The 144,179-nt window shown below is 35.9% G+C and overlaps 1 protein-coding gene across 2 annotated transcripts; it reads left to right on the top strand.

Moving 5' to 3' along the window:
* The first annotated feature begins 75,420 nt into the window (after positions 1-75,420).
* On the top strand, positions 75,421-135,626 carry LOC131071339 (zinc finger protein BRUTUS). 2 transcript variants are annotated; one of them, XM_058007129.2, is made up of 15 exons: positions 75,877-76,012; positions 101,836-101,889; positions 111,223-111,444; positions 120,275-120,469; positions 120,574-120,971; positions 121,135-121,372; positions 121,492-121,660; positions 122,113-123,378; positions 123,607-123,778; positions 123,870-124,088; positions 124,197-124,334; positions 131,016-131,250; positions 131,340-131,399; positions 134,556-134,627; positions 134,739-135,626. In XM_058007129.2, the coding sequence occupies exons 2-15, from the start codon at positions 101,875-101,877 to the stop codon at positions 134,838-134,840; spliced, it is 3,501 nt and encodes a 1,166-aa protein (XP_057863112.2). In that variant the 5' UTR covers positions 75,877-76,012; positions 101,836-101,874; the 3' UTR covers positions 134,841-135,626. The 2 variants fall into 2 exon arrangements, with proteins under 2 accessions (XP_057863111.2, XP_057863112.2); XM_058007128.2 differs by lacking the exon at positions 101,836-101,889 and having other exon boundaries at positions 75,421-76,012.
* The last annotated feature ends 8,553 nt before the right edge of the window (positions 135,627-144,179 follow it).

The following is a 144,179-nucleotide window of genomic DNA, read 5'->3' as shown; positions in this document are numbered from 1 at the left end:
TTTCAATCCATAAAGAGCTTTATTCAATTTGCATACCATGTCTCCATCAGATAATGAAAATCTATCAGGTTGCTCAATGTAGACTTCTTCCTCAAGATAACCATTTAAAAAGGCAGATTTGACATCCATCTGATATACCTTGAAATCTTTATAAGCAACATATGCAAGCAACAGTCTAACAGCTTCAAGTCTAGCCACCGGAGCAAAAGTCTCCTCGTAATCAATTCCTTCTTTCTAAGAATATCCTTTGTAGACCAATCTAGCTTTGTTTCTGACAACTTCACCGGCTTCATTCTATCTAGCTTTGTTCCCAAGTATTATTCTTTTCAATTTGATCTAGTTCCTCTTCCATAGCTCTCATCCAATTTTCATCTTTACAAGCTTCAACAACATCTTTAGGTTCAACTTTAGAAATCAAACATGCTTCTTCAGTAGCTAACTTTCTTTTTTTCATCACACCTTTATTTTTATCTCCAATAATCTGATTTTCAAAATGATTTAATCTTATATACCTTGGAGTCTTCTGATTGTTATGATTTTCAGATTCATGTACTTCCTCACCAACAACAGCAACATCTAGGTTAACTATCTCTGCCAGATTATTTTGCTTAGGCTCTTCAGTCTGAATAGGAGCTAGAACAATGTGTTGTTCATCCTCATAACCACATGATTTGATCTCTTTTCCAAGGTTCTCATCCACTTTCACATTTTCACTCTCCACTATCTTCCTCAGTTTCTTATTATAGCACTGGTAGGCTTTGCTCTTTGTAGAATATCCCAAGAAGATACCTTCGTCACTTCTAGCATCAAACTTTCCTATATCCTCATCTCTCTTGATATAACATTTGCTACCAAATACTCTAAAATATCTCACTGTAGGAACATGACCAAACCATAGCTCATAAGGAGTCTTGTCAATATCACCTTTAATATAAAATCTATTGAATATGTAAACAATAGTGCAAATGGCTTCTCTCCAGTAGATCTTTGGAACATTTCCTTCAATTAGCATAGTCCTTGCAACATCCAAGACAGTTATGTTCTTCCTCTCAACAACTCCATTCTGCTGAGGAGTTCTAGGAGCAAATAATTATCTTCTAATCCCATGCTTCTCACAAAATGAATTGAACTCGTCAGAACATAATTCTCCACCTCTATCAGATCTTATACACTTCACCTTCAAACCGGATTCAGTCTCCACCTTTGCTTTGAATATCTTGAATTTGTCCAATACTTTTGATTTCTCCTTCAAAAAGACAACCCACATCATCCTGGAATAGTCACCAATTAGTAGCATAAAATATCTATCTCCTTGCACACTTATAACATTTGTAGGTCCACACAAGTTAGTATGCACAAGATCTAACAATCTGTCAGATGTATATTGCTTTCTCTTGAAAGAAATTCTTGTTTGCTTACCCAACTGACATTCCTTACATACCAGATTAGCAAGCTTAACAATCTTAGGCAGATCTCTAACAGCATGTGTAGAACTGATCTTAATCATTGAATTAAAGTTAACATGACACATTCTTCTATGCCACAACCAACTCTCATCAATCTAAGTAATCAAATAACTTTTCTCACCAGTATTCAAATAAAAAATGTTACCTTCTATCTTAGTCCCAAATGCAATCTCTATACTGGAGGCATTTAGGATCTTGCATTTACCATCCTTGAATTGTAGATCATAACCTTTATCAACCATATGTCCAACACTCAAAATATTATTCTTCAAACGTTCAACATATAAGACATCATCAGTGTTATTCTTACCATCAAAAGAAATAGAACCTCTCCCACGGATCACACGGGCTTTGTCATCTCCAAATCTAACTATTCCACCATCATACTTTTTCATACTCACAAATTTTCTTTTATCATCGGTCATATGATGTGAACAACCACTGTCAATTACCCATTCAACTTTCCCTTCAACCTTAGCAGCCAAAGCTTTCTCCTAAACAATACAGCTAGTGGAATCAATAGGTACAAGTCCATCTTCCTTAATGGAAAGAAATACAACTTCATCTCCTTCTGATTCTTCATATATAAAACCTTCATCAAGAGCATAGTAACATCTCTTTTGTTTCCTAAACTTCTGATTAGACTTGTAAGGCTTATCATACTTCTCACGCTTCTCATATATATTATTTCTATCATGCTTATCAAACGTATCATGCCTATCATACTTAGCCATTCTCTCTGAGCATCTAGAAGCAAAATGTCCTATCTTATTGCAAGAGAAACATTTCAAAGGCAAATTTCCATCATACTTACCAGCTCCTTTAGGCAATCTCTAGGTAATCAATGCTTCAAGCTCATCTAGCTCTCTTTCTTTCTCCTCCATCTCTCTTCTCTCTCTTTCATATCTAGATATTTTGCACTCGTCAGGATCATATTTCTTCTTACCAAATACAAATGTTGATGCTTTAAATGTTGTCTCGGACGTTCCATGTGATTCTTCAAACTCACTTAGCTCAAATGCGACAATCTTTCCAACCAGCATATCTCTTTTCACTATAGTCACACTCTGGATCTCATCAATAGAAGTCACCTTATGTTTATAAGCAGTAGGCAAGGATCTCAACACCTTAGCAACAATTTCATCTTCTTCAAGAGTTCCACCGATACATCTAATACCAAGAAAAAGTTCATTCACCTTAGCCATTAAAGAGTGTATGTTCTCATCATCTCCCATCTTCAACATCTCATATTTTCCTTTCAAACTCTGCAACTTAGCAACTTTCACTTGTTTATCTCCTTCATGCAGGATTTCAAGCTTGTCCCAAATCTCATGTGCGGTCTGAAGTCCCATTACATTTTTCATCTCAGAATAAATCAGGGCACTGAGCAATGCTTCCTTCGCTCTAATATTATGTTCATCTTCCTTGATCTCATCAGGAGTGGTTGATCCATTCAGAGGAACAGTATAGGCATTCTTTGTAATCTTCCAGTAATCTTCACCAAGACGTTTCAAGTGCACTACCATCTGGTCCTTTCATATAGTATAGTTACTTCCATCAAACCTAGGACTGTCCTTCTTAAAGAGAATACCTTGAGCTACCATCCCAGATCTCCTCAAGCGGTTAAGCTTCTATCGAAGGATCTAGCTTTGATACCAATTGTTAGCAGCAACCAAGAAGGAATATTGAGAGGGGGGGTGAATTAGTCTTCACCGAATTCAAATACTTAATCACAAAATTAGATTTGATAAACAACACAACACACAACACCAACATTTTTGACATGGAAATCTCGATTAAGATAATAACCACAGTGGGAACCTACACACAGTAAGATGATACTCTACAGTAGTATGTGAAAATATTACAATGGGGAATGCACAGGCATTGAGGAAAAATGCCTAGAGCCCACTACTCAAATATAATGGCCTGGAAGGCTACAAGCCTCAGGGAAGTCTCACTAACTTACAAATTAGATTCGGACTACAATCCGAAAGAAATGAATTAAAGAAATAGCATCTCCAAATGCTTGATTACAGTTCCGGTTAAGCACATTTGTTTTCTCTGCAACACCAATCTCTCCACAATCACAATAATGAAAGATAAATCACTTGATCATACATAAACCTTTCTCTAATAATGTAGACACATCGCCGATAACTAAAATGCATGACTATATCACTTATATATACAATTCATCAACCTTGATAACAAGGTTGACTAAACCCTCAACCCTCAATTACAAAATTACATCATAGGATACAAAGATCGATCACCAAACCAATATAATGATTTACATAGAATAACATGGACCTAATTCAAATTCTCAAATGAACAACTCCACCAGAAATCATGCCAAGATCAACTGAAACATGATACACCACCAAAAATACAGCATAACATGCAAATCATCACCGGTTTATAGAAACCACCAAAAAATTGCACAACAATCAATGCAGATCACCAAAACAAATAGAAAATGACTAGGAAACACCAACAAGCACATTAGGATCATCAGATACAGTTGCACCAACACCACTTATCAAATCTTCATCGATCAACATCTGAAAGCTCAAGAACACAACCAGTCAGCAACTGTCACGAAGAAAGATAACTTGTGGAGCACCAAATCACAAACTATCTAAAAAGAAGATACGCAAGCCCATCCCAAACAATATCCCAAAAACTCAGTACAAGATTCGATCACACCGGAATATACCGGAGAAAATATTGAACTCTACAAAATAGTGATCAGCAAAACAACACTGCAAACAGGATCATGAGATCTTCCCAATCTGCATACACCGGAGCAATACATAGGAATATGCTGACATCAATGACAACCACATATCCTAGAAGCAACAATGACCAACAATATCAATAGGAACCTTAAAGAGTTTTGTCCTTTATGATAATGGTAGAAACATAATTATCCATTGAAATGTGGTTAACGGTAGAATCATAATCATAGGACATCTTAGCATAATTAGCTTTATTATCTACTTTGGATTTTCCTTTATCATTTTTAGGAAATGGATCCTTAAACATTGCATGTTCCTCATTGGAGGTGTGACCATCAACTTCTATGTCACCCTTGTCAATAAGATCTTGTATAACATCCTTCAATATGTGACAATTACCAGTTGTATGTGCTTTGCTTTTGTGATACTCACAATAATCATCATCATTTTACCATGCAGGTTTCACTTTTGGTTCATAGGGTGGATTATCTAGTAGTGTTATAAGCTTGTTTGTAACCAATTTCTTGAATGTTGTCTCAATTGGCTCTCCCAATGGAGTGTATTTCCTTTGAGGTTTTGATGGCCTTTGAGTGTTCACTTGATTGTTTGAATTGAACGAACTTGCACCAGGGAATGTCACTTTGGTTTTACCACATTTGCATCTACTACCCCATCATTAACTGTGTTCTTATTCTTGTTCCAAAAGTAGGGCTTGTCTTTTCCATTTGATTCCTCTTTTTTCTCTTTTAATAGCTTAATGGTGCCTTGTTCAATAAGGACTTTCTCAGTTGCCAAACCCTTTTCTTTGACTTCCTTAAAGGTAGACAAACAAGCTTTTCTTAGTTCATATCCAATATCCTTGTTGGCATTTTGAGTGAACATTTGTACCATTTGTTTTTGTGGGATATTACAAGAGCATCAACTAGCAAGACCTCTCCATCATTGTAAAAATGAAGCAAAGGACTCTCCATTTTTCTGTTTGGTATTGCACAAAGTAGTCACTGACACATTTGTTTCAATGTTGTATGAAAGCTTCTGCTATATCACTCCATGTCTTGATTCTAGGTGGAAGTTGGGAGAACCATTTCATAGCTTGTCCACCTAAACTTGTGGGAGCAATCTCATCAAGTATGTTTCTTCGTTGGCTACCTCAATACATCTTGTGAAGAATTCTCTTGTGTGTGCCTTAGGATCTCCCTTGCCTCTATATTTTTGAAATTTTGGTGTCACAAAATGTGGATGAAATGAAGGCATTGGAACACTTCTATCAAATGGATAAGGACATATGTCTCTCATTATGTACTCTTGCTTTGGCATATTCATGTCTGCCATTTGTTTTTTTGCAAATCCTTGATTTTTTGTTGCAAGTCATTCTTGGGCGGTGTCTTTTCTCTTTAAGCTAGTATCATGCCTAAGCCACCAACTGGAGGAGGAGGGATATAGTGCATGTATTGATGGTATTGATCATAGATGTGTTCATATAGAGGAGGGACATAATTATAGATAGCATATGGACCACTTTTAATAGGGTATTATAATGAGGAGCACTAGGTGTAGCTTGATACATGTCATGACCATGAGGATAGGAAGTATCATAAGAATGATCTTGGATATTGCCCCCAAATTTGACAAGGGGTCTCCTTGTGTCATGATTTTGAATGTTCGCTTGAGTGTAATTGTATGTGTTGGTATGATCTTGGGTATTATCATGAGCATGTGTATTATCATTTCTTCTCCAGGGGAAAGGATGATGGTGGGATTGTTCATGAGAGTTCCTAGCAAAATTAGTATGAGTATGGGTATTGGGAACTTCTGGTTTTTGAAATAAAGGCAAGGGTGACTCATGAACGAAATGTTCTCTCCTATTACCACCATTATGTCCTCTAGGATTTGCATTTGTTTGAGCCAATTGATTAGGATCCTCTTCCAAAATTTGTAACATCGAAATCATGAGGTAGCCTTATTCCACTTTGTGCCATGACTTGAAAGAAGTATTGTCTATCTCTTCTCATGATTTATTCAACCAATCTATTGAATCTTGGATCTAAGATATTCTCTTCAATGTTTGCGGAGGTGATAGATGCATTCTCATTATCATTGTTATTCTCATTGTTGATCTCATTATCATTGTCTGACATATTACTGCAACTCTCAAATGGATTGTAAAATTCGTCTCCATCAAACTCATAGGTACTCATGTTGAGAGATCTTAGAGCTTCTTCGGCTTTTCTTCTAGACCTTTGGGAACGAGTTTCAATGATGAACTAAACCTTAGCTGAAATGAAAGATGGAAGAAAATGTGAAGATTATGGAAGACCAAGAAAAGATATGAGATGGAAAGAATCTAGGATTGTCTTGCAATGTCCAAAAATGTATGTCCAAGAGATGTGTGATCTAAAGTAAGGTGTGGCTTCCAAAGAGATGATAGATCTCTTGATGAGTTAAGTTGACCTTGAATAAAGAGGACCAAGTGGGACCCTAAAATGATAGATCTGATATGGGAACCACTTAGTGATATGTTGTAGTAAGTTTGCAAGATATGATGAGGACGACAAAGCAACCTTTTGACTCTAGTTTGTAAAATGTGTATATGGGATTGCAAATGAAGGCAAATGAAGGACAAATATATAATCAAGATTGGTTGATTGAAAATGATGAATCCCTATGGGAAATTCCTTAGAAGCTCTTAAAATCTCAAAACCTAAGCACGTTTTGTATTTTTCAACTTTTGAAAAATTTGTTCTGAAACACAAAAACGTAACTACTCTGCACAAATGTGATTTCCCAACACAAACACAGTTTTAGGTGATACAGATGTAGTTTTAATTCGTAGACATGATTATGTTCATCATAGACATGATTTTGGCTATTAGAGACAATTTTTTTTCTTTCTTATACAAAAAACATGATTTTGCATTGCGCAGATGCAATAAACTATCACAGGCACGGTTTATCACTGTTACTGACAATGTTTTGCTTTCTGATACAAAAACATGATTATGCCCTGCATAGACGTGATTTCCCAACCTAGATGCGGTTTAAACTATAACAGATGTGATTTCTAAGAAATATTTTGAGTCTGTCAAAATATGAAGTTTTTGAGTGTGACCAAATCTTGATGTTAAATGTCTTGTGGCAAGAAAACACAACACACAATGAAGACACAATGTCTGAAGGTTTTTTTTTCCAAATTTCTTTTGTGTATGTTCAAAATATTTCCACTCGTATAGCACAAATTGAAGACACTTGAAAACATGCACAACCTAGGTTGGAAAGAGAAACCATTCAATGGGGCCCTCGCAACAATAAAATACCTCAAACAAGCAAACAACTAGAGATTTTGGTAGCACTAACTCCCCCACCACGACACTCACTTATTGGGTATACCAAATTCTCTTACCTCAAAATACCAAAGATTCCTATCTCAACATGAAAGGGTACATGAGGGGTATCTACGGGGTAGGATCGGCACTCTCTGAACCATCAAATGTAAGGATTTTTGGCCTCTACAACAAAAAGTGTTTGGTGTGGGAACTTTTGCGGTCCTTGGTGTCTACCCATGCGATGGAAGCTCATTTAAGAACCCACTCCTAATCCCAAAAGAGGATTTTTAATGCATTCAACACAAGTGTGGATACTAGGGAGAACCGTCGGTGCAGATACATGCCACCAAGTCATTGCGGTATTTACCTAATGTACTAATTTATATAGCATGCAAAAGAAGTACCACTTGGGTTGTGCTTTCTCACTTGGCCTTATGGGCTACCCGGGAGATAGGCCCTCCTACCTAAATAGAAAATGATAAAAAATATTCTTAAACCCAAGGTCCAATGGAAGGCGAGGGGAGATGATACTATTGTTACCACTTCTAGTGTTATAAACTTAAAATGTGCAAAGCGTACCAAACACTTCAAGAAAGTTCTTTAACCCCAAATTAAAAAGATTTACCCCTAATTAAGCTAAAAATCAAAGGCACACACCTAAATTACACCTACAACAAATGATTAGTAGTTTTAATAGATTACCCCCACCTACAATCATATTAGTTAGGTAAATTTTAGAAATCCAAGTCCAAATGTGAAAAAGGGGGGCCTTCAACAATATGATGTTTTCTCCTTTTCAAAATAGTTGCACCACTTCGTTAGTCTAATCAAGGGGTTAGGCCAAAACCAAATCAAAAACCCTAAAATGAAAAAGATAATGAAAACTAAAAACAAAAATGTGGTTATACCAAACGCAGACGCACTTTACAAACAAAGATGCGCAAAAATTAGACACAAACACGATTTCAAGAACTGAAACCTGCAAAACACGATCTGAACACAGATGTGATAATAGGCAATGCAAGCAAATTTTCTGGGTAGAAACACAATATTATGAGTCACAGACGTGATTTCAAGAAACCTGCACCTGCAATAGAGAGAAAGGATAAAAATGCAAAAATATCCAACCTAAATGCGGTTTTTGTTCGCAGATGCACAAATATCAAACACAGACGTGATAATAGAGATCACAGACTCAAAAAGATCAATCGCAGACGCATAATAAATCAGAATCATCGTAAATCCAACCTACAACTTCACAAAAAAGTTAAATCTGCAAACAAAATGTTATAAATAAAAGGGACAAGAGTCCCATCGGGCATGCCCAAATGTATATAGTGAAAAATGATGATGATAAACTATTGTAAAACCACAAAGATCGAACCACAATAAAACCCTAGTTCTACAACCAAACATTCACCATACACCAATGATGATACCTAAGAACATGCAAATCAATAAATGAACAATATTACCATTCATATGCCAAGTAGGGTTTCAATCTCCATTGTCTCCTAACTCCATTGATCTTGTTTGATATATTTGCTCTCAGATTTTATAGGTGCACAAGAGCTCAACAAAGAACGGATTGTGGTTGAAGTCGCTGGATCGCAAGAAGGCTTGATTGTATAAGGTAGACGCATTAGGTTTGATAATGATGAAAGTATCCTCTTATATAGAAGATGCTTTAGAAAATAGAGGGATAAGATTAAGAGGTGAAAAGATAAATGGTCGGCTAGGATTAAGGGGTAGGTAGAAGAAATAATAGATTAATGTAGGGGGTAGGTAAAGAGGAATTAAGAGATAAGTGACATGTGTCATGGAGAAAAAAGGTAATGAATTAATTAAATAAATCAAGATTTATTAATTAATAGAAGAAGTGGGACCAATTAAATAAATAAAATATTTATTTAATTTAGGAGAAAGATAATTTAAATAAATAAAAATATTTATTTAAATTAGAAAATGCCTAGAAGAGGATAAATGAATTAATTAAATAAATAAAGAATTATTTAATTAATAGAAGACTTCGAATAAAATAATTAAATAAATAAAAATATTTATTTAATTAAAGAGGACAATTTTAGGTGTCTACAATGCCTTTTGGCATATTCCATTGTATCAAGCAATTATTTTTTGATAATTGTCTTACTCGGCCTGAAGCTTGTTCTGCTCCCTTGTCTTATAAAACGGAAATTAGGGCCAGTAAGAAAGGATTCTAATTTTTTTTTAGAAGTAGAATGTATTAGGAGACAGTCTTAAAGTAATAGAATTATAAAATTTCCTTTCTATAGATGTTGTGAAATTTTGTCATCTTGTATCAGTCTTTTGAAAATTAATAAAAGAGAATCATTTTCAGATTGTCTCATTTTATATGTGCATATTGTATGAATTTTTATGTTAATGGCACACTGATTTGTCTTCTTCAATGAGGAATGTGTAATCTTGATAATGGGTCTCTTTTAAGGAAAGGGTTAAATTCTATTACAAGATTACTATGATGTGTGTATGGTGAGATGTGGTTCAATTTATTGTAATTTTGATAAGCATAGAGTGCAAGTCATGAAATGTTTGAATGTGATAAAATGATGATACATTGCAAGAATTTATAATTTGTTTGTAGATTTGACTTTGTTCACTGTATGATAAGCACCAGTCTCTCCTTCTTGAATTGTTTTAGGGACACCTTCATCAAATGTAATTTTCATTTCTATTTGTAGGAGTAAGTGTAGGAGTATTATTAGTATAGAAACCAGCCACAATAGCTGAGTGAAGGTTTAAAACTGGGATTGTAGCCAAAGTCTAGAGTTCATAAGCTTTCCTTGGTATACTTTCATTGGGAAATATGCTTGAACAACAATGTCCATGTATGCATCAAAATAGTTTGTTAAGATATTGTTGAGGTACACCCACCTTGGTCCTGTAGAGCCCAAAGTGTAGAAGATCTCAGTCTGGAGACTAAACCTTGTGTTGGCAACAATGCAGCAAATTGAGAGACGGGGGTGAATCAATTTGCACCAAAAACCACTACAGCTTAAACCGTATTTTAGATCTAATAATGAACAGTTAAAGCATTAAACAACACCACATCAATAGCACACATAACACCAAGATTTTTGACGTGGAAAACTCGGTTAAGGGAAAAACCATAGTGGGAATCTACCCACAATGAGATAATACCCTATTAGGAGTAAGTGTGAATATTACAATGGGAATGCACATGCATTCAGGCACACTGCCTAGAGCTCACTGGTCAAAATAAGAAACCCAGAAAGGCTACAACCTTAAGGGAATGCTCACTGCCTTACAGGAAGTATCGTTGACTTACAAAAACATTCAGACTATAATCCAAATCATATGAACTATGAGAATAGCATCTCCATATGCTTGAGTATAGTTTTGGTTAAGCACATGGTCTGCTCTGCAACACTTCTCTTCTTCACACTTCAAAAAGATCGAATCACTTATTTGCACATCCAACTCGATCATTCACTCGTATATACAATGCAGACACTCGCAGACATACATCTTACATGATTATTACATATATTTATACAAATCCTCAACCTATATTTCAAGATTGGCCAAATTCTCAATACAAATTTTAAAATAATATCCTCACACACTACAACAATACATGTGGACCAAAACAATGCCAACTAAGACATAGTCTGGACCCAAATCAATACCACAAATATGAAACACCTCCAACAATTATGCCTTGATCATCTGCAACATGCTACAATCACCAAGAATGTCGCATAAACAAAGAACATCACCAAACAAGGAAAATTTTCAATAACATGTACAATAATCAATGCGGACCACCAATAAGCATAGAACATGATCTAGAGACATTCACAAGCAACGTGAATTGCATCACAACAACCACAACAACTCAGATCATCATCATCTCTCTATTGAAGCACAAGAACATCAACATAATTGACTATCAACCTGAAAGATTTGCTTGTGGATATCCAAATCATGAACCAAACCAACTAAGGCAACAAATCAACATCCAGAACACATTCCACTCATCTGCAACCAAAGATATAGTGATTTTAGAGTGATATGGAGCACAAACCAGAACACCAAATAACACAAACAACTGCACAACATCCCAATAGCGGATCTCATAACTCGATCAAATCATCATGCAAATATCTGCAAATGGGAATGAACCATCTACAAACAACATACCAGAAACCCTTTAAACTGCATCAACTCATCTACAATACACAGGCTAAACCAACTCATCCAATCAAAATACAACACTGGAATACATAGAAGAAAACTTTCCAACAATCTCCTCATCAACAATCTCCACATATGTTGACATCAATGACAACATATCAGCCAATATCCAACACCTTGTTTGTTGGCCAAGTCTTATCTTAGACCTATTGATGAGTACGTGCCTAATCCTCTAGAGTTTAGGATTATTGGTTTAGGAATCAACACAGAGCTCCAATTTTTTTTAGTTATGGTGCCAAAAATCACAAAGAGAAGATTGGATATGCTCTTCATTGAAGAGTTAACTAAATCTCCTAAAGGTTTGATCAAGGCTTTTCAACCAGCTACCCTACAAGATCCCATCAAGTGGGCTTTGACACTAGAAACTTATATTCCAAAAAGTAAGTTTCAAACCCAAAAAAAATATTACAAAGAAGCCCTTTCACAAAAATGTATACTAGACTAAGATTTTTGCATTAAGACTAGAAAATAAGGTGAGAAATAAATCAAAATAGAAGAATTTGTGTTTCAACTATGTGGAGTTGTGGGAGTTATGGTCACCTAGACATTGATGTCAAGCTGAAAATTACAAGTGAATGACATCAAGGCAAGGTCTAATGATGAGTCATGATTTTAGGAACCCAAACCATTGAGTGGAGATCTCTAATGGGAATTGGTAGAACAAGAAGATCAAACAAAACAAAAGTTCATATTGGGAGGAACTCTTCTCACACTCTCTAGTACTCTAAGCTATATTCCCTTTTACATAAGATCAAAGGGTGACTAGACTCATTAAAATTGGTGTCACTTATAGTCTCATTAATAAGGGATTGGTTGTTGAATGAGGCCTCAAGATAGAGGAATTTCAAATATTCAATGTTAAAGTAGTTAACATTTTCATCATTAGATGCAATAGGAAGATCTCTCAATTGAATATTAAGTTTGGAGGATATGATATGAAGGATTACTTCTATTTTTTCAACATAGGAGACAAGGATATGGTCCTAGGTGTCTTGTGTGAAAGGAAGGAAAGTGAGGAAACCACTTTCAAACACTAGCCTAATGGGGGAGATATTGCAATTTTTTCCTAAAAATCTTAACTGCTACAATTAAAGAAACACATATAGAATGAGATATTAAACATACACAAAGATTACCACAATGAGCACACAATATACATGGGGAAATTACTTTCATGAGAAAAACCCCACGCTCTAAAAGCACAATACTTTGTATTATCTATAAACAAAGCCATTATAATACAATGACAACACTAAACTTTTAAAATAGTAGTAACTCCAATAAATTGTATACTCGGAATGATTTTGTGAGTTCAAATTCACCTACAAAAAACTTCTCATAAAATTTGATACAATAAGATCTCCAATACCTCCAATTTATAGAGAAACCAAGCAAGGAGGTAAGCCCAAAATAGATGGGTCATATAAAACCAAGTGCCATAGTTTCCAACCACCTATAAGCATGCAAATGACACTTGTACATCATTTTTTTGGCCCCTTATAAATACCTCCAAACTTGGGCACCTAAATTTACTATAATAAGGTATGAACGATGCTCTTACGCATTTTTTTTAGTTGTCAAAAAATACTCATGACTAAAAACACTTATAGTTGTAAGAGAATCCATCATAGTTGACTAATAATAGTTTATTCTCTTATAGCCTATCATTACCCAACTTGGGTGTCCACCTTCTCCATGCAAAGGTCTCTCTTGACACTTGTCCATTATATCATTGAAAATTGTTCTTACATGTCATAACTTCTCATAAGTCATTACAACCTCTTACAAACTACATAAAGTGTCGACACACATCAAAATAACTCTACCAAAAAGTGGGACACCTGGATCCTCATATGAGGACAAAAAACATCCTTGTCACACCCATGTTACCTCCTAGTATGATGACAACTCACCATGTCATTTCACACAAGATGACAAAATAAGATGTACAAGAAAATAAAGTATATGCATTGAAGAAACACAATAGATCAAAACATCAATGATAGAAAATACTAAGGTTGAGATCTTAATTCTCAACATTCTCCTACTTGTCAAACACCTTAACATAACCAATATGAACAAGATTTAACTACCAGGGGCCAAGAGAACCATAGAGTTTGAACACCATGTAAAATTATTTGTGCTCATAGGTTTTGTTAATACATCTGCAATATTAGTCGAAGTACCAACCTTTTCCAAATTTACATTCCCATACTCCACCATATCTTAAACAAAATGAAATTGAACATCAATGTGCTTTGTTCTACATTGGAGAGTTGGATTCTTTGCTAAGAAAATAACAATGTTACTATTATAATAGATAATAATTATCTCTACATAAAACCCAGTGCCATGACACAATCATCCAATCCAAACGGCTTTCTTACCTCTGAAATCCCAAACTCAACACATAGATATCAAAATTTTGGCACCACTTCCTAGGAGACTATTTCAGACCATACAAAGAAATTTTTAACTTGCAAAGCATATTTTAGTTACCTTTCACCATGAAATTATTTGGTTGTGATATATAAATCTCTTCAACCAAATCACCATAAAGGAATGTTGTCTTCACATCCATTTACTTCCAATCATGAGTTGTAGCAAGTGATAAAAAGAACTTAATGGATGTCAACTTTGCAAAAAGAGAGAAAATCTCACCATATTCTATTCCTCATCCTAGAAATACCCCTTTGCAAGCATTTGTGATTTATGCTTCTCAATAATACCATCAAGACTATAATTTTTCTTGAACACTTATTTGCATCCCATAGAATTATGTCCTTTGGGTAAATGTACTAGATCCCAAGTATTATTCTTCTTCCTTAAAGAAGTCATCTCTTTCTCAATAGATTCCATCTAGAAATCTATATCACTCATATGCATGCCCTCTCTAATAGTCCTAGGCTCATCAGTTTAAAAGCCAAATAAAAAATACAAGTGGAATTTACCAAAAAATAAACAAAAGTATCCAGTTGCCACCTGATTCTAATAGGCCTCCTCCAAGGTTGAGGTTGAGATTCTTCATCTTCTTCTAAAATTTAAAATTTGCTAGAGCTCTCGTCATCATGAGGTTCATTACAAGCTCATATTTCTTCTTTCTCAGGGCTAGAAGGAATCTAAACTATCTCCTTATTTTGTTTCTCTTATTTCTCTAGCTACAACTTAATAGTGGAAGGTTTCATCTATCTAAAAATAACACTTCTGTTGTACAGAACCTTCTCTGTTATTGGATCCCAAAGCTTGTACCCTTTTACACCAACACAATAGCCAATAAAGGTGCACTTAACAACCTTTTTCTTCAACTTAGATTTTTTTTCACTTGGAACATGAGCATAACCTTTGCAACTAAATACTCTAAGATGTCTCATCGAAGGCTTCTTTCTTGACCACACCTCCATAAGTGTCTTATCAACAAGTGTTAATGTAGGAGTTCTATTTACCAAATAGTAGGTAGTGGCTACTGTTAGCATTATGTTATGTGTTGTCATTGATATCAAATCACGTGGTCTGGATTAGGTCTGGATATATTATGTTGTGCAGAAGTATTTAGATAAGATGTGTTGAGCGTTTGAAGGTTTACCAGATTTATTGGATGTTCTAGATTTTTGGAATATGTTATACAGTGCTACTTTTGGGTCCAGATTGTTTTGGAGCTTGAGGTTTTTTGGACCAAACATTAAAGTTGTGTAATGGCAGTTATATAGAGTGTGGATGATGTTTGGGGTCCAACAATGGTGACATATGTAACGTGTTGACATGTTCAATGAGGAATGGTGTAATAAGGTCTACTTCTCATTTCTTCCCACCACCAGAATGATTAGTGAAGACCTATTTTAGATCTCTGTCTTAGCCAACTTTGAGGATCATGTTTTTCTAGACACAGTATATTTAGGTGTATGATTTGATGAGTTGAAGTGTGGATTTGTGTTGAAGACATGCGAGATTGAAAGAATCTAGTTGTTGTATGAGTATAGTGTTGTGGATTGTTACCAGAAGTAGTTTCGACAGTGCAAACTATGTTTCAATGGTGGATTTTCTTTATCTTTCTTTCTTCTTCGACAGAGAGCCTTTATGGGCAATGATCCCCCCGACAGTGAGTCCTTCGATAGTGAACCTTTTGGGGTAGTGAGCCCATCTATAGTGAGAACTTTGGCAGTGAGGCATCCTTTGTAAAAATCACTTTAACTAGTGTCACCTTAACTGGTGTTTATATATTCAGAATTAGCATTCTATGTGGTTTTTCCCTTCTTGGGTTTTCCACATTAATTCTGGTGTTTCTTGTGTCTGATCTGTTTTGAGTATATGTTTTCACGTTTTATCAATTCTGCTAATTGGTTTGGATCTGTTAATTAAGTCTAAATTTATTTTTTATTGTCAACTGATTCACACCCCCCCCCCTCTTAGTTGCCCGGATATTCAACAATTGGTATCAAAGCTTTGGTTCCTTGATATAAAGTTTAACCACTTGAGGTAGATCCTAATCCAATGGCACACAAATTATCCATTCCTATCTTTGAAGGATTTGATTATAGTTTCTGGAAAGTAAAGATGAGAGGTTATTTGGTTTCTCTGGGTTACAACACTTGGAAGGCTATGGAGACTAAGTATGTTCTAGTAGAGAATGGTCTTAACACTCTGAATGAGATTCAAGCCTATGAAGAAAATTAAAAAACAAGGTATGCTATCTTTAGTGTATTATAAGAAACTAAATTGACAAAGGTTATTTTTTTTAATACATCTTGTGAGGTTTGGCAGAAGCTACAAGACATTTATGAAAGAAATGAGAGAGTTAAGCTAACAAAGAGACTAACAGCAAAGAAAAGATATGAAAATCTGAAGATGGAAGAAGGAGAAGACATTGTAAGCTATTTTGAGAAGGTTGATAGCACTGTGAATGAAATTGGAGAACTAAAAGGCACCTTTAATGATGAAGATGTGATTGACAAAATCCTGATGACATTACCGGTAAGCTACAGTGATAAGATCTCAGCTATTGAAGAAACCTATTATCCAAAGAGCAACTTTTTTGTACCTTGATTGCATTTGAAGTAAGAAAGTTTGGAAAGGAAAAAGACAAATCAGAGACCTTATTCAAATCATCTAAAGATGGTCCGAATAATGAAGAGAGCCCGAATGAAATGGAAGCAAAATTTGTAAGAAAATTGAAGAAAGGCATTGTCAAGTACAAAGGTATGTTACCCTTTAAGTGTTTTGGATGTGGAAATATTGGTCATATTACAACTAGATGTCCAGAAAAGGGAGATAAATAAAATTTTAGGGAGAACTGGGGAAAATTCAATAAGAAAGCCTATTATGTTAAGGATGATGCTGGCATTTTAGATGATGAATCAGACTATGAGGATGGTGATTGTTTGTTTCTAGTAGAAAAAGATGTTCCCAAGTTTGATATTTCTAAGACTGTTGCTAATGCATTTCATGCTAGAAGAGATAAGAATGAGTAATTGATTGATATTGGATGCTCAAATCATATGATTGGTGATAAGAGTAAGTTTATAACGCTTGAAAAATATGATGGAGGTTTTGTTAGGTTTGGAGATGATCAGACAACACAAATTATTGGGATTGGTTCAGTTACTTTTGATGGAAAACATAGCACTGACAATGTTTATTATCTGAAGGGTTTGCATCATAATCTCTTGAGTGTTGGACAGAGGTGCGAAAATTTATACAATGTTATCTTTGAGGACAAAGAATGTGAAATCCGGAAGGAGTCCGGAATGGTTATTGCAGCTAGAAGAAGGACAAATGGAGATATGTATCAACTGGAAGGAGCTACAAAACATTGCTTGATATCACAACTTGATGACAACTAGCTATGACACTAGAGGATGTGTCATATCAATTTTAACAACCTGGTGTCGATTAGTTCGAGGAGTGCAGTAAGAGATTTACCAAGATTGACTAAATTGAAGAACAACATTTGCAAGGAATGTCAAGTAGGTAAGAAGACTAGAAGCACATTCAGATTAAAGGAGTACTCATCGACCATATTACTGGATTTGGTTCACACAAATCTTTGTGGTCCAATCCAGATAAGTAGCCTGCAAGGTGAGAGGTATTTCATGTTATTGATTGATGATTATTCTAGAATGACTTGGGTTGCATTTCTAAGAGATAAATATAAAGCATTAGAAAAGTTCAAGATATTTAGGACAAATATTGAGAATTAGGTTGATGGTAAAATCAAGTGTTTAAGGTCTGACAGAGGAGGAGAATTCATTTTAGATGAGTTCAATGACTTATGTGAGAAGCATGGCATCAAAAGATAGTTATATGTCCCCCGGACACCACAGAAGAATGGTGTAGTTGAAAGGATGAACCAAACTATACAAGAGGTAGCTAGAGCTGTGATGAAAGGAGAAGAGTTACTGAAAGTTTACCGGAGAGAAGCAATTCATACAATAGCATACACTTTTAACAAAAATTTCTATCAAAGGAAATATGGTAAGACATCTTATGAACTTTGGTATGATAGAATTTCAATAGTGAAATATTTTAAGGTATTTGGAAGCAAGTGCTATATCCAAAGAGATGAGGATAATCTTGGAAAGTTTGACATTATAGAAGATAAAGGCATATTCTTGGGTTATTCAAGAAAGAGAAAAGCATATCGATGTTACAACAAAAGGTTGACTAAGATTGTTGAAATTGCAAGTGCAAAGGATGATGAAAGTACCACAAAGGATTTAGAAACTATAGCAAGATATGAATCTGATGAGCCTAAAGAAGAGAAAAAGAAAGAAGAAAGAAGAAGTGAAGAAAAGAATGATCAAGATGCTCTGGCATCTGCATCCAAGACTCCAAGGTATGTCCGAAAGAATCGCTCAGAAGAACAAATTATCAAAGACGAGCAAAGGTGTTACAAGAAGCAAGGCAACACAAGAATAAGTCTTGTTGTGTTTACAATCTGAAACTAAGCTAAAGACAGTAGAAGAAGCTTGTAATGATCAAAACTGGATGAAGGAAATGAAAGAGGAACTGGATTAGATTAAGGAAAACCAAACATGGGAATTAGTCAACAGATCGAAAGACAAGAATGGGATTGGAACTAAATGGGTATTCCAGAACAAACTGGATGAAGATGGAAAGGTTGTAAGAAATAAGGCAAGGTTGGTTTGCAAAGGATAAACTTAGATCGAAGGCATTGATTTTGATGAAAATTATGCCCTGGTTGCATGGATGGAGGCAATCCAGATGTTTCCGACGTTTGCAACATTTAAGTACTTTAAGGTGTATCAAATGGATGTAAAATCAACATTCTTGAATGGAGAATTAAAAGAAGAAGTTTAAATTGAACAATCAGAAGCTTCTAGGTTGAGGGATGATCCAAACATTATTTGTGGACTAAAGAAGGTGTTTTATGGACTGAAACAAGCCCCTAGGGCCTAGTATGGAAGGCTAGACAAGTACCTGACTGATCAAGGATTTCAGAAAGGTTCGACTGACAACAATTTGTACTTCAAAACTGATTTAGGTAAAACCTTAATTATAGTAGTATATGTTGATGATATATTCTTTGGTGGAAATTAAGGTATGTGTAGAAGATTTGTTGATGAGATGCAAAAAGAATTTGAAATGCCCATGATTGGTGAGTTGAATTTCTTTCTCGATTTGCAAATTAATCAGAGTGATAGAGGAATTTTCATTTCTCATTCTAAGTATCAAAGAGTTGTTAAAGAAGTTTGGGTTGGAGAATTCCAAACTGATGTGTACACCTATGACCATCGGATGCAAGTTAACCAAGGATGATAAATCACCTAAGGCAGATGAAAGTCAATACAGATAAACGATTAAAGGACTATTATATTTGACTGCTACCAAACTAGATATCATGTATGCAGTATGTTTGGCAGCCAGATTTCAACAAGAACTGAAAGAATCTCATATTGTGGCAGTAAAAAGGATTTTCAAATAACTTAAAGGTGCACAAGAGTTTGATTTGTGGTATCCTAAGAGCTCAAATTTTACCTTGACAAATTATACAGATACAGATTGGGCTAGAAGTGTTGATGACCAAAAAAGTACAAGTGGAGGAGCATTCTTCCTTGGCCCCCAGTTGGTTGTTTGTGTTGGAAATATGCCTCTAATTCATTTGACATGTTCAGGTTGATCAGGCTAGCCTACACCAATGGAACAGCAGAATGGAAGACTGCATCAGAGTTGTGTCGATGACACAATGGAGTTGTCTTAAGTGGTCTGGGTTGACATCAACTATCGAGGGTTCTGGTCTGTAGTTAAGCCGATACCTGATGAAGTCACCTTAGGCGATCGGGTCGATATCGGCTATTAGGTTAATGTGCTGAAGGCCCGATGAGTCTGCCTTGTTCTATCTCAGAGTATTTCATTCATCGGGATAGCAGTTTTGGGTGTGAGCCAAGGACCCGATGAGGCCACCTTAGGTTATCGGGGTAACAATGTAGACTGAAGTAACCTCACAATGTTTGATCTGATGAGTCGATGAGACCACTCTGTTATCGGAGATCGGGGTAACAGTTCATCTGTCTAGATGATGACCTGATGGAGTCACCTTAGACGATCGGGTATCATTGGGCGATCGGCTCTACCATTTGAAGGCTATACTGATGGTTGATGGAGCAAAGACCGATGTTGGTGTGAGAATGAACCGAGATCCAAAACGGTGACCACTCGGACACTAAGGATGAGACTATCGGTGTATATGAATATGAACCGACCCGACTCCCTGCTGCATGTGGGATAATTGGTTTTCCTTTAATGTAGACCGATGTAGGCAAACGGTTAGATTTCAATCCATTGTTGTAGTTGCTCAGATGAACGGTCAACTAGTTTGGTATTAGAAGCAAAATATGAACCAAATGTGAGGGGAGTTACGACAACCATTGAGTGTGCTTTAATTGTTATCTGAGTGTTGCATGTTACATCTGGAACAATTGTTTGACAGAGTGGAAAAAGGAAATCTATAGACTGAACTTTATTATATTTGACATACTGATAATAAAGTCATTTTCTGTTGGTGGTGGGTTTTTCTCCCAAAAGGGTTTTCCCAAGTTAACTTTGTGTGTTCTATCTCTTTGTTGTTTAATTGTGTTTTCTCATGCTTGTGCCATATTCAGAAAAGTTGTAAAATTGTAAGCACTAGTTTGTTTTCCCCTACAAATTGACATTAGGGAAGCAAATTTCCGCACTTGCTTTCTTTTACAAGTGGTATCAGAGCTTGGCCCATTTTGTTATCCTTGTTGGGTAGGGTTGGTTTTTTGTGTCAGTTTTGTTTTAGTGGGAGTCTTGCAGAATGTCTACTTGTTTTACAGGTTGAGATGGTGAGCACCTCAGGGCACATAGACATGGAGAAGTTTAATGGTTTCAGCTTCTAACTATGGAAACTCAAGATGGAAGACTTGCTAATTGATAGAGATCTCTGGGGTGTTGTGACTGCAACTTCTAAGCCTTCAGGCATGAAGTGAGAAGATTGGGATTTAGCCGACCGGAAGGCAAGGGGTCTAATCAGGCTATGTCTTGCTGATTTTGTTCTGTTAAACGTCCATGAGGAGAAGACTGCACATCTTCTCTAGAATAAGTTGGGAGATATTTATCAAGGCAAATCCTTGGTGAATAAACTTTTCTTGAGGAAGAAGTTGTACTCTCTAAAGATGGATGCAAGAACACCATTGGCAGATCACTTAAATGCATTCAACATGGTTCTTTCACAGTTAAATTCTGTTGGTGTGTCCATCCAGGAAGAAGAACATTGCATGTTGTTGTTGTGTTCACTGCCTGGCTCTTGGGAACACTTAGTGATGGCTATCAGTAGTACTATGACCCAGTTCAAGATGGATACTGTGGTAAATACTCTTTTGTCAGAAGAAATAAGAAAGAAGTCTTCTGAGATGACAAAAGATGCACTGTTTGTTTGAGGCAAACCGAAGGACAAAGACAAGAAGAAAGGCAAGAAGTCCAAGTCTCGAGAGAGATTTAAATCTCCAGGAAAGAAGTCAAAGGTGAAGTGCTAGAACTATGGGCAGAAAGGGCATATCCGAAAGGATTGCAAGGAGGAGAAGAAGAAGAAGAAGTATTATGACACTGAATCTTATCAAAGTGATACAGATGCATTTGTAGCAGCCCTAGCAGTACCTACCTTAGATGACACCTGGTTAGTAGATTCTGGCACATCTTTTCACATGACCTCCCACAAGGAGTGGTTCTGAAAATATGAACTGTATGCTGGTGGAAAGGTATATTTGGCTAGTGATTCTATGTTGGAGTTTGTAGGGAGAGGCATAACTAAAATTCAATTCCCAGACGATAGAGTTAAGGGGATCAATGGAGTTCTTCATATACCAAGTCTGGCAAGAAATATTCTCTCTGTAAGTAAACTTAATTATGTTGGAGTACAAGTTACATTTGTATCTGGTGGTTGCGAGATGACTAGGGGTTCCATTGATTGGCAAAGGGTGATCATTTTGGTACTTTATATAAGTTAAATGTTGAACCTATATGTTGTAATATGGCCTCTGAAAACTCAGTTAAGGCAACTGTAATGATGCATAATGCTAATTCATTGGAAGCTAAACTTCCTGTTGAGAAAACAATGCTCTAGCATAATAGGTTAGGCCACATAGGTGAAAAAGGTTTAAAAGCCTTGAAGAATAAGAATCTGGTTGAAGGTCTGGATGATTGTAGTTTTGAGTTCAATTTCTATGAACACTGCATATATGGAAAATATAACCGTGTTCAATTTTATTCCAGTTCTCATAAGTCTTCTGATATTTTGGATTATGTTCACTCTAATGTGTTTGGTCTAGTGGATGTACCTTCTTTGTCTAAGTCTAAATACTATGTATCTTTTGTAGATGATTATTCAAGAAGGGCATTTGTGTACTTTCTTAAAAGTAAATCAGAAGTGTTCAGTCAGTTTAAGGAGTTTAAGAACCTTGTTGAAAATCAAACTGGGAGAAAGATTAAATTTTTAAGAACAAACAACGGTGGTGAATTTTGTAGTGCAAATTTTGACAAGTACTGTGTTGATCATGGAATTAAGAGGCATAAGGTTGTACCTTACACTCCACAACAGAATGGAGTTGCAAAAAGGTTGAATCTATCTCTAATGGAGAAAGTAAGAAGCATGTTGAGAGGAGCTGGGTTGGAACAAAAATTCTGGCTAAAGCAGTTACTACAGCGTGTTACCTGCTGAATCGTTCTCCTACTTCACTATTGATTGAAAAAACACCCATGGAAGCATGGTCTAGTAAGAAACCATCTTTAAGGCACCTTCGTGTTTTTTGTGTAGAGGCATATGCTCATGTGCCTGATGTTAATAGATCTAAGTTGGATAACAAAGCGATGAAATGTATCTTCATCGGCTATGGAGTTGGTGTGAAAGGATACAAACTTTGGACTGTTTTGGGCATGAGCCGAGGACCCCATGAGGCCACCTTAGGTTATCGAGATAACAATGCAGATCAGAGTAACCTCACAGTGTTTGATCTGATGAGCCGATGATACTGCTCTCAGTTATCAGAGATCAGGGTAGCAGTTCATTTGTCTGGCCGATGATCCGATGGAGTCGCCTTAGGTGATCGGGTATCATCGAGTGATCGACTCTATCATTTGAAGGATATATCGATGGCCGATGGAGTGAAGACCAATATCAGTGTGAGAATGAATCGAGATCCAAAAAGGTGACCACTCAGACACTAAGGATGAGACTATCGATGTATATGAATATGAACCGAACTGACTCCCTGCTGCATGTGGGATAATTGGTTTTCCTTGAATGTAGATTGACGCAGGCAGACGGTTAGATTTCAAGTCGTTGCTCCAGTTGCTCAAATGAATGGTCAACCAGTATGGTATTAGAAGCAAAATATAAATTGAATGTGAGGGAGAGTTATGATAGCCATTGAGTGTGTTGTAATTGTTATCCAAGTGTTGCATGTTACATCTGGAATAACTGTTTGACAGAGTGGAAAAAGTAAATCTTCAGACTGAACTTTACTATATTTGACATACTGATAATAAAGTCATTTTCTATTGGTGGTGGGTTTTTCTCCTGAAAGGGTTTTCCCACGTTAACTCTATGTGTTCTATCTCTTTGTTGTTTAATTGTGTTTGCTCATGCTTGTGCCATAATCAGAAAAGTTGTAAAATTGTAAACACTAGTTTGTTTTCCCTTGCAAATTGACATTAGGGAAGCAAATTTTCACACTTGCTTTCCTTTACAGTTTGGTCAAGTAAGAAACAACACTCTGTATCTCTGTCTACAGTAGAAGTAGAATACATTGTAGCATCTTCTTTTCACACTAAGATTCTATGGATGAAGTAGACTTTGAAGGACATTGGTGTAAATTTTGATTACCCTATCTCAATCATGTTTGATAATACTAGTGCAATAAACATTTCAAAGAATCTGGTACAATATTCCAAAACAAAGCATATATCCATCAGGTACCACTTCTTGAGGGAAAATTTTTTGGATAATGAGGTTAGACTGGAGTATGCATCTACAAAAGAATAGATTGCAGATACTAAGGTGTTGTGCAAAGATACTTTTGAGTATCTCCAACAGAAGTTAAGGGTATTTCCCCTATCCAGTTTGAATTAATGTGCATTGGTCCAGTGAGTAGCCTATATATTCTTTTCTGGACTGATTCTTGTGTGTTTCCTCTCAGGGGGACCAGGAATAAGATTTTCAGGGGGATTTTTGTCCACCTTTGTCTTTGTTGTCAAAGGGGGAGAGAGAGAGAGAGAGTTTGCATGATGATTTGATTGATGTTGTTGATGGATGTTGCCATCAATGACAAAGGGGGATATTGTTAGCATTATATTATGTGTTGTCATTGATGTCAAATCATGTGGTCCAGATTAGGTCAGGATGTAGTATATTGTGCAGAAGTATTTGGATAAGGTGTGTTGAACATTTGAAGGTTTCTTGGATTTACCGGATGTTCTGGATTTTCAGAAAATATTATTCAGTGCTACTTTTGGGTCCAAATTGGTCCGGAGCTTGAGGTTTTTTGGACCAAACATTGAAGTTGTGTAATGGTAGTTATATAGGCTGCAGATAATATTTGGGGTCCAACTTTGTTGATACATGTAACGTGTTGACATATTAAATGAGGAATGGTGTAATAAGGTCTACTTCTCATTTCTTCCCACCATTGAAATGATTAGTGGAGACCTATTTTAGATCTTTGTCTTAGTCGACATTAAGGATTATGTTTTTCGAAGATAGGATGTGTAGGTGTATGATTTGATGAGTTGATTTGTGGCTTTTGTGTTGAAGACATGTGAGATTGAAATAATCCAATTGTTGTGTGAGTATAGTGTTGCATATTGTTACCGAAAGCAATTCCACTAGAGCAAATTGTGTTTCAGTGGTGGATTCTCTTTATCTTTCTTTCTTCTTTAGCAGTGAGCCTTTATGGGCAGTGAGCCTTTCTGGGCAGTGAACCCATCTACAATGAGCACTTTGGCAACGAGATATCCTTTGTAAAAATCACCTTAATCAATGTTTGTATATTGAGAATTAGCATTCTTTGTGGTTTTTCCCTTCTTGGGTTTTCCACATAAATTATGGTGTTTCTTGTGTTTGATCTATTTTTGAAGGAACACAATGGACCACTGAGAGGGGGGTGAATCAGTGGTAATCAATAAAAAAAATTACCTTCTAAAGATCTAAGCAACAATAACTTTAATCATAAGACCATGAGCAGAGATATTAAACAAATCAACATACACATAAATTGCACATCACATAACACCAGATGTATGAGGAAAACCCAATGTGGGAAAATCCTCGGTGAGAATAGTTGTTGGATTCTACTTCTCCAATCCAACCTTATAATGAAATCACTAGTTACAACTTTAATGGGCACCAACCCAAAGGAGCACCAACCCCTATAGTTTATGAGCTTCTACTCAAAGGAGCACCTACCCCTGCTCTAAGCACCCACCCGAAGATTACAATGAATATAGTTTTCAAATACAAATTATATGCCTCATTGCAAATGAGGTTTTACAACACCTTATTGTTCTGCTCTTTATCTTCCTTCTCTCTGCTCTTGTTCTCTGCTCTCCGCTTTTTATTCTACTCTACTCTCAGCTCTATGTTCTTCCATGTTCTATAAACTTTCTTGTTCTCTCACAGTGTATATAACACACCAGGTTATCTACCTTGGCTCTCTGTGCTCTGGTCGCTTGTCTATGCTACACTCTATCTCTCACTCACTAGTCTACACACACTTCCGCCCCTTCCTCTTTTTCTACTCTATTATGCTCTCTATGTTTTCACTCTCTGCGACCACACTCTCACAACTGTCTATTCTCCACTTACCTCTATCTTTGCTTACTACAATCATCAAAACATACTACAGGCTTAACTGCATGTTCACATTGTTCTCTCACTGCAAGCCAACTACCTCAGTCATATCACATTCACTACTTTTCTCTACTCTACACCATTGCATTCATCATCGACACCTGCACAAGATCGATCTAATCTTCATCAGCTTTTAATTTGAGTCATTGATCTGCTAGATTCAATCCTTCACTGTTGTCATCATGGCAGTTTCATGTGCCACATCATCTTTGTGTTCTCTCTCACTAACCATCTCATTCCAAAATGCATTTGCCATATTGCATAGTCTGCTTTGCACACAAGAATGTTATTCCCTCCAACTGGAATTTAAAAATTCATTCATTCTTGTCCTCAAAGTTCTGGCATGAATCAGATTTGATCTCCCTTCTTGAATTGAACACTTGCATTCGACCAAACACGATTTTATAAACCATTTCCAACTCCTTTCTAACTACTCCAACCACCTCATAACCAATGTATTTCATTTTTACACTTTTGTTGCACTTTTTGGCAATATTGCAACTTTGCAATTTTTACAATTTTTGCATTTTTGACATAAATGACTCTAACCCTTACATGGACACTTTAAACACTTCAAGATAGACAATGATATCTTTGGAAAAAATGGCTCATTTAGCCTTACATATTATGATTCACTGGACTCAAATAACCTTAATACATTATTAATGACTCAAATACAATAAAATTGCTCATATTATGATTTTTAACCTCCCGGTATGCTTGTGTGCTTAGGTGCCTCTACACCATACTCCCAACCTTGAAAAGTTTCCAAGTCCCTTGGAAATGTGGGTACAATGACCTGCAAGAAAATTTTTGAATGAAATCTTCACCTTTGTCTTCATTAATCTTTGTCTCTTCATGCCTCTTCATTCTTTTTTCATTATCTATATGCTGCTGCAATCTCCCTTCAATAAATCTTCCTATGACTCCTTCCAATGGAGTGTGTATGGCTGCCATCAATGGTGCTTTTCCTAACCATATGTCCACCTCTTCATGCTACATCACCTCACCAACAACTAATATGCCTCACCTAGGAGTTCTCCTCTTTGCCTCTCTCCCTAGTCTTTTGGCAACCAACTGAACCTCCTTCTTAGGCCCCTTGGACCATCTCCTATGGCCCCATGATAGACCTTCATGTCTGCCTTCTTGCAGCTAGATGGACGAGCACCTTGCAACCAAAAACTCATCAGCAAAAACCAAATAACAAATCCTTCATGAGTTCTTTTTGTGGTTTTTGTTTTGAAAAGGTTTTAGACATGTTTTAGGTTTGGGTTTAAGGCATGAGAAGTATTTTTAGGTGATGGTTAGTTTTGGAGGTCAATCTTGCATTTTCTAGGCACCAAAAGTTGTCATTTAGGCATCAAAATGTCAAAATTAAGTGCCCTTGGACATGTACTTGTCTATACAGAAGGTTAACCAACTTGGAGAGGTATTTAATCTCCTCTTTTAACTATTGTAAGGGTTGATCATTCGAAGTGAAGAAGCATTTTGCAAATTTACACTAGTTTTGTTTGGTTTTCTCTAGTTTTGGCTCCATGCGAATAACAATCCGTACACCAGCTGTACTTGGCCATGTTGTTCTTGCATTTTCTGATTCTAATATGTTTTCTTAAACTTTTCCCTTTGGTGGCATTTGATTTTATCAAGTTTTGAGTTTGTGGCAAAATTAGTTTGATTTGATAGTTTCACTGCCTTGTCTAGGAATTTGCAAGGATGCTTGACCAACTTGGCTTCTTGGAGTCCTAAAATGCTCATGGCTTCCCAAGAACCAGTTGGTCAACTTGTAGACTATGTAAATACAAGTTTTGTTTTCAAGAATGCAAGTGTAAGGAGTTTTTGTGGCCATTAAGCCCTAGGCAAGTGTGCCATTTGGCTAGGGCCTTAAAGGAATTTAATGCTTTGCTCTATTATAGCAAGTGCATTTAAAAGTTGAATAGACTTGCCTTGATGAAGAAGTTTGTATGCCAAGGAAAAGAGGCTTTCTAATCCATAAGGAGAATGTTTTCATGTTTAGTTTTGGAAAATATTGTAAAAAACCAGCGAGTCATTGTTTTAGAGTCTATTTTCTTTCATTAGCCTACTCTCCATCATGTATTGGAGCTTGTAAGGTTGTATACCTCCTTCTAATTGCTTGCAAAAAAGCACAAGGAGTGTTCTCTATGTCATCTATGAGCTTGGAGTTGCCAAGATCAATCAATGATCTTTGAGGCAAGTTTGGGAATGCAAATTTGTTGTCACAGTCAGCTGGGACTGAGTTTTACATTTTCTTTGAAGTTATATTTGTAATCTCCTCCTTCAAACTGACAAGTATGAAGGTCAATAAGCCATGGAAGATTGAGCCTTGTCAAGGAGAACCCAAACAAACTTTTTGTGAAGAGTTCTAACAGTGAAAGTGCAGGTCACAGTGAACTACAAAAAAACAATGAAAGACAAAAGGGCAGCAACAGTCAACTTGACAGTGAATTAATCCATTTTGTAATTGCCTAATGCTTGTATGCAGGGCTAACATGACTCTTCTTTTCTTCTAGATTGTATACATGTTCACATTTTGAATGTAATTGGTTTTGTTTGCAAATGATGTGTTTGAAAGAGGCAATATTGGAAAAGTTGTAAAATGTTGCATTTTCCTTATAAGCAACTTTTTGTAAAAACTTGTTCTTCAAACTTTGAAGTGTAAATATTCTTATTTGTGGCCTAAATAGTCAGTATTATGATGGAACTAAGGTCTTTTATCAATATTGGAGGTTTATAGTTTGGATCTTGGTTTTTTCACCATCAAAACCCTTCAAAACCCTCCATTTTCACCCATTTTTGGGACAGTCATGGAGAAGGCCTAAGAGACCTTGAAACTTTATGAATCTTCAATTTTTCCCAAAAGGGTATCCATAAATGTTAAGATTTTGTTCTGGAAGTCCATCGTTTGAACAAGGTGAGCACAAAACCCCTAATGGAGGGCTAATTCCTTGTAGCCTTTTTAGGCCTCAAAATTAAGTTTTTGTCAAATCGGGTACAAACATGAAGGATGTAAGGCATAAAGCTCAACAAAAATAGTTGAAACAAGTTTTCCATTTGTGAATTTAACCCTTTTGGTGGGGAAGACTCCAAAATTTAGGTTGCAGCACTTGTGAAGGCTTCTACACTCCAAAATGTAGAAGACCCACAAACATCCAAGGAAACAAAACTTGTCTCAAACTCATAATCCACTAAGAGGAGTCTTTTTTCAGTTGGAGAGTAGATCAGGAATAGAGGATTGAATGCCATTTGGGTGAGTAGGGAGTTGGATTACCAAACCAGAGAGATTATGGAGTTGGAGCATTTTGAGTAGCCAGGGAGAGCTTGACATAGGGAGGTGGAACAAGGTGAGTTGTTAGACTACCCTTGAGCTAATTGCACTCTGACCTTGGTGTTTACACCTTGAAAATAGTAAGTAACTATTACCTAGAAAACATACTAGTCACCTAGCAACCACCTAGCACTATCCTCTCTATCATAGAAGGATTTGTTATTTGGTTTTTGCTGATGAGTTTTTGGTTGCAGAGCATCATGAAAACATCAATCAAATAACCATTTTCAAATCTTCTCCATATATATCAATCCATAATTATTTTAGATCCATATATCATGCATTAAACCCGAATCATTTAAACCCTTCATCTATTCATTTCTTGCAAATGAAAACCAAGAATTTGTCCAAACTATGAAATTGACTCTATTCTAGTCATGAAATTATAGTCATGAACAGAAATTAATAACTCTTAAAATATTAATAACCTAGATAATCTCTCCAGTCAGATTCTAGAAATGCTAGTTATAAAACTTTCCTCCAAATTATAGAAAGATCCAACGGTGAAATAAAAAGTTATGATCATTTTCCCAAAAATGGGTAACCCTTGGCAGGGTTTTGACAATCATTGAAAAAACAAACATATCTTGCCAAATACTCCACAAAAATGCACAAGAAAGGATTCATCTGTAAGATATTTCATCAATATATCATTAAATAACATCTACATATAAAAATTACACCAAATTTGATCTTCCATGGATCTATGACAGTCACAGATTCCTTAAAACCTCATGACAATTTGAGGGTTTGATGGATAATCTTTGTCAAATCCCCTCCAAACTGATCTACCTTCTTGATTTTGACCAAACATGATTTTATAAACCATTTCCAACTCCTTTCTAACTACTCCAACCACCTCATAACCAATGTATTTCATTTTTACACTTTTGTTGCACTTTTTGGCAATACTGCAACTTTGCAATTTTTACAATTTTTGCATTTTTGACATAAAAGACTCTAACCCTTACATGGACACTTTAAACACTTCAAGATGGACCATGATATCTTTGGACAAAATGGCTCATTTAGTCTTACATATTATGATTCACTGGACTCAAATAACCTTAATACATTATGAATGACTCAAATACAATAAAATTGCTCATATTATGATTTTTAACCTCCTGGTATGCTTGTGTGCTTAGGTGCCTCTGCACCATGCGGGATAAGGGAATCCGCAATCTCCCCTTTAGTTTCTTATCCCACGTGACTTTTTTTGGTCACTTTTGACACCACGGGATAAGAGAGAACATCTCTCTGCTTTGACCTCCTTTGACTATCTTATCCTGGACAACCATCATTGATCAATTTTGACAACGCGGGATAAGATATAACATTGTTCTCTCCACTTAAGTGTTATCTAGGAAGGTTATCTAATAGTGAATAACATGTCATGGGATAATCCGAGCAACATAACTTGCATGTTATTGACATCTCCATCACACTTTAGCGACTAGCCCATAGAGTGTTTTGCCTTAAGTGTTTCTTGTTGTGGGATGGCAACATGGCTAACCTATCATGTTATTGACTTCATTCACCACAATGTAGTGTTTTCCCACATAGTCACTTATCTTCAACCATTCATGTTGTGAGATAGCAAGGGCCGCATAACCGTCATGTTATTGACATTCCAATAGACCAACACGATTATCTTGTCGTGTTATTGACATTTGCAATCACATTTTGTGGCTTTGTAGATAGTGATAACCTACATGTTATTGACAACTGCGATTGATACTCCATGTAACTGCATGCGATAACCTACATGTTATTGACAACTATAGCTAACATTTTCTGAGTCATACCAGATTTTACAATACATTTTCTAAGTCATACCAGATTTTACAATACATTTTCAACACAATTGTCTATGTCCTCCTTTGTCAATTTTCATGTCCCAATGACGCACTTCATGCATTCCTCCTATATCTCCTTGTGCATATAACACGGTGTGTTATATGATGTGTCATGTTATATAATATTGCAACAAGTACTTATGCTCTTGGACAACAATGTTTGCTTCATGCAATCATAGCACCATGGCCTTAGTCCTTAAATCCCTTGATGCAACAATGTATCAGCTAATCTGATCTTCCTATGGGGCACATCTTGCATCTCTCTCAACCTGAGACCATACCATCTACTCACCTTCCCTTTGTGAGTTATCTGCTCTAGGAAACCTTGACCTTTCTCCCAAGATCATCATATGGCATGTTTGCATCTTCATCTTACTCTAGAGCACACATAATGTTGCATCTCTATACTTTGCCCACCTGATGCCTACATGTCTCCACATCTCTGACTAGTAAAAGTGAGGCTATCATTCTATCCAGTTGCACTTGCTCTTTGTGGCACTTATCATTTCTACTGCATCATCTCAACTGTTGAAATCAATCAACTTTGCATACCTGTTGCATCTTCATCTAGTGGGTGTCTAGTATGTTTCTCTGCAACTTTGTCAACTTAGTCATGCACACATACATGTTGACATCAATGACAACCTCAATGCCAACAGTTTTGTGTATATTCTTTCACATTTTATCAATTCTACCAATTTTTCTAGATCTTTTAATTAATTCTAAAAGAAAATTTTATTGTCAATTGATTCACCCCCCCTCTTAGTTGCCTGGATATTCAACAACTACAACATCAGCCCAAAACTTTTCTTCGAGATCATTACCACTAAGCATACTATTATACCTCTGCATCAATGTCCTATTCACCCTCTCCACAACTCCATTCTACTAAGGGGCATTTGGAGTTTTCATATTCCTCTAAATCTCATGGTCCTTATTGAACCTATCAAAATATGTTGAGAAAAACTTGCCATCATTATTAGTCCTCAAAAAAATAATCATTCTACTAGTCTAATTTTCAACAAGAGCCTTAAAGTCCTTAAACTGACTAAAGAATTCATAATTGCATCTAGAAAAATAAAGAAATGTCCTTCTACTATAGTCATAAATGAATGAAAAAAATTACATAGATCTAGAAATCAAAGGAGAATTTGCTAGACCAAAAACAATAGAATGTACCAAATCCGACAAACCAAAAGACTTGTGAAAACTTGAATAAAGATTAACATAATTTTATTTACCATTTAGGCAATATTCACATAAATTGAACTTTGAGATTACAATTATCAAGCCCCTTAATGGGGAATTTATTCTTTAGGGTTTTAAGACCCTTCTCACCAACGTGACCAAGTCTTTGGTGTCATTACATTGTCTTCTTAACTGTAAGTGTCATCTAAAAATCACTGGCATCCTTGGGTACCCAAAAAACATGACCATCACATGTAGAAGCAATAATCCTCTTCACAACTCAAATTGATGGTGAGGATAAAGAATCTAGAGCCCTCTTCTTAGAATCCATAAAAAGTATTATGAATGCATCCAACTTATACAAGGTGCCAATCTGAACACCCTTAGCAATCAACATATAAACTCTATTCATCTTTCATCATCCTTGTGAAAAATAACCAGCACACCCACATAATTCAATTTACTTACAGAGAGTAGATTCTGTGTCAAACCCAGGATAGGCATAACATCATCAATCCCCTTCACTCTTCCATTAGGAAGTCTATTATTGGCTCTTCCGCATCCAACAACCTTCAGATGAGATTAATCACTAAGATACATCTTTGCCACCATCATATTATTCATATTTAATAGCCAACCTTGATGTGAGGTCATGTGGAAAGATGCACCCAAATATAACGACCACACATCTTTCGATCCATGCATTTCCAAGACTGTGACAAAGGCTTCACTATCATCCTAAGAGGATTTATCGAGAAATTTGAATAGAAGGGATTTATTTTCTTCTTCTTCTTCTCCTTACATTCTATCTAGAAATTATCAATTTTTTTATAGTTCCAACACTTTGCCATAGACTTTCCAAGGGACTCAAATCTCCCATGGAATTTTTATCCTCTCCTTTTATTTCTTTATTGATCTACCATGTACTGCAAGAGGATCCTTAGCTAACTCAAAATTCTTCCTCTGCATCTCTTTAGAAAGTAATGATTCTACCACCTCATCCATATTAAACTTGGTGGTTGTACTCCTAATAGCCATAACAAGTTGGTCCCCTGAGTCTAGAAAAGAACACAATAGAAGCGTCCAACGATTCCCCTCATAACCTTGACCAACATAACCAAACTAAACAACTATCATGTTGAATGCACTGAGATGATTAGCAATGAATCCTCCATATTCCATCTTCATAGAATACATATTATTTTTTAAGAAAAGCTTGTTTACCAAGGATTTAGCCTAATAAACATCTCCAAGCTACTTTGAAATATCTATTTCACACTCTTCTCTTTGTGGACATTTAATAGAAAGAGTCTACTAAACAAATCCTTATGAGTTGCTTATCCTTTTGATCCATGATATCTCAAAAATCTTATGGTGTAACTTGGGCTTTTGTTTTAAATATTGAAGTCCACATATCTTAATATATGAGCATATCCTCTATTTTCAACTTCCATAGTTTAAAGTTGCTACCATTAAAATTCTATGACTCAGCTTTTCCAATTGTGCTTGTCATCTTCTTCCTGCAATAAGATTTTGAAAAAGACTTTATCAAATTTCCCACTCAAACTAAGATTAGTATTAAAAACCCACTACCCAATAATGAGAATAAAATTAGCCAGGCTCCAACACTAGCTCATGTTGGGCATTTGGTAGAATTGATTATGTGTTGCATTGATGTTTTGTCATTGATATCAACACTATCTATTTGGATGCTTTACCGATACCCTTCTGGTTTCGGTAGGTTGAGTGATTTCTGGTTAACTTGGATCTGGCTTGATCCAATAGGCTTCAATATAATTTGGTGATGGAATTGGCTTGTTCATGATAATTATACTCATACTTGGTCAGTTGGTTTTGGTCTGGTGATCGAATACTATCTTGCTTCTTAGAAGTTTAGGTTGTGGTTTCGACGAGGGTTTCACCGGTAAAGCTTTTGATAGAGATCTTTGATGAATTGCATAAGTGGTGTTGGTGCAGCTTCTGATGGAGTTTCAGGATGTTGTTGGTGATCATGTTCGAGACTTGGCCTTTGGAGATCATCGCTGAAGCATGTGGACCTATACTTGGTCTCGATTGATCTAGGTTATGGACCAACATTGATGTAACATGTGGATAGGACCTATTGTTGTATTTTCAGGATGTCTTATGTTTTGATATTATTTGTTTGGTCTTAGGCCAACATGGTTTGTAATTATATAATCAATTTATTGTCTGGTGGCCGACTTGATTGTTTATGGTCGAGGTTTTGTATAAATAGATGTAAGATCTCATTGTAGATCATCATGGTTAATGTAAGAGGTCATGGTCAAGGAATGTAATGTGTGAATAATGTAATATCATTCAGGCAGAGGAGTTGTTCGATCATTAGAGATCAAATTGGGTTTGTGTAAGAGGATTTAGTCCTCTCGTATTGAGCTTAACCGAAACTATACTCTGGAATAGGAGATGCTATCTTTTGTAGTTCAACACTTCTTCAGATTGTACTCTAGATTTATATGTATTCAATGAGGCTCCTTTTGTGATGAGCCATGTGCTCTAGGTTGTTGGCCTTCCTGCAAGTGCCCCTTCATTGTAATTCACATACTTACTACAAAAGTATTATCTGACTGTGGGTAGGCTTCCCACCGTGGTTTTTCCCTTTATTGGGTTTTCCACGTACAAATCTTGGTGTTGTTGTTGGCAGTGGGCCAGCGTCCCTCGCAGGGATTCGCGACATGGTTTAACAGCCTCCTGTGGATTCTATAAGTCTAGTGGTTGTATCGGGCATTGATAGGTTGATCTTTTGGTGCAACGACAACCCTAGCTTGTAACAAGTGGTATCAGAGCTTGGTCACAGGTTCGAATCACGCAGGTCGCGGTGAGTGACGTTGGGAGGGGGATTGTTGGCAGTGGGCCAACATCCCTCGCGAGGATTCGTGACATGGTTTAACAGCCTCCTATGGATTCTATAAGTCTAGTGGTTGTATCGGTCATTGACAGGTCAATCTTTTGGTGCAATGGCAACCCTAGCATGTAACAGTTGTGTGGATGGCATTTATTCAATGATTATTGTTTATGCTTAATTGGATTAACTATTATTTTGGTATTATTGTTTTGGGTTACGGTATTAAAGTTTAAATTGCTAATGCTTCTGGTAATCTATGACAACTGACTCACCCCCCTCCCCCCTCTTAGTTGTCTTCTAGTTATCTGAACTGTCTAACAATTGGTATCAGAGCTTTGGTCCTCTCTGTAGAAAGCTTAGCCGCTTGAGGAAAATCCTATGGCAACTAACAGTTCAAGTTCATCCAGTTCTTCTGGAGCTATCTTTCGAAGGGATATACCAAGGCTTGAAGGAACAAATTATACAGTATGGAAGATTCGAATGGAGACTCATTTGAGATGTCTTGGTAAGGTGATTTGGGAGATCGCACAGAATGATGTCATACCCTTTAATTCGGGATCTGGCAATCCTCCTCTCGCAAACCTGGACAAGTAGCTTGAGAATGATTGTAGAGAAAGATAAGCCCTCTTGTGTGCACTTTTTGATCAGGAAATAATGGGATTAATAAACAAATTATTTGGAAATGCTATATAGGATAAGTTGCAAACTCTTAATGAAGGTGACCCTACAGTGAAGATTGCTAAACTTGATGGTTACCAGGCGAGATATGAAAACCTGAAAATGGAAGAAGATGAAAGGATTACTGCATTCATGGAAAGAGTAAATAAGATTGTTATGGGAATTCAATGTTGTGGTGGAACTTTGAGCGAAGATGAAATTGTTTCTAAAGTCCTGAGAGCCCTACCATCGGCTTACAAAATTAAGGCTACTGCTATCAATGAGTTGAGAACAATGGCTAATACATCTGTCAACAGAGATACTTTGGTTGGGAAACTATCTATTTTTGAGCTTGAGGAATTTGGACCTTCTGGAGTTGTAAAGACTGAACCTACTTTTCATGCATCTACATCTGCAACCGGTAAGCAAGACTAGAAAGCTTTATATGCAAAAGAATTAGAAGATATGAAGAGAGAAGATGATGAATTTGAGCAATTTGAAGCACTATTTTCTAGAAGAGTACCGAAAGGGCCGGTAGGAAGTAAGTATGAAGGAAAAAATTATGAATAATGATGAACAACAAATATCCTAACTGTTACTGAAAGGGGTGGTGAATCAGTACAAACAAAAACTTCTCAACAACTTATCAAGTTAAAACAATGTTGATCGGTTGTCTTCATTACTAAACTTAATTATTGCAATATCGGTTAAATACTGTAAGACTTCAAATAGCTAAACCAGTAAAATTGAATACTTCGAATAACATTCAATACTTGATAACTACTTCACCAACATACATATGCATGTGTTATGTCAGTAATAGCATAACCATTAGATTTGCATGCATATTCACCTAATCAAAGACTATTTAAACATCACATGAAAAATGCACAACTCATGACACACAAATTTTTCACGTGGAAACCCAAATGGGAAAAACCACGGTGGGAATGAATACCCACAAGCTTGTTTTTGAACTCTTTTGAAGCTCACTCTATTAGGAGCCTAGTCCGGTTAAATACTTTACAATAAGGTTTTGTTAGGAACCGATCTTGTTAAAGATCACCCGGTTAAGGGATGGCTATATACCCTGTTAAAGGTTGAAACCCTGTTAAAGGTTACCTTGCTAGAGGATTTCAAGAACTCAATGATCTTGAGTCACCTGGTTAGAGGATTTACAATAAGCCTATTAAAGCTACCTGGCAAAAGGATTTTCCTACTGTTGAAATGGTTAGAAGACAATAGGTAAAGCTCTGATCTGATAACAACACTACATGCTAATGCAAGATCCCTTTCAGCTCCTCTACTCTGCAATCACACTGTAATTTTCCACTCACTGGTCTGGCAAGTATCTCATCACTCAGATACAAGACACAACATTTTCCAACACTTACAATATCAAAACTCATCGACCTTATAGACAACAATTAGGTCGGTAGCATAAACCCTAAACCCTAAACATTTTAGGTTTACAATTACAAGCGGTCCAATCCTGACCGTTCAAACACTTTGCATAGAATAAAACAATCTCAAACAGATCGCAAGTCATTCTACATCGTTCATTCTTCACCGCATATGGAAATCAGTAACCCATCACTCTCTCTTCACATACCACTAGAAGAATGTTCATTCCCAAGGTAGAAATTTTAATGTAATCGATATAGATTCATGAAAAATAGAGACAAATCATGGTACATAGCGGATGAGGAAGATATTATTGATTCAGATAATGAATTGGCAGAAGACTTTGCTAGTGGATCCAGCAATGGGAAGGAATGGGTATTCTTGGCTATTAAGGAAGATGGTCCAGCATTAGAAGAGAATGTACCTGAGGAGAAGGCACTTGGTGCTAAAATTGAGGACAAGGATGAATGGGTAATTGACAGTGGTTGTTCATATCATATGATTGGAGATAAAGGGAAGTTTCTGTCTTTGCAAGAATTTAATGGTGGAGTAGTTAGATTTGGAGATGACAAGGCATGTATGATTAAAGAACAAGGAACTATTGGATGGTAAGAATGATACTGACAATGTTTATTATGTTGAAGGTTTGAAGCATAATCTTTTGAGTGTAGGATAATTGGTAGATAAGGGATTTCAATTACAGTTCAAGGATGGAAAATGAAAAATCATTAATAGATCTGGCTTGGAGATTGCAACCGGTACATAGACAAAAGGTAATATATTTCCTATGAACTACGGTGGGAAGACATGTTTGATTACACAGATTGATCAGAGTTGGCTATGGCATAAAAGGATGTGTCATGTGAATTTTGATTGCATTGTGAAGATCAGTTCAACTAAGGCTGTTAGAGATATACCTAAGATTATGAAGCCCTATAATCCGATATGTAAAGAATGTCAAATGGGTAAATAGGTCAGAACCTCTTTTAAGATTATACAAGATAAGTAAAATGATGTTCATGATCTTATTCATATTGATTTGTGTGGCCCTACTAGAATTAAAAGTTTTCATGGTGATAGATATTTCATGCTAATCATTGATGATTATTCTAGAATGATGTGGGTTCCTTTTTTGAGAGAAAAATATGAAGCATTTGAAAAGTTTAAAATATTTAAGGCTAAAGTGGAAACTGAGACAGGATTGAAGATTAAATGTTTGAGATCAGATCATGGTGGAGAATTTACATCTGGTGAGTTTAATAACTTTTGTGACAAGCATGGTATAAGAAGACAATTTTCTGCTCCCTAGACACCTCAGCGGAATGGAGTTGTGGAAAGGAAAAACAAAACTATCTTGGATGCTGCTAGAACAATGATGATGGAAGCTAATCTACCTCATATCTACTAGAGAGAAGCAGTGAGTACAGTGGTTTACACATTCAACAGAGTACATATCAAAGGAGAAACCGGTAAGACACCTTATGAATTATGGTTTGGCAATACACCTATAGTTAAGTATTTCAGAATTTTTGGTAGTAAATGTTATATCAGGAGAGATGATACTATTGGGAAATTTGATCCTAGATGTGACGAAAGAATATTTCTTAGTTATTCTAATTAAAGAAAAGCATATAGATGTTATAACAAGCGATTGCAGAGAATTGTGGAGAGTGCTAATGTCAAAGTAGATGAGCTGAGAAAAAGTCAAATCAAAATTTATGAGAAGGAACCAACAGTGAAAATAATTATATCTGAACCAGTAGCACCTTTATTGGAACAGAGAGTTGAACTAGTTACTCCGGCAACATCAGAGAATTCTACAGTAATTTAAGAACAGGGAAGAGGAACAGAGAGTCAGAAGATCCTAGGTATGTAAGACTAAATCATTCTGAAGATAAAATAATTGGGGATAAGAGCAATGGAGTGATGACAAGAAGAAGACTAGCAACTAATGAGGTATGTTTAATTTCACAAGTTGAACCGGTATCAGTAATTGAGACATGTAAAGATGAATTTTGTTTAGAAGATATGGAAGAATAATTAGATTAGATTGAGAAAAATAACACATGGACTTTGGTTCACCGACCTAAAAAAAAATGTCATTGGAACTAAATGGGTTTTTAGGAATAAATTGAATGAGGATGGTCAAGTTATAAAGAATAAGGCTAGATTGGTTTGTAAAGGATATTTTAAGAAGGAAGGAATTGATTATGGATAAACTTTTGCACCGGTAGCTAGGATTGAAGCTGTAAGATTATTTCTTGCCTATGATGCTTATAAAAACTACAAGGTTTATCAGATGGATGTTAAATGTGCATTCTTGAATGGGGATCTTAATGAGGAAGTTTATATTGAGAAATCTGATGGTTTTTCACTATCAGATGATACTGATATAGTTTGCAGGTTAAGGAAAGCTTTATATGGATTGAAACAAGCACCTAGAGCTTGGTATGCAAGGTTGGATAAGTACACCTATGGTTACAAGTGAGAAATTAACAAGAAAAGATGTTTCTACTCCAATAAATCCTACAAGATACAAATCTATGATTGGAGGTCTGCTTTATTTGACTCATACTAGGCTTGACATTATGAATGTTGTTTGTATTGTTTCAAGATTTCAGAGTGATCCTAGAGAAAATTATGAGATGGTGGTGAAAAGGATTTTTAGATACTTGCAAGGTACATCAGAATATGGTTTGTCGTACCCTAAGGATGATAACTTTACTTTATGTGCATATACAGATGATGACTGGGCTAGAGATGTTGATGACCAGAAAAGTACTTTCGATGGAGCTTTCTTTCTTGGAAAGAAGTTGGTTTCATGGATCAGCAATAAACAGTCATGTACTTCTTTATCTACTGTTGAAGCTGAGTGTGTTGTTGTTGTTACTAACTGTACACAAGTTTTATGGATGAAGCAAATGTTGAAGGATATAAAGGTGGATTGTGATACACCAATAGTTATTCACTGTGATAACTCTATTGCTATTGATATATCAAAGAATCCAATATTTCATTCTAAGACAAAGCACATATCTATCAAGTATAACTTTTTGAAGGAGAAGGTGGAAACAAATTAAGTTTAACTGGTTTATGTGAACACTAAAGAGAAGATTGCAAATATTTTCACTAAACCTTTATCCAAAGAATAATTTGAATACCTGAGAGACAGATTGGGGGTTTTTGCCCCTCTAGTAGAGACTTGATTGATGTGGTTTGGCATCATTCCGGCATGCACTATCAGAGATACTATTCATTCTAGCATTGATGTGGGATGCTATTGCTCAGGGGGAGTAGTCAGCTTTGAGATTCAAAGGCTTATGTTTTTGCTTTGATATTTCTGTCAGTTTTTTGGCATTGATGTCAAAGGGGGAGAGATAGTGATGTGAAAAAGATAAAGGAAGAAAATGATAAATATCAAAGGGGGGGTATATGAAAAGGGAGAGATATTGATATGATTGTTGGTTGTCTTCTACAGGGGGAGATTTGTTTGGCATTTCTTGGTACTTGGATGTTTTTCACATCTAGTGTTGCCATCAATGCCAAAGGGGGAGATTGTTGGCCATTTGGTGGAATTGATTATGTGTTGCATTGATGTTTTGTCATTGATGTCAACACTATCTGTTTGGATGTTTTACCAGCATCCTTCTGGTTCTAGTAGGTTGAGTGATTTCTGGTTAACTTGGATACGACTTGATCCGACAGGCTTCGGTATAATCCGGTGATGGAATTGGCTTGTTCATGATACTTATACTCATACTTGGTCAGTTGGTTTTGGTGATCAGATGCTATCCTACTTGCTTAGAAGCTTAGTTTCTCGTTTCGACGAGGGTTTCACCAACAAAGCTTTTGATGGAGATCTTTGATGTATTGCATAAGTGGTGTTGGTGCAGCTTATGATGGAGTTTTAGGATGTTGTTGGTGATCATGTTCAAGGCTTGGCGTTTGGAGATCATTTTTGAAGCGTTTGGACCTATACTTGGTCCCGATTGATCTAGGTTATGGACTAGCATTGATGTAACATGTGGATAAGACCTATTGTTGTATTTTCAGGATGTCTCATGTGTTGATATTATTTGTTTGGTCTTAGGCTGACATGGTTTGTAATTATGTAATCAGTTTATTGTCTGGTGGCTGACCTGATTGTTTATGGTCGAGGGTTTGTATAAACATATGTAAGATCTCATTGTAGATAATCATGGTTAATGTAATAGGTCATGGTCAAGGAATGTAATGTGTGAATAATGTAATATCATTCAGGAAGAGGAGTTGGTCGATCATTGGAGATTGAATTGGGTTTCTGTAAGAGGACTTAGTCCTCTGGTATTGAGCTTAACCGGAACTGTACTCTGGCATAGGAGATGCTATCTTTTGTAGTTCAACACTTCCCTGGAATGTAGTCTAGATTTATATGTAGTCAATGAGGCTCCTTTTGTGATGAGCAGTGTGCTCTAGGTTGTTGGCCTTCCTGCAAGTGTAGGCCCCTTCATTGTAATTCACATACTTAATACAAAAGTGTTATCTGATTGTGGGTAGGCTTCCCACCGTTGTTTTTCCCTTTCCTGGGTTTTCCACATACAAATCTTGGTGTTGTGTGGATGGCTTTTATTCAATGATTATTGTTTATGCTTAATTGGATTAACTGCTGCTCCAGTATTATTGTTTTGGGTTCTGGTATTAAAGTTTAAATTGCTTATGCTTTTGGTAATTTGTGACAACTGATTCACCCCCCTCTCAGTTGTCTTCCAGTTATCTGAACTATCTAACAGTTGAAAGGAAGCAAAGTGCAGAAAACACTTCCAAACACTAACCTAGTGGGACAAATATTACAACTTTTTCCTATAAACCTTAACTACTATAGTAAAAGAAATACATAAAAAATAAGATATTAAACATTCATAAATATTATCATAATTAATACATGATATACATGAGGAAAGCCCTTTTATGAGAGAAACCCCACACTCTAAAAGAACAACACTTTGTATTATCTATAAACAAAGAAATTACAATACAATGAGCACACTAGACTTCTTAAACAAGAGTATACTACGATTAACCCTCTACTCATAATGATTTTATTAATTCAAATTCACCTACAAAATATTTCTGAAAAAAACTTGATACAATAAGTTCTCCAAGATCTAATATTAAAATCGGTGATATCTGCTATCCCTCTTTACTCAATGTCATGTCTAAAACTCTTAGCAAAGATTAATAAAGTGATCAAAAAATGAATGAGAAAATTCCTTTGAAATGGAAATCGGGACAAAGACAAGATTCCCCTTCTAGCATGGGATAAAGTATGCAAACAGAAATAGGGCGGGGGAGCAGGATTGAGAAGATGGCATCTGATTAATGAAGCAAGTCTCGAGTACATATGAAAATCCAAATTAGAAATGGGTAAGGATTTGAAAATCATCTAGTTGATCAAAGTCGAGAGAGTATTTTGATAGTTAGGGATTCTATCAAAGGATCGACTATATGGAATTTTTTATGCAGTTGTAGAGAAGTGATAACTAATCACATAACCTAGAGACTAGGAGACAGTAAGAAACCCAATTTTTGGAAGGACTCGTGGGAGGGTTTTCCAAATTTGAACATGGATGAATCCTGGCAGGAAATAAAAAGAAATAAGAAATTGAGATGGGGATAGAAAGTTGCAGATTTCATGAAGATAGAAAATAGGTTTGGTATTCTCGAGTGGAAATGGAAAGATCCAGGCGAAGTAAAACTTCCTAGAGATCTAGAGGAACATTTGAGAGAACTTTTAAGATCTAGAAGTATACAACTTATAGAAAATGAAGATAGAATTATCCAGTATGGATCCAAAAGCGGGAAATACATAGTGAAGATAGGATACAAGTTGTTATATCTAAAGAAATCAGAGGAGCAATGGCCCCATCATCTTTGTTGGGATAAGGATTGCTTACTGAAGGTTGGATCATTTGCATGGCTTGCAATCAGAGATAAAATTACGATCAAAGATTATTTAAAGAAATTGGAATTTGTGGGGCCCTTTAGGTGTATAATGTGCAGGCGTGATGAAGAAACTTCATATCATCTACTGTTTCATTGTCCAATAGCACAACAATGTTGGAAACAATTTCTTCAAAGATTGGAATGGAGCACCCCATTACCAGAAAGCTTCTTAAATTGGTTTTAGGGATGGGGGGTTGGGGGAGGTTACTTATTCAAGTATATGGAAGATCATTCGCTTGGCAACAATATGGGAAATACGAAAAGAGAGAAATAGAAGAATCTTTCAGGATGCAGAAGAGGACAAAAGTTAGCTATGGAGTAGAATTGAAAGATCAATTTCAAAGGTAGTAAGCACAATGGCCTCTAGAGTCAACATAAATAAACATCCCTATAATTGGTTGGATAGCATAATACAAGCTAATTGGCCACTAATAAAGTATAGGCCCATTAATGGGCCTTTTAGGGTTGATCGTAACCAGGTTATGAGACCATGTGATCAATGGACACCACTTGAGATAGCTTGGATTAACATAAATTTTAGAGCCACACGAGGCAATCCGAGATAGGCTAGGGCTGGATGCATTGCCAGGGATCATTTGGGGGCCACACTAGCAACTTGTTGTCAAGGCTTAGGAGTAACAACGAACAACATTGCAGAAGTGAATGTCATTTTTCTCACTATTCAATTGGCGAGGAGGATGAAGGTGAGGTACCTACATTTGGAAGGGGACTCAAAAATTATAGTTTAGGTGATAGCCAAAGGAAGTGGGATATAGTGACAGATTGATAAGATGGTACAGGTCATCAATAATCATCTTAAGGAATTTCCAAGATTCAAAATATCTCATGTCAAAAGGGAATGAAATCAAGAAGCAAATGACTTATCTAAGATGGTTGTTGATCTCACAAATGGGAAGTACAAATGGAATGTTACTAGGGAGTACGAAATTGTATTGAACTAAACATCACTTCTCTCCCAATTTCAGATATTAATGATGGGTCAAAGACCAAGCTATTAGACAAAGGATCATGATGTGACTTGAAGTTTGAGCAATTGGACAAACAAAGAGGAATTGTGGGAAATATGTAAGTTGCATCACCTAGTATAGTGGGAGGAGGTGGCAGGAGGCATATGTAGGGTAAGCATTGGAAGGGAAATAGGCGGCAGGCCAAATTACAACCTCACTTTGACATGTATTAACTCTAGGCAATAAATCTTGGCCAACTCACACATGGGAGGTGCAAAGATCAAAAGATTATCATATGGTGCAAATCATTTTTGGCGAATAAAGTTGCCAAATTTAAATGAAGGACAACAAGTGGGGAGTGGGTTTTAAGGCTGGAATGATAAAGGAAGAAATCATTCCCATCTATCTCCAGTGGTGTGTTTGAGAGAATTGGCAAGCAGTGAAAATAGAGTTGTGGAGTAATGGAGGCCAACTTCTCATTGAGGACAACCAAGTAGCAGGTGGCATCTGGGGTAGAATAATAGATGAGAGGTTGGAAAAAATCTTCTTGTATGAAGATAAAACATTCATCACAAGGATGAAGATAGTGTTGGGAGACGAGTTCCTCAACGCTGAGTTCAAATATCAAACAAATGCAGAAATAGTCTCCATGTTCTTGGCATGGTGTTTTGAGCTAGAGCTGAAGGAAAATGTGTGAAGGATCATGACAAGATGTGTCAAGAAGGAATGGATGTTGGGTTTTGATAGCTTGATGGTGATGGTGATGGATATGAAGGGTTTGGTGTGTCCAGGAGGAATTTGGTTGTATGTTAGTGAATACACTCCACCCTTGCGACCATTTCTAATTTGGAGTGCAAACTGCAATAAGGAGGTGAGAATAATGTTGGCTCGAATTGGGTTGCGGGGGGTGAAATTCTTCATAGATGGAGTGGAGGAAAGAGAGGTCAGATTGGAGCAGGTGAAGTGGGGTCCCTATACAGAGTATCGTGCATTAAAGAAACAGGAGGTTTGCCCAAAACGCAAACACGGATGACCAACAAAGCTAAAGAAAATGAAATGCATCTAGATGTTGTTGAGAGGGGAGTCCTTAGGGAGCAGATGTGAACCAGAGATTGTAAGCCAAAATGCAGCCCCAACTAATGCAATGGATGGTAAATGAAAGGCGGTAGCAGAGGCAAGTTACACAGCGGGCTCAAACCTATTTTTTTATTATGATTGTAAAGCATAATGTGGATAGTTGTTAGGAGATAGCTAGGGTATGTTGATAGTATTTCAAAGGACTGGTTTGTGTTCATTTTGTAGAAAATGTTAAAACTTTGGATGTAATCTTATTTTTGAATACATAAAAAAAACCCAATTACTGATTAAAAAAAAAAGGGTTCTCCAAGACCTCCTATTTATAGAGAAACAAAGCAAGGAGGCAAACCTAAAATAGATGGGTCACCCAAAACCAAGTGGCACATTTCCCAACCACTTGTAAGCATGCAAATGACACTTGTGCATCATTTTTTGGCCCCTTACACCTACCTCCAAACTTGGGCGCCCAAAATTTATTATAATAAAGTATGATAGATGCTCTTACACATCTTACAACTGTCACAAAAATAATCATGATTGACACACTTACAATTATAAGAGAACCCATCATAATTGACTAATAATAGTTGATTCTCTTACAACCAATCATTATGCAACTTGGGTACCCAAATTGTCCATGCAAATATGTCTCTCAACAATAGTCCATTTTGTCATAAAGTTAGGTTCTTATGCATCATAACTTGTCATAAGTTATTATAGCCACTTATAGACTACCCAAAATGTTGATACATGACAAAATAAATATACCACAAAATGGGATGCCTAGCTCCCCATATAAGGACAAAAAAAATCTTGTCACACATTTCACCTTTCAATATGATTGCAACTAACTATGTCACGTCACACGAGATGACAAATTAATATGTGCAAGAAAATACAATATAGGCATCAAATGAATACATTAAATTAATAAATCAATGCTAGGAAATATTAAGGTTGAAACACCTTAATTCCTAACATTGTGGTTGCATTCATTAGGAGGGATAATATAAAAATTCTAATATAGTGAAACTAAAGTTTCAATTAAAAGGATAAGAAGTGGTAATATGGAGAAGGACAAATAAAGTGCCAAGGATCATATTAGCTAGGAGAATAGAGAGGATTTTCTGTCATGAACAAACAACATGGGCACCTCATTATTTGGTTGTTGTAGCAAAACCTACTTAAGGAAATAAAAAATATCATGCCGATTTATAGAGCATCTTGGACAAACATAATAAAGAATTCATCAATATTACTCAAAGGATACCACCAAATATAGAGGCTTTAAGCTCATCATTGAGTTGGAGGATGACACTAAGCTTATTGATTACTCCTACCACCAACCTAGAAGACATAAGGAGGAAATTAAAAAGGCCATTGAGGAATTATTGAAAATGGGACATATTAGGACCAAATTTAGCCCCTTCACATTCTTTATGGTTTTCATACAAAATAAGGATGACATAACACAAATATGCATTAATTATAAAGCAATGAACAAAAATCAAGAACTAACACTCCATTCCTAGGATCAAGGAGTTGATAGATGAGTGGAACAATCTATTTATCAAAAATAAAACTCAAATTGAGCTACCATGATATCAGAGTATGAGTGGAGAATACTCATAAAGTGGATTTCAATGTCACAATATGAACTATGATTTTCTAGTCATAGCACTTGGTTTCATAATTGCTTCAAAAAATTTCTAATCATGCATGAATCAAGTTTTCCACAAGCAACTAAAAATGTTCAACCTTATATTCTTTAATGATATTTTTCTCCAACAAAACTAGAATGTCCCTTTTCTGGAGTTTTTAGAAAAATAAAAGATTTAAATACAAACAGTAATATCCACTTAATACAATAACACAAATTTTATCATAGTATATCAACAACAATAATTAATTAGTAGTATAAACACTTGTAAACTTGCATGATTGAATTAGAACACTAATATTGCTATCACACTGATTTCTATAGCACATAGGATTGTTCCGCAGTTATTACAACAACACACCACAATAGCAATAATTCTCACAATGATTCACTAAAATTTCTTACAATTCCTTGAAGGTCCCATACACTCCTCAAGTCAAAATATTATACAAGAACCAAAGGGTTTCTATCCTATGATCCCATCAATCAATGGGTTTTCATCCACTAATTGTAGTCTCCTCTAGGTTTTTATCCACAAAAGATTGAACATGAGGTGCTCAGAAACACATAACATCCATGATGATTACAAAAGTAATGTGTTTTTAGTTTTATATGATACAATCCAAAGATAAATTGGTTTTCCAAGGACCAAATAGCACCAAGGCCCAAGTTTGAAATTCACATGCTACTATAGGTTAGTTCTACAAGCCTTGCATTAATTTTCTATCCCTAACTGGACGATCTTATGGCCTTACAATTTTCTTGTGAATCCACATGCTACACTTTTGGTTGTTCCTTTTACCTTGGTACATGATGAACCCCTTTCTCATCATTCCTTTGTCTTGGGATGCATCAACCTGCACCCTCAATCTCTACCCTATAGTATTTGGGTGCACATTGGGCCTCAACCCCAACCTAGATATTTGATTTACAAAGGTACATGTGAATTCCTCCTTCCTAAGATTGATTTATATCAAGCAATACAAGTTGGGATTCTCAAGAATCTTAGACCCTTCCAATTTGGCATCTTTAATTGTAGGTTTTTCTAGCTAATTATATACTTTGTAATGCTCCCACTCCTCAATTTTTTGACAATGAGTGACCATCACTTCTTTAGGGATTATAATCAAATTTCCTTCTCTTAGGGATGCAAATCTCCTGAGAGAATGATGTGCTAACTATATACCTTCTTTAAACAAGAAAAACAGAAAATATTATGAAATTTTTATTTTATGGGAGCTCCAAACCATAGGCCACTTTACTAATTCACTCCAAAAATCTTTTAAACTCCTCTATTCTTAATATGTTTTTTCTTATGTGCCTATAATATTAGGAAGACCAAATCTACCACCTCAAAGGATACCTCTATCCTCTTTTTATTTCCATAACTCTTTGTGTTGATTGTGTGCTTGTAGCAAATTATATTTTAGTACCATCAAAATATCTTTACTATAAACCATCAAATTACTTAAACTTCTAGTACCCCAGTATTTGAAAACAACATATTAGTAAAATATAGTGCATCATAACCATATAGAACCTTACAAGGTAGCTTCCCAATGGGCATGTGGTGTAAGGTATTGTAGTAGTATTCATCTAGGTAGAACCATCTAATCCATGCAATATGCTAATTTGAAACATAGATTCTCAAGTATCCCTTGATCTGTTTATTTACTATCTTTGTTTGTCCATTAGTCTAGGGATCATAGTTGGTACTCGGTGTGAGCACTATTCCTGTTAGGTGAAATAAATCTTCCCAAAATAAATTGTATAATTATTTATCCCTGTCATTAACATGTTTTTTTAGGTGAGCCAAGTAATCTAAAAAAATTATTGAATAATATGTTTTCTACTTGACGTGTCTTTAAATTTCAAGCAACAACAATAAAATGTGTATACTTCATCAATACATCAACCAAAACATAAATATAGTATTTACATTGTACCTTGGGTAAACATGTGATGAAGTCCATGGTAAGCTCTCCCATCTCTACTTAGGAATGGACAATGGCTGAAGCTATCTTGGTGGAAAAATATGCTCTCCTTTGTTCTATAAATAAATTGTCCATTCTATAATGTGCTTATGGACATCCTCCTTTAATCCCTTCCATGAAAATATTTTACAAATCTTCCTGTATGTCTTGTTATATCCTTGTTGCATAATTGATGGATTAATATGAAAGGCTTAAAAAATCTTCCCCTTGATCTTATACTTAGGAACCAAAAAGATTGTATTTTTGTAGAGGATTAACCCCTTCCTCCCAAAATTTATTTTCTCTTTCACAACCTCATTAATGAAAAACCTTCAATTAGTAGTAAGAATAAATAATGAGCATAGAAAAGGTCTCCTAGAAAGTGCATTAACTACCACATTCCTCTTTCCCTTTATGTAATTTCTATGAAAATCATAAGATTGCCACTTGATTACCCCCTTTTTTGTTGCTAATTATTAAAAAATATTTATCTTTAAGAGATTAAAACTATTATGATAATTCTTCACCATGAATCTTCCACAAACTAAATACTATCAAAAAAATTTCAATGCATGAATGATGGTTGACACCTCCTTATCATAAATGGGATATCGCTTCTCTAAAAAACCTAATTTTTTGCTCTCAAAATGTATTTAATTCCCTCTTTGACTTAGGAAAACTCCAATTCCTTCTTTAGAAATGTCACATTTAACAACAAAGGGTAATGAAAAATTAGGAATGGTAAGTACAAGGCATGAGCTCATTACCTCCTTCAACTTGCCAAATTATTTTAAGCATATTTGGACCATCCAAATGATCCATTCTTTGTCAAATAATTTAGGGATGCATCCAATTGAGAGAAACTCTTCATAAACCTCCTATAATAACAACATAATCCAAGAAACTTTTCAATTGTGTTAGATTGGTAGGCGGATGGCATCAAGGTTTGCCTAAATCTTCTCCAATATACCTCAACACCCCTATAAATTATGATATGACAAATATGTATACACCTAAAAATGGTCTGAAGATAATTAATTAAATAAATAATTATTTAATTAATCCTTTCCATATTTATTTGAATTCATTAGCAATTTGATTAAATTCTCCCATTCATCTACTTATTAATAAATCTAAGGATTTATTTAATAGGTTCATTTCAATAGTCCCCTTTGATTAATTAATCCTCCACCATTTAATTCATTCTTCTAATCCCCTAATTAATTAAAACAAATCAATTTATGAGTTGTTGAAAGTTAATTAGCCTTTTCCTATTATTTGAATTTTTAAATTCAAATTACCCACATGCCTCCTAACTTCTAACCACCTAACCTAACTCATTCCACCTAATCCTGAGTTTAAATAACCTTGTCCTATCTTTCACATCCTAACCTTCTTATCCTAACCTCCTATGGTCTGGATATTCTCCCCTTGAGACACATGGCACCGAGGCCACATGTCTCCTCCCTTGGACACTTGCCCTCTTATGAGCAAGGCTCCTTGACACTTGTCACCACAAAGATGATATGTGTCCCTTCCTCCAACCTCTTCTCCAACCTCATCCAATTTGACCCTTGATATCTTAAGACTCAATCTTGACTGTTGATTCCTGCCACCTCACCCCTAGCCTTGGAAATCCTATGAATATCCCCCATTTTGGAGCATAAAGGATCCCATCTCATATCATTTTAGGCATTGTTATTATAGGCACATCTCATCTCATTGTCATTTAAGCATTGTTATTATAGGCAATTTCATCTTAGATCTAGCTTATTTTGATTAATTTATAGCATAATTGTTCATCATATGACATAATAAATCTCTCATTTAGCTTAATCATGCATCTCATTAGCTTATTTAGCTTTTTGGATCAATCTAGCATAATCATAAACTCATCTAGCTTACATATCATATCATTTTAAATCCTCCATCTAGGTGTAGTCAAGTCACTGGGATTGCTAATCTAGCTCTGAGAGCAAATTCATACTCGCATCTCTTAGGAGGCGATAGGTCGCTTTGTCATGGTTTATCTTTCGTTTGATTTCAAGTTGCTAACCATGCTTGTAATGATCTATTGAGTGTTTGTGTTGCAGTTGTAGGTACCCTACTTCACACACACAATAAAAGGCACAAAATTTTAGATAATCCAAACTCACACTTGGAAAACTAAGCATAAAAAGGATTACTACTCTCCAATGCCCAGAACTATCTAGGCATTCTACGGGTTCCTTCAAATTCTTGATGTAGATCAACATGTCATCAAAGTAAACTAGAACAAATTTTCTAAATCATTTATTTAATACCTAATTTGTTCACGATTAGAATGTAGTTGGGGCATTAATGAGTTTGAAAGGCATGACCAAAAACTCAAAATGTCCATAATGACACCAAAAGGATATCGTCTCAACATCTTTGTCCCTCATGTGGATTTGATGGTAGGTCCCAATCCCAAACCAATATTGGAGAAGTACACACCTTCATGCAATTCATCTATGAGCTCATCTATCCTTGGAATAGGATATCTAGTGGTCTTCTTGTTCAATTATCTATAGTCAATGTACATTCTAATAGTATTATCCTTCTTTAGAAGAACTACTAGAGATGCAAAGGTGCTAAAGCTAGGTCTTATGAGTCCCATGTCAAGAATTTCTTTGATAACTTATCTATCTCCTCTTTAAACCCTCTTGCATTATGGTATGGTGCATTGATAATAGGTTCTTTCTCTTGTTCTAATTCTATAACATGCTAAACCCTCTATTGGGTGGTAGTCTCATAGGTATGTCACTAAACACTACATAATGATCTTGTATAGAATTTTTTGAATATTAAAACATGATAAGTATATTTTTTTTGTTGAATGGAGCCTTTGTGGGAAGAATCAAATAATTTTTTGCCCATGCTACTTGACCTCTATGGAATATTTTCTTCATCCTCATGGTATCTTGTCAAAAACAACCTAGCCAAAATAACCCACAACATAATGACCTGGTCACAATAAACCAACAACAAAACATCTTGAGGTAATAATATCCCATCTGCACAATAACCCTGCGTTAAATACCTTGGATCCAAAACAACCCATGCTGGAAAGGAGAGTCAACACATGATAATCATTCGCATTTAGTAAGTGAGTACTATTAATTAGTGTGGATGAAGTCTTTAATCAATGAGTGCATGCTATTTTTTAATCAAAATATCAATGACTATGCCTCTTCAATTTTTAATAAGCCAAAAAGATAAGAAATTACTTGTTTTAAACGGTTACACATTTTTGCTTCATCAACGAAGCACAAATAAAATGACCTGGCATTATATGGATTATTTTACAAATAAATATTTAAGTTGGTGTCATAGTACAATAAAAATAAAATTTGGTGATGTGATAAGCAATACATAACATAATCATGCTTTGAAACCTAAGATGACCACTGTCAAACGCAAATTGAACAAAATGAAAGACATGGCATGCTCGAATCAAGATTCTATAAGAAATGCCATTGCTTCTTCATGTTCTAATATTTAATTGCCCACATCAGGAGCATTACCATCAACTAGTGCATTATCTAGAACAATTCAAAGAAATAGATTAAGGTTTGAAGCACTTTCACCAAATCCTTAGACATTGACAAATCTTACCTTATCAATTGAATGTACAATTACTGGTAGAGGGGAAAAGTTTCTTTTTCATGATAGTAATGATGAGAATCATTTTTTAATATTCACCACCACAAATAATTTGCAATTACCAAAACAATTTCAAAATTGGTTCAGTGATGGTACATTTAAAATAGTGCCAAGTAATTTTCAACAGTTGTACATGATCCATGACTTGAAAATTGATGCAATATATCCACTCGTTTATATTATTATCACTAACAAAACACGAACTACTTATACAAAAGTCCTTGTATAATTAAAACAACTTCAACCTAATCTAAACCCGAAAAGTATACTTATTGATTTTGAATTAGGTTTTCTGGGAGCTATGTTTGAAATTTTTCCAAATGTTGATATCCAAGGATGTTTTTTCCATTTCTCTCAATGCTTGTGGAGGAAAGTTCAAAAAAGAAGGTCTAGCAACATGTTATAGTGTTGATGAATTCTTTGCATTTGTGATCAAGAAACTTGTTGCATTAGCTTTCATGCCTCATATAGACGAATTGATGCATTTGAAACACTTCTACACTCTTATTATTATACAAAAAAATTCAAAGACATGATTGATTATTTTGAAGACACTTGGATTGCCAGACTAACCAAATGAGGTAATAAATAATCACTCGAGTTTCCAATCGCAATGTGGAATTACTATTTGGCTATTTAGGATGATCTTCCCAAAACCAATTATGTTATTAAGGGATGACACAAAGGATTTAGTGAATTGCTTCAAGCATCACATAGCTTAGTCTGGAAATTCATCGAAGGAGTAAAACAAGAACAAGGTCTCAAAGAGAATAAAATAGAGAAATATATGGCCAGATGCACTACGCAACCAAGCAAGAAAAAATACTGTGATCTCAAAGCAAGACTAAAAACATTGGTTGATGGTTATGACAACCATAACATTTTAGATTATTCAAGAGGTATTGCTCATAATTTGGCACTATAGTTGAAAATTTGAATAATAAAGTTTTTTTGGCAACATACATGTAATTTGTAAATTTTATTTTCCTTCATCTATAATCTTATGGGTATATCCTATCAATGAGTTATTTTTACTAGGGGTTATTTTTGCCTTGGGTCATAATAACGTGGGATTGTTATTACATGGGTTATTTTGAATGGTTTATTATGCCGCAAGATATTTTGACTGGGTTATTTTGTCATGCAATCCATCCTCGTGGAGCCCCATTTGAGATCCCCCTAAGGATAATTTTCTTTCCTTCTATTGTGAACTTAAGCTCCATGACCCTATAGTTTTGTGAATACTCTGATAGAAAATGCAACCATTATACACTCAAAAACATATCAATATCTCCCAAGCTATTCACATAAAAATTATCACATACCTTATGCTCTCCTAGAGTGATATTGAGTTCATTGATTTTTTGATCACATGTTATGGTGGATCCATTAGCTATTGTGACATTCAAGCCTTCAAATTATTCTACCTCCAGTGCTCTCTTTGTCACCAAACCTTCGTTGATGAAGTTATAGGTGACCTCATTATCAATGATAATAGCCAACCTTTATTTTTATAGCATTCCATGAACCTTGAAGGGGAAATGTTTTAGCAATTTAGAGAGAGAAACATGTGTACTCTCCTTCATGGTTAATTGTTATTCATCAATATGATTAAAAAGTCTTCAAATACCCTTTGTTCATCCTCAAACTTAGAATATTTATCTAAAACCACCTCTATATAGTGTATTTGTGCTTTACCCAAGCATCTATGTATTGGAATCAACAACTCTATAAAATAAACACAACTTATTCCTCCTGAATTCATTCTTTGTTTCATCCATCTTACTCAAATTTGGGATTAATGTCTTAGGACGAGGGGTGCTCTCATAAGGAGGATATTGTTGTTGTAAGAAAGTTAAGTAGTGGAACAACTTCCCACACTAACCTTGAGAGGAGAGTAACGCTAATTTTTTTATAGATTGTTACAGTAGTTATAGAAACTTAACAAAAATAGACACAATAGCATGTATACCATAACACAATTATTTACATGGGGAAAACCCTTTTGGGATAAAAAAACCCACACTCTAAAAGAAGCTCAATATATTATTTAGCAATCAATAACATATTACAATATACTTGCAGAGGAAGTTCTTCGCAGGAGTACCACTAATCAGAGATTCAGAGGTAACTCAATAGCCATAAGACTCTTACACACAACCTCTATCTCATACACCTCATATATAGGATATACAATATAATAAACCATCAAATAGTATTACAAAACATGGGCTAAAACCACCCAATAAAGTAAAGTCGACCTTATCTCCCTTCTAGATGCCCTATGATGTGTTAAAACATGTGTACTCTCCTTCGTGGTTGATTAAAACAACTAAAAACTTTAAATTTACTCTTTAGAAAGTATACCCATATCTTACTAAAATCATCAATAAATGAAACATAATATGTGGATTTTCCAATTGAAGGAACATCTACAAGAGCAAACACATCAGAATGAATAAGATCCAAAACACCACAAGATTTATGAGAACTCGATTAAAACTAAACACGATTTTGTTTTCCATAAATGCAATGCTCGCAGAAATCAAAGTCAAGATTACAATCATTCAAAACTTCAACAAGGTTTTTATTTTTCAAGGTCCTTATACCCTTTTCTCCAATGTGGCCAAGTCTCTGGTGCCATAAAATAGTCTTCTCTGTAGGTAATTTTTCTTCATAGGAAAGATAACCCTTAGGCACCTAGAAGCCATGTCCGTTGAAGGTGAAACCCTCAAGTCTTCCGATGAAGTATCTACAAATTTACTTTTTATAGAAGTGTTATTACACTCAATAGTGTATGCCTCTAGCTTATACAAAGTGTCGATCCTGACACCTCTATCAATCACCATAGAACCCTTAATCATCTTACATCTTGCATCAGAAAAGACTACTTGCACACCTGCATCTATCAATTTGCTCACAGATGATAAATTTCATTTTAATCTTGGGATATGCAACACACCACTAATCCTTTTTATTCTACCATCAGGAAACTTGATCCTAACTTTAGCTCGACCAACAATGTCTAAATGTGAATCATCACCCAAGTACTCCTTACCTCCATTAAATTATTCATATTTAAAAAACTAATATTTATTGGAAGTCATATGAAAAGATGCACCTAAGTCAATTAACCATGTGTCATTACCTGCATGAGTAGCCAAAGTTGTAATGAATGTATCACCGTCTTCCTTCTCGAACTTAGAATCATAATCAAACTTCTTCTTTTTCTTCTTCTTTTCTTCTTTTCTTCTTTGCAGTCCTTACAGATGTGACCCAGTTTTCCACAATTCTATCATATGACTTTGGACTTTCTAGGAGATTTGGATCTCCCTTTGGATTTGGACTTATTGTGCTTCTCATTCTTCTTACCTTTTTTCTTAGGTCTTCCACGAATGGTTAGGGCTTCCTTTGAACTGATGGATACCTTCCTTTGCATCACTTCACCAAGTAGGACACCCACCACATATTCAGACTTCAAAACAATAGAAGTACTACCTATAGCCATAACAAGAGAATCCCACGAATTGGGTGAAGAACAAAGCAAGATCTGGCATTTATACTCTTTGTCCATCTTAAAACCAATAGATACCAATGTATCCACCAACATATTATATGCTTCTAGGTGATCTGCAAATCGTCCACCCTCTTCCATCTTTGAGGAATACAATTTCCTCCTCAAGAAAAACTGATTCAATAAGGATTTTGCTTGATACATTTCACCAAACTTAGTTCATAACTTCTTTGTAGTGTTCTCTTTGTGGACATTGATTAGAACAAATTCTGCTAGGCACAATCTAATTAGACCCTTGGCTTTTTGGTTCGTAACATCATATTGAGCAACCGCTGTAGGATCTGCAAGTCTTGAGATATTTGCATGAACAACATCCCACAAATCTCGATCTAATTAGTAGATCTTCCATCTTCAACTTCCACATCTCAAAATTACTTCCTTTAAATTTCTCCACCTCTATTCTCCCTGACGAACTTGCCATCTGAAAATTCCTGCAACAAGATCAAAAAGTGTCTTCTGCACAAGCTCCCACTCAAATCTGGATTAGTTCAAAAAACCCAACAACCCACAACTAAAACCAAAGGTGACCAGGCTCTGATACCACTTGTAAGGAAGATAAGTAGCGAAACAACTTCCTACGCTAATCTTGAGAGGAGGGTAACACAAAAACTTTTACAGATCATTACAATAGTTACATAAACTTAACAAAAGTAGACATGATAACATGCATACCATAACACATTGATTTACGTGGGGAAAACCCTTTCGGGAGAAAAACCCCACACTTCAAAAGCAACTCAATATATTAATCAGCAATCAATAACAGATTACAATATACTTGCAGAGAAAGATCTTTGCAAGAGTACCACTAATGAGAGATTAAGAGGTAACTCAATAGCCATAAGGCTCTTATAAACAACCTCTATCTCACACACCTCATATGTAGGAGATACAATACAAGAAACTGTCAAACGATATTACAAAACCATGGGCTAAAACCACCCAATAAAGTAGAGCCGACCTTATCTCCCTTCTAGATGTCCTATAACGTGTTAAAACACACATCAACACGCGTCCCTTCCTTTTATGACTCATTTATGTGTCCAATACATTTTATTTTTCCTATTAGGAGTACAAACTTTCGGAGGCCATAACTTGAGAATCGTGAGTCCTATTGACGAATTGTTTGAAGCATTGGAAAGCTCGCGAAGTTCTTTATTGCCTCATAAATGGATACACCATTTATACCCACTTTTTAGGGCATTTCAGGGCCTCTAAAGTCCTCAAAATTAAAGTTAAACTTTTCATTGCATCCTTCCAAAATGAAAACTTTAATATCTTCAAAAATAGTTGTGATCTTGCGACGTAACTTTACCAAAATGCTTATCTAGCCAACCAAAAGCTTCGAGGAGAATTTCATACCATTTTATGCTCAAACAAAAACTTACTATAAATAGTAACCTCATGTAAATGCAAGGTTGAGACACCATTTTTCCGAATACTTGTGGTATCTATGGTACACTCATGGAGTAATATTTTCCTTTCGTCGTAAAGTCCTTAAAAATCACTTTTTTATATCTTTTTGCAATGAATTGGAATAAAAAACTCTTACCAATCCCTTTAGTAGTTCAAAGAGGCCTTCTACAAAAGAATTACGAGTCTTCTCTCTATCACATCTAGCACCATTATTGATAGCCTCTGAAACTCTACCACATAATGGTAAATTATACCCTCTTGCCTTAATTACATTACATATTTGAAGTAGATATCTAGATCCTTCCTATCAAATCTCTCCTTCATTCTTTGGCTAAACTAATATATGGCATTGACTTAGCTATGTTCCTAGGTTATCATGCCATAGTATCACCATTCATGGGCCACACCCTCAAGGTGTAGAGTAGATAATTGAATGACTCCTTCTTCATAAATGAGGTTCAAGAAGAGATAGGTGACCATGCTTAGGTTGAATAACATCTCAATCCATCATATGTGGGTATATCACGTCTTCCCAAATGATGTTAGATGTCTTTATGGGATTCCTCCTCATAACTTCTTCTCCTCTCTCTCTTTCTTAGCTCACTTCTTTTTATCATCTCACAATACCCAACAAAATACATGTCTTGATGGATGAAAAATCCACAACATTATATTTAGCAAGGCATTTTTCCAATTCCTCCTATGGTGATGTATGTTGTTTTTCTTTCAAGGGTTTTAATTCATTTATCTCTAGAAATTTGGCTTTGAATATCTTTGGAGTTAGGTTAATTGAAGATGTTGAATTAATTCATTCCAACCAATTTAGAATAGGTTTCCCAATAACTCCTTGTTGATGTTTCTCTTTCAAGGTCTTTATCATTTATACCATAATTTCTAAAGAAGTTGAGAAATACGGCTTTAGAGATCCCAAGAACACCCGCAAGCAAAATATTTGTCACAAGAGAAGAATGGAGGCAAAAAAACAATAATGGCTCTGAAGAAAAAGATTATCATTCAGAGAGGGAATAAAATAAAAAGTACAATAAAATCCTTATAAAAGGAGAATATGCAAGCCTAAAGTTGTGCAACCCTAAAGAAACCCTAAAGAGGTAATGTGTATTTAATAATTAAAATAATTATTAAATATCTACAATATTATTAAATGCCTAAGTTTAACTTAAGCATAGAGTATAATAGACTAATAATTAAATAAATAATTATTAGCCACAACATGATAACTCTAACACCCCCCCTTAAGATGAACTTAGGGAGTAGCTAAAAACAACTAAGGATTAAAAATTCATGAAAGTAACAATGGGTCCGACAACTAGGCCTGATGAGGTACCGAAGTACAATGAAATCTCTATAAAGCAAAGAAATAGAGAAAACCTCATGGGAAAAAACTCTACTCCAAAAAGAGATGAAGGCTAGTGAAGGACTGAAGAAGCCTCCAAACTAGAGAATGTTCCATAAAACATGAACAAAGGATGAACATGAAGAACACCACTGAAGAATGAAGCTGTAAAAACTGTCAAGAATAACTGTCGATCTGAATAACCTCCATTGAAATAGAAGATGATCAGGTAGAGAAGACTGTAATTTGCATGAGTGCCCTAAAATAACACTACTTGAATCAGATGGCAAGCAAATGCAAACAACTGAACTCAAAGATGCAAATGGCAAAAAACACCAAAGTATGAAGAGCTAATCAATCGAAGATGGAAGGTTGCCTCTAAAAATAGGAATGAAAGAGTGTCCATATGGTAAATGATCCATCTCACTAAAATACATAGGTAACCATCCACTAGATCTACCTAGTACATAGGAACAAATACTTAATACATAGCTCACTTCAACAAACCAATAAAGCATTAGAACCAACAACCAATAGGAGACCCCCCCCAAAAAAAATGTTGACAAGGGAGAGGTGACAGGTACACTGAAACTGAATGCCAAGAAAAACTGCATAACGAAGAACCAGGAACATTGAGAGTGTAGTAGAAAGTACAAACACATATAAAAGCTAGTGTCATGGAAGGAACACTTACTTGACACACATCATGAGGCTAATGTCGTGGAAGGAAAACTCACGTGACAAAGGTAGATGGAAAACAAAGGCAAACATCAAACCCCCTCGTGACACTTTATAATGGAGTGCGAGTACAATAAGGCACAAGATGTGCAAGATCCCAAGCATGCAAGGCAAAGTGGCACTTTATCTCAATACGTTTGCAAAAAGAAAAATGCTTACAAAATGATGTATATAATGCTCAAAGAAGAAAAAAGGCTAGAAATACATGAAGAACAACAAAAAACAAGTCATCCCATGCAAATGAGAAGCTTCCACAATCTCATATGTCCAAGTAATTCACCAGAGTGTGAAAACATAAAAAATGAATAAAATGTACCTAGAGTAAAATATGGAAAAAGTGCATGGATGGCTGTGAAGAGCTCTGAAATACTGTCCCAACACCGCTGGAATCATGAAAAAAACTGGCAAAAAGATATGAGCTCGACTCTAAAAACAACACCTTTGACTTCAAATGACTGTAGAATATACTAGCAGCAAAACCCGATGATAAAACCCACAAATCTGGAAAGTAGTCGAAACCAACTTTCAGACGATATCTCATTTTCGAGAAAATGATATCGTATGGCCAAATGAAAAAAACACCTCTTTTAGGGCACAAAGAGGGTTCAAAGAGGGGCCAATATGTTGTCAATACCGCTGACGTCAACAAAATATGCCGAAAAAAATTCTCCCACTGGCAAAAAAAATCTACATGTCGGAAAAAATCGCCCCTGTCGAAAAAGGGCCCTGGCCAAAAAAAAAATATGGTGGGTTGGGGGTTGAGTGGCGGCACGGAGGCCAGAGGGTAGTAGAAGACACGAAGGCTGGAGGATAGGCCCTACTGCAGGTGGTGGGGCAGGGTCCATGGCCTGCTGCGCGCCATACAGACCTACAGAGGTTGCTAACCGCACACCACCCCCCCCCTCCCCCCCCCCAACACCCCACATGTGATAAAAAAAAAAACCCCTTTTTTTTTGTAAAAAAAAGGTTTTTTCATAATTTTTTTTTGCATTCGGCCTGGGTATTCCGTTAAACTTCCAAAAAAAAAATTATCTTTTATTTTTCTCGAAATTCGTGCTCAGAAAAGGGCAAAAAAAATTCCAAAGCCAAAGTTGTCTAAATTGGACAAATTTTATATGAAAATGGGGGGTTTTGGGGTGTTTTGAGCTCAATGGTGAGGTCTGTTTTAGCCCAAAATGCCTAGAAACAAAGAAGTACCCCAGATCCAATTAAAAAGTTTTAAAAAACTTGAAACCCTAACCACCAAAAAATCTTTTGGAAAATCAAGAACAAGTAGCAACAGATGTAGACTCTGATACCATGAAGAAGTTGAGAAATACAACTTCAGAGCTCCCAAGAACACCTGTAAGCAAAATACCTGTCACAAGAGAATAATAGAGACAAAAAATCAATAATGGCTCTGAAGAAAAAGATTATCATTCAAATAGGGAATAAAATAAAAAGTACGATACAATCCTTATAAAAGGAGAACATGCAACCCTAAAGGGATAATGTATATTTAATAATTAGAATAATTATTAAATACCTAAAATATTATTAAATGCCTAAGTTTAGCTTAAGTGTAGAGTATAATAGACTAATAATTAAATAAATAATTATTAGCCACAACATGATAACTCTAACAGTTTCCTTTAGGGACGATTGAAAATTCTTCAACCAACTCTCTATTTTTTAATTCTATTAACACCTTTGAAGTGAGATTCTTCATTTTAACACCCATAACTATCACTTTTCTTTTTTCCTTTTCCAAGTACCTAGTTTACCTATCACTAGTTTACATGGACTTGCATCACCACACACTCACAAGCTAGTAGGAAATATTATTTGATAATGCTAGGATGCCCCCTTTTCTAGAATTTTTAGAAAAATAACATATTTAAATACAAACAACTATACAACATCAACAACACACATAGAATTGCAAAAACCTCTGAAGGTCATGTCAATTTAGCCAATTGGTGCATCTCTTCCATTAATGAATTAAGAGGTAATTTTGTCTCCCTTTCCAATAAGGTTGATGATCTTCGAAAATGTTGTGGTAGGGGCTTTCAGAATAATGAAGGTGAGAAAATCCTAGCATAGATTGATACTATGGTGGTAGACATTAAGCATAGGAAAACCAACTAAGAGGGTAGACTTAACAAGCTTAGGGCCTCGATTGATATTCTTAATAGTAAGATCAAAACTGTGGTTCGGTGAGTTAGGAAGCTCTTAATAGGAATGCCAAGGGTCTTCAAATTCTTAATGAGAAAGCCCAGACTTAGGGGAAGGGGGATTACAATATGACAACTAATGATGTGGAAGAGGGTGTGAAGAAAAAGAAAAAGGTTAAAGGTGATGATAGGGATGTAACTATTGTTGGTGTGGAGTTGGATCTAAAGGGTGATGTGGATCATTCTGGTAAACGAGGGGTTGTTGGTCTCAAGGGGCCATATTCTAGGACTCAGAGCCAATTCAAAGGCGAGGATCAAGCCCAGGTGTTGGATGATATGTTGGTCATGCATGATCAAATTATCAAAAATGATAAAGGTGCAATCAAGATTATCAAGGAATTGTAGTAAGAATTAGTTGGGTTGTCCCTATTTTGTTGTTGTTTGTTAAGTGGCTTCTTTGCTATTGTTTTTGGTTTGTTGCTAGGTCTTTTGTGTCTTTGTTGTTAGCAGCTTTTTGATGTAAGGGTCTCAATGTCCCTTCAAAATTAGTTTACTTAATAAAAAATAACACACATAAACTTGCATGATTCAATCACAACACTTATATTAATACCACTCTTGTTTTTCGTAACACATGGGATTATTTGACAATTATTGCAATAATAATAATGCTCACAATGACATTGAATTTTCCTACAATACCTTAGAGATCCCATGCATTCCTTGAGTGAGAACACTATCCAAGAACCAAAGGGTTTATGTCCTCTAATCCCAACAATCAATTAATTTTCATCCATAATGATTGAACACAAGGTGCCCTAATGCAACCATAACCGGTAAAACCCTCAAAGAGAATCAACTGGCTTATGCAACAAGAGAAACACAATGAAAGAAGCAAGAAAACATAACAAGATTACATAAACAGATCATATTATTGCTTTAGAACTTCTAGCAACCATCTGGTTATCACCATATAATCATCAAAGACCATCCGATAGTTAACCGGTTACATGCAGACTATCAGCCAAATCTAATCCAACTGAGACTCTAAGAATCAACTGGATCACAAAAATGCGAATCTCAATCCTTATTCTCAATTCTACTTCCTCTGCCCCTACAAATGATTATATAACATCATATTTATACCCACCAGAACATATCCAGGTCGACCTCATAAGATTACATTTACCAACGTAGGAAATTGAAATGTGTAACTAGGTCGGCCCTAAGAATTAAAGAAATCTTTCCATAAAATAACAACCAAGAGGTGTGGTTCAATAGGAAGGTCGGCTACACGCCAAAGAACATCAGACAAGACCCAAAATGGATCCACATGCCAAGAATCACGCTAGTAATGAAGGAAAACCAATAGGTAAGCACAAGAACTGTCCGGAAACCTAGAAATAGTCAACCAAAAGTGATAAATGACTGGAAAAGAACCCAAATGAACTGAAAATATGGAATTAAGCATATGAACCAGCCTGAAACCGAAAATAAGATCTGCCACAAAAAACAAGCAACTACCGATACCAACCGGTAAGAACACAGAAAACTGCACAATGAACTAAACAAGAAAAAATTTGACCAGAAATATTTTTGGTTGATGCAAGATTGCTCATCGACCGGGGATGCTCCTGCATCATGCCCAAAAATACATAACATCCATGATTACAAATACAATTTTTTTTAGTTTTATATGATACCCTCATAAGATAAATTAGTTAACCAAGGACCAAATGGTGCCAAGTCCCAATTTTGAAAGTTACATGCTACCACAGGTCAACCTTATAGGCCTTGCATTCTTTTGCCATCCCTGACAAGTCAATCTTACGACCTTGCAATCTACCTACTAATCCACATGTTATCATATTTTGGTCATTCCTCTTGCCTTGGTACATGTTGGCCCTTTTCCTATCATTCATTTATCTTGGAATATGCAAACTTGCACCCTTGATCCTTATTCTACAGTTTTTGGTGCGCATTGGTCCTCAACATTGACCCTTGACGCTCGATTTGCAAAGGACACATGACAAAAACACGAGAGAATCACCTATGATACATTGATGAAATGTTAAAAATTTAGAATCACAAATACTATATATAAACGATTCAAAGTGTATGTTCACTATAGTAGAGATCTTGTATGTATTTAACACAATCAAATAGAACATGGAGTGAAGGTTGACATAGATAACATTAAAGTAATTAAAGACTACTATCCTCCAAGTACCTTGATACAATTGCAAGGATTATTTGCCCTTTATTGTTACTATAGGCAATTTATTATGGATTTCTCCCAACTATTCATTTCCTTAACCGACCTAACAAAGAAGGGATATTTTGCATGGATTGAGAATGCACAATTAGTATTGACATACTAAAAGAGGTAATGAGCTCATTTCTCATGATATCAATCTTTGATTTCATTATTCATTTCAAATTAGAGTGATATGCATCAATAGAAGGGATTGGGGTTGTTCTCATGTAGAACAAAAAAACAATTTTTGTTTGAGAGTCAAAATATCACAAGGTGAAAATATTATTCTTTATATATGACAAAGCAATGTTATCAATCATGCATGTATTGATCAAATTCAAACAATACTTGGTGCGTGAGTGATTTGTGATAAAAATTGACCATAATAGTTTGATATAATTTCTCAACCAAAATGATCTAATTGATTCATCACAAGACTTCTTAAAAGCCAAGGTAAGGATTGTATAAAAGTTGTGGATAGACTAGTAAAGTATGCACATTTATTTGCCATTTCTACATATTTCAAAATGTCGTAAGTTGCTAATACGTTCAAGTTGAGGAAGTGATGAAACTCAATGGACTACCCAATTATGAATGATAAAGATAGTTGCTTAATATATTTTTTGGGCAAGAGCTCTTCCTTTTATTAGGAACTAAGCTCACTAGTATCACCATCTACCACCTATAAACAAATGGCCAAATTACTATTATGAACTAATGGGTAGAAGGTTATTTGAAAAAATATGATGTTGATCATTAGAGAACTTGGTTTAAGTGGATCTACTTGGGGAGTACTGTTACAACACTACTTACCACATGTCAATCAAGGTGATGTTGTTCATGGATTGTCCAAGTATGAAGCTTGAAGCTTTATTGATCTTATTTTGGTGGATAGCAAGATATCAAGAGAAAGTGATGTGATCAAATAGAGCCAAGACATTTCAATGTCACTCAAGAATAATATTTAGTAGGCTCAAAACCAATAGAAGATGTATGTGAACTATCATGGTTTGGAGAGAACATTTGAGATTTGAAGCATGACATTTGTAAGGTTGCAGACATACAAATAATCTTCTTTATATGAAAGTGGATATAGAAACTTATGCCTTGTTTCCATGAGCCTTGCAAAATATTGTGAAGGATTAGTGAAGTTTCCCATGAGTTAGAGTTGTCAAAGGGAAGTATGATTCATAATTTGTTCTAGATACCTCATCTAAAAAGGACACTTGGAGAACATATTTTTCCTTGAAAATTAGTTACCTTTGGTTGATGAAGGCAACAATTTGGTTTTGATTCCTAAAGCAGTCATGGATGTAAGGGAGAGGAAGTCGAGAAATAAGGGCACCAAGGAGTACCTAATTTAATGGAAACATCTCTTTAGTGGAGGATGTAATGTGAGAAGGCCCACAAATATTGGAACATCTAAACTTGAAATTGCTCAAAGACAAGAATTTTTTAGGGTCATAATTGTCATATCCTATTTTCCAATCAATATAAGTATATACATATTAGTTGTGTTCTCATGTCTTTGTTGTTTCCATCTTTTGCATGTTTTCCATTCTTAAGTATTTTTTTCTTCCATCTTCTCACTTTCCTCCTTCTTATCAAAGTTTTAGACTTCTTTATGTTGTCATGCCTTTTGTTTTTCACCTTCCTCATAATTTTTTTTCTTGGAATTTTGCATCTATCATACCCATTTCTTGACCCTCAATAATTCATTCTTTAGCCAAGTCTTGTATTGTGGCCGACCTTCAATCCCCAACGTTTTTGCTTATGTTTCCATTTCCCTCATAGCTTCCCTATACATGTCATATTATTTTCAGTAGTTTGTTTTTGTTGTCATTAGTTATGGAATATTTCTTGTGTGTGACCATTATTCAACATTGAAGTCGTGGGTGTGCATGGTGGTTGACCTATCTATTTGTGGATGATATAAAAAAATGATTTTTTTTTCTTTTAGGATCACCATTTATGCTTAATTAATTGCTTTCATAATCCATTTTGAGCACTTACGTGTGAGAATGATAATCCTACGATGAAAACCATAGTAACTTTGGAGAATGATCTCATACAAGGGTTGTATACAAGCTTCATTGGATGCAAAATCCAAACACATTATATTGATCTGATTTACCATTAATTCGTGTGAATTTATTATTGTAGTTTTTGATATTACAAAACTATTTGAATGTAATACAACCAATAATGTATGTGTAATGTATTAAGGTAGAGATTGGGATATCATCTTTCATTTATTGTTCATTATAATTAGAAGATCAAGATCTATTTCTATCATTTTGTATTTGAAATACAATGATATTGCTGATACATAAACAATAATTATAATTTGAGTTATCTAAGATTTGACTAAATGGTAGTATCGATAGTGTTAATAATAAGTGTCTGTGAGAGGTTAAGAATTGGATTTGCATTATTATTTTGGCTCAAGACCTTACACTGGTGTATTATAAGCAAAAAATTAAATGTGTAATGCATACATCTAATAACTTCCATAAGTAAGCACTAAAACCCTCTAATCGTTTCCCAAAAGGTGGAGTTATTGCAAATTCATATACACAATGATTTAATACATTTGTAAACAATATCAAACTATTGAGATACTTTTTTTTTTTTTTGAATAAAAGGGGTAAAAAATTTATTGAAACACAGACACAAAAATTACAAGGAGGGCGAAAGCCCCGAGGCCCCAAAAAAGAGCCTCAGGCCCAGTCCAAGATCAACCAAAATCATAACTATCCATGTCCTCAACAAAAATCTTTTGCAAGTCCTGATAGTAGTCCAGAGAGAGATGCTCCCATCCTTCAATTTTCCAATCACTGTCATGTTCTGAAGGCCACTTAGCCAAACAATCAGTTGCTCTATTCCATTCACGAGGAATGTGGATGAAAGACACCTACTCCATTAAAAAACTAATTTGAAGAATCTGCTGAACAATCCTTGCCAGCTGCCAATGAATCCCACTCACCTTCTTCTCTGTCAACAAATTAACAATAATTTGTGAATTTGATTCACAGATAACCTTCCTTCTACCCAACTCCCAAGTCTACTCTAGGGCATAGAGAATAACAAGTCCCTCCATAAAATTATTAGATTGCCTCCCTTTATGCACTGAAAAGAAAAAAACCACCTCCCCCATACAATTCCTACCTACACCACCAACCCCTACAGGGCCTGGGTTACCCCTGGAGGAGCCATCAGTGTTAATCTTGATAAATTCATCCTGAGGGGGTCTCCACCTTCCCACCCTTTGGACCTTCTTCATAACGCCTCTACCTCTTCTGACACAAGCGGAGATGGGAGACAACTACTACCAGCCAAACCTACTCACAATATCTACCTCATCTCTATCCAAAGGAAAATTCACATCACATTTGGCTTCCACCGTCTCATGAATCATGACCATAATTCTATTCCACACTTGTTGCACTAACAATCTAGCCTCATGAAAGATCCTTGTGTTCCACTCAAGCCAAATCTGCTAGAGTATGAAAATGGACCCAACATACCAGACCGTCTGGAGGAACGGGGATGAGATAGGAGGTCTACCCAAACTGCTCCAAAAATCCACCAGAGAATCTACGTGAACATAAGGACGCTTCCACAACCCCCACTAGTAATGCCAAATAAGCATAGAGAAGGGGCATCTGAAGAAAAGATGTGAGGAATCTTCCTCCCCATTACCACACAAAGCACACATCGAAGGCCCCAAGAATCCCTGCTTGCGAATATTATCCCAGGTTAGGCATCTATTCCAGGCCAGAGTCCAAGTGAAGCAATTGCACTTTGGCCAAGAAGAATTGTTCCAAACCTGTTTCCACCAGTGCACCTCTCCCCCTCCAATCTTCGGTTTAGCAGAACCCGGTAACCACTAGCTACGGTAAAGATGCCCTTAGGATTTAGAGACTAGGCAAGTCCATCCCGACCCTTGATTCCACTACATCATTTACTCGCCGGAATGCCATGCAACTCCACATACTCTTCCTCCATCCCTGCAACTGACCACTCATTAGGATCCTTCCACCACTCCAACTCCAGTCGCCCACACTTATAAACAACCTTGAAGTCGCTCACCCTTGACCACCCTACCTCCAAAAACCTCTGGCTAAGGTTCCCAGGATTAGGAAACTGATCAAGGATTGGGGGGGTACCCATCCCAGGAGTCATTCTAGAAAAGGACCTCTTCCCCCCTCCTGCAAATCCAAAAGAGACCTTCCTTAATGAGAGAGGCCCCCTTCTCGAGAGTGTACCAAATCGTAGAGCCTTTTCACTCAAGCGGATATCTTGGGACCTCCTGCACTGGGATCCTCTGCATATATTTGTAAGCCAAAATCTTAGCCCAGCCATGATCCTGCTCGACACACCACCTCCAGTACAATTTGGTCACCAGAGCCTCCTTGAATAAGATAGCCTACCGTAAACCAAGCCCCCCTGCCTGCTTCGGGCTACACACCAATTCCCAATTGACAAGACTCCATTTAGAAGAGGATAGATTGTCTGCCTATAAGAATTGCCTTGCCAAAGAGTCCAAACCCTTCAAGAACCACTTAGGAGCCACTTTAAGCATACAACAATAAGTTAGAAGAGCCTGAACCATCGACTGAATCAGTTGAACCCTCCCAGCAAATGATAACCATCTGTGAGCCCAATGATCAACCTTCGAGTGGAATTTATCCAAGATATCCTGCCAAGACTCTTGAGGGGGGTTACCGAGAGAGATAGGAATACCCAAATAAGTTAAGGGAAAAGAGCCAACTTGGAATCTCAAGATAAGAGCAATCCTCCTTTGAATAGTACCAGGGGTGTTGAAGAAAAGGATAGAAGATTTATCTTCATTGATCAACTGACCCGAGGCCGCCAGATAAACATCCAGAACCTTCCATAGATTCGTAGCTTCTCTGATTCGAAGAAGTCCCATCAAGGTTGTGTCATCAACAAACTACAAATGAGACTGCGACTGCAAGTCATTACCCCAGCTCCAAACCTGAATTCTACCCAAGCCCACATTATGCTTGATCAGCCTCCCCAGGCCCTCAACCAGGAGAATGAATAAGTAAGGGGAGAGGGGGTCCCCCTAGTGAAGGCCCCTAGATGCACCAAACAACTCTGTATGATCACCATTGATTAGCATTGAGAAAGAGGTGGACGTAAATCCACTCATAACCCACTGGATCCATTCCTCAGAAAAGCCAAAAGCCCTAAGGATCTTCTGGAGGAATGACCAACGAACTCTATCATAAGCCTTGGCCATGTCCAACTTGATAAACATAGCTTTTTCCTTGGAGGTTGCTATAGAATGAATGGTCTTCGTAGCAATGACCACACCATCCAGAATTTGACGCCCTTCCACAAACCCGCTCTATTCCTCAGAGATGACCTCCCCCAAACACTTCTTTAGCCTTTTTCTATCAGCTTAGAGATGATCTTGTAAATCACATTGCAGAGAGATATAGGGTGAAACTGGCCTAACTTGTCGGCCCCATCACACTTGGGGATAGTGCAATGAAAGTCGCATTCAAGGCTCGAAGCATCTGCTTATTCCTCTGGGACTCATGGACTACTTCTAGTAAGTCTAGTTTGATGATATCCCATAACTCTCGAAAGAATTCAACCAGGAACCCATCTGGTCTAGGGGCTTTTCCTTTCCTCATGAGAAAAACAATCCTCTCGAGCTCTTCCATCCCAATAGCACCCATAAGCTGCTCATTCATCTCCCCAGTAACAAGAGGAGGAATGCAAGCAAGAACCTGGTTCTCCTCTTCCAATTCCTCCTGAGAATCATCACTGAAGAGAGTTCATAAATACTTTAAAGCCTCCCTAGATATCTCTTGCAAGGATAATAACACCTCCCCTCTATCATTAATAGGAGTCGGAATGGAGTTTCCATGGTGTCTTGCTTTCACTGAGTTGAAAAAGAAAGCAGTGTTCTTATCGCCCGCCTGAAGCCAATCAATACGGGCTCTCTATTTCCAGTAAATTTCCTCCCTAAGCTCCCATTCCTCTAAAGCCTTGACAACCCTGTCCTCCTCTCTAAACAAAGCTTCAGACAAACCATGCTCTTCGATTTCACTGGTGATGCCATTTAATACTGATTGGGCAACTTTCTTAGCTTGAAAAATGTTCTCGAAACCCTGCCAATTCCACTGTTTAAGTTGAGACTTCACAAAATGTAGCTGCTTGGCAAAAGTGTACATAGCAATGCCAAAGGCCGGTCTCCCCTTCCGCCACCATTGCTCAACAAGAGCCAGCAAAGCAAGGTACCGAAGCCACATAAGTTGGAATTTGAATGAAGGAGAATGAGCAACCCAGGTAGAAGAAGAAGCCAACTTAATAGGCCAGTGGTCTAACCCTCTCCAGTCAAGAATCTCCAAACTAGTGGACCACCCCCCACCAACCCAAAAACTAAAAACCAGAAATCGATCCAGCCTCTCTGCAATCCAACACTCCCCCACCTTCCTATTGTTTCAAGTGAACAAACCATTACTAGGCTTAATGTCAACAAGATGCAGTGATGAAATACTATCCCTAAAAAGGAGAGAAGAAGGCTTCAACCGTATGACATCCCCCTTCTTCTCACTCAACTCCAGGATAGCATTAAAATCTCCTGCCATAATCCAAGGATGAAAAGGGACCAGCCTTCGCATACCAGAAATATGAGACCATAAGTTCTGCTTGCCCTGAAGGTCGGTAAGGGCATAGATATTGGTAAACAAAATAAGATATTCGGTCTCAAGACTAGAGGCGACCCTAGATAATGAAGATCTGGAAGCCACCCTCTAGACTGGGCGAATCCTTGAGGGGTTCCAAAGACAAGCCAGCCCTCTAGAGGAACCAGCTACCCCAATACACTGACACTCGCCCCGCCCCCAGAGCTTCGGTACCAAACCCATCATGCTCTCCACCGAGAGTTTAGTTTCTTGCAAGAACAGGACACCAGGAGAATGATTTCTAATCAAATCCCGAACAACTTTTTGTCTAGGGCCATTATTCAAGCCCCTTACATTCCATGAGAGCACAATCATTTAGGAGGATTGGAAAAGCGAGAATCCAAAGTCTTTACTGACCTTGACCCAACCAAATTCTCTCCCATCAATTTGATTTTATCCAAATCCTTCTTTCTGCCAGCGTTTGAGTTCTTCTCCATAGCACTTTTCTTGATATCTTTATGATGCAAACCCAGGTGAACAGAAGATTTATTACTTTTAGCCCTAGCCGGTTCCAATTTCAGGGCTATTGGAGATCCCTCCCCCCCAACCAAATTCACCTCTGAACCAAGAGTGAGTCCCAACTGAACCCCAACTGTTTGATCCATCTCCATTTACTGACTTCCAATCACTTGTAGGGTCTGGGTAAAATCCTCAATTACTCTTTCCGGACCCCCCTTGAAGCACCTTGGTCCAACGGAGTTAACCCTGGGTTCACTTCCTGCTGGCTAAGGTCATCCAAGACCTCAAATCTGTTAAAGGTATCCTCCTCTTGTCTCTCTTGTAAGGACCTCTTTTGTCCTCGATTCCTATTCCTTGTCTTAACTAAGACAAAATCATCAACACCCACTACCTCGATCGACATAATAGCTTTTCCTTTATTAGTCCTATCTTGACTTTGGGCCGGCTGTTGAGGTTAGTGCGCCATCGGTTTATATCTAGGGCACTTACGCTGTAAATGACCATACTCATGACAAAGATGACATCGAAAAGGTAAAGTCTCATAATCTAGCTGTTGAACCCATAAATAAGAGCCCACACACATATCTATAGCATCTGACAAAGGTTTACTAAGATCAATTTTAACACAAATACGCGCAAAGGTCATTACCTTTCTCCCTAGGGTTTGCGATGAAGATCCCATTGGCTTCCCGAGCAGTCCAGCCAACAACCGTAGCACATCCTCCTGACAACATTCCACAGGAAAATGTGGTAACCGAACCCACACAGGAACCCTATTTGGGAGCTCCTCCGAGGGGTTAAACCCCGCATGCCAAGGTTTGATGAACAACCCCACCTGGTTGTAAAAATACGGGCCCCCTTCAAAGACCCTATTGCGATCCTCCATGCAATTGAAAGTAACCATGAAATAGTTGTTTGCCACCATTATAATCTCCATTTCCCCTTCCGAAGCCCAAGTCCTCTGCGCCTAGTTTTCCAAGAACTGCAGAGAAACCCTCATTCCCCAAAACTTGCAGTATAGCGAGTGTTTTGAAAAGTACTCAACGTCCTTAACTATCAACTCGGGAGGAATAACTAGCTTCGACCTCTCACTACATCTCTCCAGGCAACCATTAATCTTCATTAAGCAAGAACTACCAACACTCCTCGATCCCGATTCAAATGAGAAAAGGTTATTATTAAAAGTCTTCATACTTTGGAGTGGGGGTTTTGAGCCCATTATAGCACGAAAATCCATGGCGGGAGGAACTTGTGAAGCCTCACCACTAGTACTTGCCATCGGGATTCAAAAAAAATAAAAATGATACAAGGTTAAGAAAGATCCACACCCCCAAAGGGCCCCTCGGGAAGGCATGACACCCACGACCCCACCCCTCCCAAGCGCCACCAAAAAAATGAGCTAGCCGAAGCCCCTGCCCCCTTGAAAACCCATGGCTCCCCCCTGCCCCCCAGAAAACCCACAACATCCTGCACACTAGAAGCCTAGCCACTCACGACCAAGGCTCCACTCGAAGCCCCCCGATCCTCTCTCCACACCCTCAACCGCACCCTGCCCAACCTCTACTCCCCCTGCTAACCCCTGCCATGCCTGCACTTCCCTCCCCCCATCGACACACCTGCAGAACTGCATGAGCTAGGGCATCGAAACCCTAGCTCGACCGTCCGCGAGCTTCTGCACGCACGCCATCGTCCTAAACTATTAAAATACTTACTCAACATAAGGAAATTTTTATTTATTTTTTAGCAATTTATTTTTTATTTGATTTTTTTTTTATTTATTTTTATATTGTTAATCATTTACAAATATTCTACTCATACAAGCATCAATAGGAAACCAATACAAGCTCTTTGCAAGCACAACCATTAGACTAATACCAACTCCTTTAAAAAAACCACACCAGAAACCACCTATAGAATACCAGGAGTCGCAATGTAGAAATCAATTTGTTAAGAAACCACCTCCACACTAGGAGCCAACTATGGAAGATGAAGAGTTGCAAATTAGATGTCCCTTTTTGGGGATTTGGACTTGGCTATCCACAATGAGAACCCAGTGTGTTAACCTATTAAGCTTAATCCCTTTGATTGATTTATTTTATTTTTTATAATTTATCAATATTTATATGTTTGCATTTTATTTTTTGTATGTCACTTGTAGATTAGTTCTTAAGTGGTAGTTTTTTTAACAACATGTCAACCATGTAATTTTTTTTTTTTAATAATTTACATGCTCAAGACACAAGGTTTCATGCTGCCACTACAAAATGCCTCTTGACATAATTGCCAAAGTAGAAGAATTACCACTTAATTTTTTACATTGGATTCCATCTTAAAGTTTTCTAGATGTATTTATATACGTGCACATATATATGTATGTATGCATGCATATACAAATGAATGCATACATATGTATATATATGCATATATCTATCTATGTATACATACATATACACACATAAGGGTGAAAAGTGCATACTTTGTAGTCTTGTCCATTTTTATTCTCTTACATATGTGTCATAAGTATCTTGATCTAGTATATGGTTTCAATTGATTTGAGGCTTAGATTGGCCATTAGAAACATAATTTAACCTCTACATAGAGAATTCCAAAATCATAACTTATTTACTCGCTCTTCTTTGGTTGAATCCATGGGCACATAAATGATTTAAGGGAATCGTGTAATGTAGAAAAGACCCATATTTTGAAAATTCAAATTTCATAATAGGTCCAAGTTGATCAACTTTCAACTACCCCTTATTCATAATGTATTGTGCAAGGCATTAGATTGTGTACCTAAATCAATTATAAAAGGACACCAACCTTAAAATCATTTGCATAATGAAGAGTCCATTAGCCATCAAACATATAAGATTTGCCTATCATCGAGACAACCTCATTCCTTTTATTTGTCATAATATATCAATCCACCTTCATTATTTAGTTTTCCACATCAACAATACCAATTTTTTTGTCTTACCACTTGATGAAACCCTAGCATTTGCATTAGGTCATTCCAATATTCATTACCTCGCATTCCATTGCATCAAGTCTCAAGTGTAAATCACTTAGCATCATTGTCACATCAATATTTTTGTATTTGTTACTTGCTATCATTTAACTACTATCAAAATCGTTAAATCAATCACGAGATCTATCTAAGACAAAGATCCTTAAATAACAAGCTCTAATTGATGTTTGTCAACACCATCTTTTTTTAAATTGCAGATGTAGATACATACGAGCGTCTATGCTTATAGATACAAAAGATTTGTAAACATGAAGATTAAATTATAATTGAAATCATTTCATTGTGTTAAGTCATTTGCATTAGGTCATTCCAATATTCATTGCATCACATTCCATCGCATTAAGTCTCAAGTGTCAATCACTTAGTATCATTGTCAAATCAATATTATTTGTATTTGTTATTTGTTGTCATTTAACTACTATCAATATTGTTAAATCAATCATGAGATCTATCTAAGACAAAGATCCTTAAATAACAACTCTAATTGATGTTCATCAACACCATCTTTTTTTAAATTGTAGATATAGATACATATGAGAGTCTATGTTTATAGATACAAAATATTTGTGAACATAAAGATTAAATTATAATCTATCAACAATACCAATTCCTTAATCACATAATTGAAATCCAACAATCTTTTCAATCAGTCTCAATCAATATTTCATCATTCTAATTTTTGACATATCAAAATTTAAGGGATTCTATACTATACTTAAAAAATAAAGATTGAAATAGTAGATAATGACATAAATTTAAGACCCCAAGCTTTTCCAATTCTTGTGGATTGAAGGCTGAAGATCTCGCAAAGACTTTTCTAGATTTCCGATAAATCAAAGAAAATCAAAATTAAAATTACTTAGTGTGGTCACGGAAATTTGGTGAATCCACGGCAGCTGCGCAGTGAATCCACGTAATCAATGTAACTCGTGATATCAACGCATTTACCGCGGGGTTAAAAGCGTGAACACATATTCAAGGCACGCAGTCCTCAAATTAGAAAAGGAAGAAAAACCGCAGGGCAGTTGTTCAGGCTTTGAACAAGAATAACCAGAATTGTGGCAGTATAAATACGGGCTGCAAGAGATTTCAGATCTACAGGGATGAATTTTATCGTGTGGAGGAGAATTCTTTGCATCTTTATCTAAGACGTGTTGTGCTTTTGCGGTTTGGTCTTATGGCGACTCCATTAACGGGACTTCATCAGCAGCATGCGCAGCTGCTGCTGGCGCCGGCAATTGTAGCTGGGGGTTCTTCGAGAGGGGGATACGTGCGCCATTCTGCGCTGAAGTCACCCATTTTGGTGTTTCTTTTCTTTCACAAGGCCCTTCGCTGCGAGCTCGAGAGGCTTCACATGGAAGCGCTCGCAATCGAGAAGGAGAGCGGCGGGGATATTCGAACCCTGCTCGAACGTTACCACTTCTTGAGAGTCATGTACAAACACCATAGCAATGCAGAGGATGAGGTGATGCTCAGGCTTTTGTTTCTCATTTGTTTTCTTATTAGCTCGCAAATGGTGTTTTTTCATTATTTTTTTTCGGATTAGAGACCTCGATTTCTTTTCCGTTTCCCCGTGAAATTCTTTGGGCTAAAACGCAAATTTAGCATATCAATATACGAAAGGGCTTTTGTAGCCTAGGATTTGTACAGAGGTCTTTTGCATGGCAAAATCATTTTTTAATTAATGGAAGAAATACTCTTTCTATGAGACCTTGGGGGTTTTCTGCTCTGTTTATGAATTTCTTTTCTTTTCGCATCACAAATCTTGCTTTTCATTACTTCTTTTCAGAGACGACACCTTGGTTTTTTTATGTTTTAAGTGAAATTCTTTCTTATAAATTCTCAAATTTAACTGACCAATATATGATATGTTTTTTTCTAATCCATGATTTGAATATAAGCATTTCTTTTTTATGGAGGATAAGCACTTTCTATGAGACCTTGGGGTTTTTCTGTTCTAATTTTTAATTTTTTACCTTTTCCTATCACAAATTTTCTTTTTCATTATTCGGTCTCACCTAGGAAGATATGAGACCTTGAATATTTTTTCTAGTTTCATTTGAAATTCTTTGGGTAATTTCTCAAATCTATTACACCAACATACAGAAAGGTTTTTTGTAATCCAGGATTCTACATAAGCCTTTTGCACGGCAGAATCATTTCTTTTCGATATAGGATATACTTTTTCTATGAGGATTTGAGATTTTTCTGTTCTATTATTTAAATTTTTTGGACTAAACATTTAAATTCTACCCTTCACCACAACCGCTCATCTGTCTCATGGACATGCTTATTTTGATTGCTTAAACTCCCAAAATCAACACGTCCATGCATGCAGAGGACTTATGCCGTATGGATTTTGAGCTCAGCTCTTTTGGGTGGTCATGCCTCATTTTAGTCGTCATTTAACAAGAAATAGCGACAAATGATTAAATTAGAATCCATGCCTGGGGCAAGTTGTGATCTTGTATTTGTGTTCAGGAAAAAATTCCTCTATACAATAAATTTTTATCGTAATGAGGAAGATATGATATATGAGATATTTCTATTTTTCAAATTTCTGGTGCGAAACTTCCAAGTTCAATACAGGCATGTACTCAAGGGCTTTATTCACTCCGAGGTTTGAATGTTGGTCTTCACATCTCATCTCAGTTTCCAAACCACAGTGCAACCAATTCATTTGCTTTATCAATTTTTTCGATATGGCAAAGTTTTTTTGGTTGTTATATTGCCAGGGAGCTATGAGACCTTGGATTTTTTTTCATTTTTTTAGGGGTGAGGATGGGGAGGTGGCTGACTTATTGGATTCAGCATATCTCTGCATTCAGAGCATATATTATCATGTGTGTAGAATTGTTTTCACAGCCACATTCTGTCTCGACTCTCAACCACGAGACCAGTGTTCAATCATATTATTTAATGGATAAAAAGTCAACAAATGATAAGAAACATAATCTTAAGATCATGCATTTATTTTAATCGTTCTTTTGACATCTAATTGGAATTATCGTTGTTGTCTTTCCTCTAAAAGGTGAGAATTTTCCACTTAGATGTCACAATCTTTAAAGGACCAAAAGGAGGTGAGAATGCAAGTCATCTCTTAACATGCTCAGCTGCAACTTTACTTTGACAATCCATTGCACAGGAGAAAGCATTGACTTAGCATTGTTTAAAAGGAAGAATGATTTGGGTATAATTATACCCATTCTTGGTTTATTGTGATTCCTGTATATATGCTACTTATGCATTTGCAGGCTTCATTTAAGTGTAACCCCTCTTTATGGCCTTCCTTATCCCTTTTGCATTTCATCACATGCATTTCAAATTCACTCAATTTAGTTTTGTTCAATAACTTTACAATTTTTTTCTAGCATATATTTTCTTTATCATGTATTATAATTTGTAGACAATTTCATCTTTGTTCTCCACTATTGTTGAAGTGCCACAAAGCCTAGGTGATAGTAGCGTGGGTTGTTATGTAGAAAATAAATTGATAGTCTTCATTCCTAGATGTATTGTATCACTTACTTGAAAAATAAATTGAATGAATGATTCAATACACTCTGCTGCGGTGGAGACCCTCCCTGGATCTGAAAAGTGTTAATGACCAAGAAATACCAAAATCCATCCAACCTGATGCTGGGTAACCAAACTAAAACTTGAAACCATGATTTTGAGGAAAATCGGCAAACCCTTTTGCAAAAGAGTATCAACTCCAAAACTGACTGCAAGAGATCACGGTTGCAGATGTTCGCCTTGGCAAGTGCGACCCAAACTAACTGCAACGAAGCACGATTTTGAGGAAAAAACCGTCAAACCTTGAAACAAGAACCCTCAAAAAGAGAATTTACGATTTTGAGGAGAAAATTGAAAAACCAAGAAATATGAGGTTACAAATCATTGTTTTTGTGGAAAAAAAGGGTAAAACCCAGATAATTAAAATCTTATGCAAATATCGCGGATTACAGATGAGATAATTTTTAAGGGAAAATTATAAACCATGTGAACAATTTTTGAGGAAAAAATCGTGAAAACCCTCCCATGATTTTTTGTGGAAAAAATCAGAAAATCGACATACAATTTTTCACGAAAAAATCGTGAAAACCCTGGGACCTGTAAGATGAGGTTTGGCCTAAATCAATCTGATCAAGGCAACGATATTCAGATATCGTGAACATGCACTGTTTCCAGGTGTTGTGGCAGCTGTTGAACTCATGTCTGTGTTCCAACATGATGTTTGGTCAAAGATGCCATCACAAAAATGGAGGTTGAATGAGGTCAACCTAGTGAAAGCATGAGACAAAAGAATCTGATTCAAAAATCAGAATAGAAGCAGCTGCACAAAAAATCTGAAACCCTGGAGGAGTATTTTGGCACGAATTCTAAGGTGCAAATTTTGAGGTTTGTAAGAAACCTAGAAATTAAAAAAATTCTGCAAACTTAAAACAGCATAAATGGTGCCCAAAAAAAACAGCAAATATCCCAATGTCCACAGAAATAGCAGAAATTGTGAATTGTTTTTAAATTCCAAGGCAAATTTGCTGGCACAAAATTTGAGGCACAAAAAACAAGGCACTCAAAAAAATCTGAGACCAACCCAAAAAAGCTCTCGAAAAACCCACCAAGAATCTGAAATCAGAATGCAGATTCGACGGCTCGAAAATTGAGGCACAGAAAATGATGCACCTTGAAATTTTTTACGACGACCCAATTGAGGTCTCGAAAACCCACCAAGAATTTGCAATCAGAATAAAATTTCGACCTGAACTGAAGGATCAAAACCCTAATCGAAAATTGCAGAAACCCTAGGAAAATTTTCAATTTGCAAAAAAATACCTCCATTTTGCAAGCCCGAAAAATCTCTAGAACCCTAAAAAAAACATGAACCGCTGCCCAGTACAAAGAAATTCACCCACGAACCAGAAACCCTCAAAACCCTCAAAAAGCCCTCAAAAAAGCAAAATCGTTTTTTTATATAAAAAACAATAAAAAAAATCTGAAAAATATTCCAGAAAGAAGGCCATGAATTTTTATTAAAAAATTCGCCAAACTTTAAAGAATCCCATTGATCCGCTCTGATACCATGAAAAATAAATTGAATGAATGATTCAATAATCGGATTATCTATTCAACAATATACAAGCGTATATATAGAGATTACAAGACGACGTTCTAAATTAAAAACAAGTTGTTTAAAGTGAACTACCAAAAAGCTAAACGCTAAATAAAGCTTAAAAGCTAATTAACTAAAAAGAAAAAGCTAAATGCTAAATAAAGCTTAAAAGCTAATTAACTAAAAAGCTAAATGACCATTAAACAAGGAACTAAATATAGGTGACTAAAATATAATTAAATATTCTAATATTACTCTCAACAATGTAGGATTCCGATCTAACTTATCTCTTGGTTGGGTTCACCCTATAGTTGTTAATGTAGATAATAGGACCATGCCCATACATTGCTCAATATAGAGTTAGTCAAATTGCAGCATTCTCTCTTATCTAAAAAGCAAATTACCAGTTAAATTGCAACACACTTGATATTATAAAACGTGATTTTGATATAACAAAATCTTGCCTTCACACCTGTTATGTGCTATCTGAGCTTGAGGCATTTTTTCCAGAATTGCATAATAGAATTTTAACCCAGTTTATGGAGTTTATAGCATAGATATTTATATTGTTCTTGAAATATGGTAAACCTTAGAAATGATTCAAATGAATTTCAACCTCGTTCATAATTAGTCATCGCCTCATACCATCATATCAGTAAATGTTTCAAAGAGTTTCAGAAACTCTGCCACTGTAACTAACCAGAAGCAGCTGCATTTATTTCATGGTATTTGCAAGCTTCATTTTTCAAGGGTTTTCCCGTTGGCTCGGATAACACTGACAGATATATTGTTTTCTCAATCTAGTGAAGACGTGGTCAATTTTTAACTTTAGGATTGGTCTTGTCAAGGGCTGCATTTGGTTCAGATAACAGTGTTGAGAGATACAGTTTTGTCAATCTAGCAAAGGCTTGTGTTTGGCTTACTGTCTCCAGTTGCCACAGCCTACAATTGTTATATATTGAGGTTGTTGGGATTTGCACGTAATCATGATGTTGCGAAGCTTGGAGCATTTTTGCTATGATTAAAACTTTGTATTCTTGGTCAGATAGTGCATCAACTCCTTACTAGATGACAACCTGATAGACTCTATGTCCTGATTACTACACATATGAGCAAACTGATAGACTTTATGTCCTGATTAATATCTTGATTTAAAGTACAATTATGGTCAAACTGTCATCAGTAAGTTCTAAAGAAGGGGAATAGTTCATCTTTGTTGCAAGATTGGCACTTAAATTTTCTTAGATTAAGCTTACTATAACAAAATTAGATATCTCTCCCTTGTACTACACCCAAACTGAATGAAATTGTCAATTTGAAATAGGAGAAAGAAGCATTTTTTTTGTTGTTAGATTCAACTGGACAATTTTCAGGGCTAAAGGGAATTCCATCTCTAGTCTGATTTTGGGGTGATGGAAATAATAGGTCAAAAAAGTAAAACCATATACTTTTAAGTAAAATGAACATAATTTTGGTGAAACATGGTTTGTTTGGGCATAACCACATCAAGTTACCACCCACATTAATAGCTGATTGAGGCAGTAGGTCAAAAAAGCACATAATTTAAGTGCATACATACAATTTGGTTAAAATATGGTTTGTTTGGGCAGAAGTGCATCAAGTTACCTCTCACATTACAATTTTAGCCCCAATTCATCATTTGAAATTGGGAAAAAGAGTTTTTTGTGTACAATTGGATCCAATAGTCTCAATTTACTCTCTAATCTGCCGAGTTTGGTTAAATTTTGAGAAATCAAACTCAGTTTTTATGCCTACTATTTCAATTAGGTACACATTTTTAACCAATTTGAATCATATAATCATGTGTAGATGATTATGAATTATGCAGGCTATGAGGGAGAAAGCAAGCATACTTTGCACAAAATGTAGTTTAATTAGGCACAAGTGCATCAAACTGCCTATGATGACGTAACAGAACACTTTATTTGTCAATTCTGGATTTCGAAAAAAGCTGTCACCTGTGTGTATAATTTTCTTATTTTACCCTCTAATCAAATGAATCTAGTGGATTGTGTGCAAGGGATTTGGATGTTGGGTTCCATGCGAGCAACTTGCAACTTACCATACTTTTTTCTAGTTGATTTCTTGTGGATGAATAGGGAGTAATGTAGGGATTTAGAGTGAAAGTGAGCATACTTCAGGCAACATGTGACTTCATTTGGCAAAATTGTAATAAAATACTAACGATGACACATTAAAACCAATTAGTAGTTGATAGTAGGTGTAAGTTTTTCAGTCAATGAAGATGACAAAAAGAGCTTATGGATTTATATCAATGTTGCAGATCAATTCTCAATGATCCATTATCAAGATAAGGAGTGAAATGATATAGCTTTTGGATTCAATTGTGTTAGTTTTTTCGTTTCAATGTTTTGGATCTATGCTCAGTGATCCCCAAGTTGTGTTTCAAATTTCATGTGTAATTGGATCCTACTGGTTGATTTTAACCTTTAGTCAATTGAATTTGGTGAATTAATTTTGCAAGGGAGCTCAATTTGCAGTTTGGTCCTAAGCATAGTAGCAAAAATTCAATTTGCAGTTTGGTCCTAACCATAGTAGCAAAAATCTTTCTTGACTATAAATTGACAAATGAAAGGATAAAGATTTTTTCAATGAATTGGGTAAAAACAGCTTAGAGTTACGGAAAAATAGAAAAAAATTTAGAAACCATAATTGTCTGACCAAAATTTGGTAAACATTGCCGATGTTGATATGAAAATTTAGAAAAAAGATTTTAAATGTGTCATAATTAAAATTAGAATGTGTATAAAGAATCTTACTAAGAGAAACTAGATGAGATGTCAAGTAAATCTAAGTTTACAACTCACTAAAGTGACACTCGGATTGACAGATCATTCACTAGTTTGACTAATCAATTAACCTAGTATAACAACTAATAACTCCCAATCAAAGTAGTTTAGAGTAAGTTAATTTACAAATCACTCAAAGTCTCAAATAATTGTGTGCTAATCTCAAATAAGACTGCTTACATGACCAGGCCGAATTCTTCGATAGAACTATGTTCTCTCAATGCTGTGCAATCACTGTGAGAGCACTAGCCAAGCAACTCAAGGTAAAAACACTAACTCTCTCTTTGTGAGGAAACTGTTATCTACTGATTCAAGTCTCTCTCTCAGCATCTCAAAAATACCCTTAACTAGAGGCTTTGCCAAAATATTTGCAACCTGTGAATTTGAGGGAACATATTAAAGTACCACTGCTCCTTTCTGAACTCTATCCCTGAGGAAATGGTATCAAATGTCTATGTGCTTGGAGTGATCATAAAACACTGGTTTCTTAAATAGCTTGGCAACATTGATTGCCACAATACACAATTGTAAATTCCAACATTTTATGTTTCTTCTGCTATTGACATGTGAAGCTAGATAGCCTTGCAACCAGTTGACAAGTTTGCCAAGTACTTTGTTTCTTTTAAGTTCATTGTTACTACTGCCTGGTTCTTGATAAACCAGAATATTATACTTAACCCCAAGCCAAAACAAAACTTGAAGTGCGCTTTATTGGCATTGTTTGCTCAATTTGAATCCACAAAGCCATGCAGCATTAACTTCTGATCGCAACATACCTCAACCTATAATGAATTGTGCTCTGAGTATCAAAGCATGTGCTTAATGCAGTCTAGTGAGTATGCCTTGGCTCAATCACGAATTAGCTCAATATGATTATTGCAAAGCAAATATTAGGTTGGGTATTCACCAAATACATGACGGAACCTATCAACTGCCTATACTTTGAAGCATACACCAAATCTAAATCCGTATCAGCAGTCAACTTTAGATTTGGAACCATGGGATTAGACAGTGGCTTACAATCCATCATTTGAAATCTACTTAAAATGTCCAACCAAAGAAGACTTCATTTGTACCTTTCTATAGTGCATAAGGTCAACGTCCACATCAAATTCTAAGGCCAACTTCCCCTCATGCCACACTACAAGCTTCTCACTGCTACCTTTAATGACCAGGTCATCCACATGTAAGGTGAAAACTGACATGTCATATTTATCAAACAAATAGTAAAGGTTAGCATCTTAATTAGTTTTGGTGAACTCAAATGTAACAAGTATTCATTAATCTTTGAGTAACAAGCATGTGGTGATTGTTTTACCTTGTACAGGGCCTTCTTCAACCTACATAGATGGGTCTCTTGCTAATGCACCCCAAACTCCTTAGGATGATTTATGTACACTTCCTCTATTTTGCTATCTAACTAATATAAAAATCAATGAGGCAAGAGATAATAGTATCTTTATAGAAGTATGTATATCTTGTGGAGCAAAGATTTGTCCATGGTCAACTCTCTCTTAAGGGAGAATCCATGTGCAACAAATTTGACTATTATGTAGGTTACTTTAAACAATCACTTGGAATCAATTCTTTTTGGTCTTAGTACAATCTCCTAAACATCATTTTTCATATTGGAATGGGACTCCTTTGCCATGGCTCTTGCTACACTAGCTTTGAATTTTCCAATAAGATTATTATGAGGCAAGAGACATTATTATTGTAGTACAAGTATGCATATCTTGTGGAGCAAAGATTTGTCCATGGTCAACTCCCTCTTAAGGGAGACTCCATGTGCAACAAATTTGACTATTATGTAGGTTACCTTAAACAATCACTTGAAATCAATTCCTTTTGGTCTCAAGTACAATCTCCTAAACATCATTTTGCATAATGAAATGAGACTCCTCTGCTGTGGCTCTTGCCACGCTAGCTTTGATTTTTCCTCCTCAAAATTGAAAGGCTTTTGCATCAATACATTGGAGGACATCAATGTAGGATAAGTTAGAAACTGCTTGGGGGATTACTCATTCAAAAAGAAGTCTTTAAGGCTCCTATGTTGTGTGCTTTTTCATTTTGCAATGTTCGAGAAAACCCTTTAGGCATCTTGGTTGTACTAGAAGGTAATGAGGTATTTACTCATGCATTCGGATTTTGTTAAATTGCATCTAGTGTTGCTATACTCTATGGATCAACACCCATGATAACAATTTGTTCACCCTCCTCAACCTTCATCTTAGGTTCCTAAGGCTTAGAGTACCAATTATCCTATCTTCCACTATGACGAAACACAAAGTTGCATGGATATGGATATAGATAAGGCCATTTTCAAGATCTCTCATATTGATACGACAAGATACACCATTCATAAAAAACACACACATATATTCAACACAATTTTTTAAGTTATTAAAGAAGATTTTCATTCTATATAAAAGCAATATAGACACACAATTGCTACATATTCTAAAATGCTATATTTAAATATAGTTTTACTATTAAAACAAAATTCAAATACATTAATAGTTTGGTAGAATCACATGCTATCAAAAATATCATAATTGTTTTCTTGAAATTGGAGTTTTAGATCATCAAGATTCTCTAAAGAGTTAGGATAGTTGGATTGAGTGTGACCACCAACTAGAGTCTTAGAACCAAATGAAGATTCATCAGAGTTCTCAAAAATGGGATTAAGATGTGTTAATGATTTATGGATACAGCAATGTTACTTATCTTAGGTTGTATATCCCAAAGTCTAGTAGGTCCTTTCATGTAGTTTGTGGAGGAATGTGATAAGAGACGAATATTGGAATGCACATGTACAAGGTTCTCTACTTTGTGGGCTGCCAACCTATTTCGTTTCACAAAATGGATGAAGTTGTAGTGTCATAAATTGTCACCGGTCCAATTTACACCACATGTTTGTGCTCCCACTTTAATGTGTCCTATCTACATCTCATCTCTAGGTCCATTCAGGTTCGATTATCCAACTTTGATGTCATGTACACGTTTTGGTGGGTCCCATTGTGAGATGCTCGCTCCCTTGTTTGCTTATTCTTGTCTCCTTTGCAGAAGGACTAGGACGTGGAACGCTCTGGTTTGGACGAGTACGCTCCAAAACGTCTTGGTCCCTCTCAAAGGGGCTTTAATTTGAATTGGGGTAAGTGTTATATCTCCTCGTTAGAATTTGATCCCCGAGGCTACACATTACCGTTGAGGCCGACCTAATCGGTAAATTTCCTAGGAAACCCTATATAAAGACATTCTATCAATTCATTTTCACATCCATCTATACATTCGTGCATTTGTGAAGCATTCATTATCAATCATCTTTAGTGATTCAAGGTTGCATATTCATCATTAACCATTGTGGAGCAAAGTTACCTCAATTTTCATGCAAGCATTTGTGTGTGATTAGGGTTTTTCATGTACATTCAACATTTGTGATTACATTCAAAGAGCATTACATCATCATCAACAATGCAAATATGAGGCATGTCTCCTTAATATTTATTTTAGTTTTTGTATTATTTAAATTCATGGTTAATTTTAAAACTAGGGTTTGACCTAAGGCAAACCCCTATTTCCAACTTTTTTCCCTTTCTTTCTGTGTGCAAGAAATAGTTGCGGAGCTGTAATTGAGAAATCCGAAAGATTCAATAGTGATGAATGGGTCAGCTTTTGACAACGGAAAATTCTAAGGACTAGGACAGATCTTATGCTACTTGGTCTCGGAAAATCAGGCCGAACTTCGGAGGATAGGTTTTAGACATCTCATTTAGCTCAGATCCAGGTTGGTGGCTCCGTGGGACATTTGTAGCTCACTGTTTTCGTTAGATCACTTCAATAATCCCTCTTTTTACCCTAATTTCATAATCAATCAAATTCAACTTAGAAAGAGGATTGATCAACCACACACTCCAATTGAAAGTCTCATACTCCTTTCCTCACAAGGATTGAGCCTAGATCTATTGGGTTCAATCCTCTTTCAATGTATGTGGTTTAATTGGGCTATTTAGTGGTTTTATTATCTTAAACCCTAATTCCTTATTTTCCCCACATTACAAAAGCCTTATGTACTCCAATTCCTCTCAGATGTAGAAGAACTTGAAACTTGTAAAAAAACTGATATTATAAGTTATAAAGACAAACAATCAAATATAAATTTAAATAAAAAATTATTTAAATTAGAATATAATTCATTTAAAGTTACTCCTGCGATAGAAGTTTGATAGCAAGCTTTTGCAAATGTTTAGTCGTGGCACCATGGAAGTTCCACCACTTTATAGGGTCTATTTCTTTATTATCCTCCATTGTATCAACATCTGCATAAGTTCCATCAAAGGATGCAAAAGTTCCAAACTCATCTCGAATCTCTACCACAATTCTAGGATCCATAAACATTTTTTTGAAAGCTTTTTTATATTCATCAACAACCTCAACATCCATATTTGGTGCTGTCCTATTTTGGTTTTGCTAACATATCATCAACATGGTAGTATTTGGAGTTCAAAGCATATGCCAAAAGTTGTAAAGGTGTTGTCATTTTATCCCATCTTTTCTTGATTACCTCTTATATTTGCCTACAAAAAAATTCAAAGGGTCTTGTTCTTTTGCTATAATAATATCTCTAACTTGCTTATCCATTGTATGTATGCAATCATATGTCACCCAATATTGGCTTATCGATATCACCCAATATTATCAAGAGTTATTGTCATGATATTATTTGCTTTATATGTTTGAGATTGCCTCCAAACTGCCCAAACATCACTAATCACCAGACTTTTCAAGGCTTGTTGGACATCCACAAGCCTTTTGAGAACAATGTAGTACGTGGAAAAGCGTGTCTCAACCACCTTAAATTAAAAAATAATATTTTTTAAAAACATACAAATCTTACATATATTTTAAAATAATATTTAATAATATATTTGAATATTTCTACTACAAAAGAAAACTTACCTTTAACAACTCTAGCTTGGCAAATTGTTTGTAAATGGCCCGTGACATGTGAGGATTACAAACAAACATATTAACTTCTTTGGCTTGTTCATAAATCTTTTGTATTAATTGAATTCTGCCATTTTTTTGTAGCATTAAGTTCAAAGATACGTACAAGGGGTCCACCGAATGTTTTGATATCTTGCTTCCATGACTAACCCTGTTGTTCTGCATATTTTTGCACAATTTGTGATCACCTGAAAATACTTTCTAGCCCCATTGACTCAATTGCTTCAATTAGAATGTTGGCAATAAATTGGATATCTTTTTTTTAGCCTTGCATTCCATTGCTTTAAAAAACACTGCCCCCTTTGGGCTCATTACAATCACATTGATTAATGACCTATTTCTAGTATCTTTCCATCCATCACAAATGATAGAAACCCTTGAGGTTTTTCATGAAACTCGAATCAATTGTAATTGTCTATCAGTAATATCTTTTTTCTTTAGCCAAAAGGGTGGTACAAACCTTCTCATAGCTTGGGCTTTTGTATCTTTTTGGTACTTCATTAATTGACTTAACCATCTCTTGCCAATATGGAGAGTAAACCACATTAAATGAAATTCCATTTGCATACAAACAGCGTGCAAAATTTTGATTTGTGTCCTCTCGACTTTGCAAATTTAATGCTTTTTCAAGAGGTCCTAAATTGCTCCTCTTATGAGCTATAGATGTTTTTGAAGTTGGATGCAAAGGGGGTCTATTTAGACTTAGGGTTGTCTTTTAATTTGATGTTTGAACATGATTTTCAACTTCACCTTGTTCTTTTTGATGTTTTGCAATTTTTTCAACTGAGAATCCCTTTCCTGGATGATCACCAACATTTGGATCAGAGAATTCTTCACATTTTGTACCTATAATGTAACAAAGGTGCCAACAAATCCTAGTAGAGGAACCTTTATGATCTTTGTAACACTCATGACACCTCCATTTATAATCTTCACCACCTTGAAATTTTTCAAGGATGGTGACATATTTCCACAATGGAGATTTATTGTTAGGTTTGATCCACTTGTTTTTTGATGCTTTGACATTGAATGATGAGGATGCCATGATAAATATCTTGCAAACCAATAATTTAATAAAATTATAAAGTATAAATAAAAAAAATTGAGCTTATAAAACACATTATAATTTAGAAATTTATTTAAGAATGCAATTTTTATAATTTTTAATATACAATCAAAAAATCTATATTAAAATAATTATATACACAATAAGTTTAAAATTAAAATTAAAATTAATTATTATTATTTTTTTTGCTAGTTAAAAGGCCATAGCCAAAGTATTTTATTAAATATAAAACTAAGTACATCTCTGTTCAGTGCGGGCACCGGTAGGAAAGAACGGAGTCAAGAAAACCTCCGGTCTTGCTCTGGACCCATAGGGTCCAGAAATTTAGAAGTGAGTACAAGATGATCAAACCTTATGACTAATTTCCCCCAGTATACAAATGGCCTGATACAATTAAGCCTTACAAATCATAATGTCCAAATCCCGAGACTAAACCTAGAATACAATAATCCCATATGTATAATATAAATTAATTATTAATATAAAATAAATTTAATATATTAATAAAGAAAAATTAAACTAAATATAAATTAAAAATATTAATAAAGAGAAAAATTAAATATAAAAAAAATTAAAAATTAAAAGTTAATTGTTAAATCGATTAATTAAAATCTAAATGCAAACATTGTAAAGTTAACTTAAATTGATTATAATTTAGATTCATTGCATTCTACTTTCAAATTTTATATTAAAATTTCCTTACCTACAAGCGGTCATGAGTGAAGGAAGAAAGGCATGTACAGAAGGAAGGGTGTGCGCCATGTAGACAAGGAAAGACACTCAAAGAGGAAGATTGGAAGCGACATTTGCAAATTAAAAACACACACAAAAGGTAGATTGGAAGCCAAAGCCTTGGAAAAATGAAATGCCTAGTTGAAATCTTCAAGGGAGAACTCGCCAATTGTTGTTTGAGTCATTGTGTTGGGGGCTCATTTGTAGTAAAAAAACCTTAATTATTCTAGACTAAGTTGACAGTTAATTGCAATTCATTTCAGATTCAACAATTTTTTTTTTTGAAATCTAATCTTGTTGAATTCGGCATGACCAAAAAACGACAAGTTTCTTGAAATGCATAGATATGTTTTACATGCTGTATCGCTTTCGTATTGATGTATTCATATCGTATGATGGTACACGTACCAAGGGTGGGGGGATAACATTGATGAAACATAGATCTTGTGAGCCTTGGAGGACTCATTGTATCTTGCAAACACACCCTTCAATTTGGAGGGTCAAGTTTTTGTCCGCCTCTTCTTTGGCACATGAATGTAGACTTGATCCCAAACAGCCAAAAAAGAGAAACTTTAGGTTCCTCTCTTATGAAAGTTTCCTTTGGAGTTTTGACCTCCCACACTTTGTGAGGACATCTATTCATAATGTAAACAACACAACTGTATTCCTTTGCCCGAAGAAACATGGGCAAATCTAAGTCATGGATACCTTTGCTATCTCTATAATGGACCTATTCTTCATCTTTGCAACTACATTTTGTTGACAGTTGTAAGGCACACCCAACTCCTTCTTGAACCTTTCATCCATATAGAAGTCATCAAAATCCTTGGTAGTATATTCATGTCCACAAACAAACCTCAAAACCTTAATCTTCTAACTCATTCAATTCTTGACAAGAGCTTTGAAGTCTTGGAATTTCCCATAGACCCGATCTTTGTATTTAATGAAGTAAATCCAAGCTTTTTCAGAGGAATTGTCAATGAATAGAACATAGTAAATCTTACCTACCAATGAAGTTGTTGGCATAGGCCCACAAAAATTTGAATCAATAAGATCAAGATTCCCTCTCAATGTGTGCTCACCTCTAGGCAAAGCAATCTTGTAATGCTTTCCAAGTGCACAATCCTTGCAAACTCTTGTCTTCTCTATCTTGAAGTTCGATAATCCTCACACTGTTGGAACTTAGGTGTGCTATTCACTTGTGGAGAGTTATTGAAGAGAGTTTATCTATAGACAAGTAGAACAACATTGATTTTCTATGTGGCAAGATGTAGCGAGTTTCAAGTGTTGCAGTTCAACATGGAGCTTTGTCTGGATGTGGTAGCAATGAGTCATTTGGAGAACTCACAACCACATATCAACCTAAGTGTTGTTAGAAGCATGTATGGCTATGCAGATTCATATGTAGTAGAGTTGGAGAACATGTGGGGGTAGCTGTGAGCATCACTATATACTAGAGGATATTATGAGATATTTCAAACAAACAAGAGCAATAAGGAAGATTTCCTTGCTATTGCAATATTAGTGTTAGTTGTGGTGGTTGTATAAATTGCTCGTATGGATGGATTAAGATTGGTTAGCATGTCTATGTAATGGTAGATGTGCTTGTAATAATCTAACTATGATTACAAAAGAAGGGGATATAGATTTAGACTCTATAAATAGACTTGTTTTATTGAATCTTTGTATTGTGGATAATATAACTATGATGTTGGGTTTTTTTTCCTATAATTGTTTCCCATGTAAATCTGGTGTCTCATTTGTCACTTGTGGTTGCATATTGTTTCATATATTGCTTTTGATATTGTAGAATGGATTGTTTAAATATTATTATTTGTCCTTTGATCATATAATTTAAAGTAGTTCCTCTATCCCAATGTATTGGTTGGTTGTAACAAGAATCTTATACTCAACATACACCATTTCCTTAAAGAGAGATAACAAAGATAACGCTTCATAGTGTAGGCAACCAAGTTTGATGTGCCAAAGCTTGAAAAATTGGTCACTATAATGCCCATTTATACACATACAAACATCCATGCCAAAATACAACAGTTTTTTGTTTGTTTACATCTTTAACTTACTTTAACAACACCACTCAAGGTGGTAGAACATATGCGCCCCTGCAACATCATAGCATAACATCACATGATATTGATACACAAGCACAAGTTGCATGATGGCAAAGTGCACCATTTAGAGGAAGGCGAAACAATAATTGTAGGTGATGCAAGGTCCCATACCATATGCTTTGCATGGACAAGACAACCTAGAAAGGTAGTGGCATAACCATGTGCATGGTGTGGAAGGTATGTGCTTCCATATGCTTTGCATGGAGGACACGACCTAGAAAAGCAGTGGCATAACCATGTCCATGGTGTGGAAAAGGTACATGCTTCCAAGCTGTACTCAATGCAAATACACTTGATGGAACTATCAAAAGAAGGTAAAGCGAATAATATATTGAATGCTATAAATCATTTTATATGGATTACAAAACTAATAATTTAAATGCTATTAATTGGAGGGAATTAAATCTCAATTATGAGCCACAAGTTTAATTAATACTACACAATTTAATTACTATAATAATCTACTCTATGTTAATACTATAATTCAGGGAGTGAAAAAGAGGGTGAGAATGAAACTATTTCTGAAGACTGAACAAATAGAATCACTTCTAATTAGTTTCTTTCCATCTACTCTATGTTAATTTCAACATTGTTGAATGGATTGTCTAAATACTATTGTCTGTCCTGTGGCTGTAACACGGATCTTATATCCAACACACACCATGTCCTTTAAGAGAGATAATACTCTATATTGTAGGCAACTAAGTTTCATGTGCCAAGTTTGCACAGTCGGTTGCTATCATGGATGGACTAGGGCTCCATCTTTGATTGGACGGACAAGCAACCTATAAAGGCCATCCATACTTCTAGGCAAGACTCGATCAAGATCCTAACTACAATCTTTGATACTGATTTGTTGAATCAAACTCAGCCACACCTAAGATTTGTCATGGTTAGCACTAAAAGCAAGCATTTAGCCAAGACAAGAATGTATAAGACATAATAAAGCTTAAGGACATCATTTGGAGGCTTGCAAAAGGAAACAAATCTTGTCTCTATGATTGGATGTTTTGCATCATCACCAAGCTTCACTTGTATCCTCATCTTTTGTTATAGAAATTTGCCAAGGATCTTATTCCCAACACACACAATGTCCTTTAAGAGAGATAATACTCTATATTGTAGGCAACTAAGTTTCATGTGCCAAGTTTGCATAGTTGGTCATTATCATGGATGGACTAGGGATCTGTTTTTGATCATTTTGACCAGCAACCTATAAAGGCCATCCATACGTCTAGGCAAAATCAATCAAGATCCTAACTACAATCATTGATACTAACTTGTTGAATCAAACTCAGCCACACCTAAGATTAGTCATGGTTGGCACTAAAAGCAAGCATTTAGCTAAGACAAGAACATATAAGACATAATAAAGCTTAAGGACATCATTTGGAGGCTTGCAAAAGGAAACAAATCTTGTCCCTATAACTGGATGTTTTGCATCATCACCAAGCTTCACTTGTATCCTCATCTTTTGTTCTAGAAATTTTCAGAAAACCTTTTTATTGAAGTTCACGACTTGATGCTTCATTACCCACATATTGCACTACACTAGAAAATGATTTTAGTGGATAGGCATGACACAGTGGAGAAGGTTTATCTCAAGCTTGGATGAAATCTCATTCATCATTAAAGCCTCTGCATTCCCTGCAAATTACTTTTGATGCGGCTTGTTCTTGTGGCATTCAAAACGTTGGATGTTGCACAAGTCTTTCTTCCCTTGTTGAGAAGAATTGGAATACTCCTTTTGAACTTTCCTGGGTTCTCCCTTCATACCACATTTCTTTGTCTTCTTGATGAGTGCTAGGTTTTGACTCTATTTAAGTCTAGCTGAAAATTCTCTAGTCTGGTCTCCTCTTGGATAACATCATTACAATGCTTCTCAAATTTGGGAAGCTTCTCAAGAGTGCAAACATCTCAAATAGATGGAACTCAAGATGGAGATAACCCATTATAGATATGGACACTGAATCATCTTTCTCGACCTTGAGCTTGATGGTAGTGACCTAATCTTGAAGCTCAATGATCTTTATAAAGCAGAGGGACACTTTTTTTACTGCTCATGCCTGTAGTATTGAGCTTCTTTAGCAGCATCTTGTTGGATTTGTTTACACTTTGGTATAGAGTGGTCAAGGCATTGTACAATTCCTTTGTTGTCTTCTTCTCTTCAGTGTGAGGGATCAAAAGGTCATTCACCAAATCTAAGATGATTCACACTGCCTTGGCAGACTTTTGTTCAATTCGGCCAACTAAATAGGGTTGGTAGGAGTTGCAATCTTTGTTTTGACAAAAATTCAAAGATCAATATCCTCTAGCAGCATCTGCAATATGCACTTTTAAGCTGCGAAGTTGGAAGCATCCTTTAGATAGTGATATTTTATGATCTCTAGTTTTCTTCAGTGAACTCTTTGGGGTTCATGCTCACTCTTCTTGGCTATATGTACTAGTTTCTTGAACACTTATGTCGGTGGTCCTCTTGATGTGTTTTTTATGCACACAAAATAAAATACTAAGTATTCTATCTTCTCTTGAACAAAGAATCTTCAAATGCTAGACCATGTGATCAAATGAGGTGACTCCAAGGTTTCTTTAGTTAGGTCTTGACAATGGCAATTGGATAGACTTAGTTGTATGATGTGATATGCTGGTTTCACAAAGGGACTCATGCTTATGAATTGCAACTGGAACTTGCAAATTAACTTCTCTCAAACAAAGAAATATCAAAAAGTATAAAGGGTTCAAGAAATCTTATGCTAATTTAACACCTAAGGACAATGATAATAATGAATGATGCTTAGATAGATGAATTCCTCAAACCAAGCTTTTGCTTCGTCATGATAACAACTACACAACATTGGTGCAATCTCCCAAGGAAATGAAAGATTTTCATACTGCAAACCATTCTTTCAAATACCCAATGCTGGCGCAATCCAAATGAAACATTCACCATTGAACTATTACAATAATGAGGTTCAAGCTAACGGTGCACTGCAGCTTACAATCGACAAACCACAAAAAGTATGAACCGAGGAATTCATCACATATCATTGCATTTCTCCATCAAGATCAATAAACTTTAATCAACTTTGAATTGATCTCGAGAAGTAGAAACCATGAAACATGTTGAAATAACACACAAAATCCACCATATCTCTAATGAAAACAGTATGTTTATTCCATCAAGCCTTGGCTACAATCTTTGTCTATTCTACTTTTACTTAGCCAACTAATCTTCTGCTACTGAATTATTAACTAACTATTAGCTTTTACAAACGAGAAGGCTATGCCTTATATAAATACCCCAATACAATTCAAGGGCTAAGATTTTGCTTTTTTGAAGGCTTTTCAAGGGTTTCTGGTTCGTGGGCGAATTTCTTTGTGCTGGGCAGCTGTTCATGTTTTTTTTAGGGTTCTGGAGATTTTCGAGCGTGCACACTGGAGTTTTTTTTTGCAGATCAAAATTTTTCCTAGGGTTTCTGCAATTTTCGACTAGGGTTTTGACCCTTCAGTTTAAGTCGAAATTTTATTTTGCTTGCAGATTCTTGGTGGGTCATCATCATATTTTTCTGGGTGCATCATTTTTCGTGCCTCAATTTTTGAGCCGTCGGATCTATATTTTGATTTTAGATTCTTTGTGGGTTTTACGAGAGCTTTTCTGGGTTGATCTCAGATTTTTTTGGTTGCCTTGCTTTTCGTGCCTCAATTTTTGTGCCAACGAATTGGCCTTGGAATTTAAAAACAGTCAGCGATTTCTGCTAATTATGTGGGCACTGTTTATGCTGTACATCCGACCTAGGGTTTCTGCCCTTATTATTTTTTGCCTTTTTTTGAAAAAAAATCGTCTATATTTTTCTTTTTTTTTTACAAAAAAAAAATCAGAGGTATTTTTTTATTTTCTGCAAATTGTTATTTTTTCTGATTATTTTCAGGAAAAATTTCAGGTTTTAAGTTTGCAATTTTTTTTAATTTCTAGGTTTCTTCCAAACCTCAAAATTTGTGCCTTAGAATTTGGGCACAAATTCTCCTCCAGGGTTTCGGATTTTTTGTGCAGCTGCTTCTATTTTGATTTTTGAATCAGATTCTTCTGTCTCATGCTTTCACTAGGTTGACCTCGTTCAACCTCCATTTTTGTGATGGCATCTTTGACCAACATCATGTTGGAACATAGTCAAAAGTTCAACAGCTGCCACAACACCTGGAAACAGTGCATGTTCACGATATTTGAATATTGTTACCTTTATCAGATTGAATTAGGCCAGACCTCGTCTTACAGGTCCCAGGGTTTTCACGATTTTTTCCTGAAAAATTGTCTGTCGGTTTTCGGATTTTTTACACAAAAAATCATGGGAGGGTTTTCACGATTTTTTCCTCAAAAATTGTTCGCAAGGTTTATAATTTTCCCTTAAAAATTATCCCATCTGTAATCTGCGATATTCATGTAAGATTTTATTTATCTGGGTTTTACCCTTTTTTTCCAAAAAAACGATGATTTGTAACCTTAGATTTCTTGGTTTTTTGATTTTCTCCTCAAAATCGTAAATTCTCTTTTTGAGGGTTCCTATTTCAAGGTTTAGAATTTTTTCCTTAAAAATTATTATCTGTCATCCGCAAAGCTTGCGTGGGATTTCTAGGTTTTCACGATTTTTTTTCTTCAAAAATTGTTTGCTGGTTTTTACGATTTTTTCCTCAAAAATCATCTGTAATACACGAAGTTCACGTGGGATTTGTGATTCGCGAAGTTCTTTGGTTTTGATCGATTTTTCTCCTCAAAAATCGAGCTTTGTTGCAGTCAGTTTGGGTCACACTTGCCAGGGCGTACATCTGCAACCGTGGTATCTTGCAGTCAGTTTTGGAGTTGGTACTCTTTTGCAAAAGGGTTTGCTGATTTTTTCCTCAAAATCATTGTTTCAGGCTTCAGTAATTCGTGTGTGCTAGATCTCTAATTCGTGTGTGAAGGCTACATTCGCTTGGATGGCTTTTGGTACTCTTGGTCATTTACATTCTGCAGATCCTGGGAGGGTCTCCGTAGCAGCAAAGTGTTCTTTGCATCTGTGATCATAACACCTGCAGTGTTTTCTGTAGGGTTTTGAGTACGATGACCATTAGGGAGGGTGTTAAAATAATATTAATATCTTCTATAATGGTCATCTTCTATTTTTAGTGGTCGTCTTCTATTTTAAGTTGTTGACTTATTTAGCTTGTTAAGTTAGCTTTTTATTATGTAATTAGCTTTTAAGCTTTATTTAGCATTTAGCTTTTTCGTTTTAATTAATTAGCTTTCATGCTTAATTTAGCGTTTAGCTCATTAATCTTTTACTTTAATGTTATGTTCTAATTATAGAACATCATCTTATAACCTCTATATATACGTGTGTATATCGTTCAATGTAATCATCCAATTATTGAATCATTCATTCAATTTATTTTTAAAAAATTACAATGTTACGGACACATGTCCATTTTAGAATGTGGACCAATCCACATGTGTAGTTGTCCTTCTTGGGATGAGTTAGGTCCAATGCACCTAAACATGCTAACTTGGAATCTTTGGATTGATTGATGATGAATGGGCGCCAACTTAGCTTTCATATCTCTTGTAAACTTTCATCCTCAGCAATATCTCTTGATACTTAAAATTTCCAATTGCTTGATGTGATGATTAAGTTTGTAACTTTGCTTAATTCTTCTGAAACTATCCACTTTTCTTGATCATATTTCACCTTTCCATCTCCATGTTTTGGGAATCCTTCCTTGTGTGATGTTGTGCATTTCATTCATACTTGATTTTGATCTCCTTTGTAGTTCTTTAATCTTGAAATTCCTTGCCTCAGACTTGTATTCCTTGGTGTAATTTTTGACTTCATGATGTGGAATCCTTGTAGTTGTAGTTCCTTGATTTCTCATTACTTCCTTATTGTGTGAACCTTGTCGTGATGTTATCTTGAGACTCCTTGATGTAATTCAATCCTTCATGTTGCAATGTCTTGACCTTACATTCGTGAGTCCTTTCATCAGCATTGTTGCATTTGTGGAGTCTTTTTTATGTCGCGAGATAATCTTCATCCTTAGAATCATGAAATTCCCCCTTCCATTGATGCTCTTGTTGTTGTAGTGTATCACATATAGTAGAGTCCTCATGTTGATCTTGGATTTAATCCAAGATCAATGCAAAATCTTAACTTATAGAGCAATGTCATTCCTTGTCCTTGTCTCGATCTCTTCCGAACATCCAATGAAGTTCTTGAGCTTATCTTCATCTTCTTGATGTTGTGGAGCAATCCCCTTCAGGTGGTTTTCCTTAATTGACAATCCTCCATATTGTTGAGTTCGTTCTCTTGATAGGGTGTGAATTTCGACTTCCTCATGGTGTTGAGCCCTCATGTTGCTGCTACATCTTTCATCTGCATCCTTGAATGTGAACACCTTGTTGAGTCCTCAATTTTGCAAGTAGTGTTGCGATTTTGTATGAATTTTGACAAAGGCATTCAACAATTCATTGGCAGACTTAGAAACTTTGTCAACATTTTTTGATGCAAGTCTAAAAGTTGCTCAACAACTTTGATAGAAATTATAACATTTTGTTGTGAATTTAGCAACATCTTTGAATCTTACCCTTATAATTTAACTCTACGCTCGCGAATTGCATTTACCTTTTTATATTCTCGATTTCTACACAAAATCCAAGTTTTGCAATCATTGGAGGGGATCTTAGTTGTGCATGTATTAAGCAAGGCAGATTTTGTACATGTATATGCATTGATCACCTAGGTAGGATTCTTCATAGTGCTAATGTATTGAATTGAAAGGCGGACTTTCTCCTTGTGTGTGCATTAAAAGAGGTTACAAGGGCGGAAATCCACCATGTCAATGCATTACACACCAAGGTTGGAATTTTATCATAGTCATACATAAACCTCTAAGGATTTCACATTGCTCATGCACAAATTCGGCATTTGCAAGGTTCCATGCATCGATTTTGATCACTTCACATGCCTTTGACATTTGAGGTTAAAGCAACTTTGCAGTACAACTCGGGGATACAAAGGTTAAATGCAATATTTGGGCGAAATTGCAAGGGAACCTTGCAATTCCACCCCTGTAATAACTAAAGCAAGAAATCTTGCAACCTCATCTTTCAAGACCTCTCTCTCAGTCCCAGACTCACTTTTGGACTTTTCAAGATGAAACCCTTTCATTGTAAGGCTAAAGACCGCAAAAACGTTTCCAAGCAGTGACTGGACTAACAAAACACCTAACCTAGCCAGTGACAAGAGGGGACCCCATTTGCAATAGGGCTATGTGTGAAAACGTCACAACAGGTCCCTTATTATTTCGTATTTCTTTGCTTTTTTTTTTCCCTTTGTTGGACCTTTCTAGGTTTCTCTTCCTAGAGCTTTCTATATAAATTGCTCTCTTGAGTCCCATTGACCTGCTTTTGGTCATTGGTGGACGTCCATTAATATAATTTCTTTCTTTCTTCTCTCAAAGTGTGACTAGTGGCTTCTAGAACATGCTAAAACAAACAGTTTGGCTGAAAATAACTTAGATCAGCAGCCTATCATAGGTGTGGATTAACACTCCAATGATTGGATCACTTGGGCCATCCCACCCAACAATCTATTAGAGGTCTGAATTAATTGAATCTTGAAGAGAGGGTGTCACACCTGTTGAAGTCCTTTGAAATCTCCCTCTCACAGGTAGCAGCCTGCTCCGTACATAGGTCGGAAGATTTCAGATTATATGCTCTCATACTGTGTAATTTATTCAGACCATGGTAGGCAGATTTTTTCACTCAAGAAATTTATTCCCAAAACTAGTTAGCTTAAAGCACAAAAACTTCAATAAAAAAAATCTCTGACCATGCTAATCTACATACACATCCTGCTGAAAATTTGAACAGCCAATACACAGTCTTGAACTTTCTTCAAACCTGTAGCTGTCTTCTAATTAAATATGAAAAGAAATATACTGCTCCTGAATTAAATTTAAAATAGAGAATCTATATACATCATTATAAACATTAGAATAATGTGTCCTTTAAATAGACAAGTGCACTAAGAACCAATTTAAGAGAGACTAGATGAGGTGTTAAGTAAATCTCAAGTGAAGCTTACAATGGACTAAGTTACATCCACAAGTAAGTCAAGTCTCAAATACTTAACCGGTAAGCTAATCTCAAACAAGCCCCCGTACATAGCTGTGCTGTATTTTCCTTTATAATTCTGTCCTCTCCATTCTGATCTCTCTGTTGTGCCATCACTTCGAGAACACTAGTTGAGATACTCAAGGTATAAACTTTTAACAGAATGATGTACATAGGCTTGCCTGATGCAAGTTTGTTCAACAATTTCATTTGTAGATTCTCATGAACACCTTAGAGGTCCAAAATTGTCTTTAGGTATTGCTTTCTTTTTGAAAATTAAGCTTGAAGCAACTCCATAGCTACAGTTGCTATGACCTTTTTCAGAGGTGCAGCATGATCTTTCACCTTGCCCTATTTTGTTACGGTTATCATCCTTGTTATCACATTCACCACTCCCTTCATTGCCTCTAATGGGTGATTTCCTCAGGGTGATGTGAATGTTACAAGATGTCTTGTTCATTCTGACATAGGAAACCAGTTGTTTATGGGCGCAAATGGTATGATTCACACCACTTGACTCTCAAAATTGACAACAGTATTAGTTGATCAGGCAAATGGTAAACACTTATTTCTGAAGGCTCCCTTACTATCTTGGATTTGCAATTGCATTCCATATTTTGGTGTGCAGATGACCCCTTTGTTCCGTCTTTTGTGTAATTGTGCTTGTCAAGGTTGCAAGTATGCTGCATTTATTTGCGCATTCTAAAACATTGGTATCACATAATTGGTGTCACCTATAAACATGAGTTTTATTTCAATTTTTTCAGCATCAATAATGTGCAATGTAGAAACAAAATTGAGAATCCCGATAACCAATTTTACATCTATAAGCCACTTTCATATGTTTATATGTATGTAGGCATGTGTGTGTGTGTGTGGTTGTTTGTATTCTTTTGTTGGGTCACAAGGGACTTGAGAGACAAATCTCGTTGAATGCTACAATTAAGATATTATGAGAAACTGACACATAGACATGTCCAATTGAGATTCTTTCTATGCTCTGGAAATTTTAAAAGCATTGGGATGGAGTGTGTTATTTTAGGCTTTTAGCATTCTCTTTACCAATACAATCTGTAGTGTTAGCATATCTATATGCTAGCAGTTGCAATTTTATCCGCTTTGATTTTAGTAAATGTGCATTTATGATCATACTGGAAAATCTTGGACTTGGCAATAACTTGGACCCAAAATATTTTAGAACATGGAACTAGGCAAAAGCTTGGGAGAAAGCTCAGCAATAAGTTGGCAAATTTATTGAACACTAAAAGGTTTAATAAATTTTAAAAATGTTCTTCAAAAACATGCATATTACTAAATTTATGTACATATTGCTAATTTTCTTGATATATAGATCAAAGTTAGAGTTCAATTTAGCACATACCTGAAATATGCAGCAGCACAACCACAAAATATCCCACGTTTTTGTGAGAGTGACATAGCTGTAAAAACCTTTTGATTTTGTGGCACAAGCCCTTAACACAGTCAAGGCAATCAGCAGACCTCACACAAGTGTTGTTGAATAAAACATCACCTGGAAAAAATAAAAAAGTTGTCAGGAAATGCACTTTCTTAGCTGTTGCTGATTTTTCCCCCAAATTGTGAGTTTTTCCAGAGTTTCAAGTGAGTATAAATAAAAAATGCATGGTGATTTTTCATAATTACTTGGCGGTGACTACTACTGCGAGTTACTTGCTGCCTGATTCAGCTTGTAATTATTCATCAGTCAGGCAATTAATCCCTGTGGTTTGCATCTTTGTTTATAATATGAGAAGATGTGAAAGGAAATCTGGCTTTCAATGCCATTCATTTATGACTTTCTGATTCAGCTTGCAATTATTTGTGAGGCAGGCGAGTAGTTGCAGTGGTTTGTATCATTGTTTATGATATGGGAAGGTGTGCAAAAGGAAATCTGGCTTTTATTGCCATTTTCATTCTTTGTTATATAGTAGAAATCTGGGTTCAACAATTTCTGTGTGCCAATTTTAAAAGCAGTCTTCAAAATAGACTACTTCCCCAAAAAACATAGTTCATCTTCTCAATGGATGCGAGAATCTAATCATTTTTGCTTTAAATCTTTGTCCAAATGGTATTGTCATTCATAAAACTTAAAGAGTTATAAACTTAAAGAGTTATATATTATTGCCATGTCATGTATTTTCCCTTACTCAAACTTTGAGCATTTCTCCTTCAATCATGTTTTTTAATATTACTGTTATGCTTGGGTGAGGCATTTTAGTAAAACATTTCACATTTATCATATGCAGGATAAATATGTTTGAACTTAAGAAGATTCCAGAGAAGGAATGCATTTATTATTGGTGAAGAATCCTTCCATCAATCTCGATGAAGTTGCTATCTCAAATTCTCTACTTACTGGGAACTCCTCCATTAATTAATTTCTATTTCACCATGCAACTTAGGATGGAAAAACTGCAAAAAAAAAACATGGGTTGTGGAAATACCTATTTAAGACAGTAGATTATGTTATGGACACAATTGAAAAAAAATTGTGACTTCATGAAGTGCTGCTTGCTAGTTGCTCTTTAAAGAAATCTGCCTGGAACTTAGCTTACTTCTGTATTACTTTTTGCCACTTATTCTTTGACATCAAGTTTAAATAATTTTCTAATAATCTTGTATTGTAGATGGAACTGAATGATTTTCTCCACGTCCATGAAATATGGGAAAGAAATGTTTTCTTCTTATTGCTGCGCTGAAGGAAAATCAATAGTTCTGTTGATGGTGTTTGTAATTCTGTATCTTCTGTCTTTCATGCTTATATCATCTTGCTGCAGCCCAATAAGTAATATTGCTTTGGTAGATGCCATAAAGCTTCCTATGAAAATATCCAGAAGCATGATGCAGTTCACTGGCTTATGTTGGCAATGATATAGTTGTCATCTCTCAACAAAAGTGCTCAAACCTCTTCTACTAATCATCTTCTTTTGTGTTATTCCTGAAATCTTCATTTGATGCATGGTTACAAGACATGCAAAGACTCGCCCAAACATGTTGAGTCCTAAGGTGGTTATGGTCTACTAAGGCTTAGAGATTCGAGCCCCAGGTACTGGATGAGTCTGGTCAGACTTGCTGAATCTAGTTAGTCTTGCCTCTGAGAGTCAAGTTTGAAAATTCAGAAAAAAAGGAATAAAAAATTTGAAACATTCAAATGCAGAAGTGTGAAATTCAAGCATTTTTTGAAGGGTTTGGAGGACTCTTGGAGTTTGGTTAAAAAATAATAAAATTATGAAAAATGGCACACACCGTGAAGGTCTATGTGGTCTCATAGGCTACCCTTGAATCCCTCTGGAATGTCATGCCTTGAACCCAGTGAGGTGCTGCTGCACCGAAATCACAGGCAGTTTTAAATAGCAAAAAATGAAAATTATTTTGGGTCATGCTGGATGTAAAGAAAAACTTTTCTCCTTTTGACTTTTTAGTTTTTTACCAATTAAGTCCCAAGCAATTGAATCACATTTATGCATCTGGTTTGTTGGGTCAATTCCTAACCTAAGTAATGCTTGTATGGTTGTTGCAACCTTGGCAGACTTGTTTGAGATACAAATGCATGACTCCACATAGAGCTAGCATTGCTGGGCTGAGTTATACACACATCTTTCGACTACAGTTCATGACTCCATGTTGTTTGTTCCTACACATCAACTCAGTTTTATAGAAGATGAGCCTATAAAGAACGAGTTTATGTATTACGTATTGCTGAAAGCAAAGTGTAGGAACAAACAAAATGGAACTTGCACTTCATTTACACTCCACTTTTGCCATGAAATCACAAATTTGAAACATTTTGTGTTCTATAAAGCAAAATCCTCTATTTTTAATTTCAAAATCCTTTATTTTTAATTCCAAAATCCAAACTTTATTTGACTCCCAATCTTAAATGGAAAGTTTTCATCATAATAATCTAAGTTATCTGTTATGGTATTGGTTCAGGTTTGCAGGTTTGAGCAATTTTTTTTTGTTTTTGTGTGTATGTGTTGGCTTTGTTTTGGGATTATCCATACAAAAACATATAAAAATTAGAAATATATACATACATGTAGCGATAATTATGTTCAAAATATACCACACATAGCGTCATGTATTATATATTATATAATAAACAAAACCATCATAAGAATAAAAAATATTACATTGTCATTTAGTCAAACTCAAATGTCATGATAATATGTTAAAATTTAAAAATAATAATGCCAAGTGTCAACAATTAGCTATCATTGATAAAAAACATATGGGTCTTCAAAAATATCATCATCACAATCCATCTTAGGTGATGTAGGTACTGGTAGATTAGAAGAACTACAAATAGTGGCATTGGCACTAGTGGTAGGACTTTCATGCTTTTTTTTTCTTTTATTATTTATTGAAATAAGACTCTCATGCTTGCCAGTTGGATCATCATCAACATCAACATCAAGTGCAACAAAGTGGTTAGTGGAAGCATACAAGTCAATATGCTTTGGCTTGATATCCCACTTCCTTGTGTCCCCATCCTTGTAGTCACTTAGTTTGTGTGTAAGAAGTTGCGAGTTTGAATGCAAATGCACCAAGTCCTATACCTTTTTTGGGTGTAGTCAGTTGCACTTCATTGAGTGGATGAAAGAGTATGCGTTCCAATTCCTCTTGAATGCAGATGAGCTAGCAACCTAAAAGACAAATTTAGAGTTAAAGAATTACAAAATTTAAAATTTAAATTTAGAAATTAAATTAAAATAAAATTTAAAAGATAAAAGATTTTTTTTATAAAACTTATTTGGGATAAAATTTGATAGCAAGAGGTTGTACGTGTTGTGAATGATTGGCCATGGAAGTACCAACAACTATGAGCATCGACCTTATACTCGTCTCAAAGAGCATCAATGCTAAATTTGCTGGACTGTGCAAAATCCATGAACTCAACCTTCGCTATGTCCTGCATATCACAATCAATGAAGAGTCTATGAAGTGCTACCTTGTACCCTTGATTGACATCACCATCTCTATATGGGGCAACTCTTGTTGATACAAAAAGGAACACAACATTATAATATTTGGGAATCAAGGCAAAGGCAAGATTTAGCGAAGTGGTCATTTTGTTCCATCTTTCTTCAATGATTTTGACTAGTTGTTTGAAGAAAGTTTCTTGAAGATCTCGTTCTATTGCATTTATGATGGATTTCATCTCCTCAATTTTTGAGTTGATGCCATCATATGTCTCACTCAAACAAGGCCTATCCGTGTCAATATAACGGATCATGCTCAATATGGGCCTAGTGAAACTAAGGAGATACTCAACACGATCCCATTAAATGTCATTTAGAATTGTGTTCTTAACCTTTGCTGCCTTGGTAATTCTAGATTGCCTCCATATGGACCAATTTGGGTTGATGACCATGTTAGAAAGCGCCTCACAACACAATTGTGTTGGAGGTAAAATGAGTCTCACTAACCTATTTGAAAATCAAAATGAAATATTTTTTAACAAAAATTAAACTTAAATAAATATCAAAAAGTTTACTTACCTTTAACAGCTCCAGTTTCAAGAATGTTTTAAATATGCTTTGTGACATGATGGTTGGTGATGAACATTTGGATCTCTTTGGTCTTAGCATATTGTTTGATCCAATCAATTATGGTGTCTAAGGTGTCCAAAAAATGTGTGAATAATGCACCTCAATCAATAACCTAGCCGCTCTACAATTTTAGGCATTGTCTGTTATAACTTACATGACATTTCGAGGGTCCACTTCCTCAATGGCTTGACATTTCAAGGGTCCACTTCCTCAATGGCTTGACAAAGAATGTTAACAATAAATGCACCATCCTTCACCTCTCCTTCACAATCTATTGCTCTCAAAAACATTAATTTTTTAGGGGACACTGCAATTACATTGATCAATGGTTGATTTCTTGCATCTTTCCATCCTTCAAAACTGACAAAAGCCCTTGTTTTTGTTGGTGTTGGAAATAAGCCAAACCCGGACCAATGATGGACTGGTCCAAGAGGGGCCAGTAACTCAGTGGTAGAGCACTCCAGCAGCGTATGGAAGGTCCTAGGTTCGAGTCCTAGCTGGTCCATGTCTCAACATGGTGTCAGAGCTAGGTCCAGGCTAGGAGCCCCAAGCACATGAGAGGTGTGGCTTAAGGGGGGGTGTTGGTGTTGGAAATAAGCCACACCTGGACCGATGATGGACTGGTCCAAGAGGGGCCAGTAGCTCAGTGGTAGAGCACTCTGTGTTGGAAATAAGCCACACCTGGACCGATGATGGACTGGTCCAAGGGGGGCCAGTAGCTCAGTGGTAGAGCACTCCAACAGTGTATGGAAGGTCCTAGGTTCGAGTCCTAGCTGGTCCATGTCTCAACAGTTTTTGCCTGCAAATCTCTTATGGGATTCAAGGAATCTACAAATTTCCCCTCTGTTTCCAATAAGGTGCCACACACCTCATAATCGGGGCCCTTGTACCTTTTGGAATCTCAGTAATTGCTTTTACTATTTTTTGCTAATATGGTGAGCAAACAACATGAATGCCAATCCATTCTCATATAGACATCTCACTATTTGCTGATTAGCATTCTCTCAAGAACCGTTTTGAAATGCCTTTTCTAACGGTCCCTTTGATCTCTTATGTGTATAGGCCGTAGGTTGTTCTTCAAGTGTGGATAAAAATGGTTGGCTCTCCTTAGAAGGCAATGGAGGGGGCTTCATCCCTTGAGATCCTTTCTTTAACAAAGGATAATGTGATTTACGGTCTGCCTCTTGATCTACTTTTTCGTGCTCATCAATATATGCCAAGGCTTGTGATTTTGGAATGTCGTTACCATCTTTGCTTGAGAAAGATTTGATGCCTTTTCTAGGGATCTTGCACAAATGGCCTTTCACTTGATTGTATGAGCTTGAATATCTAGTATTACATTCACTACAAATCCAGACATTATCCCACCACCTGGAAGCTGATGTACCATTTCAACATTTCCAAAGGGGAGAGTTTGGGTATGTTTTGAAGGTGGTTCTTGAAAACAAAACAAGAGAGTTCATTTGTGAAAAAAAATATGCAAGAAATAAAAAAAACAAAATCTGGAAAAAAAACCTAACTCTTTTGAAGAAATCTTTCTCCACAGTCTCATTGGCAACAAGTGCAAAACAAAAACTTGAAAAAAAACCTACCTCTTTTGAAGAAATCTTTCTCTACAGTCTCCTTGGCAACAAGTGCACTCTTGCAAATGCATAGGGATAGTGAATCAACCAGTTTGGAATGTTCACTGATCAATCTTAAAACTCTATTCATGCGATGGAAAACAAGAAAAAGTTAAGCAATGATGAATAATATTTTTGTTCTTCATTCACAATAGGTGAAACAAGTTTGTTTGTCTTTTAGATGTGTTCTACAACACATTTTATGGTCTGGGGGGGGCGCAAATTGCACTTAATTTTTTTTTTTTGTGGTTGAAAAGCTGAAATTCATCAGCTGGGCCGGTTACCTACCAAATTTGTCCCAGGTTCACCTGAGATGGACTTGCAGGCGGACTGAATGTGGACCCAAACTTAGGCTAGATTGGATTCGAACCTAGGAGCTACAGGTTGTGGATCGGTAACATAGATATTGATCAATGAATAAAAAATCATCTTAAAGTATTATTTTGTTGAACATTGCAACCTCTTTATACATGCTGGATATGTTCTTGGATTTGATTGACACCTAGATGACATTGAGCTTAGCAGTGCACTTTAAATTAAAGATTCTCTAGCATGCCAATAAAAACATCTGCACATAAGAGTTGGAGCTTGTCCACGATAGAATATGAACCTCCTTGTCGTTAAGCATGCCTTCTATGATGCAAGATTGGGTCTCTCTTGTCATTCGTCACCTTTGGTAATCCTACTTGTACATATTCACTGGTGATGGAGATATCTTTGTCTTCTGCTAAAACCTCATTGGAAACTTTGATCCAGACAAAAGTTCTAGTTCAAACAAAAAATGGATGTTGTCTTGCAGTGGCATGCATCCCTTGAGAATGATCACTATATTAAATTCTATGACTAGAAAAAAGTGCTTTGAACTCCATAACATGTTGCTAGTGACATCATTCATTTGTGGAAGAGTCATAACATGGCAGTGGGTGGCTTGATTAGGATGGTCAATGATTGTGACTCAAAAGTGTCCCAAATTTTTAGTATATCATGTTAAATAACCCTTTTAAATTTGGGCTTAACAGGCTCCAATTTGTCTTTATGTTACAACTTACAACTTGTTCACAATATTTTTGAATGCAATTAAAATATTTATTACGTTATGGTTTAACACCTTATTAAATATTTTATTCAACATAATAATCATATCTGCTAAAGCTATAACAACTCTAAAACTACTAAATTGAAATAAGCACTTAAACATTTCACTTCTCGTCTTGGCACAGGTACAGCAAATCATTTAAGAAACCTGTCCCATAATTGTCTGTCCTGATAAATGCTGTTGCAGCTCACTTGTCTTTGCGTCCCATGTGTAGCTCTCATGCAGTTAGGCTCCCTGTTGTCAAAATTAGTCATTCTACAAGTCAAAACACTTCAATCAATTCCTTCTTAGTAAGGAAAACTATCAAATGGTCCTTTCATAGTTTGTTCTAGAATGCTTTGAGCACGTGTTTTATGCATAGGTAATCGGCTGTTTCAACCACTCCATTTAGCATCCGATGGCTATGCTTATGTGAAATATATCACCATTGGAAAGGAATGAACATATACTAAAAATGGCAAAATCTTCTACTATTATGCAAGTGCCACCAAACAAATTGATTGTCTACTTTCGAGATTCTTTGGGTTCTGAGTGCACTTAATGTAAATTGAATTGGCAGTCATGTCAAGTTTGTCACATGGTCAAATCATGAAAATTTAATGAACTGGTCACTTGCGTGTTTCTTTTAGTGCATTCCTGTGATCATGTTATGAAAATAATTTTGTTTTGTCATAACATTTTTAGGGAAAATGAGAATTTAAATATTGCAGGAAGCACTTGATACTACAAATAGGGTGAAATTGTAATGTAAATGGATGGAAACACTCTATAATTGGCTAAAAATACCCGTGAATATCTGAAGAGTGACTTCTTGTAGATAGCTGAGATATTTGCAGCAAATGTCTACAATAAATTTCTGTGATTTAGGAACAGATTGCCTTATTAGGTAAAGTGTTAATTACTATTATTATAGGTTAAAAAGTTTGCCATATGGCTGTGATAATTTGCTGTAGAATAGAATGATTTTCTCATAGAAGAAACCAGGTTTCTTGTTAAAGTTGAGTTTCTATTATTTCTCGTTTTAATTTGCCGTAGATGAAGTAAAATAAAAATATCCAAAAGTATTCCCCCTCTTTTCTTTGCACTGTATAATGTAGTTTCCACTTATGATTAATAAATGATGCCCAATGATGGGGGAAAGATCTTAATTGTTTAATGTTATTATTTGCATTTTTTGAACTGAAAACACTTATTTCTGCTGTCCCTGTCCTGGAGTCTTTGTGCAAAGTAGTGTAATCTAGAATAGGAATGGTTAACATGTTTTTTTAACAGTGTTCTTCCTCAATAATTTTGTGCACCTTTTGTATTTAGCATGTCACTACTTTTGACTAATAGCCAAGATCTATTATATTCTTTGCACTGGAGGTCAATTCACAAAAGGCAATAAAATTTTTATGTTTATAATTAGTTCTCGGCACTTCACATTAATTTTTATCAAGATCTCTTGAAGAAACCAAATCAAGGTTTCTCTATTTTGTATGTTCTGCTTCCACAGGGAGTGATAACAATAGTGTTAATTAGAACAGGAATGTTATCACACATTTGTCGGATGCATTTTTCCATAATTTTCTCTTGTTGTTTGTACTGAGCACATCTTTGCTTGGCTATGAATAGAAGGACCTGTTAAAAAGCTTTGCAGTGGAGATTGTATGTTTCAGAAAGCAATGGAGTTTTTAATTTCATAATTAGCTCCTAGCTCTTCACTTCAACTGTGCTATGATTTCTTTAAAAATAAATTATGGACAGTCTCAGTTAGTTCAGTGAGACTTATTTAATGGAGAAAGAGGAGTCTATCATACACATTGCTAATGGTTCAGAGTTCAGACATTATAAAAGATGATTCCTGTACATGAGTGGTGGTGTATGTTAAACTAATTAAAGTATAAATTTAGTGTGTGCAATTAACCAATTAACTATCTAGATTGTTATAGACAGACTTATAGCCACAATTGAATTATCCACACATAATCCCAGTCAATCACTGAAAAGTCCATATTGAGAGGATCTGTGCAAGCTTGAGTTGGACCAATGAAGTTAAAAATACAATCTTCAATCTGCTAGCCTATCCGATTTGGTTAAGCTAGTTAGATATGCAACCATATATTTTGATATTGATCTAATATCATTAATATCTTTAAAAAATCCATAATCAACCTGCTTTTCTTGGCATTGTCTTATCATTGGAAGTTTTGAACTAATGAAATTTATCTATTCAACAAAATAACCCTTGGATGAGAACTGTATTTCTTAACAGTGTTTTATCATTGGAGGTTTTGAACTAATGAAGTTTATCTATTCAGTGGTTTAACCCTTGGACGAGCACTGTATTTTGAATAATCATCAGCCTTATTGGGAATAAACCTATCATTTATTACCTCATCCATTGGCTTGTCAAATGCCACATTCTTTTCATGTGCTCACATTGACCTGGTTTGCATATAAATTGGTGTCATTATTGCATCCTTGTCATTTTGTGCAACAGCCATTGTGTATTGGACTAAAAACTAGTAGAGATAAACAGAGTTAGAAAAAATTGTTTTAATACATGAAAATTGGAAACCAAAATAGCCCCTTAAATGGCTGAGTTTTGGAGGACCTAGTTTGATTAAAAGAAACACAGAAGAAAATGGGAAAATGGCCATAAATAATGACAAAATTGTTTTGCCTGCAGAAATTGTGAATTGGGGCAGGTCATTGAGTTCCTTGCTTCTAGGGGCTTCTGGTATGTGTTGTCTTATGTGTAAAATGAGAGGGACACTGAATGATAAATCTTATTGTGGACATGTCTCTGAAAACCTGCTTCCTTCGCTTTGTCCAGTCTCATTATCAATACAATAAAACACAAGTGCACACATGGCCTTTGCAAATTTAGTTCCCTGAAAAGGAATCATTTTTTTCTGGTCAGATAAGAAGTTCCAAATATCCTTGCCATCGAATCAAATAAATTATTTTAGCACAGATTCTATGTCTATATGAAATTATTGAAAAATAACATTTTTATTTTCTTTTAAGCTTTTAAGTTTATTATTTACCAGTTGAAGTCTAGCAAAATTTTGCTATGACACAGTTGTTTCCATGTTATAGATATATGCTTTCTATTTAGAGTAGTGAATTATATGAAACCAAAGCTACTGCTGTAAATATTATATCATTGTACATTAGATGTTGCCATAATTTTCTGCTTTATGACTACTATATAAGTAAATATCTTCCTTCGATACGCATAATGAAGATATTTTAGAGATTATATTTCTATGCTTTACACCATGAATTATATAACAACTGCATCAGTATGAGATGTGAGTAAATAGCTTTCTTATCTCTTCTTTGACAGTTGGCTTCTCTTTGTTGTGTTTGACACAGGTAATCTTTCCAGCTCTTGATTCACGTGTAAAGAATGTTGCACGGACATATTCTTTGGAGCACAAAGGGGAAAGTGATTTGTTTGATCAGGTATTTGAACTCTTAAATTCAGCACTGAAAGACAACCACAATGGTTCTCTGAAGTTACGCCGGGAGCTTGTTTGCTGCACAGAAGCTATTCAGACATCTCTTTGTCAACATATGTCGAAAGAAGCAGAGCAGGTATGAGTTTTTCTCTATAGTACATTTACTTATTAATTATTATCAAATATCTGAAGTGGGCCTTTTTAATTGAAAATTCTGCATCAAAACATGAGGCTGCTGCTTGGTTTTAACTATGCTACGTTTGTAAAAGAAAACAGGTGTTCTAGTTCCTGTTTCAATGTGTATGTTAGACATAGGCTTTTCTTCTTATTGCCATACAGATTTCAAGACTCCGGAGCCATTTTTTGTATCCTGAACATTATCCTGGTTACAAGCTCTGCCTAAATTTTAATTTCGTTTATTGGTTTTTGTTCATGTAATATCATCCCGGTTACAAGCTCTGCCTAAATTTTAATTTCCTTTATTGGTTTCTGTACATGTAATGTCTGTAATAACAAGTTGTTTATTCCCTGACAAGATTTCCTTCTACCCTTATTCTCTTCTATGCTATTGTCCTTGTCTTGCCGATTTTAGTTCCTTGAAACTATGGAGGGGACTGCCTGTATCATCTTTCCTATCATAGATCTATATGAAATCAATTCAGAAAATTCAAAATATCATATGATACTGAATGCAAGTTGTATATATATTTTTTTAAAGAAAGGGGTAAAAACTTTATTAATAATCAGAAACAAGCATTACATAAGAAAACTAGAGCCTCAAAGCTCCAGAAGAGAACAACAAACCCAACCAGTTATCGTCCAGCTTTATAACTATCCATATCCTCAGCAAAGATCTTATGCAAGTCTTGACAGTGATTAGGGGAAAGATGCTCCCAACCCTCAACTTTCCAATCATCACCATGTTCCGAAGCCCACTTAGCCAAACAATCAGCTGCTCTATTCCATTCACGAGTAATGTGGATGAAATACACCTTCTCCATCATAGCACTAATTTGCAAAATTTGGTGCATGATCCCTGCCAACTACCAATTAATCCCACTCACCTTCTGCTCAATCAACAGATTAACAATAATCTACGAATCCGATTTGCAGATAACCTTATGCCACCCCAACTCATATGCACGCTCCAAGGCATAGAAAATTTCTAATCCCTCCTTAAAATTATTAGACTGCTGCCCTTTATGCACTGAAAAGAAGAAAACCACACCCCCCATACGATCCCTACCAACATCCCCAATCCTAGCAGGACTCGGATTACCTTGAGAGGAGCCATCAGTGTTAATCTTAATGGATTCATCCTGAGGGGGCAACCATCTTCCCACCCTTTGAACCACCTTCTTAGCACGTCTACCTCTCCTGACACAATTTGAGACAAGAGACATCTCTTGCAAACCCAACCTACTCACAATATCAACCTCTCCTCTATCCAGAGGAAAATTCACCTCACTTTTAGCTTCCACCGGCTCCTGGATTATTCCAATGATTCTATTCCACACTTGCTGAACTAACAGTCTGACTTCCCTAAAGATCCTCCTACTCCTCTCTAGCCAGATCTGCCAAAGTATGAAAATAGGCCCTATGTGCTAGACAGTCTGGAGAAAAGAGGACAAAATAGGAGGCCTACCCAAACTGCTCCAAAACTCCACCAAAGAATCTGTGTGAACACAAGGGTGCTTCCACACCCCCCACCAGTAATGTCAGAGCAGCAACGAGAAAGGGCATCTGAAGAACAGGTGTGAAGAATCCTCCTCTCCATTACCACACAAAACACGCAAGTTGTATATATTTATTGTATTGTTAAGTAAAAATTAAAAAAGAGACCACCAGCCACAAAGATTAGCAAAAAAAAAATCCTCCCAAGGCCCCTAAGGAATGAATCAATAGAGAGACAAAGCTGATACTCCCAACTCTCGAAGCAGAAATTTGAGCAAGGTGAGATCAGGAAATTATCACAAATCACTGTCATATGTTAATTTTCCTGATTTCAAATTTGCAATAATTTCCTTATCTCACCTTATGCAAATTTGAGATCAGGAAATTTAACATATGATGAGGAAATTATCGCAAATTTGAGAAATCATTATCTTCAATCCTCCTTGAACACCGAGCTTGAAGGGGCCTTAAATATAAACTCAAGAGAGGCCTAGTGCAGATTGTTCTGTCATCCTAGAAGCTTGCCTTATCGTGCTTTCTAAAATCCCATCTCAATAGGGTTCAGTGACATATAATACAGTAGTGAGGTTGTTCCAAATCAGAGTTCCTTTGAGGTTGATCTGGACTGTTGAAATCCTTTTTTTTGAGAATCTTGCTTGGGAGAGCCTCTGATTTGGTATTCTTCATTTGATAAGCACTTTTATTTTAGGCTTAACCAGAGTAAATTGTGTTTGTCGAAGCAAAAATTTGTTTTCTTCGCATGGCTTTTATGTATGAAATTCATCAGGCTTTGGTTAATGTTAATCATTATAGAGTTCAGTGCAAATTATGACTTATTAAGCTTCAAAGGGCTATCTAGTTCATAAAACCCAACAATTGTTAATTGTAGGATGGAATTTGAATAGGGGTCAAACACCTAACTAATGCTATATCCAAGGACTACAGGCGGTTAGTTTGAATTGCTAATAAGAATTGGTCATGAGACGTTAATATTTTTTTTAGATATAATATTGGGGTTCTATTAGGGGGCCTGGTCCCAACATAGACAAGCAACAACCTCTACCTATACCATACTAACCTTCCATTTATACTATTTAACATGGCAATGAATTAAGAGAAGGCTAACAACATAAGAAACCCCTATAGACAGGCATAGCTGTGCCTATTAGACCAGATCACAACATAGTATAACATAAACAAAACCAGGCAGAGGTTGCATGGTGCCATCACAAAATCGAGACAATGCAGACACTACCCACCTATTGAGACCAGACCTTGGTGGAGGGAACTTCCATCTTTCCTGTTCATGAGAATTGACCCTATTGCCAGACACATTGATAGTTTCCACAGGCAGCATTTCGGGTCCACAAGCCACATTGAGACTATGATATCTGATGTCTTTAAGCAACTTTGTGTAATGCAGGGCATAAGTGACCCTTCATCTCTAGAATCGGCAGAGAATAGCCACTTGCTTCTTTGAGAATCCCTTTGTGATAAGTGACGATTAGATTTTTCATTTTTCAGTACAAGTTTTAAGCTTAGTTACTGGATTGGAATCGGAATTGGGTACAGGTACGTGGGTATGGTAGGTTGATATGGGAAAAAAAACAAATGAGAGTTAGGTAGGTTCTAGGTATGTTCATATAAAAAACATATTAAAATCATAAATATATACTGTTTTTATCTAATTTATATACTATATTTTAAATTTAATATTTATCACAAAATTATGCCAATTTATATTAAAACACAGTATGATAAAAAATTAAAATATATTATGAATTTATGATCAATATTATATTCACGTAATGATAAAAACAATGCAAATCCTCACTATATAAATTTGTATTAGTATAATAAATATTATAAATTAGAAAACAGTTTATAAAATTATGCACAATACATATTAAGATATTAGGTTATATATAGTCACATTTTGATATATCTGTGTACCTGGAAATGCATCGTTTTCCTGCTGATTTGGTAAACATAGGGGTCAAGTCATTACTATAGGCATGTAGGGATCTTAAATGCTTCAAGGAGCTTGCTATCCATCTTATGCCCAGCCTCCTGCCATGGTTGGGTATGCTGAGTTGGCATCAGCTCCCCTGCCACCTTGTCATCCTTCCTATCTATATTTATGATGAATTCTTCTACACAAGCACTAATTTACCGATTTTCCACTGCCTTTTTTAGCTTCTGCAAAAATTCATTGTTATTGAACCCCTTGACCTCATAGTGCCATTGTCATTAGTCCCATCCAATCCTAGCACAACCTTATCATCTTGAGAGACTGTGGAGAAGAACAATAAAAAATACTTTAAGCCAATGATCTGATACTCATCCATACCTAAGGGGATCCTTGTTAAAGCCTTTCCTTGTAATCAAACCACAAGCTAATAAACCACCTATACCATAACATAATTCCAAATGCAAGCTATATAGACAGGAAATGGCAACTGAAATCAGGACACAGCCATCCATATAACAGACATCCTGTTGTTTGCTTGTACCAATCACCTAATTGGGCTAAGGAAATACAATAAATGATTGATATTATATGCTTTAAGTAGTTTATTAACTCTATGAACATTAAACCTCCTAGCCACCTTTTAAACAATACAATGCACACCATTCACTCCTCCACTTAACTTTAGGGGGGCCGATCTTTATTTAGCATTTACACTAAATTCGCCCAATCACTAACATTTTCATTTTGTTGATGTGAAATCATTTTGGAACACTCCTTGATTACTTATGCAATGCATTATAGTCACCCAACCAAATTTGACTATCCTATCTCTTCTAGGATCCCACCTAGTCTAGCTAATGAACTACCTTGTTTTGTTTTGTATAGCAATGCCTTTTGACCCCCAATCAATTTTGTCAATCGACTCAATATCTCATCTAGTATCCCATATAGTTTCCAGTTAGGGCAGTCTTTCTTTTGAACTGCTTGCATTACCATCTTGGAGTCTGCTAATTCTGTTCTTCCTAGATTCTAGTTATGTTTCCTTATTGGTTTTCTTCCTTAAATGCTTAGAACTTGCCATAATCATTTCACTATCCACAAAACCTGCACCTACTTTGCCCTAGTTGCCTTTTGATTACCATCAATGTTTATTTTTAATCTTTTTGTGGTGGTAATCAGGTTGTATTTCTATTCTGGTTCTCTACTGTTACACATAACATTTACCTGGTATAGCTATCTACATTTGTATAAGAGTTTTAAGGTATTTGGAACCATTGCTGAGTGGAATTTCCTTGGGTATGCATACATTTCTATTATAAATACCTATGTTGCTGATTCTGGTATGGTATGGGGCTCAGTACATCAGTACAGGGAATTTTTTTTGGGTATGGTATGACTGTATAATATAAGATATAAAATCAGCGATACTCATATTTAAATACCTTCTAATTTGCAAAAAAAGAACTCATAAATTCATAATTTAGTGACTTGTCGAATGTTAGTAGTAAATACACAATAAAAATTACAATCAATATTTAATAATCTTCATGTTGCTATTTATTTGAACCACAGTGAGTTACAATGCCAGTTCCATTAGCCATGTCATACATCAAAGTTGCCTTATTCAAAGAGATTTTTGGCAAGTTGTGTGATAATAACATGTGTAAGTCAGCACACTCAAGAGTTAGATCCCTATTCTGCATCACACCCTCATTGTAATCAAGTTTCTTATGTGACGAGATCTTGATTACTAGTGAGGGTCTGGAGTGGAGATCCTGATAGGGTTGAGGGGTAACTTCTAAACTGCACAAACCTTTTTGCCTTTTGGTGCACACCATTTTCACAATTTTATCACCTAAGAATGTAATTAGGTGTTTGGATCTTTTTTGTTTATAAAAATGTTCCAAAAAAATGATTTTTGATTTTTTTTTTCTTTGGGTGGCTTTTGGGTCTCTTTGGTTTTGCCTAGGTTCAGCCAGGGTCTTGTGGGTCCTGTTTTGAAGGGAACCCAAGGTGAGACCCTGAGTGAACCCAAGCAGAACCTAGTGGGAATCCACGATTCCACAGTGCTCAGATCCTAGGCGGTATCCTAGTGAACCCAAGAAACTCACAAGTAACCCAAGGTGCTCGGGTGGAACCTGGGCGGAACCTGAGCTGCTTCTGTCCCAGAACCAGTACTTGGATTGGGACATGGGGGAAGGAGTACCCTGCAACATGGATAAATACAGGCCAAGTTGTCAGAAAAGAAAGATTTGAGATTTTCTAGAAAATTTGTAAATGGTACGCAGTCTTGGCACAGTGGCCGATTAAGTTTTAAAGGAGACAATTGGAAGTTGTAATAAATAAGGGAGTGCAGCATTGTTCTCAGAATGAACTCATTAATCAGAGGAAATATGTAATGTCCCCTAGTTAGTTATGCCTTAAGATTTAAACCAAATTTACCCAAATCTAAAATAAGTTAAGTTTATGGGAAATACCTCTGTTTACTGTTTTCCTGCATAAAAACCAGAGAGCATATATATTAAACGATACTTACTAAAACTAAAACACATACTAAAAAGTATATTGAGTGATGTACATCTTAACGTATTAATTGCCATTAGTGTGAGATCTATTAGACAAATTCAGATTGTTATATTTGTTAGGTACAGTCTGATTTGTTAGATAAAGTCAGATTGTAGATTAGTTGCTCTTCTTAATTATCCAATTCTTTATTACACTAGCACAGGCCAGTTGGATAGGGTGTCCAAGAAACCATCCCTCCTAGGCCCAAGGCCAGAATACCATATCCCCCTTGGCTACATATGGCAGGTGTTAGGCATCCATCATGGAGTGCCGTACCCAGTGAGGTGTTCTATCGCCGTTCCCCCTCATCACAACCACCATCTCTCCTTAAGCCCAAGAGCAGATGCTTCACCCCTCTTGGCTCCATGTGGCAGGTGTTAAGAATCCATCATTGAGTGGCGTACCCAACGAGGTGTTCTATCGCCGTTCCCTCTCATCCAACCACCTCTCTTAAGCCCAAGAGCAGATGCTCCACCCCTCTTGGCTCCATGTGGCAGGGGTTAGGCATCCACCATGGAGTGGTGTACTTCAGAGAGGATCCCATATTAAACAATAATATGCATATGGCAGGTGTTAGGCATCAATCATGGAGTGCCGTACCCAGCGAGGTGTTCTATCGCCGTTCCCCCTCATCACAACCACCATCTCTCCTTAAGCCGAAGAGCAGCAGGTGCTTCCCCCTCTTGGCTCCATGTGGCAGGTGTTAAGAATCCATCATTGAGTGGCGTACCCAACGAGGTGTTCTATCACCGTTCCCTCTCATCCAACCACCTCTCTTAAGCCCAAGAGCAGATGCTCCACCCCTCTTGGCTCCATGTGGCAGGGGTTAGGCATCCACCATGGAGTGGTGTACTTCAGAGAGGATCCCATATTAAACAATAATATGCAGTTGATTTGATTAATTAAACAATTTCATAAGATGATAATTTCCATTGTAGAGTTACATCAATTTACTGTTAGTATCCTCATATTTATCACATCCTTATTTATCAGTGATAGCTTAGTTTATTGTGTTATATCAGATCAGATTACACTTATTTATCAGATTTATGATAAACTAAATTCAATCCGTTATATTATCCCATTTTTTATATTAACGGCATTATAGAATTCATCATCATCACATTCGTATTCCTCATTATGACATTGTATTTGATTATATTCATTAACTGATTTCAGTATTAAATGTTATTTACTGATCATTTATCAGATGATTGATTGTATTATTAAATCCTATTCACTGTGGATGATCATTTACCAGATAATTGTTGCATTATCAGATTGTAGTGATGGCGTCATTGTGTATATATTTCTGGGTATGACTAGGGTAATACAGAATCCATACCTTTGCCGTGTTCGGTCTGATGGGGGCAGCTCCTTTATCGACCCCTCTTCTCTTTTCTGTTTCCCGCGTGTCTCCAAATTGACAGGGTGTGGGGTATTTATCCTACCCCATCATGGTGGAAAGCCACGATTCTCTCTATTAGGTAACGCCCCTTTTTGCAAGTGTCACTACCTTCTCATCTAGTGGGGCCCTCCATAATCTGATTTGGAGTCTATGGAATTATTTCATATAGATGCTTATTGTGTCTGGGGGAATTCGATCAAACAAATAATATATATTTTAATACAAAAACATCACTTAATATTATTAAGGTATATAATATAATGTATATTATATGATTAATGCATCATTTTTAATATAATGTACATTGTTAATAATATCATTCAATATATATAAAATGTAAATTGATAATATAATATAATATAATATCATTTTTAATATCAATGTAATATAATATAATCTTAACATGATTTTAGCATATTATATGATAAAATTTATATTAATTATTTCTACTATTAATATGGGGACAGGACAAAATATGTTTGAAAATTACAAACAACTCCACAATGGTTGTAGGCTTCCCTATTTACGATTGAGCCTTTTCTTAAGCTGGATTTCTCTTGTTTGGCCTTAGAGTATTATTGTATTCTTCAACTTGCAGTGAGATCAGTACTTTGTGTTCTTCAAAGGTGTCTTTTCTGAGAAGTCTCCTGCATCGGCCATCTTCTGCTCCCTGTTTCCCTTGCAGTCCATGTTCACATGGTTAGTTGCATTTTGTAATAACATGGTTGGTGTTCACCTGCTTCTGATTTACAGTCTTTAATTATTTTTAAAATGTCTTAAAGAGTTTATTTTCTTAGTTAGTTTTTTAGCTCTTAGGGTTCTTTTTAGCCGAGTACTTTTCTACAGTAATATGATGTACTCTAAAGTTCCATTCTCCTCTGGTCACTCATAGGCATTATTATAGTTTCATTCTTTCTTCGCTAGCTGGGCTCCCTCTTGGGGGGACTTTTATTTTTTGGGGTGCCTCCTCTTGGAAAACATCTTGAGTATTGCTCATCTGTAATGGCAAGTAAATGAAACTTATGACAGTGGATTTGTTTTGCATTAGAATTAATTGAATTCTACTTAACTAGTGTCCAAGTGTGAGGGATATTTACTGGTTGGAAAGGTTAATTTTTGCTATTAGTATGAGAGTAGACTGCCAAACAAATTATAGTTTGAATCCATGTGGATTTTCCAGTGACTTGAACTTACTCTCAGAAGTGGGCATCTGTTTGCCTTTGTCAGGCACTGCCTATTTGTATGTAGACATGTCACCATTCAAGTGTTCAGAATCTCAGTTCTATCTCGTCTCTGCATGTAGAGTTAGTTTTTTGTAAACTCAGTCATATGTTTGACTGGATGCAGGTTTTCCCACTGCTTATACAACAATTTTCCTTTGAGGAGCAGGCTGCACTAGTGTGGCAGTTCATGTGCAGCATCCCTGTGAACCTGATGGAAGAGTTTCTTCCATGGCTTACTTCCTATCTTTCCTCTGATGAACGACAGGACATGATTAAGTGTATGAGAAAAATTGTTCCTGAGGAAAAGCTTCTTCAACAGGTAACCATGATAAACATATATATTGCAACTCCTTTGTCAATTGTTACTCTCAGGTTGTCTAATCGAAGTCATTTTCCTGACATGCTTCTCTTTTATTGATGAAGGTTGTGTTCACCTGGCTGAAAGAAAAGAGCTTGCTGGTTGATGTAGAAGAAGTATCTAGAGATGAGAGTAAAACAATGTCGTCTATTTCAGAAGGAATGTTGTCTTCTGAAGTTACCGCAACAGAAAATCAAATTGGACAATGTTCCAGTGTAAGGGAATGCTGTAAGATTAAATGCAAAAAGTCACATTCAGTTACAAATAATCATGTGGATAAGAATGCTGATGGGCTGGGTAAATTTCCAATTGATGAGATATTACATTGGCACAATGCTATCAGAAAGGAACTGAAAGAACTTGCAGAGGAAGCACACAAAATACAACTTTCAGGAGATTTTTCAAATTTGTCCTCTTTTAATGGTCGTTTAGAGTTACTTGCAGAAATTTGTATCTTTCATAGGTATATTGTTTGTAGCTCGGTATTTTGTGTAGAGAGATTATCTTTTATTTGAAGACAGAAAACTTGTACTGGATATTAAAAAGTGCTTGCTACTTATTCTGACAATTCCTTTTGTTCTGTATATCCTTTTAGCTTATCAATGAGGGTGGCCTCTTGTTTTCAGTGTTGCAGAGGACAAGATTATATTTCCAGCTGTTGATCAGAAGGTTAAAAGGGGCATGTCCTTTGCGTATGAGCATGCCAAAGAAGAAAGTCAATTCGATGATTTGCGTCAACTTATAGAAAGCATTCAAAATGCTGGAGCCAGCTCAAGTACATCAGAATTTCATGAGAAGCTTTGTGCACGGGCTGACCAAATATTAGAAACCATTGAGCAGCATTTTCTTAGTGAGGAGCATGAGGTGTGTTTTAGTTTCTTTGCATCTTGTAAGAGCTGCATAGTTTCTGTTATTCTGGATCTGTCAATCACTGGCTAGAGTTATGAGTTTTAAATTTTAATTATTATTGTCATCTTATATAGGTTATTCCTCTTGCACGCGAGCACTGTAGTGTGACAGAGCAACGTGTTCTTTTATACCAAAGTTTACGAGTAATGCCTCTGAAATCGTTAGAACGTGTCCTACCATGGATTGTGGGAATGTTACAGGAAGAGGAGGCAAAAAATATGCTTCAGAATATACGTCTAGCAGGTTTGTTATTGGAAGTTGCATCATATTTTTCCATATCAAAAATAAGATTTCCTGGGCATGGTGTGGAATCAATTGATTTTGGAAAGCACATATGATTAGAATATCATTCTTTATATGGCAGGCTTAGGGTGTATTGTCACTTTTGTGTAATATAGTGGATAGAATTTTTTCAATATCATTTGATTGTTGTTAATTAGTGATAAACTATTATGTTTTAATGAGCAATCAAAATATGAGTGCAGAATTCCATTTCTTACTTGAAATTGGATATAACTATACGAAGTTCTTCAGATGATGAGATTTTCTTCTCTGTAACAATTGACACATTAATTTGGTCCGGAGTTGAATCTAATGACAAATCTGTTTGATATTTTCTATATTGATTTATTAACAAATATCAGTTTATTGATGTATCTGAAGGGTGTTGCTTTTTATGATGTTTTATGATGCAGCTCCTGCTTCTGATATGGCCCTAGTCACATTGTTTTCTGGCTGGGCATGTAAAGGACGCCCACAAAATATGTCTAGATCAGGGAGATTCCAGTGTATATCTTCAAATTGTTCAAATGATTGCCATGTTAAAAGGATTAGTGAAATGGGGTTAGGCACAAACGAAAACTGTGGTATTTGTTGCATTGTGTCAGATAATAGAGGTGATCATTCCACAGAGATTTCTGAAAGGCCACTCAAACGGCCTCATTATGGAAGAACAGAGAGAGAGGATGATATTTCTGATCAAAGCACCTTGGAAGATGCTACATGTTTATCAGTAACCTCACATGCAAGGCAGCCTTGCTGTGTTCCTGGTCTGGGAGTAACTAGTAACAACCTAGGAGTAGGAACGATTTCTTCAGGAAGGAACTTACGTGCCCTTTCCTTCAATTCTCCAGTTACTCCCTCCCTAAGTTCGAGTTTGTTTGGTTTTGGAACTGATATTGGCTCATATGACATGGGTCAAGCACCCAAGCCGATTGATCATATATTTCAGTTTCACAAGGCCATTCGAAAAGATCTTGAATATTTGGATGTTGAGTCAGCAAAGCTTACAGATTGCGATGAGACATTTCTTCGACACTTCTGTGGACGCTTCCGTCTGCTGTGGGGGCTTTATCGTGCTCATAGTAATGCAGAAGATGAGATTGTCTTTCCAGCCTTAGAGGCCAAAGAGTCTCTTCATAATGTTAGCCATTCATATACTATTGACCACAAGCAAGAGGAGCAACTTTTTGATGATATTTCTTGTGTCCTTTCAGAACTCTCACAGTTGCATGATGATTTGACAGGGAATGACAATCTTTCAAATGTTGGTGGGAAAGAGACGTGTTTGCATCGCTATCAACCTGGGGATTGGATACAGAAGCATCAAGATCTGGCTGCAAAGCTTCAACGCATGTGCAAATCAATACGAGTTGCATTAGATCAACATGTGTTCCGAGAAGAGTTGGAATTATGGCCATTGTTTGACAGTCATTTTACTGTAGAAGAACAGGACAAGATTGTAGGACGCATAATAGGGACCACTGGTGCAGAAGTGCTGCAGTCAATGCTGCCATGGGTGACAAGCGTTCTCACCCAAGAAGAACAGAACACGATGATGGATACATGGCGGCAGGCAACTAAAAATACAATGTTTGATGAATGGCTTAGTGCTTGGTGGAAAGAATCACCATCTTCTCAGGAAACGCTTTCCTTAGAGGAACAACCTCAACCACCTTCAGGTATCTGATTCATTGCATAATGCAGTTGGTAACTTCTCTAGAGTGTCACATCTGATCTAACTTTTAGACGCTAAATAAATCAGAAATAATTCTTAGAGGAAATTCATCATTTTAAAATTTTCTACATATTAAGTTCATTATGCTTAGTCAATTTATGAAACTTATAAATGTAAAGCTTCAAGTTATAATATTGTTTCTTCTTCTTATTAATGCATTGTATGGGTACAGGGCAAACTATCCATGAATGTTTTGAGAAAGGAACCCAGAAGTTCAAGCCTGGGTGGAAGGACATTTTTAGAATGAATCAGAATGAGCTTGAATCTGCGATAAGGAAGGTGTCAAGTGATGCTTCTCTGGATCCACGCCAAAAAGCATATCTTATTCAGAACCTCATGACAAGGTTGGTTTTGCTTGTTTCACTCCCTGTGTTTTCTTGGTCTCTTATTTGTATCTTATTGTATGTGGCTTCACTTTTGTGTGGATGCATTTAGTCGGTGGATAGCTGCCCAGCAGAAGTTGCCCCAGTCAGGAGCAGGTCACTCTGGGGATGAAGATATCCTTGGGCACTGTCCATCATATCGAGATCCAGATCAGAAAGATTTTGGATGTGAGCATTACAAACGGAACTGCAAGTTGCGGGCTGCTTGTTGTGACCAACTTTTTACATGTAGGTTCTGTCATGACAAAGTCAGTGACCATTCAATGGACAGGTTAGTATTTCAGTGGGCTTGTATTCAAATGTTATATGGTTTGTTTTGTATATGTGTTTGTTTCTTGTTTTGTTTGGCTTCGTTGTTCCTTATAGAAATTTTTTGTAGGCGAGCAACAACAGAGATGATGTGCATGAAATGCCTACAAATCCAACCTGTTGCATCAAGTTGTATAACACCTACCTGTGAAGGATTCTCTATGGCAAAGTATTTCTGCAACATTTGCAAGTTCTTTGATGATGAAAGGTGATGCTTATTTTCTGTTTTTCTAAGGTCTTTGTTCTGATCATAATTGTGTTTTGTGGTGAATTGGAGAATGTGGCCCTATGACACAATATGGTATTTGTAAAGTTGTAACCTTCTCTTTGTTGTCCAGGAGCTTTGCCTTTGTTTTTAAGCATATTGTGGTGCAATTTGTGTTTATCATTTATCTTTTCTACATTAGAACTACCAGTGTCACTTTTTTAGATTGGAAGGATAGTAATGTTGTTATATTTACATGCACGTGGTTTTGTTTATTGAAAAGCATGAGATAATAACTATGTAGATGAAAAACATGAAAGAATCAATGTTGGATATAGGAAGGCTATAGCTATTGGTGTCTAACATGGAAGCTAAGAAGTACCAAAGTATTCCAAAGTTAGTAATTTTTGTAGTGGACAATTCAACCTATATTAGTGAACTAGTGAATGATACAACAGCATCCACCTCTAATACATTTGAAAGCAGAGAAAGGGAAAATATCATAAGCGAAAAAGATGTGAGGGCCACAGATACAAACTTATCAACTGCAATTACTGAAATGTAAATTTAATCAATATCTTTTAGTTCAGCTGGATTGTACATTATACAATCTTTAGCCATAAAATTTTAACAGAAGGCGAGGAAGAACAGATATTTGTTTGAATAAAGACCCGAAATTGTATTCTCAGCGGTTATCTGTTTCATTGCCAAACAATAGATTCCTCTAGACTAAAAGTTCTCATTCTCCTTCATTGCTCAGCTCAGCTTGATCAGCCCTATTATTCTCAATATAATTGGTTGCGCAAATACATACAGTACTTGAAAAATTAGTTATAAAAAAGATTAGTAAGGAATAATTATAAGAACTGTAAATGAAACTTTGCCACACTATGTAAAGTTTACACTAATAAAGATTAAAAACATGAAATGATTGCATTAAAAATTTGAAATTTGAACATATGGAGGGCAGAGTTTTGGAACTTTGGGAGCAAAGTGCAAACCAAGAATAAGTGTAAGAATTTCAAATGAAACTTTGGCATACTAAGTGAAGTTTAAAATTTTAAACTAATGAACATGAAAAACATGGAAATGATTGCATAAACAATAAGAATGGTGGGTGGAGGTTTGGGGTCAAGGGGTAGTGCACCCTTGTGGGGGTTTTGATTGTGGCTTTGACTATGAATATGTATATATACATATAGTACTTGAAAACTAGTTATGAAAAGATGTATAAGAACTACATTTCAAATGAAACTTTGGCAAATTAGTAAAATAGAAAAATTGCAAATACTAAATAGTGAAACTAAATACAAAGATTTAAGATTCAAGAATTTCATTTTAAATACTTGAAATTGAATACTAAATAAAATTAACTTTTGCAAATTAGTAAATAGCAAAATTGCAAATACTAAATTGTGAAACTAAATGCTAAGATTTAAGATTTAAGATTTTCATTTTAAATACTTGATATTGAATACTAAATAAAATATGACAAAGATTTAAGATTTTCATACTAAATACTAAGATTTAAGATTTTCATTTTAACTACTTGAATACTAAATAAAATTTGACAAATGAAAATGTCAAATTGGAGGTTTTTATTATATCGAAAATATCATAAAGATGATTACAATGAGTAGCATGATATCAAAATAAGTACAAAACGTCAAAATGTAGTGAAGGTTGGCCTCTAATCATCCCCAAACTCCTCATCACTATAACTACTGGACTCCTCATGGTCAAGCTCCGCCAAACACACACCAACCAGCCTTGCATTGAAGTCTTAGCATCCTCGCCAATTTGTGTTGCCTCCTTTGGCTCTACATTCCATTGTGTTGCTGGACTCTCTTTGTACACAAGTGTCTTGCGATCAATGAGACACAAAGCACTATGTACAGCCACAAGCTTCTCTTAAGAGAGTGGATGAAGCTATAGGTAGACCAGTTCCTCTCAGCAGATGAAGAACTAGAGACCTCAAATAGCAATCCAATGGCTAGAGTGGTAGTCAAATATTCTAGTCCATGGCAGTTTCACGACAAAATTGGGTCCTCCTGTGCCATAGTTGCCATATCCATCTTGGCCGCCTTAGAATAACCCCAAATAATGGCAAATTTGGTGCATTTAATGCGAATCATGTTGACATCCAAAGGATCATACATCTTGCACCTCAAGAACCCTGCCTCCACCTAAGCATCTTGCATCAATGTAAGTCTACCAGGCTTAGTCTTGTACCATGTAGGATTCAATAAATAGGCAGCCATATGCAAGGGAGTGCTGAGCCTCTCCCATCACCGATGAATGATTGGCTGAATGTGCTCATTGCAAATGCTAAAGTGGGGTCCTTCACTCTCACAACAGCCTTCGTTTGGTCAAGCATAGAATCAATGCACTCATACACTATATTTGAGGTTTGCCCCTTTTCCAAAAAAGAACATAATTCCACACCTTTTCCTCGAATGAAAAGGAGGTGTGCATTAACTCTAGTTATGCTGCCATACCATATTAGACTATAAAAGTTGCATTTTCACTTCCTTGTGCCACTGCCTATCTCAAGCATGCCTGGTAATTTTGTTGCAAACTGTTTGAGAGGAGATTTACGATCAAAAGGACCGTTAGCATAATTTGCCAGTAATGTGGAGTTGTGCACTTGCCATGGAATTAGTTTGGGCTTCACGATCAGCCCCATGATCACCCCCATTAGCCTTAGGTTCATATTCTGATTCAGTTTCACTATGAGAATGAATATCTACCTTATCCTCGCTCATATCATGAGAGCTCATTGTGACATTGCAATAAACAATATAAATTCTATAAGTGCATAGTTTTAGTATGGTTTAACAAATTTGAAAACAAAAATAAAAACAAAAATAAAAATATTGATGTTGAATCTTGATGACAAAATGAAAAATGGACAATGAACATTAAAATGAATGCATGAATATGCATTTGCAGCCATGGACAAATGTTCCATGAGGTGTAAGAGTAGGTGTGCTCACACATGTGTGAGCTCTTATGATGTGTAAGAGATAAGGAGGCCACACATGTGAGAAGGTCATGCTTACATGTAAGATAATGGGTCTAGAACGTAAAGGACAAGGATGAGGTGGAGGCTTTGGAGGATTTCAAACCTATGTTACCCCGAGTTTCCGGGCAGGGACCAAATTTGGGGACGGCAAAGGGGATGGCTATATAAAATATAGGGAAAATTTAAAATATATAGGAAAATTCTAAATGTTCATATGAAAACATGGATAAAGCATGCATATATACATTATATTCATATGAAAACATGGATATAGCATGTTTATGATACTATGAAAACATTTTAGAATGTAAATTCTGAACATACAACATTGTCAATACTCGACATGCAATTATGCATTCATAATTCAGAATTTCAATTCATTCACATTGTCAATATGCATATCATAATAGATATTAAAGAAATAACATACAAAATGTCAAAATGCCCAAAGGCTACACTGCTGCCATATAGTTTCATTGTTAATTACAATATGAAAATCAAAGTAGTACTAATGAATTAATATTTTATTATTTTGATTTCCTATTTATAATTTATTATTTATTAATTTTAAATTTTTAAATGTTTACCAATTAATGTAACAATTTAATATTTTCATATTTATAATATGAATTAGTTTTAAACGTTTGATATGAATTAAATTTTAATAAATTTCAAATTTAATTAATGCTGCCTTTTAATTTTTTCTAATAACAATTTGAATTAATAGGGACCCATATTAGAAAATTAAATTTTTTTTTGGAAAATTCTACATTTTATAGCTTTTTAATATTTTTTAATAGTCTTAGATGTGGGGGATGTCTCGCCGTCCCCAGGACGGATTGGGGATGTCCCAGCCATCCCCAGCCGTCCCTGGGACGTAAGGACGTCCCCCACAGCTAGGGCAGACGTCCCCCCGTTTCGGGGACATCGCCTCTAATTTCTTGGCAATTGGGGGACGGGGGGAAACGTTCCTGGGACTGGGACGGGGTTCTTCAGGCCAGGGACGCGTCCGTGGGTTTTCTTGTTTCAAAATTATATGCCTTAATGCTCACGCATGTGTGAGCAAGGGAGTGAGTTGAGGTGGCATGCTCACACATGTGGGAGCATTAAAGGAAATTTGGACATTAGATTTTAATCCCTGTAAGCTGATTAATGGATGGGATTAAAAGTTGATGAACTGGGGGATATTGAGGAATTAAATATTGGAGGAAATGTCAATGGTGATTAATTAGCCTAAATCAATTAGGTATAAATTAATTGATTTATTTGGAGAAGTTGGGGGGTGAGGTTAAAGTTAATAAAATAAATGTAAATTTATTTAATAAAGGGTGAGAGATTAAGGCAAAGGATTAATTAATTAATTAAATAGATAATGAGTTTTTATTTAATAAATGGTTATGATAGGTTAAAACCAAAAACGACGAGGTGTGGATAATGCTAGATGTTTACACATCACAAATCCTCCCCTGAATTTTCTTGCCCTCAAGCAAGACAATGCTAGGTGATCTAAAATGTAAGTTGACTTTCTTTCATGACAGAAGACCTACAAGTAATATCTGATCTTCCTCCATACACTTTTTGCCTTTGTGTATGACTTAGACTCTCCCTTGTCATTGGAGTACACCTCAATTAGGTGTACTTATAACCTTAAAGTATGGTAGATTCCAAAGCTTGATGCAATTGAAGCATGCTGCTTCCCATGCATCTCATTGTGGGTCATGTCATCTAGCCGCTGACTCCTAAAGGTGTGTGCCATCTCCTGGTGATTTGCAGGTCGAGAGAGTGTAACCGACAATCTATGCAAAAGAGGTTCATGTGGAGTCCTCTATTGCTGTTGCGGTGTTCCTGCATTTACATCTCTAGTGGTTGACTGTTGGGAAGGATTTACTAGGTATAGTAGCTGCCAAATGTTAATGATTTAGAGAAAGTGGAGATAAGGCAGTTAGATGGTTCCAATGTCAAAGTCCCTATTGATGTTTGTCTACAATGAATCCTATTCAAGCGGTTTAACTAAGCCTTTGAGAGGCTCTTTCAACTCTTCCATGAAGAGGAAAGTCAAACACCTCCCTTATACATCAGTTATCATCTTCCTTTGCAAATTTTTTGAGCTATGTTCAGGGTAATTTAATATGAAAAACCTCTAGTTATCGAAGAAGTAACTAATAAGCACTGTAAAAACTGTGATTGATCTTTTACAAATGCAAATTAAAATCATTAACTAAGAATTTTTTTATTGTAGATCATTCCCTTTTCCCACATGTACTTTTGCAGCACTACTAGAAAATAGAGTTTTTATTCACCTATTCTATAGGCTATTTCTTATTTAGTTTGGACAGAAACCCAATGACAGAACACCGAACAGAGAATATGAAAAATAACTTCACTTGATGATCAATTTGCATTGGGGTCGTATCATGTACACATAAAAAATACTTGTACCAAAACAAATTCACTAACCTACTATGAGATTGTGATGATCTGGACCAATTTGTTTCTAAAAGCAATTTATCACTGTAAACAAATTCACTAACCTAACTATGAGATTGTGATGATATGGACCAATTTGTTTCTAACAGCAATTTATCACTGTGGTGTGTATGGGTGGCTGCATAGCTTAACATTCCTGTGAATAAACTCCACATATTTGACTTGATATCATTATAAATTCAATTGATGTTAACAGCTCTATTGGTCTGAGACATTGTGAAGCATATAAGTTAATATACATTTTTTTCACATACTTTTGCAAGTCCTTGTATTTTATCAGTTTTGTTATAATACAGTGTACTGTTTGGTGTTATTGGACTCTGGTACCATTGAATTTTTATTGACTAAGTTCACATTACTTTTTTGAATGAAACATCTTGACCATTTGCATTCTTGTTTGTCTTAATGATTGATCTTTGATTTCTATAATTTTTTGAGGGGACCTGCTGCCTAATTTCAACCTCCATTCCTTGGATATCTTGGAGATTCTTTAGCCTCCCCAAGATTTGTTTCCTGTTTGATTGTAAGGCCCCTAGCAGCGTCGGAGAAATGTCTGCATGCGGTCAAAATTAAGTTATCAATATAACTTCAATCTACTGGTTTTAAAATACAAATTGGAGAGTGCATATGAAGTCTTCAAGAAAAGTCCAAGCTGTTGCAGATATAAAGAAAATTTCTTGATCTTTTTGAATGAATTGACCAATGGAACTTTAAAATACTAGTTTAAACTGAGAATAGAAGAGTTTGGAAGAGATTTTCCACGAGTCCAATCCCTTGAATATTTGAAAACAGACTATAGTTGTTAAGATGAACTACAAAGCGTAGAGGACATATGTGCATTAAATTTTTTTTTCTTTCTTGGGGCATCAGGCCTAGGCATATGTGCCTGAATAAAAAAAGAAATCATATTAATTTTCATAGATTATTGAAACAGATAAATAGGACCTTGTTAAAAAAACAGAAAGTAGGAGTTCTATCCATGTTTGTGGAGAACAGGAAGTATCAATTATATTAATTTCCATAGAAACTGAAATAGATTAATAAGAGCATGTTCAAGCAAAGTATCAATAGATGAAAGAATTTGTATTTATGTTTGTGGAGGATATGTTTTAAAGCATTTTTTCATTTCTATCTCTGAATGAGTCTATTGTCTCCTTTTATGTACATGACAGGGAAATATACCATTGCCCATTTTGCAATTTATGTCGTGTGGGGAAAGGACTTGGGATTGATTTCTTTCATTGCATGACTTGCAATGCTTGCATGTCAAAGACCCTAGCTGTGCACAGATGTCGGGAAAAAGGTCTGGAGTCAAATTGCCCAATATGTCATGATTTTCTTTTCACTTCCAGTGCTCCAGTTAAAGCCCTTCCCTGTGGCCACTTTATGCATTCGGCTTGTTTTCAGGTATGTGCACGTTTTTTTATGCTAACTGATATAAAACTACTAAACTAGATTGAAGGACTAATTTATTATGTGATTTGAAATAAATGCAGGCTTACACTTGTAGTCACTATACATGCCCAATATGTAGCAAGTCACTGGGAGACATGGCTGTAAGTCATCTTGTTGCCGTGGTTCTTGTCATACTGTAGTTCAGTAATAGGCAACTGTTGTATAATATCCAACAAATGGGCTATAAGGTTGTTTTTGTTTGGGATGCATTATGGAGTCTGGATGTGTACTGATTTTTAATGTGAGGTGAAGTGATCGAGTGATTGCATATTAGTGAAAACACCATTTAAATCCTTACCACTGCCTGTTTTGACGTTTGTCATACCCGTCTGAAATGACTATTTATACAGATTGGCTTGAAATACAGCTTCCACATTATATTCTGTCATATCTGTTCAACTATAATTTTAATTTTTAACTTTTGGTGCAACTGAAAATCCATTCTCATCCTAATGTTGCATTTGAGTTATGATGGGGACGCGAGCTACTTTTATCTATTTGTGTAAGCTGTGTTTTTTCCTTGAGCTGGTTAGGCACTAGAATATTGCATTAAGAATTCATCTCAAGTAGGCCTTAGTCTGTTAACTACATGAAACGAATTCTCAATTGCTCATTATTACTTGTAATTCCTGTTTGTTTCTGAGAATATTTGATCAAGGGAGCTGGTAAAATAATATATTTTCTCAATTACAGTAATCATTAATCTGTCAAATTTTGAAATTATTGTCCATGTTTAGAAGTTAATGAATCACACTAATTACAATGCTTGAATTGCACTAATGAAGACACTTCCTGCATGCTCAGCAACCTGTAGTCAGATTCTGCCTTGTCTAAATGTTAATCTATAACACAAAAAGGAACAGTTTGGTAGGGGTATTATCGTAAATAGTAACCACTGATAGGGGCCAATATCTTCAAGGTAACAAGGTGATTATGAAAACACTAATTTTGATAATGTCATGCCTATTCATGACCACAATAGTTTAGTTGCACTGAGAATACAAATAGGAGGGGCCTAAATCTTTATCCAGAACTGAAAAGAAGAAATACAATGAAATAAATTACTTGTTGCTTTTCCAAGAAAAATGAAAGCCCAAAATTTCAAGAATACATAACATTAGCTATATGAAAACAACCTACAAGATGTATGCAATACAGGAGCACCATTCAGCCTCAGTAGATGAGATTCCAGCCAAAAGTGGGCCTTGACTATTTAATAAATTTGATTTGTTTGGGAGGTAAAAGCAATTCAGAAATGGAGGATTTGATAAAAAAAGCTATGTTACCAGGTACACCAAGAACGCACCCTGCACCCATACTGGGTGCATCCAGGTACGGGTTTGCCTGGGGGTACACCTAGGTGCGCCCAGGATGCATGCCCTGGTGTACCCAGGCATAACCGTGGGGTACCCAAAGGCATTGAGCACCGAAAAGTAACAGAAAAGACATTTTAAAACTTTTTTTTGCATCCAAAAACCCTAAAACGCCCCTAAAAGTGTCATTTCACATTGCTCTCTTCACTCTCTCTTTTCTCATTTTGCCATTTTGAAGGGTAGCTGATATATATTATATGGCATATGACATTATATTGAAATTTTGAACTATCAAATGGCATTTAATATCTATCTTCATCACTACCATTTTGGCATTGTTCAATGATAAAGTTTGGTGCAAAATAAAAGTTAAAAAAATCCAAAAAATATTTTAAAAATCCTGAATCTGTCAGCTGGGTATGGGTACCCTGCCAAATTCGCTCTAGGTTCACTTGGGATGGACCTGTAAGTGGACTGGATCAGGATCCAAACCTGGGCTACAGGCTGCTGACCAGTAATGTAGGAAGTACCCAAAACTCAGACAGCATGGTATCAGCAACAAAGAATAGACAATGATGTAGAAATTGGCAAAATAGCGAAGGCAGAGGCCAGGACTTGGCTTAAATGATCCCTAAAACAGGCCACAGGAATGCACACTAAAACAAGGACACTTGTACTGGAAAAAATTTAAGGTATGCAATTTGCAATCTGACAATTTTAGCTTGAGTTACACTTAAAAGAGCAGACCTCTTTACTAATTACACTTACTTGTTACAGGTGCCTTCATTTGGAATTGTAATATTCAATGAGAATTTTTTATAAGTCTAATTGCTTTGCTCCATGAAAATAAAGTATACTGGGATGACGAAACTTATTTATAAAAAGTTATGCTGGATAAGGATCAGCTACATTCAAATAGTGGATTGCAAAGACGACTGTGAAAAATGTTAACTATAATTGCCTGGAAAACTAATATAATCAATTGCATATTCTACCTAATGGAATTAATGAATGATTAGTCCACTTATTGAATTTTGTTTTCATTTTATTTTTAGATGCAATCAGTTTGCTATTCTGTATACTTTTCATACAAGTGGTGAGTCCAGATATTTGGTCAGTATAGAATCTATTTTAAAACCTGATAATCCAGACAAGGCTCCTTTTTTACAGCTGAGATGTATTTGTAAGAACCTCTCTGTTTATTTAACTCCTGAAAGAGCAGACACATTTACCTGCCACACTTCATTCAGTAGTGGAGCCTTCATTTGTATCATTAAATGAAAAATTTTCATGTGGTATTTTGAGACTGCCTCATGAAATTTAAGAAATTTTGAAATGACATATTTCCTTTAAAAAGTTTGCTGAGTACTTCTCATACAAGTGATGAACCCAAATATTTGGTTGGAATTGGATTTTATCTAGGACTTAGTAAACCGGACTCTGATTTTTTAGTAGGAGATACCATCTTTAATTGGCTTCAACTCCCTAATGAGAGCAATATCAGAGCTTATTTATACAAACTTTAAATTTGTCAAACCTATTGTATATGTTGATGGAGCATTCCTATATGTTTTGTTTTCTGATTCTGCTTTTTGCAACAAGTGCTTTCTACCCTTCTGCATTGCCCATACACTAGTATGATGATAAGAGTTCCCATTCTCCAAGTCTGGTGAAATTAAAAAACATTCTTGGTTTTCATTATCAAGGTTTCAAATGTTGATGTTAAAATACAACTATGTATCTACTGGTGTTCATGAAAACCGTAGCTTCTCCTTATTTCAAAAGTGAGATAAAAGTTTTGATATATGTAGCTTGATCAACAAACCGGGGTGTCCTGGTGAATTCATGTCATTTTGATATTTAATTTTGCCTTGCTAGTTGAGATGTTAACTTTGATACGCATTAAGACTATAAGACAGCTGATAGGTTAAGTTTTACTTGTAGGTGTATTTTGGAATGCTTGATGCTCTATTGTCTGCAGAAGAGCTTCCAGAGGAATACCGAGGGCGTACACAGGTAATTTTGTCATCATATTATTCTCTTTGTTTTCTGATTTTAGGGTTTATGTTATCTATGCATCTATTCTATTCGGTGCCATTTTATGAAAATTTTCATAAACCACTGCAGGATATCCTTTGTAATGATTGTGAAAAGAAAGGAGTGGCACCATTTCACTGGTTGTACCACAAGTGTAGTTCCTGTGGTTCATACAACACAAGGGTGATTTAGTTTTGGAAGTCAAGTTAATTTCTACGGGAGTCTGAAAGCAGTTGTCTCTAATTAACTTTGCCTGGAGAAGTCTCTGGCAGTTTTATCGTGCAGGATGTGTAGTAAAAGAGCAATGATCATACAACTATGAAACACAATTGGGATAAGCAAACAACATTGCCCAGAATGAGAAGAAGATGGGAGCTACATTGTTTACTGACAACGTGCAGAAAAGAATCTGAAGAACAAGCAATTAGAAATTGAGTATCTGATGTATATTGCAATGTTCATTCAGGATGGAAGCAAGGTTCTTTCAGTATTACAAGTGGGCATAGTTCATTATGGGATACACATCTTCATCATATGATTGAATGTGGGCAGAATGAAATTGGTATTCAATTTGGATGCCACAAGAAGGTTCGTCTTTTTTGGAGTTGCACCTTAAAAATACTTAATTGTTCATCTTCTGTAGTAATTGGTTCATCATACCCTCCTTTTCAAAATCATAATTAAAGCCTGTAACATATGTAATCATTTTACAATGGCCTCAAGAGTGTACATCCCAAAATATCATTTATTTTTCTCTGCAAACCTTTTTTGGTAGAATCATCTTGACATTGAAAGGTGGCGTTTATGAAATCCACTCTGAAAGTTCAGCCTGCAGCAATCTTATTCAATAAACAAGATTTGTTAAATTGGCTGTTGCTTGTAGGTGTTCATTGAAAGGTGGTGTTCATTGAAATCTACTTTGAAAGTTTAGCCTGCAGCAATCCTATTCAATAAAAAGGCTGTCAAATTAACTGTTAATTTCAGATATTCAAAAGATCTTTTATCTTTTTCAAATTGCATTTACATGAGATACCCATTAGAGTTGGAATGAAGTAAAGTGATGTTTAATGAGCTTGCTGTGAGTGTTGATTTGATGAATGGCCGTCTTTTGAGTGATTTTTGGTAAATCATGATTGAACTAGGTATCTATTATTCATAAACTCAATTTTCCAGAAAGAAACATTTTATGTTGATAGCCGATAGGAATTAATTTCCTGAATTACTGTATAAATGAATTGATATTCCTGCAATTTTTTTCACTGTTTAGATAATGAACTGGCAAAAAGTGCTGCTTTAACACAGAGAACGCCTGAATGAGTAAAAAACTTAATGCATTCATTAAACTGGAATTCTATTGTGCACCCTTTGTTTCATTTTTTTCAGATGTTTATATGAAATTGAATGGACTGGGTATATAGTACAACTAGATCAAATAGATTACAGTGTCTTTATCTTAACATGTAGGACCCCTTAATGAGGAGGCTCTTCTTGTTAAGGGGGCCAGGTCCAAGAAACCAAAGAACAGGATATAGGATGTAGAGTTTCCGAAGCAATTAGAAATATACGTGTGATTCTGAATAACAATGACAACTCTATACAACCCATATCTTTCTGAGGTCTTTTTATACTGCCAGCTTCAACAAGTTTTATGGATTGATTTTGTGTTGTTGCCAACAGGAGCGCATCTTTTTAAAACGTTTTTGAGTTTTATTCAGAGGAACTAAAATACATTATTTCTTTTGACGAGGTGGATAAGTAAGAACTGCAGTACATCGAACATTTGATGCATTTTGTAAAACAGATTATAAGCAAAAGAATAGAGCATGCCAAAGTAATTCGAAAGGCATTGAAAGTATACTAACAAGTTAGCAGAAACCAAGCAAAGCTAGGATATCAGCAGGCAACTACACAATTTAGACCATGCATCCGTTATGAGTACATCCTACTCCAAAGAGCAAGCTCACAAATTTTAATCTTTATCAGTGTTGTAATTTGTACTTTATAATGTATGCATCTTTGTGAAGGGAAATAACTTTACTCATGGTTAATTATAAGTATGGGAGTAATAATTGACAATTATGCATTATTTTAGGAAACTAAATTCGGAGAATATAAGATTACTTAGCTTGAGGCCCAAATGAAGAATATAGGGTTTAATAGGTGCTAAATTTTTTATGCCATGGATTATGAAAAGTATAATCTGTTATTGCATATTGCCTCGAGATCAGAGAATTTGCTTACATTGTGGAGGGTAGAGGTTGTGGATCCAAGTTAGATCGATGCTTGTAAAAATGTCTCTGTTAGGAAATGTTCAAGTAATTTGTATGCTTCCACTTTTGGATGTGCCTAATTTGCCTCTACCTGCTCTGCCTCGTTTGATATTTTAGACTTGTGGTAAAGAAAACTACATTAGAAGGATGGCTAATAAGTTGCAAGGTGACGTGTTAACCCAGGTCAAACATCCAACTATGTAAATACTGAAGACAATAATATACTATTTGTGCAAATGCTCTAGAGATGCAATTTTTTATGAATTTCAAGTGAATGTTAATAAAAACTATTCAATGATGAAAATAACTGCAATTGAAAGTCTTAAAATAGGACATGGCAATAAATTCCCCGTCTTGTAAGTGGGCTCAGGTGGGAAAGGTATGGGAAGGAGAAATTTAAATTTAAATTTTGCTATTTAAGATTTAAGGGGTTAGATCAACATCTATGCGGTTTCCTCTATGTTCACATAAATTTTAGGGCATATAAATGATCAAATCCAATGGATATTAGAAAGCAAGGGGATAGGTGAATGAATGGGTGTAATTAATTCATAATTAGGATGAATACATTTGAGTGTGTGCATGTATGGATACGTGTGAATGCATGGCGATGTGTATATATGGTGAATGGAATAAGTAATGAAAGGTTAGGCAAATAGATTTGATTCTACACAAAATTACCATTTGTTGGAATATAAATAATGTCATTTTAATTAATGACAACTAAATGGAGAGTGGCATTTACAAGGGATTCCCTTTTACGCAATATGCTATACTTCATAGGTCCTCCCCTCATAGTCTAGTTGGCCTAGTCCAAGCTATAGGGGCTCGAACGACCCACTTCTCTTAGATAATGGACGACTTACCTTGTGCCACTACAACTAAGAGAAATAAACTATTTGTTGTCGAGGAATAGAAATGTAGATCACAAAATAGACAAATGTCTCAACAACAGATTCATAAAGAAAAAACAAGAAAAAAGGTGGTAATTGTAGGTCCATTCTAATGTTTTGGTAGTTTCCGTTATCAGTCTCCAATAAAATATTTTGGCCTATGAAGAGGGAGATAGTCAAGGAGGCAAATTTGAAGTTTGACATTCAAAACTGGCAAACTTGGCATGGGTTTCTGGGCTTTAATGCTTCATGATAGCCCATTAAGTGCTCCTAAAGTGCCGGTATTCAAATTTGGGGAGCCCATGTTGTGTTTTCAAACTTTTTCCAATTCATGCCCTATCTGTAAGGAGTGGGAAAGCAAGATAATCTACCATTTTTGGCATATTACAAAGAAAAATAGAAAATACCATTTTGGGATATTAAATGCATGAAATGATGGGGTTTGATGGCTTTTTCATGTTTTTGGTCATGGATTTTTGACGGGGGCCAAAATTTGGGCTTGGAGAGAGCTTGGATGCATTATTGATTTGGCAATTTAGTGGGTTATTTTGCTAGAAGTTTGAATTTGCAAGTTTTGGGCATGGATGATGGAGGTTTAAAACCTCTTGTTTGATGGTTACCGTGAAGGACAAGTTTTGGGCATGGATATTGGAGGTTTAAACCCTCTTGTTTGATGGTTACCATGAAGGATTGCAATAGCAAGAAGCTTCGTCCATTCCATTATTGATGATAGAGGCTGATTATTGAGGGTTTGCAGATTGGAGGAGTAAGATTTCATGAGAAAGAAGACCATTTCAAGGAGGAAAAACTTTGTAACTCACTATTGTTGTTATTTGCTGTTGTAGATCAGATTTTATTTTTGATTTCTGTTATATTCATCAGCCTTCTAGGCTGCAAACATTGTAAAATCAGGTTTATTGATGTTTTATGCAACTTTGTGGATAAGTTTAAATGAAAAAGGTTGGATCTAGGCTTGCAAATTTTTGCATTATTTCATGCATCTTGAATTCATAGTTGTTTGTATTAAGATTTGAGAGAAGGGGTTTGGGCGATACCCTTTAAATTTTTAACTATCCATTCTTTTTAAAATGTTTTTCAAGCATACTTTCCAAGTTGATCATTACTAACATCTATATAATAATTTCTACAACAGATTTAACCCAACAAAGGACTTATTGATCTGAGTAAAATGTTGGCTTAGGCCATGAATTTTGGCTTTACGCCCATCATTGCATTCTATGAGATGAGATCTCTTTGAGGTATTATGTCAAATGGTCCATGTGCCTTGTCTATGCTTTCATAGTTGCATATACACATACCGCAATATTTTAAACTATATAATATCTAACAAAAGTTTGAAGAGGGTATTTGTCTTTATATTAAAGTTCATGGGCATCATTGTTAGAGCACTTTACTAAAGCTTTCGATACTCCATTTTTTTTAAGTAAAGAGGCAAACCCCATAATAAATTAAAAAGAAAGGTATTACAATTAAAAGGGACCCATAGGGTCAAAAATATAGAACTTCCAATTATGTGAAAAGATAAGACAAAGAAAAGCTATCACCAAATTTACTAAATAAGCTCCATTTCCAATATGCCTAGGTTGAGAAAAAGAACTTTCAAAGTGCCTCCAAAGGCAACTAATAGCATGTAATCCTGGACAGGGCCCACAATCTAATTTGACTAAAAATCTCTATTGTTTTTTATTAGTAAAGCAGTGTTAACCCTTAACATAGTCAAAGACTATCAACAACACATTAGCGACACCAAAACACAAGATGTTTGACTTTTAAAACAACAGCCTGAAGGCAGTAAGAAACAAAACAGAGTTAGACAAGCCAAAGAAAAACCTGTCAAACCGGAAAACACCCAAAACCCCAATCAAGGAAGGGGAGAGACACTTGAACCAATACATAGGGGGGTTTGGGGGAGGGGAGAAGACTTCCCCTTCTTCCTACGAGAAACCATTGTCCATGTGATACTGCCATCGGGACCATCAAAAGAGACATCAATCGGGAGGGACCCTGCAAAGTTATAATCAGTAGTGTCAACATAGTGCTATAGTAAAACAACAAGAGCTTGCTACTGAACAACAATAGGCTGCTATGAAACAACACCAAAAGAAGGTTCAACAGTAGTAGATCGAGGCTACAAAACAGGGGAAGTTGGGGCAGGGGCCTTAGGAACAAAGGAGGTCACAACATTAATTTTATTGTTATATATCATTACTAAATTATTACTTTTGTTGTTATAGCATTAACTTTATTGTTTGTGTTGCTATTGCTTTATTTGTAATGGTATCATGTGTATCATTGTCTGTCTATTTTGATTCTTGCTTGTTGACTAACATGTGCTATAAATTAATACAACTTTCATTATGGATGATGATCACAACTAGTCATGGTGAAACATGGATGCCTATGTTGGAATTTGAATGAGGTGTGTATCGGATGTCATGATGTGATTATGGTAATTCTTCTATGAACTCTTGCCTTGTGATGGATTATTAAAGATGTAGGATTGGATTATCTCAATGTGCTTGTTGTATTCTTCCATAAGCTTGTGTTGGTAATAGTAGAATCGCGTGTAATCTTTGTGTTTGATCTTGATTGATAGTGGATGGCTTAGTGTAATGTAATCCACTTGTGATGCTTATTTTATTTCGTGTGTTTGGTAGTCATGGAGTGAATTGTAGAGGTGCTTAATGCACTAACAACCCTTTTGTTTTGTTGCTTGTAGGTATGCATTGTGTCATTTTAGATACAGATTCTCCAACTACTTGTATGGTTGACATAGTGTAGGGATAGGAAGTGCCCTTAGTTGTGCTTCAACACCTAATGATTATATATATATACCTACTATATCTATACGTATATATCTTTGTTAGACTCCCTTTTGGAAGAGGGTGTGAGTTGGAGAAGTTCCCTTAGTTGTTTCAGTCATCCCTAGCCTAAGGTTGGAAGAGGATGCAACTCTAATGAGTGGAATTGAGTACCATGAGTTTGGTTGAAGTTGAGAGTGTAGGACATTGACGCTAGTGAGATATTATTTAACATCTCGTTGATTATGAAACCATAATCAAGATTGGGTCAAATAGCACCAATTCGGCTATGGTTGAGCATTTGGTAGGAGAGAAATCTTGTTTTCTCCTATGCATTTGATTAGTTGGCAGTTGTGTGGCATTCCTCTTGAAGATTTGGGGGTTGTTGAGCCTCTGTAGTGTGGGTGCTCCAATTTATGAGAGGTAAATTCTTCATTTTCATGCCTTTGAGTACCTTTGTGCCGGTCTTAATTATCTCAGGAGAAGCGGATGATGTAAGGACTCCTTGCTATAATGAAATTTTGGGAGAGGAAGTAAGAACTATTCCTAGAATTAAGTATGCTCTAGATTAGCATGGTGGTACTCTTTGTCTTGAGGGACGATCTTTTCACCATTTTTTGGGGTTGTAGCTCTATAAGTTTTATGCCTTAGTCTTAGGAGAGACCCTAGAGGGAACAATTTTGTGCTTGGTGTTGAACTCAGCACAGGACTGAGAGGGGGGGTGGGAATTAGTCCATACCTCAAAATACTTAATTTCTAATCTTTAAACTTCAAACCACAACTATATAATCACAACAGTAATAAATCATGAAAACACAAAGCACAACAAACACATGAACACTAGATTTACATGGAAAACCCTAAGCAGGGAAAAACCATGGTGAGAATCACACTCACAATATGAATATAATTTATTACAATGATACCTCTAGAACTCACTACTCTTGAGAGGACTTGCAGAATTTAAGGTGCACAACCTTAGGGACAGATACAAATGACTTGCAAGAGTGAGACACACTATCTTAGGGCAAGATAAAAAAGGTTGTCAAGAGACTCGTTGTCTTCTGATAGAGAAAGGAATAATTGAATCAAAATAAAAAAGATCTCCTAATCATGAAATTGTCTTTGAACCATTGTGTCAAGCAACCAATATCAAGGCAAACACATCCAACTTCAACTACTATCTCAGAACATTGTCGCATTGAAGATTTTATCAAATCTCTTCACAATTGACTTTCACACATCTCAAACACCAAATATATTTGGAAATCATTCACATCCATTGCACATCAATTCCCACACATCCACACTCCTTTAAATACAAGATTAATCATTAAAACCCTTGACTAGGTGGACTACAGACAAAATATACATTGTTACATGAATTAGGCCACCCAGACTAAAAATATCAAATGTAGTCCACTCCAAGAGATAGAGGGGACCCAAAAACATCACAACACATCCATCTAAGTTGATTTCAATGAACCACACATGCTAGCACATCCTCCAAATTTGACATGAAATGAAACATGTAGATAAACATTAAAGCATGTTAACTAATCGACCCAAAAAACTATCCTCCAAAGTAAATTACATAAAGCAAATCAAATCTACACACACCACAGTGAGACCAAAAACACTAACCAAAATCATTCTCCAAAGCAAACTTGGACCTAAAGAATATGATCCAAGTAAGATAAGCTAATCGAACTAGCCTAAATACAACACAAATGAGCATGACAAATACAAAACAACATAACTTCACTTGCTAGTCAACATAACACTCAAAAACTAAACTGGAATATAGCACAAACCAAATGAACAAGTGCTCCAAACTGCAACACTTGAATCCACATATCCAGAAGCCACCAATAATTTTACAGACCAATTTTGATAGATAGCCATTGTTAGAAACAAGAACAACCACCTCTACCGTCTGAGCAACGAAGGACCTGTAAACTTAATAGTGCAATATACATAGAACATAAATATTATATTCAAAGTTTCTACACATATTATTCCACTGAGACGTAAAGGCTCGTTCCTGCATAAATATTGTTTCCAACATATTGAAGCTTCCACTACACCAACCTTTCAGAAACATCTCAACATCTTTATCAGACCACACAACAATACTAGAATACTCACTTTTAGAAAACATGCAATGCATAATGATATCAATGACATCACAAGATAGGTTGACATCAATAGCAATTCAAGTTTTCAACAATTCCCCTTTTGTCATTGATGGAAACACCACCAACAACAAAGAGCACTGAACTAGCAACTGATCTCTCTCTCAAATGTGTATCTCTCCTTCTTTAACATTAAGGACAAAGGGTACTTTGCTAAACTCTCTCCCTCCCTAACAAATTAGTACTAATACTTGTAATACTCATTTCTCCCCCTGAGAGAAGCCATTGCATCAATCTAGGAGCAAGAGATGAACTCTAGAGCTCTCCCTGGACGGATGCACTCTTTGAACGCGTCTAGTTTTAAAAGGGAGGGGAAATGACCCCCAACTTATGTCAAAAATATTCAAAGGTATTCTTTGCCAATGCCTTAGTAGAGATATATGTAATCTGTTCTTTAGTAGGTACGTAATCCAACCCGACTTCTTTCTTAACAACCTTCTCTCTTAGAAATGATATCGGATTGCAATATGTTTAGTCTTTGAATGCATAATTGGATTCTTTGAATTGTTAATAACACATGTATTATCACAAAAAATAAGAATTGATTCATCATACATTACCTTGATACCTTTTAAAGTTCGTTTCATCTACGTGACTTGAGTGTAACAAGATGCTACTACAATGTATTCTGCCCTTGTAGTAGATAATGATACTGAATCTTTTTTCTTACTCAACTAAGAGACCAATTTGGCTCTCAATAAAAATGCTCCACCACTTGTACTTCTTTTGTCACCAACACATCCGACCTAATCAATATCTGTAGTCACACAAATCTGTCCATTTTAATTAAATGAATATTTTGTATTTATTTGATTAAAAATCCACTAGCCATCAGTTAATTAAATAAATATTTAATTAATTCATCTCCAAACATTCTTCTATTAATTAAATAAATTATTCAATTTATTTTAATTAATTCATTAAATCAAATTCCATTCAATTAAATAAATAAAATCAATTTATTTAATTAAATCCCCCTTTTTCTTCTTTTAAATAAATTAACATTTATTTAAATCATTATCCACCCCCCACTTGCATTTTCCTACAAATACAACTTGCACACATTTATTGAAATAAATGAATTTCTATTTTAATAAAATCCTATTTTTCCTCACCCACCAAATCCACTTGCAAAATCTAATCCCCTTCTAGATTCTTCTAACCCCTTCCTAAATAGCCTAATCCATCCCCTAATTATTGTCACATTCCTAAGCAAAATGGAGTCACTTCTCAAAGACTTCAAAAGTCTTTGAAAATCATTTAATGCTTTGTGTGTTCAACAAATTAACCCCCAAAGTCTTCCAAGACCACTAATGGCTCTTACATGACCATTTATGGCTCTTACATAACC

Source organism: Cryptomeria japonica, chromosome 2 (assembly GCF_030272615.1).
Source record: "Cryptomeria japonica chromosome 2, Sugi_1.0, whole genome shotgun sequence".
NCBI classification, from domain to species: domain Eukaryota; kingdom Viridiplantae; phylum Streptophyta; class Pinopsida; order Cupressales; family Cupressaceae; genus Cryptomeria; species Cryptomeria japonica.
Note: the sequence above shows the minus strand (reverse complement) of the source record. Positions and strands in the feature narration are given on the sequence as shown.

Excerpts from the sequence above, each read along its gene's own strand:
- LOC131071339 (XM_058007128.2), top strand. The coding sequence starts at position 75,725 with ATGGCGACTCCATTAACGGGACTTCATCAGCAGCATGCGCAGCTGCTG. Across the intron at positions 76,013-111,222 it reads ATAGCAATGCAGAGGATGAG|GTAATCTTTCCAGCTCTTGA; the intron begins GTGATGCTCAGG and ends TGTTTGACACAG. Across the intron at positions 120,470-120,573 it reads AGGAAAAGCTTCTTCAACAG|GTTGTGTTCACCTGGCTGAA; the intron begins GTAACCATGATA and ends TTATTGATGAAG.